The sequence below is a fragment of the Halichoerus grypus genome, chromosome 10 (genome assembly GCF_964656455.1).
Source record: "Halichoerus grypus chromosome 10, mHalGry1.hap1.1, whole genome shotgun sequence".
NCBI lineage: Eukaryota > Metazoa > Chordata > Mammalia > Carnivora > Phocidae > Halichoerus > Halichoerus grypus.
Window position 1 is genome coordinate 74,768,255 of NC_135721.1, and position 139,638 is coordinate 74,907,892.

Sequence of the window (139,638 nt, forward strand, 5' to 3'; positions counted from 1 at the left end):
GGCCAACAGGTACCTGAAAAGATGCTCAACATCACTAATCATCAGGGAAATGCAAATCAAAGCCACAATGAGTTATCACCTAACACCAGTCAGAATGGCTAGTATCAAAAAGACAAGAAATAAGTGTTGGTGAGGATGTGGAGGAAGGAGAACTCTCATGCCCTGTTGGTGGGAAGGTAAATCTGTGCAGCCACAATGGAAAACAGTATGGAGGTTCCCATAAAATTAAAAATAGAACTACCACATGATCTAGCAATTTCACTGCTGAGTATCTATCCAAAGAAAATGGAAACACTAATTTGAAAAGATACAGTGCACCACTGTGTTCACTGCAGCATTATTTACAATAGCCACGATATGGCTATTACAAAAAACCACGATATGGAAACAACCTAAACGTGTCCTTCAATGGATGAATAGATAATGGTGTGTGTGTGTGTGTGTGTGTGTGTGTGTGTGTGTGTACACATGCATGCATTGTGTGTATATTATGTGTTTTATATGTATAATGTGTTTTTATATATATATATAATGTGTTATATATATATTATGTGTTTTATACACACACACACGGGAATATTACTCAGCCATGAAAAAGAATGTAATGTTGCCATTTGAGACAACACAGAACTCAAAGGTATTATACTAAGAGAAATAAGTCAGAGAAAGACAAATACCACCTGATTTCACTTAATATGTGGAGTCTAAAAAACAAACAAGCAAAACCAAACCAAACATACTCATACAGAGAACAGATTGGCAGTCAGTGGAGGGGAGGGGGGTTAAGGTGGTGTGAAATGGGTAAAGGGTATCAAGAAGCACAGACTCCCAGTTATAAGATGAATAAGTCATGGGAATTAATGTATAGCATGTGGAATATAGTCAATAAGATTATATTAACTTTGTAGGGTGACAGATGGTAACAAGACTTAGTGTGGTGATCATTTCACAACGGATACAAATGTTGTACACCTGAGACTAGTATAATATTGTATGTCAGTTATACCTCAATAGAAAAAAAAATAAGAAAGGAAGAGGCCCCTTGGAAGTTGAGGGTTTAATTATGGAGAATGCTTATTAGTCCACATTGGAAGAGCTAGGGGCTCCCCATGGTTAGGTCTGAAGGTGAAACATTCCCAGAGAATCAGGATCCTTCCACAGTATTTGCTGCTTAGAGAAAACTATTAGCCCCCTCCAGGTGAGTCAACAGAGAGGGAAACTGAGGACCAAGACCAGCAGCAAAAGCATCTTGTCAACTGAAATTTGTATCCATCCACCAGTGTCTGAGTCAGCTGGCCCTCTTGACATACCCAACAGGCCAAGAGTTCAAAAAGCAGCCTGTTTATGGGAAATTTGGAGACAAGATAAAGTGTCTGTTACAAAATAACCTTGAAAATCCCCAGCATTATAGAAATTTGGTTTCATACTCAGAGAGTAGGGTGTCATGTTTGGTAATCCTTTGCTCTTTGTTCTGCTGCTGAGATTTCTCTTCCTCCCTGCTCACACCCTCTGATTTCTAGATGCACCTTTGGGTCTAGGGGGCCACTCCCATGTTGAGGTTCCCTTTCAACAGCAGGCCCCAAAATATCTTGGCTTGGAACCACAAACACATCTTTATCAAAGGTCATGTTAAGTCTGGGAAAGAAAATTCCTGCCTGGTAGAGAAGTACAGCAAATGAAAATAGAAGGTGACCTTCCAGGCTGCAAGTGGCAAGTGTATGTGGGTGCTGACAGGCAAGAGTGGGCCCTCCCTTGGGAGGAGGAGGGGGACATACGTCCTCCATGTGGCAGGACTCTGGTCTGCTTGGGAGCTTGTCAACATCCCCTGTAACGTTGACTTTGGGCCTTGTCATTTGATTTAGGTGGAAGACTACCTGTTTGAAAAAACAGAGGTCAACTTTTGGGCTGAGACCCTAATCTTCGTGAAATACCTCTCTGAGCACCTCTTCCAGCTCCTCTCCAAGTCCAGCTGCAATGCCCTCAGCCCCCAAAGCCTCCACCATCTTCACAGAACAGCGTCAGAGCAGGGCCACCTCCTCTCCCAGCTCTTCAGAGAGCTACCACCAGCTGCTGAATTTTTGAAGACAGTGGAATTCACGAGACTGCGCATTCAGGAGGAGAGGACTTCGGCTTGCCTAAGGCTGCTGGCCCTTTTGGAAGGAAAGGAAAGGGAAGACACCCCCATTCTCGGTGCTTCCGACTCTCCTGCAGAAGCGAATCAGTTCACTCTTGTAAGAAAAGAAACAGCTTGTTGAAGAAAGAGGACTTTTGGGGGTGGGGTGGGACTCTTCCCCCATTCCCATCTGCAGGGAACGTGTTGAACATAAATTCAAATATTTTCTTCCCTTCGTGAGTCTAGTCTTCTGTCCCTTCCCACAGAGGAATTTTTCTTCAGTTCACCCATTCAGAGCAGCCTGGTTTATTGCAGCTACTGTAGGAAGTGAGGCTACCACATTGAATATTGACTGTGTTCCCAGGTGCAGGCCACCTGCAGACCTGAATTCGCCTTTTTCTTCCTCCACAACCTCCAACATCCCCATAGCCAGCCAGCATTTTCTGTGAACTGACTGTACTAAACTGGATTGTAACTCATGATTTTCTCTTTCTTCCACTGGATTGAAGAGCTGGATTAGTTGGCAAACAGCCCACTGGATCAGAATTCCAAATTTTATTCCATTTTAGCTAAGGCAAAAGTAGGTTCCGAATGTTGGATCCTGGGAGAATTAGAGATCAACTGCATAGAAATAGTTTTGTTTTTACTATCTACGTGTGCAAGTCCTGTGGCGACCTGCACACGCCATCCGAATTATTAAAAGAGCTCCTAGCCACCAAAAGTGTTTGGGCTAATGCTAGGAAACCTGATTTTGCCACCCACTGAAAGCATAGACCCTTGGCTGTTAGAAGGAAGTCCGGAGAAGGGAAAGCCAGAATAAATGATTTATTCAATTCCTACAATGTTTACTGTCATTTTCTTGGTGGCAATAACAAGATTCTCATTTAAGATGTCAGAAAACACATTTATTCACTTCAGTGTTTGAATCTAGACACCCGACAGGCTTTCTGCCTTTTGGAAGCCCGGCCCAGCCCTCTTCCTCTGATACCCAGCAGGTGTCGCTCTTGCACACATTTTGCTGCTGGCCCTGCCTTTCCTTGGCTTGCCATTTTCTACTTAAAATTTCAGAATAAGCGTTACCTGCAGACAGCTATCTTGAAATTCATAGTTTGGATTGGTCATAGCCTCATCCATATTCGTTTTTCATCCTGATTATCAGAAAAGGCCATTTTGGTAGTAATATGTAAAGTTGGTCCAGCTTTTAGGGGCTGTAAATATTTTTAAATACTTCTCAGGTGAGCAGTCACTTTGGAATTATGTTAAAGGGGCAGTTTAGAGGAGAGAGGGTTTGACAAAATTTCTTACTGCAGAAAGGCTCGTGTTTCAAAATTGCTTCTCTTTAAAAGAAAACCACCTACCACTAAAAACACAACCATACTGGAAGTATAGAGAAAGGGCCCATAGGAAAAGGCAGGGAATGAAGTGAACTTAGAGTCCAACGTTTTGTCCTAAAGAAAACAGGAAATTCCCTGGGTGGTTTTGCACTATTCAGCTCAAAATGTGGTGTTTTTTGTTTTTTTGTGATCCTGAATTAATTACCTGGTTGGGCATCTCTGTCTGGAAAGTTGCCAGTCTAACATTTCTTTTTGTTCTGAGAAGACCTGACTGGGTGAGAAGTCAGGGAATCGTTGGCATGATGCAGTGATGACCATGGTTCAGTAACTATGAAACTGGCCTCAGCAAAGCCCAGCTCACTGGAAAAGACCAGCATTCCTTTTTTCTCCACTTAAGATGAAATAAAAGCCATTACATAACAATAAAAATACTTTCTACCAGTGGGTACTCTGTACCAAAGCATGTCGCATAGCATATTTATTACGTTATCTCCAGGATCCTTCTACCCAGCCTGCAAAGTGGGTGTTCTCATGGCTGCCGACTGGTAATTACCCCAGATTCTGATGTTGGCTGGCTGTGGCCAGCCTGGGAGGACAGGAGGGACAGATGTTTCTCCTGGTTTTGAATCTGAAATCTTGTTACTGACCTACAATAGCAGTGGCTAAGGAAATGGCTGTTTCACACTTGCCTGATGCATTTCCAGGGGAATCTTAGAATACTGCTGTCAGGGCTACCCTCAAACTCCTGTGTTTGGGGTCATTTCAACAAAGAACAAAACAGAACAGTTGGGGTTCTTGGGTATTGCAGGCTGTGTCAGCCACCATTGCCTGGCGCTGTCTGGGGGTCAGTGTAGGGCTGGGTGGTGCAATCACCGGGAGCCAAAGAGTCACCTCTCCTGAGGTCACTGCCCTTGGCTCCAAGCCAGAGGGTCCAAGATTCGGTGCCCCTCAGGTCTGCAGGCATGATTCTGTGGATCTCTACCCATCTGGCCACAGCCCCTCAGAGACCTGGCTGTCTCCGTTTTTATGCTTTGTCAACTTGTTTTAATAAATAATAAGGGTTATGCTTGTTCATCTTTTACACACCTTAACAGATAACTCATTTGTGCCTTGACAAAGGTGAGAGACGAGTAAAGCGGGAATTATCTTAGTTTTACAAGGAAACCCAAGTACCAAAGAGATCGTGATTTGCCCAGGGTCACATGGCTTGGAAGGGGCAGGGCCTGAACTCCAGCCCTGTGTTTCTGATCCTCAAGTCCTTGCAACCCTATGCGGACTCCCGCTCCCTGGGGAGTGGATGTGTGGGGAGTTTCAGCAGGGGGAACTGCATGCAAACTGAGCTCTGAGGAGTCAGTTCCACGAGTGACAGGCCTGGCTCGTCCCTTCCAGGTTAACGAATGGAAAGGACCACAAGGAAACAGCAAGAAATAAGATCAATTTTGGAAAGGGGCGTGGGTTGTTTCCTTCCCTAGAGGGAACTGAGCCTTCCAACTGAGGCACAATTGCAGCCTAGGCTGCCAGGTGTGCGCGATCACGGACCCGCTCCAGCTTTTTGGCATTATGTGTTTAAACGCGGAGTGATAGGTGTCCTGGACCAGACCCCAGATCTACTCGAACCAGGGTGTCAGCCGCTTTAGCCTAACTGGGCGCTAGGGGGGGGTGTCTGCCCCATACCCGGAGGGCACTCGGCGAAGGCATTTCCCAGCGCAGGCTTTTTGGGGTGTGGGACTGGCAGGGGGGAGGGGGCGAGCCCACCTTGAGCGTCCTCGGTGCCCAGCCCTACCTGGCCGCTGGCCGGCCTCCGCCACAGCCTGCGGCCCACAACGAACTAAAGCAGGGCGCGGCGCCCCCAACGGCCGGCGAGAGAAGGGGCCTGGAGGGCGCGCCGGGGTAAGGCTGCGGCGGGCGGGGAGCCTCAGCCGGCAGCTGCACCCCATCCCCCGGGAGGGTTGGGGAAGGCCGGGCCGATCAGCGGAAGAACGGGGTGGCGGGAAGTCGCCTCCATGCTTGCGCAGCTCTCCCGGCCTTTCCTCCCGTCCTCCCAGCCCGCTCCCCCGCCCGGGATGCTCCGCGCCACTCCGCGCCTTTGGCCCTGGCTCAAGGTCTTGTGATGTGATTAGCAAAGCCAGCGCCTTGTCCTCAGACACTCAGCCCAGCCCGGCAGGCCCCGGCGCTGAAGCCCTGTTTACTGCAGCCTGGGCGGGGAGGGGGGCGGAGAAACGGGCCCAGGCTCCTCCGGGCGAGACTGCCGCGGCCGCGTGGCCACTCCCGCCCCCACCCCCACCCCCACCCCCACCGCGTCTCCACGTGCAGTCGGGATGGAGCCGCCACCCACCGGACGCAGGCCCTGAGCCCCCGCCCCCCGGCCGGAGCACTCTTTGCAAGGCAGCCGGACCGCGCGGACGGTTGCAATATTCTCGCATTTTGCAATTCCCGCGCCCAGTCTAGAACCGAGAGTAGGAGATTAAAGCTCTGCAATTTCGCCTAGCAGGATCGGACGGGGAGAGACACGTCCAGAGCTGCAGAACCCTGGCCACGTTAAACGTGCAGGGGATTTCCAGCAGTGCAACCCCAAAGGAGGGGAGCCTTATCTTCCCGCCGCCACCCGGCAGCACCCAACAGGAACGAACTCTCCACGCCGCCGCGGGCGCTCCTGCACCCTGCCCCGCCCCAAGGCCTCCCGCCCCCTCCCCCGGAGGAAAAAAAATTGGCGGCGGCCAATGGGAGGCCACGAAGGCGCTTGACGTCCGCGAGCCGGCGGGCGGCGTTGCCTGGAGACCCCGGCGGGGTCAGCGTTCTGTCCCCTCCCCCGGCACGCCCGCCCCGCCGCTGCCGCGCTCCCGGGCTCTATATAGGGCGCGCGCTCGCGGGCCGCGGAGTTCCAGCAGTCCGCGAGCTGTCGTCGGCTCCGCGCGGGGGGGGGGCGGGCCGGGCACCCCGGGGCGCGGAGGCGCGCTCTCTGCTTCTCTCTCCTTTTTCCCCCCCGCTCCGCACTCCCGGGCACCCTCAAACCAGTCCACGCTGCTTCCCTCTCCCTCTAGTCTCGTCCCCCGGCAAACTTTCGGTCCCTCCCCCGCCGGTCACCCGTTATTCGTCGTGGCTCGAGCCCGGCCGTGCCGCCCCGAGGGCTCCTCCGGACCTCCCTGCCTGCAAGTCCGACCATTACACGATCCAGAAACATGTCGACCACGCTTCTGTCCGCCTTCTACGATATCGACTTCTTGTGCAAGGTACGCGAGGGAACAAGGAGGGAGGAAGGCGGGCAGGCAGGAAGCCCCTCGAGTTTTCAGACTTTGCTTCTGCCCTCCGCTTTTGGGGCACCCCTCCCCACCTTGACTTTGGGGTCGGGAAAAGTTCTGGAGTTTGTTGTAGTGTGTGTTCGTGCTTTGTGGGCGGGGAGAAGGAGCAGGGAGGAAGGGCAGGAGGGAGCCGCTGTCGCTGTTTAGTTTCTCCGGCGCCGACCGCGGCCACGCTGCCCGGGGCTTCCCGGACGGGGTTTGCGCCGCCCAGGCTGGCGGCCTACGGGCTGAGGATCACATGTCGAAACTGACCGCGGCCTGGGGTGGGAGTCGGCTCCTCCCAACGCGAACTTGATTCTTTTGCGCGTGTACGGGTGGAGGGTGGGGGCCGAACCGAAATCTGCGAAAAGGAAGAAGAATCAGAAGGCTGAAGTTCCTCTGCAACTCGCCCCAACTCATCCCTCCCTTCCCATATTTCATCCCGTCCTCGCCCCCCTCCTTTTGGCAGACGGAGAAATCCCTGGCCAACCTCAATCTGAACATGCTGGACAAGAAGGCGGTGGGGACGCCCGTGGCCGCCGCCCCTAGCTCGGGCTTCACGCCGGGCTTTCTCCGACGGCACTCGGCCAGCAACCTGCACGCACTCGCCCACCCCGCGCCTAGCCCCGGCAGCTGCTCGCCCAAGTTCCCGGGCGCGGCTAACGGCAGCAGCTGCGGCAGCGGGGCGGCGGGCGGCCCGGCCTCCTACGGCACCCTCAAGGAGCCGTCAGGGGGCGGCGGCACAGCCCTGCTGAACAAGGAGAACAAATTTCGGGACCGTTCGTTCAGCGAGAACGGCGAGCGCAGCCAGCACCTCTTGCACCTGCAGCAGCAGCAGCAGAAGGGGGGCGGAGGCTCCCAGATCAACTCGACGCGCTACAAGACTGAGCTCTGCCGGCCCTTTGAGGAGAGCGGCACGTGCAAGTACGGCGAGAAGTGCCAGTTCGCGCACGGCTTCCACGAGCTGCGCAGCCTGACCCGGCACCCCAAGTACAAGACGGAGCTGTGCCGCACCTTCCACACCATCGGCTTCTGCCCCTACGGGCCGCGCTGCCACTTCATCCACAACGCCGACGAGCGGCGGCCCGCGCCGTCGGGGGGCGCCTCCGGGGACCTGCGCGCCTTTAGCGCGCGGGACGCGCTGCACCTGGGCTTCCCCCGGGAGCCGCGGCCCAAGCTGCATCACAGCCTTAGCTTCTCGGGCTTCCCGTCGGGCCACCACCAGCCCCCGGGGGGCCTCGAGTCGCCGCTGCTGCTCGACAGCCCCACGTCGCGCACGCCGCCGCCGCCGCCCTCTTGCTCCTCGGCCTCGTCCTGCTCCTCGTCCGCTTCGTCCTGCTCGTCGGCCTCCGCGGCCTCCACGCCCTCGGGCGCCCCGACGTGCTGTGCCTCGGCAGCGGCTGCGGCCGCCGCGGCCCTGCTGTACGGCACCGGGGGCGCCGAGGACCTGCTGGCGCCGGGCGCCCAGTGCGCGGCCTGCTCGTCGGCCTCGTGCGCCAACAACGCCTTTGCGTTCGGCCCGGAGCTGAGCAGCCTCATCACGCCGCTCGCCATCCAGACCCACAGCTTCGCCGCCGTGGCCGCCGCGTACTATCGCAGCCAGCAGCAGCAGGGCCTGGTGCCCCCCGCGCAGCCCCCGGCGCCGCCCAGCGCGCCCCTCCCTGCCAGTGCCGCCGCGCCGCCCTCGCCGCCCTTCAGCTTCCAGCTGCCGCGCCGCCTGTCCGAGTCGCCCGTGTTCGACGCGCCCCCTAGCCCCCCGGACTCGCTGTCGGACCGCGACAGCTACTTGAGCGGCTCCCTGAGCTCGGGCAGCCTCAGCGGCTCCGAGTCCCCCAGCCTCGACCCCGGCCGCCGCCTGCCCATCTTCAGCCGCCTGTCCATCTCCGACGACTGAGGCGGCAAGAGGGCGCCAGCGCGGAGGAGGAAGGGAAGGCCGTTCTGGGGGTGTTGGAGGGCGCCCCTGCCATCTGGAGTCCTGTTAGGGGCAGGGAGGGGCACGGGAGTCGGTCGGGGGGGTTGACAGGCCACGAGCAGACTGCGGGCCGCACCGAGCACTTGGACTCGAACTTGTGTGCCGGGGGGGGCTCCCACCCCTCCCCTTTCGGTTTCCTCTTTTTTGTTTTGTTTTTTTTTTTAATTATTTTTATTATTATTACGAAGTTTCATTCTTGTTGAGCAAAAAAAGCCAACGAACTTTTGTATTGATGAACAAAATTTTCACAACAGGGCAGTTGTGATGCGAACAGAACAAAAAAACCAAACACTTAAAACTTCTTTAGGTCTCCTAGGAGTTTGGGACTTTAGGGAAAAAAAATCAACCCAGCACCAGCAGCTACCAACCACCATTCCATATCTTCACTTGAAAAGCATTAGTTACAGTCCAGATGTGGGAACTCTTATCTTGAGAGAAGTTCCTAATTGTCGTTTGTCTCAGACCATTGTAAACAAACCAGCCAGCCACCACCTTGCTAAACCTCTAAGCTTCTGGAATCCAGTATTGTACCAGGAATATGCCTTGATTGTAGTCTTCAGCTCCATAGGTTTTTGTTTGGCACAAAGTTATTTACGTCTGGGAAAAAAAACAAAAAAAAAAAACCCCACCTGCATTCCAAAGTTTCCTACTGGTTACTGGTGTCATTGCCACCACTTAGTGGATGTTTAATTTTAGAACCATTTTGTCTGCTCTTTTCTGGAAGCCTTGGGCAGAGCTTAGTTCCTAATCGTTGGGGGGAATAACTGCTGAATTTTTAGCTGTTTTGAGTTGATTTCGCACCACTGCACCACAACTCAATATGAAAAAACTATTTAACTTATTTATTATCTTGTGAAAAGTATACATTGAAATTTTTGTTCATACTGTATTTATCAAGTATGATGAAAAGCAATAGATATATATTCTTTTATTATGTTAAATTATGATTGCCATTATTAATCGGCAAAATGTGGAGTGTATGTTCTTTTCACAGTAATATATGCCTTTTGTAACTTCACTTGGTTATTTTATTGTAAATGAGTAAAAAAATCTTAATTTAAGAGATTGTATGTAATATTTATTTCATTAATTTCTTTCCTTGTTTACGTAAATTTTGAAAGATTTGCATGATTTCTTTACAGAAATCTATCCTGATGCTGTGGAAGTAGTTTGAGGAATATCTTAATGAGTTTTCTTAGAATGTATAATGGTTGTAGCCCATCCAACTTTGATGAAAAAAAAGTTGACCACATACTTTGCAATCAGGCTTCAATGTGGCATGCTTTTCTCATTCCAACTTTTTTTTAAACAAGAAAAAGCTTTGTTGTTCCACCAATTCTGTGACCTACTCTGCAATTCTGTGACCTACTCTGCGTATAAAGACCTATGTAGCAATAATGGGGTGGGGGGTTAGTCTCACAGTGCCTTTGGAAGGGCCAGAACTTGCCTTAAATCTTCCTCAACCAAATAAGTATTTTTCTATTAGTCCTTGAGAGAATTTGAATGTAGGATGGGTTCAACTGCACAAAAGGAAAAGATATTTACCACTTTCTTATATAGATCTAAAGTGAAGAGGCCACCTCTTAGTGCTAAAAAATGGTATGTAGTACATGAATATGCCTTGTTTCATTACAGAAAATTCCAAAACTTGTACTTTTTTTTTTTTTTGCGTGTGTAGAAGGGCAGGAATGCTTTCCTGGACAGCGGATGAATGAGCAGTAGCTTTAGTGCGTACGTAGGGACAGTTGGAGCACTATGTATGTATGTACTCTGGACTACTTTGACAGAAGTAGGATTTTGAATGTAACAAGATAAGTCAACTTGAGTTGTAATATATTTTGGGGAATCAGTTCACTACAAATTGTGACTGTAAACATTGTACTGTAAATGTTTTGTAGTTTTCCCCCAATAAAATTTTTGGGAAAAAAGGTATTAATGTGTAAGATGCTTTTTTTTTTTTTCCCCAAACTGGAACATCCGAGCGTTTCCGCTTAACCACCACCTTGTCAGGCATCGCCCAGGCCTCGGAGGGGTTGGGGGGCTAAGATTTTGGGAGCTGGCACAGGCCGGGTTCAGAAGGGCCTGCCCCTATGTATTTTATAGCAAGTTCTTCAGCTGAAGTAATTATTTGGACTGTCAAGGGCATTAGTTAGCTGTTCCCCTTGGTAATAAGATGCATCCCTGTGTTGGCTGGCTGGCTGGTGGCAGGCCCTGGCTGAAGGCCTGAAGGGGTGTGGCCCGCCTGTGAGTCACCAAATGGGTCACGTGTCTGCGGTGGCAGCTGAAGGTCCGATTTTTTTTTTTCTTTTTTTTTCTTTTCTTTTTTTTCTTTTTTGCTGGGACGCGCAGGGAACGGAGAGCGGCCAGGGCTAGGGTGGGGAATGCGGGAGGGTATGGCCAGCCCCGGGCCTGCAGGCCCCTAGAGTGTTCCACTGCGGAAGAGGAGGCGGTGGGGTTAGGCCCCAGCCTCTCTCGGGCTGGGGAAGCAGAGTTTTGCCTGCACTTTGGGAAGCCTGGTTGTGTCCTTGTCCGAAGAAGGAAGGAAAGAGGAGGAAGATGGAACAGGTCAAACTTATATCTGGGTAATGTGTGTTTATGCGGACAGCTTCCTCTGGGAGTGAGTGCACACGTTTTTTATGCAAAAGGATTAGTGTCTGCTTCCGGCGACTGTAAGTGGCCAGAAAGCAAATTGCAGCCCAGGCCTCTAGAAGAAGGAAGAAAAAAAGAAACGGCACCAATTTGTCTGCCGGTTCGCACACAATCGAACAAAACCTTGGTACGGTTTTTTGGTTTTTGGTTTTGCTTTTTGTTTTCTTCCTACCGTCACTTTCAAGACTTCAAAGTCAGGTTCATAAATCAATTCCTGTTTTTCCCTTCTCCCTCCTCCCCGCCTACCTACCCCCACGTCCCACCCCCCAGTTCAGACACTTTTTTCCAAAGTAGGTAAAAGATTTAGCAATAGTTTGTTTTCTTATCTACCACAGCTGGGCCCTATCATCCACTGCTTGCACCCCTCTGCTGGGTCTCCTGCGTCTCCCAGCTGAGCCGGGCGGGCGGGCCGGCCGGTGGGGGGGGTCGGTCTGGAGCCCGCGGGGCCTCGGGCAGCTGTTTCACGTTAGCCGTGATTGCGCTGGTGTTAACTGGAGCGTTTTGGTGCTTGGCTGCCAAAGGGGATGGGCAACAGTTTCAGAGTTCTCCCAGATGCCGGGCCCCTGGCTAAGGGCCTCGGCTGTGGGGGAGGGGAAGCCTGCAGCCCAGGAGGGCTCGGCGGGCAGGACCTTGCGGGCTCCCTGGCCTCTCCACCATAAAGAATGTGCAGTGGGGAGGAAAAGTCTGAAATGCGGTGCTATTTAGGCCAAGCTGCATTTCAGAGGCCTTGTTTCCACCTCATTCCAAAACTTATTTTTTCTAAACAAGTACTTTTGATCAGCTGGAATGTCAGACTTGTTGGGGTAAGCCACATTCATTTTTTTAAAAATTGGTTTGTTTGAAAGCCCAACTGCTAGGATCTGATGTTTTGTGTTTGAGGCCCAGTGGAGCATGGCAAGCTGGGGGGGGGAATCATTCAGAAATTTCCTCTTGCCGCAGATCAATGGAGAGTATATAGGTCATTGTCTTTCTGCAGTGGCTGGAATGAACAGCAAACAAAACTCTGTGCTAAAGTATTCTTGTAAATGAAGGGGACTAGAAGTAAAAATTGCAAGTAAGGACAAGCCGGGATTCCTGTCACAGGCTGGGGAGCAGAACTGGAGCTCACTGGGTCCAAGACTGTGTTACACTCAAGATAAAATTCTTTTGCAGCCAGTTGTGAAAAGGAGCCCAGGATGGGAGGGAGTTGAGCATGTCTTTTTTTTTTTTAGATTTTATTTATTTATTTGAGTGAGAGAGAGCACAAGGCTGGGTGGGGAGGCAAAAGGAGAAGGAGACTCCCTGCTGAGCAGGGAGCCCAACATGGGGCTCCATCCCAAGACCCTGGGATCATGACCTGAGCCGAAGGTAGACGCTTAACCGACTGAGCCACCCAGGCGTCCTGAGAACGTCTTAATAGTGGGGGCGCCTGGGTGGCTCAGTCGGTTAAGCGTCTGCCTCCAGCTCAGGTCATGATCCTGGTGTCATCCAGGCCCGCGTTGGGCTCCCTGCTCAGCGGGGAGTCTGCTTCTCCCTCTACCCTTCCCCCCTGCTCATGACCTCTGTCTCAGTCTCTCTCTCTCTCAAATAAATAAATTCTTTAAAAAAAAAAAAAGAATGTTTTAACAGTGGCATTGCCGCTGGCTGTTTGAAAACGAAAATATTTTTTTTTAAGCAGCCCAATTAGTATGTGCCACCTTCTAGATTATTTCAGAGGGGGGATGAGTACATGGACATATTTGCCGCCCCTCACTCTGTCTGAATCTACTGCTGAGTATATAAAAGGGAAAAACAATAACAACAACAACACACACACCAAAAAAAGATTGAAAAGGCCAAAGCCCAGCACCCGCCCATGGGAAGAGACTGGGGGCGGCAGGGGTTGCGAGCCCCGCAGCGGCTCAGGAGACTGGATGAAAGGGCCAGGCCTGGGAGAGCCCAGAGAAGGAAGGACAGACAGGCACAGCTCTTGGCCCCAGGTCTGGCCCAGCAAGAGGACGCTGGGTATTAAAATCTGCTTGGGGTCTGAGAACCCGCCCCCACCCCACCCCGAGGCTGGGCTTGTTCGAGGAGGAAACCCTAGAGAGCGTTTGAACTGGGAGGGAACCATCCCCATGCACTTGCTGTCCCCGTTTTGGCGATGGTGACAAGAGCAAAGGAGAGGTGACTCTAGCCAAGTCCTTGGCCTGGTGACTTGGGGCAGCCGAGGGAGCCACAGCCAGGCTCCCCTTCCGTCAGAGGACTGGCGCCACCCTCCGTTGTTGTTACCCCATTTCATTGTGTTTGGTTTCTGTCGTGCACGCAGGAGGTGGAGCAGACCTGTGGCCATCCAGGGCCGTTCGAGTTGCCCGCAGCTGGAGGAAGGGAGGAAAAGCGGGAGGGGCGGGGCCGAGGCGGCCCAGGAGGTGGGTGAGCGCCCCCCAGCAGCAGGAAGCCCACAGCCCCTCCAGGGCCCGCCCCCCTGCCTAGGGGGCTTCTCTGACCTCTCCTGATGTTGCTAAACCTGGAAAGCATCTGAGTGTTGCTGTGTCTAAGGGTGTGTCTTGGGGGGGGTGTCCATATGGGGGGGGTGTGCGTGTCTCTGTGTCCCTGCATGGCCAGCTGGGTGTGCACATGTTCGAGCCTTCTGTATGCGGGTGTTCAGGGGTCTGTGTGCTGTTGCCGCCTGGGAGTACTGGCGTGGGGGGCTGTTGGTGTGGGGGGGGTACGTGTCCGTAGAGTCTGAGAGTGTGGGTGTGAGTGTGGGTCTGGGTGTGGGTGTGTTTGTTGCTGTTGGGGCTGGTGTGCAAGGGCCTGTGTGTGAGTAGGGGTCTGGGTTTGGTGTGTCTGTTGCTGTGTGGAGGTGTGTGGGGGTGTGTCTGTTGCTGGGGGGGGTGTGGGTATGTGGGGGGGGGTGGGTGGGTATGTGGGGGTGTAGGGGGTGTGTATGTGGGGGAGTGTCTGTTGCCGGGGGGGGGTGTGGGTGGGTATGTGGGGGTGTGGGGGTGTGTGTATGTGGGGGGGTGTCTGTTGCTGGGGGTGAGCGTAGCTATTGCTGTGTGGGTAGGCATGCGGCTCTGTGGGGCATGAGGAAGGTTCTGCGGGTGTTGCTGTATGTTTGGGTCTGGATGTGTCTTTGTGGGGCTGAGGGTGTTAACAACACCTACAGAGGAAAAGCAGCCCTTTTTAGCAGGCCTCTTTTCAAGTTGAGAGCTGCTTTCAAAACCCGGAAATGGTGGCCAGGCCGTGGTCTGTCTCCTGCAGGGCGGTGGGCAGAACAGGGCTGAGTGGGAGGATGGCAGACAGGCCTGCAGGGACCCCAGACCCACCTTACTGCCCGGCACACCTGCCAAGGACAGGCCGCCGGAGCCTGACTGCAGGGACATATTTAGAAACAATTCATTCTCTGGGTGGAGGGGGAGGGGGCCCCTTTATTTTCCTCCGTACAGAAATAGCTCTCATCAGATAGGAGTTCTTGAGCCCTCTGGGGTGAGAGGCAGCTCTGAAATAGAAGGAAAGATATTAAGGATTTTAGACAGACAAGAAAACTCCTGAGCTCACTGAAACCGAGTTTAAAATATTTCTCTAAAAATAAGCTTTGTTTTCCTTGTGGATTCCTCTGGCAATCGGACCCTTGTGTCAGGGTGCTTAGCTGGGCTATGAAGCCAGGTGGAATTTTTAAAAAAGCAAGTGTTTCCCAGCCATGGCCTTGGAAAGTTCTCTGTTTTCCATTTATTAAACTCCTAGTTTCCAGCTAATTAAAATTATTTTCAAATAAAACTCCATAGCCCAGCAATATTTGGTGAAACACAGAATTCCCAGTGACCCCTCTGCAAGAGGCCGGGCTGGGCTGTGGGATGGCCTGGGACCCCCTCCCCTGGGCCAGTTTTATGGGGAGAGGGACCCTTCAAAATGCAGGTCCGGGGCCTTACATTACCAAATCCCAGCACCCTCACGGTGACAGGTGAGGGGCTGCTCGCAAGGCTGTCTCTGAGCCGTGCACCACTTGAGAAGGGGTTGTGGGGTCACTGGGAAACTGCTGTTTGTCAGCCTGCACCAGGGAGCACAGCAGGGGTACCCTGCTGGGGGGGGGGCACTGGACTGATGTGTGTGGCAGGTGATCCTGTGCTACCTGGGCGCCTCTTCCTGGCCCGGCTGGTGATGAAGCTTCAGGTCCAGTCAAGCCAGTGTGCCAGGACTTTATTGGGCACCTACAGGATGCCCAGACTCCCAAGACAGCACGTTGTGAAGCAGAAAGCAGAGACACGGCCGGTCAGGAGGCTCGTGTCACCCAGGGCCAGACCTGGTGACAGGTCTGTCCCCTTGCTGCCCTGAGATCAGTCCAGACATCAAAGGGAGGGCGCGCTGGGGCTGCTGGCCGGGACCCTTCAACCGTCCCACAGATGGTTCTTGATTGTCTAGTAAATGCCTGCACTGGGGTAACAGAGGCGGGCTGACCGATGTCGTCCCTGCCTTCATGGAGTGTTCCCATCTTCCAGGTTCGTTCATGTTGTAGCATGAATCAGCTGTCATTCCTTTGTAGAGCAGAATAATATTCCATTATATGGCTCGTACCACATTTGGTTTATCCAGTCATCAGTTGATAGACATTTGAGTTGTTCCAGCTTCTTGGGTCTTGTTGAATAATGCTGCTGTGTCACCCGTGTACAAGTTTTTGTGCGTGTGAACATGTTTTCAGTTCTTTGGGTTATATACCTAGAAGTAGAATTGCTGGATCATATAAAAAAAACTCTGTGTTTTAACTTTTTGAGGGACTGTCTTACTATTTTCCAAAGTGATACATTGGTTTTCAGAACTGGTTTTTTTTTAAGGTTTTTATTTATTTTTTTAAAGATTTATATTTATTTACTAGAGAGAGAGAGCGTGCACAAATATGAGGGGGTGGGGGCAGAAGGAGAGGGAAAAGCAGGCTCCCCACTGAGCAAGGAGCCCAATGCGGGGCTTGATCCCAGGACCTTGAGATCATGACCTGAGCCAAAGACAGACACTTAACCGACTAAGCCACCCAAGCGCCCCCAGAACTGTTTTATTAATGTTAGTTTCCCCCTCTCAACCTCATGCAGGCTTCATGATGTCCACATAAAAAACTTGTACACTGTTCACAATAGCCAGAAAGTGGAAACAACCCAAATGTCCATCAATAGATGAATAAGTCAACAAAATATGGCCTATCCTTAGAATAGTATTTAATTATAGAAAGTAATGAAGTACTGACACATGGAAGCACCTTAGAAACAACAAGGGCACCTGGGTGGCTCAGTCAGTTAAGCATCTGCCTTCAGCTCAGGTCATGATCCCAGGGTCCTGGGATTGAGCCCCACATCGGGCTCCCTGCTCCACGGGAAGCCTGCTTCTCCCTCTCCCTCTGCCCCTCCCCACTGCTCGTTCTCTCTCTCTCTCTCTCTCTCTCTCTCAAATAAATAAAATCTTTAAAAAACAAAAACATAATGTTAAGTGAAAGAAGCCAGACACAAAAGGCCATATGTTGTATGATTCCACTTACATGATATGTTCAGAATAGGCAAATCCGTAGAGACAGAAAGTAGACTGGCGGTGGCCGGGAGCTAGGGGACCAATGAGGAATGACTGCTGATAGATGTGTTTCTTTTGGGGTTGATGGAGATATTCTGGAAATAGATAATGATGATGGTTGCACAGCCTTGTGAACATACTAGAATTTGTACATTTGTATATTTTAAACTGGTGAGTTTTATTGTGTGTAAATGATATTTTTCCTTTTAGAAAATGTATACGCACAAGCTGAAATCCAGGCTACAAAAGGAAAGGACAGGGAGAAAGCCTCTACCAGGGAAACCAACCTCACTTAGGGTCCAGGAAGCCCTTACGAATGTAGGAAGGGCAAATGGTAAGTAACAATAAGATAAAGGGCCAGTGAAAGAGTTTTCAAGTAAAAGGAGCTAGTGCAAAGGCCCTGTGGTTAGAGGGAGCATGGTTCCAGAGAGGGAAGGAAAGAAGGATATGGTGCCAAAGGGTAGAGAAAAGAGCAAGGTGGCACAGGATGGGGCTGGGGCAGTGGGCTCAGCCCTCAGAAGATCTCGCCTGCCTTCTGCTTCCCACCAATTCCTCTGTCAGAACATCGTATTTTTGGTTCAGTGATTTCTACACTCTTGTTTTCTCATATTATCCTAACGCTACTTCACAATGCCTACATCGTTCACCTCAGTTCATCTCATCACGGGGGCGTTTTATCATCTCACATCACAACAAGGCTGAGTGCAGTACAGGAAGATATCTTGAGAGACCACATTCATGCAATTTTCATTACAGTATAGTGTTATAATTGTTCTATTTTATTATTAGTTACTGTTTATCTCTTAGTGTGCCTAATTCATAAGTGAAACTTTATCATAGGTATATATGCATATATAGGAAAAAGCATAGTATATGCAGGGTGCGGTGCTATTTATGGTTTCAGGCATCCCCTGGGGTTCTTGAAACACATCCCCTACAATAAGGGGGTAGGCCACCATATTACCATTGTGCTTCATCACCTTCTGCTTCCCCTCCTCCCCAGCTCACGCCCACAGGTCTCCTGGTAGGAATGCCTTAAAGATTCTAATAATAGTTACTATTTATGGAGCTTCCATCATATACTCAAGCTTTACGTATGTTAAGGACAGTCCTTCATATCCACCCAAGACTGAGGTACTGTTACTATCCCCATTTCACAGATGAGGAAACTGAGCTCAGAGGAGTCATCATATGCCTGAAACTGGAAAAGCTGGAGCAGAATTCAAAAGAATCTAAACTGTTGCTCCTTCAAATCGCCTGGGGCTACTGCTCTGACTCCTCTCTACCTGCCTTTCTTTCTCACACTGTCTATAAACCTGTATTTCCAAGAAGACTTCCAGGGTTCCCTTCCAGGGTAGACTGTGTCCTGCCTCATCTGTGCTTTTAACTGTGTTCAATTTTTACAATCTTTAATTGTGTTCACTTAGTTCAAGTCACCCTTCGGCTCAAAATCCTCACTCAGAATAAAACCTAAAATCTCAACGAGGCCTACAAGGTCCTCTGTTATCTGTCCCGCCCCACCAGCTCCCTCCTTTACCTTCTGGCCTTGACTCTACCTTCCCCTCATCCTGCACCAACCACACAGGCCCCCTTGCTGGTCCTCAATCATGCTGCGCCTGCTCTCTGTCTCAGGGCCTTTGCACTTGCTATTCCCCCCATGCTCTTCCACATGACCCGTTTCCTTCAGTTTCCTGCTGTCACCTTTTCAGGGGGCCGCCCAGACCACCCTCTCTAAAACAACACCCCCATCTGGTGGCATTCCTCTCATCCGGTTTTATGTTTTCCCTAGCATTTGTCATCCTTTAACATTTTTTAAATGCCTTTATGTACCCACTGTCCTTCCTGCTTAGACTCTAAGCTTCATGAGGGCAGGCGCTGTCCCCAGAGCAGGGGAAACCACTGAAGGATTTTAAGCTGGGGAGTAAGAGAACCACATTTACATCTTTTAAAGTTCATTTATTTATACTCTCTACACCAAACGTGGGGCATAAACTCACAACCCCGAAATCAAGAGCCGCAAGCTCTACCAACTGAGCCTGCCGGGCGCCCCAACCACATTTACATTTTTAAAGCATTTCAGGCGCCCGGGTGGCTCAGTTGGTTAAGCGTCTGCCTTCTGCTCAAGTCGTGATCCCGGAGTCCCCGGATCGAGCCCCACTTCGGGCTCTCTGCTCAGAGGGGAGTTGGCTTCTCCCTCTCCCTCTGCTCCTCCCCCCACCCCCCGCTCATGCTCTCTCTCTCTCTCTCTCTCATAGATAAAGAAAATCTTAAAAAAAAAAAAAATAATTTCAGTTGTATGAAGAGTAGACTGGGGAAAAAAAGTATTCCTTATAAAAACAATTGTAATGCTAAAAGGGTTTAAAACTCATGACCTAGTGTATCCCTTTCATTCCACAGATGAGAAAACTAAGGCTTAGAGAGGGTGGGGGGGACCCCTCTAGAGACTTTCCAATTTCTGGCTTTCTACAAGAGCCCTGGAAAAAGAGACCACCCAGGACACTGTCCTCCCTAGGTATGATCTGTACCCGTAGGGCTGTTGGTAAAAATGGAAATACCAACTCTCACCAAAGCAGACCTAAATCCCTCTGGGCTGAGAGGCTGGGAGCAGCTGGTTTCGGGATGTTCTGTCCCTCCAGCCTCTCAGGGAGGGCCTGGAGGGTCCACGGGGTGGCCCTGGCCAGGAGCTTACAAAGCACAACCCTGTGAGCCCAGAGCTGCCGCAGGGGCTGGGGCAAGGGAGGACTCCAGGCAGGTGTCACCACCACTGTGTCACGCAGGGTTACAAGCAGAGGCTCCCATAGACCTCCATTCAAACCTCATCCCACGGCCACTCCCTCCCTGTGTAATCCTGAGCCGACCTCTGAGCCTCGGTCTCCTCATCGTGAAATGGGGATGATGGTACAGTTCTACGGTGCAAAGCCCCCGCGAGGGTCAAGTGTGATGCCACGTGTGAAGTGTCTAGGAGCAGGCCTGGTTCAGGGTTCCCCCGATGAAACTGTGCAGATGAGCAGAGTGGTCAGCAACCCGGGCTGCCTGAGACCACGGACCAGCTGCTAAGGCTCTCTGTGCCTTGATGTCCTCATCTACAAAATATCGGGCCTATTCCCTAGGGCTCTCATGAAGCTTAAATGAGTCAACTCATGTAGTGAGAAGAGAACCTGGCACAGCAAAAGCGCGACATAGGGGAGGGGAGTGGGGGAGCGGGCAAAATGGGTGACGGGAAGTGGGAGGTCCAGGCTTCCAGTTATGGAATGAATAAGTCACAGTGTAAAAGGGAATATAGTCAACGGTACTGTAACAGTGTTTTGTGGTGACATACGGTAGCTACACTTGTGAACAGAGTATCACATACAGAGATCACTATGTTGTACACCTGAAACTAATGTAGCATTGTGCGTCAACTAGACTGGTAAATACACGGACGAAGACAGACATACTGTATAGATACATACATAAATGTAACAATTTATTATTGAATCTCTTGGGTTTTTTTCACACTTAAACAACAGGCACCAAATCTGAGGGCGTCAGGAAGGCCCCCTTGTCTGCCTCTACCAAAACTCCCCCAACTACACGAGCCTGAAGTTACGGCAACTGCCTTTCTTTAGAAATTCTAGATAGATCTGCCCTGTCCAAAATGGCAGGCACTAGCCACATGTGACTACTTAAATTTAATTTCTATTAATCAAAATTTAAAACTCACTTCCTCAGTTGCCTAGCCACATTTCAAGTGCCCGACTGCCACAGGCACTGAACAGTACCACTATTCTAGAGTGTTCTATAAAATGCAAATAGCTATACGGAAGGAAGCCTCTAGCATCTAACCCTTGAAGGGTTGTCCTTTTCCAAAGCCAGTCCCGGAACATACCCATGATGCCCTTGATGGCTCTCCCTTCCTCCCTCAGCCAAGGGAGTCCGAAATATTCCCAAACCACCCCTCTGTCCAGTAGACTACCAGTGCCAGTGGGGGAGAAACCAAGGGACCACTCACCGCATGGTGGCACCTCACAGCCCTGTCTAGCAGCCTGGGACCTGCCTCCTCTCAGACACCCCAGGGACACGGACCCCTCCCGCGGTCCCTGCCTCCACAGCTGTGATACCACGTCCATCCAAGTCACTGATGCCAGAACCTCGTGTCCTCCGGGGGTCTCTCTCCAGTTCCCTCCACCCCTTCCCTCATAGGCTGCCTGAAGCTCATGACTCTGCTCTCTCACCATGCCCAGACACTGCCCCCTCTCTCTTGTCTTGACTGCCTCTGCAGTTCAGGCTCCTCCTCTCCCCAGACCCAGCGAGGAAGCGGGAGCCCCCAGCTGCTCCTCCTCCTGGCCACCATTCATCATTCCGGGCCAGCTTCGAAAACACTTAGGCAGCGGCGCCTGGGCGGCACAGTCGGTTAAGCATCTGACTCCTGGTTTTGGCTCGGGTCGCGATCTCGGTCTTGGGATTGAGCCCCGCATGGGGCTCCGTGCTCAACACAGAGTCCGCTTGAGATTCTCTCTCCCTCTGCTCCTCTCTCTCTCTCTCAAATAAATATTTTAAAATAAAACACTTAGGCAATTGTGCCCCTCCTGCCCTAAGTCCCCGCAGGGTGCCCTCACCCCCAGCTCAAGGCCACGCTTCCAAACATGCTCGGTGAGGCTCTGCTTGCACCGGCTGCCCCTCACCTGCCCTGGAGTGCTGGTGGCTGATGATTCCTTATGGACCTCCGCTCTCCCCGTGCCCCTGCCTGGAACATGCCGCGACGTCCCCCTGCTTCGTCTGCCTCCGCTGAACCTCAGCCTCGGATCTGGCCCCTCCGCCACCCCGCCCAGCTCCCCAGGGCCCCGCCAAGGCCTCTGCAGGAGCACAGAGCACATTTTCCTATACCAGCTGGTGAGGGCTCTGGGGACTCTCTAGCCTGCAAGTTCCCTCCTTGCACGTTCCAGCCTGGCTCCTAGAAAGGCCTCAGTGACTGCGGCGCAGGCCGAGCCCCCTGTGAGAGCGGTGCTGTTCTCTCCCACTTGACAGAGGAGAAGAATGCAGCTCGGGGAAATGAAGAACTCGCTCCAGGTCTGCCAGCTCATGAATGGTGGGGCCATGACTCCGCTCCCACCCCTCCCCCACGGGTGCCCCAGCCCTTCAGCAGGGGGACATCAGGTTCTGGCATCCGGAAGTGTCCCTCCTCACCTTCCTCCTCAGTCCCACTCAGCAGAGGTGACTGCTGTACGGCGTTTGTGTGAGGAACCCCCGCGATTTGACTGTGAGGCTATGCACACATGCTCGTGCACTGCGTCAGCTCACAGCACCAGGTCATGCCGGCCCACTCTCCGCACTCGGGGTACCAGCACCTTCTCTCAGTGCTGACATGGTGCTCCACAGCATGAGGGCCTCTCTCAGTGCTGACATGGTGCTCCACAGCATGAGGGCCTCTCTCAGTGCTGACATGGTGCCCCACAGCATGAGGGCCCTTGCCGTGGCCGCCAAGGTTCCGCACTAGTGCGGTTCTGTGGACAAGGGCAGCACACGCATCCTGCTCAGACCCTCGCATGAGGATTTCCATCAGATGAACCCCGAAGGGCAGCACAACTGAGTTGCGGGGCAGCTCACGTGTTTCTGTGGAGGGAAAGGTGCATTGACCCCTGCCCTCCTAGCAGCCCTCCACACATACCTGCCATCCCACTGTGCCTCGGAGGCCATTTCCACCCGTTTGCTCCCTGTATGCCTGTTCTGAATTTCTGGAGTCTGCATGACAGAGGCTGCCCCCTGGGGTCTAGTCTTTCTCTGTCTCCTTGTCCTGTTCTCAAACCGCCCTGTGGCCCAGCCCACCTCCCCACACCCCCAGCTCTTAGAGGGCAGCCTGTGGTTGTCCGTCTGCCGGGCTGGTGCCAAAGACTAAGGCTGCCCCCTGGGAGCCCCAGAGCAGGCCGGGGTCAGCCCCACTGGAGCTTGAGGGCCAGGAGGCGGGAAAACTCTCCCCCTGAAACCAGGGATGGGGGGAGGCCCTCACCTGGGGGACTACTGGTGGGGGCGGCAGAAGGGGCCCTGAGACAGCAGTCTTGCCAACTGAGGGTGTGAGACTGTGCAGGTGTATCTCTTCGAGAGCGTGTGGGTGAGTGTGTGTGTGCGCCTGATCCCGTGCCAGTGTGCGTGTGTGTTTTAGGGGCGGTTGTGTGAGGCGTTATGTAATGGAGGCACTCCCTGGGGCCAACAAACCGCAGTGGTGTAACCGCCGGCCGGCCAGGCCACCAGAAGGAAAGGAGGGAAAATGTAAACACCATTCTGGGCCTTTCCCTTGCCTGCCACAAACAGGCCCTGGACAGAGCGGCTCTTCCGGTCCTCCATTCCTGCTGCCTTAGCCCTGTGTGCTGGCCTGGGAGGGGGTGATAATGGAGGCCGAGGAGCCTAGGCCAGGGGTCAAAGAACTCTCCAGAAGTGAAATCCGAGGCTCTTGATCCCAGCCCAAGGGGCGGGACAGAGAGGAGAGCCCATTGGGGTCTACCTGGGCTTCTCCTGGGTCTGCCACAGGCCATGCATCCCCCACAAATTAGGCATGCTGCCTTTCTCACCCCCAGAGTTGCTTTCTCTTTAAAGCCTTTGGACGCTCCCTGTGTCCCAGAGGCCTCTCCCCGGCACTGGAGCCCCTGGCCCTGCAGTGAGCCAATGCAGACTCACGAGCAGACTCACCACTCACGTGCGTGCTCACACTCTTGGGGTGGCCTCCGAGCCAGCTGTCTCTGCCTCTCTGTCTCTCAGGGACACCCAAAGGTACATCTCTCCCTGCCCCCGACACCTCATCCCAGGGCAGCCGCCTGCCTTCCAGCTGGCTCCCAGCAGCTCAGCCCTTCTGCACCGAACCAAGCCTCCCTCTTCCAGGAAGCCTCCCCTGCCCGCTCCCGGCCATGGTCCCCTCTTCCTGCTCTGAGCTCCTGAGGAGCCTCTGGACAAACAAGCTGACATCCGGCCGTGCACAATCGCCCCTCGTTCTCCAGTTGTTCACTTTAATAATAATGGCCATAATTTGTGCGGCACGCTCTCTGCCAAACCCGGGCCCTTAAGGTACCCTTGGTATGACGATGTCACCCTCACGGCAGCCCTAGGGCCTTTTGCTCCAAGATCAACCCAGCCAGGTCTGTGGCAGGAGAGCACACGGTTGAAGGAAGTATCTTGTAACCTGGGTGGGCTGGTCAGCTCCAGGAAAGCCAGCCTCTGACTCAGAGACCCTACAGCCAAGGCTCACCCTGTGGGCTTCCAGTGGCCTAGGAGGTTCAGGGTCCTCTTGACTTTGGGTCCTTCCCTGAGAACCCTTTGGAGAAGTTGTCAGCAAGCAGGCTGTGTGTCCTTGTGAATGCACAGGAGGGAGGGGAGAGAGAAAATTCTCTTCACTAAGGTAGAAACCCACACCAGGGGGCCAGGTGAGTAAAAACCAGAAAGCTAGAAAGCAAAGATGACTCAGGAGACAGAGATGATACTGGCCAAAGTGAAAGGCAGGGCAGGGCAGTAGGAAAGAAGGGGGAGCCCAGGCGAGAGGGAGAGGTGGCCTACATAGGGCTGGCCCCGTGGTCACCCCCCAGCCCCCGACCCACAGAGGAAACCTCCTGCTCGCTCACCCTGGCCCTGGAGAACCCAGGATCACCTCCCCTGCTTCCGTCTGCTCCCCTAGGGTGCTGAGCCCATGCAGTCACCCACCCTTGAGGGGGCAGGATTGTCCATGGCCCAGCAGTAAAATTATCTGGTTGTACAAGAATTAAACGCATAAAATATACCCCACCTGGCACACAATGACACTAAATCATGCCAGGGCCTCCTCTCAGCCCTCCTTGACCACCGTCCCTGCAAGCCTTCCCGTGGTCACTCCTTTTAGCAAGTCGAAGCTCACAGAGAGACCCCTGGCACTGGGCTGGCATTGGGGTACCATGGAGGAGGCATGCAGAGGTGCTTGAGGACCCCTCGCCCTGCCCTGGGATGGAGGTGGGTGACCTCACCCACCTTGTCCAGTTTAGAAGGTCCCTTTGTCTCCCTTGGCCTCTATTTAACTCGTGCTGCTTCTCTGTGCAGCTTCCTCCGGCTGTCCAGGCCCCGGACACCCCAACATGGTCATGCCCTCCCGAAGCAACCACTGCTCACCTGCTGTTCCCAAACGCAGCCTCCGGAGCCAGACGGACTCTCTCATCCCAATTTTCCCTCTTACCAGCTGTGTGACCTGGGGCAAGTTCCTCAATCCCTCTGTGCCTCTGTTTCCTCATCTATTATTCTCCTGTCCCTGGGAGGTCCTAGGGGAAGTTTTGTCTCATCAAATAGCATCCATATTCCGGAAGGGCCTATACGAAGCCCATTCTTCAGGCCATACCACCTTTTAAAAATCTCCACCTCCACTTTAAGAGAGGGTCACCCCATGTTAGAGAGACAAAAATTGAGGTTCAGAGAAACCACATGCCTTGCCCAGGGCCAGGAGCTTCTCTGCCTCCCATTGGGTTCATTGCAACTCTGATTTCTGGGTTCTGAGATGGGCCACAGAGGTTCTGGCCCAGGGGTGATTAGGAAAGAGGTGAGTGAACATTCCAAATGCGCTAACAAGAGACTGGACACTGCATAGAGGCCTATTCACAGGGGACTTCCCCCCCACCCCCAGCTCATCTGTGGGGTGGTAGGTTCCACATGGCCCAAGGATATGCCTGGTCTGCGAGTGCTGATCAGAGATGTTGAGCTGTGAAGTTAAGTTAAAAGAGCAAGTGAAGATCTGTGTTGACAGCTCAACCTTCTTTCCCGTACATTCTCTTTAACGGACACACATGCTTATATGTGCTAGTGTGGACGTAACATTTTCTTCTGTTACCCGGTTGCTGTCAGAGGTTGGGGAAAGGATGAAGGGAGGGCATGTTTTATTTTAAATGTTTCTCTTTTGTTTGACTTTCCTACCATGTGCATATATTATTAGTTTTTTTAATTAGTGTTTTAATTGAACAGATGCTTTATGAGCACTTAGGATATAAGCCATTCTGCTCTTTTTCTGTAGTGTCAAAAAAAATACGTAACTAAAGTTGGGAGAGGGAGTAGAGTTGTATGGGGTCTTGCTGTTGAGGGCAGGGCCTGGCTGGGAGCAAGAGGCTGAAGGGCCATGGACCCCAGAAAGAGTAGGGGGGAGGGGGCTCTGCTTAGTGATTCTCCCTCCCCACTCCCAACTGGCTCAGGAGGACTTTGAGGGGCCCAGGCCAGCGCTTGAGGCTTTGGAGCCCTCTCTCCCATTGTTTGAGCTAAAGCTTGCGGAGCGTAGGCTCCTTTTCTATGGGGACAAGAACCAGGACCTCTGTCTGTTTGCCTGAGTTTTGCCTGCAATTTGCATGACCCACCACTGCCCATCCTGCTTTCTGAACCTCTGGTCCTAGTTCCCCCACCCCGACCCCACCCCGAAGTTGCAGGGAGCGTAGCCGGAGCAGCGTGCTCTGGGGCCAGGTGCTCTGTGCCGAGGCCCGCCCTCCCGTGTTCTCACTGGGAGCCTCCTGGGGCCCCGCTGCAGATGCCCCTGACTCCTCAGTCCTGGCCTGCAGGCCTCCCTAGTTTGCAGTCACAGCTGGCTCAGTACCTGGCTTCCCTCACCACTGACCACCAGGCCAAGCCATTACCCACATCCTAGCAGACAGAGACCCCCATACCTCCCTCAAGTGGGAAGAGTGCTGTGAGCTCCGTTTCATAGCCTGAGAAACTGAGGTCCAGGTTGGTAAGTGACTTTCCAAGGCCGATGGCAAGCTAGTGACATGACAGAGCCTGAGATTCAGGCCTGTCTCCAGTCCTGGGTGCTCGACCCTTTAGGGTGAGCTGATAAAAAAATGAATTTAGTATGAGCTCAGGTTTATTTAAAAAAAAACCCATCTTTAAAGTGACCCATCTCAATATCATAAGTCATTAGGGAATTGTGGATTAAAACAACAAGACACCACCGCACACCTGTTAGAAGGGCGAATATCCAAAATACTGACAACACCAAATGCTGGCGAGGATATAGAGAAACAATAATTCTCATTCACTGCTGGTGGGAATGCAAAATGGTACAGCCACTTTGGAACGCAGTTTGGCCGCTTTTTACCAAACTAAACAAACACACTGTTTATGACCTAGCAGTTGCATTCCTTGGTATTTACCCAAATGAGTTGAAAACTTATGTCCACACAAAAACCTGCACATGGATGTTTATAGCAGCTTGCCGCAACTTGGAAGCAACCGAGATGTCCTTCAGTAGGTGAATGGATAAATAAACTGTGGTACATCTAGACAGTGACATATTTAGCCCTTAAAAGAAGATCTATGAAGCCATAAAAGGCATGGAGGAACCTTAAATGCATATTACTAAGTGACAGAAGCCCATCTGAAAAGCCCACATTTAATTCCAACTATATGACATTCTGGAAAAGGCAAAACTATGGCAACAGTAAAAAAATCAGTGGTTGCCTGGGTATAAGGAAGACAGAAGGATGAATAGGCAGAGCACAGAGGATTTTGGGGGGGGGCAGCAAAACTACTCTGTATGATACTATTGTAGCGGATACATGTCATTATACATTTGTCCAAACAGATGAATGTACAACACCAAGAATGAGCACTCATGTGAACTGTGGACTCCGGGTGATAACGACGTGTCAGTGTACGTTCATGCCTTGTAACAAATGTACCACTCTGGTGGGGGATACTGATAGTGGGGGAGGCAGGGGTAGATGGGAAATCTCTGTACTTTCTACTCAATTTTGCTGTGAACCTAAAACTGCTCTAAAAAATAAAGTCTAGGGATGCCTGGGTGGCTCAGTTGGGTAAGCGTCTGCCTTCAGCTCAGGTCATGATCCCAGGGTCCTGGGATCGAGTCCCACGGTGGACTCCTTGCTCAGTGGGGAGTCTGCTTCTCCCTCTCCCTCTGCTGCTCCCCCTGCTTGTGCTCTGTCTCTCTCTCTCTGACAAATAAATAAATAAAATATTTAAGAAATAATAAAAAATAAAGTCTATTAAAAAAGGAAAAAAGTGACCCAGGAGTGAGAGGTGCAAAGACCCTCTGCACAGTGTCTCCCATAAGAGGATACTGAGGCAGGTGGATTGGGGGGTGCTCAGGGCCTGTGGGGGGCTCCAGCGCCAGGCTGTGGGTGAGCCGGCCTGTCTCTGCCCCTCCCTCCTCTCCACATGTTTCCTGGAGGAGCCTCAGAGATCCCCGGCCGTTGGCCCTCTTCTCCTCAGCTTCCTGTTTGGGTTCCAGAGAGACGTTTGGGCCGTTTGTGCAGCTGAGCTGGGAGCTGGTTGGGCTGGTGGGAGGGAAGACATTTGTCTTTTGTCTCGCCAGGGTGCGGGTCAGGGGGCGGCAGGCTCAGGGTGGGGTGCTGCGAGTCGGTGGAGCCTCAGCCTGGGGTCCCTTGGATACTCAAATCGTGACCCCAAGGCCCTTGAGAGGTCAATTAGTTCAGCCCCCTGCCTTGGTACAGGACATATCTGGGCCAGACAGCTGAGGTCTCCAACATCACTGGGTCCAAATCCAGCCCACGCAGGCCGACCTTCTCACCGTGTGACTCAAGCAGGCCACTTACCTAGACAAGCCCCACCTTCGTCACCTGTGAATGCCTACTGCACAGGTGCATTCGTCCAGAAGTTGCAATGCCCATGTTGGAAGGGAAGAAATCCCACTTTGTCCCAAGCTCCCACCTGCCCCTCACCTTCTGCCCCAGGCTGGCTGCCCTGCCACATTCATGAGCGTGACTTCAGCTGCAGACCTGCCGAAGGCCACAGCCCCGTCCCCAGGAAGCCACCCGCCCCCTCCAGCAGATCAAGCTAGAGGCAAGTGCTTTCTCAGAGAACAGCATGGGAAAGACCAGGGGATCCTGTGGGTCAGGGATCCTGCGGTTTCCTGGGGAAAGACACTCGAGAGTCAGATGTTCAAGGATGAATGGAGTTGCCAAGCAAAGAAAGGCGGGAAGGTGTTCCACGAGCAGAGGCCCAGAGGCAGGCAGCTACCTGATGTGGGCAAGGCTGTGATTGAAGAAGGTGCTGGGAGGAGAGGCCAGAGCCCACTCATGCCACCTCCCCTCCTCCAGTCTCTGGGGCCTAGGACTGCAGGGCCCACCTGCAGGGCCTGGCGGCCCCACCTCCACATACATGACAATCCTCCTGGCCCTGCTTGGGGCTCCAGGGTGGGGGTGGGGCTTGACTCTTAAGACCCTGGGGAGGTCAGACCACAGGTCCTTAGGCCAGGGAGAGGGAGCAGGGAGGACTGCGGTCTAGGCCCCTTCAGCCGGAGGGTCCTGCGCACCCCATTCAGTGAGGCTGCAGACGGGAAAGGCACAGGCCCAGGCCCCTCGGCGTAGGTGCAGCCTTCTCTCTGGAGATGCAAGGAGAGGTGCCTGCAGACGGAGCTCTGCAGGTGGGGCCTGGGGGCCTGGGGGGCCTTTGACCAGGGGAGAAGGTGGGCACCCCTCTACCCCCCGAAGCACCCCACATCTCCTCCTCTCTTGTTCCCAGCAAGCGTCGAAAAAGTGAGATTCAAAATGTGGGCTTGCCCCACCCCCACTCTGCCCTGACAACCAGCTCCCCGGTGAGATTAAGGTCTTCCTGAGCCAGAGGCTTGGGCTTCCCCATCAGATTAGGGCCTTCTGAAATAGAAGCCAGGTTTCCTTCTAAAACAGAGCCAGGGGCTCTGCCTCTTTCTGGTCTCTATGCTCCCTGCCAGGTCCTGAGCCACTTTCCCAGGTGACATAAGGCCTGGGCCCCTGAGGTGCCAAGGGTCTCCTCGGCTTCCTCAGGAGCCAGCAGTTCCCACCATCGGAGGCCAGACCTTCTCCAGGGTCAGAGAGGGCTCCTAAGAGAGGCGAGACGGAGGAGGGGCCGGTGAGGGCACAGGAGGGCAGGGCCGGGTACATCATCTGGGAAACTCGGTGTAGAACGAAAATTCAGGGCTCCTTGCTTAAATTTTTAAATTTCAGGATGACATTGACAGAGCATTCAAGCAACCAAGCACAGGGCCCTTCTAAGTGCAGGGTCTTGCCCTGGACAGAATGTGTGTCCATGAAGCCGGCCTATGGGAGGACCGGATGTTCCAGGAGGGGGCACTTCGTGGGGAAAGGACGGGAGGCTGGAGCAAGCATCCAAGGGGCAGGGAGGAACTGGGCCTGCTGGTGTGCTGAAAAACAGGGAAAGAGGAGGCTGATTAGATGAGATGGTCCCAGATCAGATCAAGAGGAGGTTGATTAGATGATATGGTACCAGATCCAGAAGGATCCTGAACACTCGAATTTGAACTTGGTCCTAGAGGTAGACATTTCCTGAGCCACAGGGAACCAGGAGAGGCTGGGCCAGGGTGGAAGAGAATATCAGACCTGGGTGGGTCCCTGGAAATCATCTGCTCATGGATGACTTACTGAAGAGGAAAACTAAAGCCCAGAGAGGAACAGAGGCTCGCCCAAGGTCACCCAGCCAGGGTTGCAGAGTCAGCCCAGAACTCTGGCTCACCTAGAACCTTGTCTCGGGTTCCGTGGGGAATACATCTGATGTGCAGGGTGGAAGGGCAGATCATGGCAGGCCACCAAGGTCTGTTTCACCTAAAAGGCAGGACCTACCTTCCCCAACACCCTCCATCCTGGGGCCATACTCTCCTGGGTACCCTTTTCCTCTGGTCCTGCCTCAGTATCTCTTATATATTTTCCCTCTCTCAGTGTCCGTCCTCTTGTTTCTCCACTATCTACCATATCTGGCCCCCGGGAGTAGGCCTCACCACGCACCTGGACTTTTGGAAAACTCATACCCGCTATCCCCAGCCTGGCCAAGCAGCGCCTGCAAGTGGAAGGGTGCACAGAGCGGGGGTCCCCGCCACAGGAAGGCAGCCAAGGCCCATGAGGTCTTCTAGGCCCCCTCCCCACAGCTGCTGCTTCCCCCCTACTGCCTCTACGCTGCCCTCCCCCCACTCAACTCAGTGCTCTGCCCTCTCTCTCTACTCCCCTGCGCTTAGGACCCAAACCCTGAGACCCACCCAAGGCATTTGGGAACCTTACTGAGGCCTTTGTGCTCCCTGGGCCCACAAATCCGTTACTTTTCTGTGTTCATTGGGAAAATGGAGACCTTCCAAAGCAGCCCATGCAAATATGTGCAAAAGAGAAGCAAATAAAAATGGGGTGCCGCCCCCTTTAACACCAGGGTGGGCACTGGGTTCTGCTGGCCTCCTCCCTGCGCTGCCTCATAGCCTACGTTTGCGAGTGTGTGTCTGTGACTGGGCTGTGTGGGTGAGAGAGTCAGAATGCAGAGCCAAAAGCCATTGTGGGAGGCGCAGCCTGGGGGCCACGGGCTGGGGATCTGTGTCTCTGAGCCTGAGTGAAGGTGCGAGGCCTGGACTACACTCCCCTCCCCACAGGGAGGCCTGGATCAAAGGGTGGGTTTTTTTATGGCTACAATGTACATGCTCCCCAGGCTTCTGAGCCTTTGGGAACACCTCAGGGTCACTGTCAAAGGTGGAGGAAGGCAGACTCTGAGGAGCAGTGGCCTAGGGAGGGGCGCTACGGCAAAGGGGAACAGCTTGCAGCTGCGGGGTGAGCCGGGGGTGGTTCTGCTCTGAGCCTAAGACAGAGGCTGCTGCCCCCAAAGGAAACCTCCCAGGTGTTGGCCTGCAAGTCCCCATTGGTGCAAACTTGAGGCCATCCCGGCACTCAGCGCCACCGCTGTCCTGAGGAACTCATGTGGGAGCCACACCGCCAACAAGGCACTTGACCTTTGGGGGCCTGGGTTTCCTCATCTGTAAACACCAGTGATGGGGTGAGGAAACCATTGTGCAATGCTGATTCTAAGCAGTCCGGGTCTGGTAAGATGATTTATAACCTGCAGAAAGAAGGCAGGCTGTGGGTCCTTCTAGAAGTCTCTGCGAGAAGCATTAACAAAACATCTTAAAGGGGTGAGCCCCGTTTTAGAACGGACTTGGAAATCCCCATCCAGAGCTCCTGAGTCCCCATGTGGAGTCTCCTTAGGCCACATCCTCAACACTGAGGAGACCGGGAGCCCTTTTGCCTGAGAGAGTCCCTCACAGAAGTGTCCCTGTGAGATTAAGAATACGAGTATCGATGTAGGTGAGAGAAAGTTAAAAGGAGAAAGGAAACACACCATCCGTAAATGGTTTGAAGAGCTGAATGTGGGGTTCTGGCAGCTGTGAGAAGAGCAGCGCGTCAGGTTCTTTTAAATTTTATTTGGCTTTGGAGTCAGGCAGGCCAGCCTCTGCCATTTTCTGGCGGTCTGAACCTGGCTGAGTCGCTTCACCTTACCCGGCCTCAGTTTGGCCATCTGTAAAATGGGGATGATAATGCCTGTCCCCATGCTTGCAGTCGGAAGGCAGTTCCGCAGGACACATAGGGAGGGTAGTTCAAGCCCATGTGGGTGCTTGGCAGGCATGCTCGCTCGGGGCTTCCCCGTGAGCAGAAACTGAGAGCTTTTCAGTAGAGTTGTTACTTGAACCAAGAATTCAGTTTTTCTAGAAAAAGACTGAGTGAGCTGTGTGTCATAGGTCTGTGGTTCTTGCAGTGGGGAAGCTGACCACGGGCTTGCTCACCAGAGGGCAGGCCTCAGGCTTGGGTGTGATAGAGCTGTCCCTGCCCCCAGCCCTGGGAGGGCCACGCGGGCTACACGTTGAACTTCCAAGGACCGTTCTAGCAGATGCAGCCAGCTTGCTGCAGCTGTGCGACAGCCCACACCAGTCTGAGTCACCCAGGGCTGCGGGAAGCTGGGGGAGCAGGGCCGGGCAGTGCTTAGGGCCAGGTTAGTCTGAGAGGCTTCCTGGAGGCGGCGCCCAGATCCTGACGGCTCAGAGAAAAAAATGGGTTGGCTGGGGAAGGTGCCACTCCTTCGTGATTCTTCCGTGAGCTAAATCCCTGTAGCCCCGGGTGTTGGGGCCTGGTATCTGTAGATCCAGAGAAGTCTTTAGGTGGAGGAAGGAGTTGGGAGAGGAGATAAGAACACTGATAAACTAGATCACATGTAGGAATGTAACCTACTGACCCAGGCTGTCCTCCAAGCCCCAGGAACACACAGCAGTTAGTGACAGGCAAATCTTCCTCCTCCAGAAAGCCCACCAGGAGTGCTCCCAGTGGTGCAGTTTGCGGATGCCAAGCTACAGAAAAATTTCTTGGGTCCCTGCCGTGGGTATGGGAGGGTGTAATCGGGTGGGCATGGGGTGGGGGGGAGAGGCGGGCCGGGGCCGGGGCCGGGGCAGGGGCCGGGGCAGGGGTGTGCGCACGGGGAGGTGGAGGCCAGAAGCAAGGGGCTTAGAGGCCTGCACGGGGCTGGCCCACAGCAGGTGGGAGGTATTTTTAGGCTGGCTCAGGTGCAGACAGAGACATTACGCCATGGCCCGACAGGTGGTTAATATTTAATCCCTTCCTTAATCATTAACTCTGCGACTGGCTGAGGAGGAACGAGACTGTTGTCAAATCAGTAACCATGGGCCGGGAACAATGTCCACAGATCTCCTGGCCTCCCCTCCGCTGGGAGTGCTGGCTGGGTGGGGTCACCACTGGCCCCGGGGGCCCTGGTTCATCTCCTGCCCATGGTGACCTCAGGACACGGAGAGGGTATGAGAAGGTCAGGAAGAACCCCCCTCCAGGGCCGGAGCGCCCTCGGACCCCGGAGGCGCTTCCTGGTGGGGAGTGGTGTTCATTCGTGCGTGAGGATGGCAGGCCCCGCTTCCCGGCTGTGTGACCTTGAGTGCATCATGCCACCTCCCTGAGCCTCAGTTTCCTCATCTGTGCCAGGAGGCGAAGTATTCTTATCTTGAAAAGATTCGAATGAGATACGGGTATACAGGGAAGTGTTTTATAAGAGGAAGATTGGGACAGCGAACAAATTAGGAAAGTACAGGCAGAAAGACACAGAGTAAAAGAATTTAAAGATGAGGGGCGCCTGGTGGCTCAGTCCGTTAAGCGTCTGCCTCGGTCCTGGGATCGAGCCCCTCTTTGGGCTCCCTGCTCAATGGGGAGCCTGCTTCTCCCTCTCCCTCTGCCTCTCCCCACCACCCATGCTCTCTCTTTCTCGCTCACTCTCTCTCTCTCAAATAAATAAATAAAATCTTTTTAAAAAATTTAAAGATGACAGTGCTCTGGCTTCCGTGCACTAAAATGCAGCTCCTTTCACCGCAGTGGTTTTAATCCAGGTCAGTGAGTGTGTATCGGCAAAGCTGGGCTGCTGGGGTGATTTGAAGAAGGAGTTAGCCTTGCCCTCAGGGAGCAAGGGTGACCAAACTCCAGGCCTGAACCAGAACAAGATGGGGAGTGTTTGCGATGTAGGTCAGCAGGCCAGGGCTGCAGGGCGCGCAGGGAGGGGCTGGGGAGAGGACAGTATGAGCTGGAGGGCCAGAGCAGGCTTTAGGGGTGAGGCAGGGCAAGGAGCACCCTGAGAGATGAGCAGGAGCCGGGGTTGCTGGGGGAGGGGGCGCCGCTGCATGGGTGCTCACACGTAGCCAGGAGCGTTCAAGCACATAAGCAGACTGTGGGAGGGTGTACCTGAATCCCACTCACACACACGTGCTCACACGTGCATGCACGGTCCCCCACGGGCACGGGGACACGCATGCGCGTGCACCCTTGGGCCGGAATGTGCCTCCTCTGCCCGCCCCAGCCCTGAGCCCAGCTGACACCCAGCTCGTCAAGAAGCCAGGGTCCTCTCCAAAGCAGAGCTGCTTTTCCCTGTTCCCTCCTTCAGCGGAGGCGCAGCGGGAGCCCCGTGTGCAAGTGAGGGTCCGCATGGGCATCTAGATGCTTCCCCCAGAGGGACAGGAAACAGGCGGGAAGGGGACAGAAGGACCTGGGAGCAGGCAGGGCTTCTTAAGGGGGTGGGAATGGAACTGGCCTTCAGGAGGGCCCAGGGACTAGAGGGGTAGAGAGAGGTCCTGGGGGTGTCTCCCAGCACCCCCTCTGGCTGCCCCACCCACATCCCACGCTCAGGCTGGGCCCAGGCCCCTGGAGCCAAAAATAAACCAGGCAGAGACTCCTGAGAAATTAGGCTGAGAGTTAATAGAAAGGGAATTCTGTCCATCCCTGTGCTCCCTCCCGGGTGGGCCTCTAGAGCTGTGTAGGGGCCTGAGGTAAGGGTCCTTCTCTGTGCTCTCTAAGCACATAGTAAGACTTCCATAGGAAGCCAATCCTGATCCATGGTCTCTGCCCCAGTGTAGCTAGAACAGGCCATAAAAGACTCGGTACCACCCTGTGTATGAGGGAACCCTAATGGAGGTACAAACACCACTAGGGGCAGGCCACTGGTGGTGTAGAGCTCAGGCTGTGTATCCAAACTGCCACATCCTGCCTCTGTCCTTTTCCAGCTGTGTGACCTTGGGCCTGTTACCTAACCTCTCTGTGCCTCAGCTTCTTGTCTATAGCAGGGGGATAATAATAGTAAAGTACTTGCTGCTTGTGGTTGTTGGGAGGGTTAAGTGAGCCAGGGTCCGGTACAGTGGCTGGCACAGGGTAAACGCTAAAGCCATTTGAAGAAGGAGAATGTTTTTGACTCACACGTTCAGGGAAGCTTCTTGGAGGAGGAGACATGTAAGCAGGCTCTTGAAGGACCAGCTTCCACAGATCCAGGTGAAGGAGAGGTATACGTTCCCCGTGGAGGCAAACATGTTTGGGGACTTCCACGTGGAAGGAATTCCATGTGGCCCCAGCCACTGTCTGAGGAGGGAAGTGGGGGAAGGTTTGGAACGTCAGGACGCCGTGGACTAATGGGAACCGCAACACCAAGGCTGAGCTTTGTCAGGAAAGAGCTGGTCTCGGTGGTGAGGGAAGCCCAGGCAGAAGGCCTTCTGAGGGACAGGGGCCCTGTGGGAGGCAGGGCCCCGGACCCTGGGCTTGGGTGGTCTGGGAGGCTGGCCTGAGGCCGGCAGGGAAGTAGAAGTGCTAAATCTTCATCCACGGGTCTTTCTCCCCCCGGAGAGACTCTGAACGCAGCCTCCGTGGGGTTGTGGCACGGGAGCCTTGCGCATGCTCTCTGAGGCCTCTCCCGGCTCTTATATTCTGTGGGTCTGGCCCAATGACCTTGCACACATCACTTCATTTCTCTTGCCACCATTTTTTGTTCATCTGCAAGTGAGTCTAGGAACTCGTGCCCATGATAGAGTATGTGACCCCAAGGAGAGGCCTGCTGCTTTTCTGGCCAAGGTTAGGCCAAAGATCAGGCAGGGAGGTTGGGCAGGGAAGGACCCGGGCCACGGCTTCACCTCTGTCTTCCTGGGGTGGCCCCTCAGTTTATCTGAGTCAGGGCAGGACAGGGGTGGGCGAGGAGGAGATACTCCTTCAGTGTCCAGATAGTGTGAGGGAGTGATAAAGGGTGTAAGGCCAGCAACTGGCTTAGAGAGGGTGGGAAAAGCAAGGCTGTCACTCGCCTGCCCCCTTGTCCCACCCCCATTGCCCCCTCCAGTCCAGTTGGGTTTGTCCCCAGCCTTCCGCCATCCCTACCACCACCCCAGTGGGGCAGGAGGAGGGAGAAGAGGCCACAGGAACTGGTGTTTGAAGGTTGGTGGTGGCCTTTGTACGTGTTTCATGGGACTGATGGGGACAGAGGGCAGGCTTTGGGGGGTGGGGGACAAGGTCGGGTGACTAACTTGTCCAGTCTGCCCAGGGCCTTTCCAGTGTTAGCACTGAAAGCCTGTCCTGGGAAATCCCTCAGTCTGGATGGTTTGCCTGGGACTGTTCAGGTTTTAAAACTGAAAGTTCCTTATTCCGGGAAACCCCTCAGTCCCAGGGGCACCCTGGGAGAGAAGGAGTGAGTCAGGTGAGTGGCTAGGATGGTAGAGCAGACAGCTTTTTCCCAGGTTCCCAGAGGCCTGTTTCTGAGCCGCATCTCCTCATCCTCAGCACGCACCCCTGTGAGGACGCTGCTTGGGTTTGACTTGAGTCCACGAATCTGGAAGTTCAGAATCGCTTCACCTGATGGCTTCTTTGCCAGGCCGAGGGTGAACTGGGAAGAGTTCACAGGACAGTCTTTGAGGTCCGCTGCTCTGCCAGGAGCTTCAGAGGTGGAGACGGGGCTCGGAATGGGTTCTGGGCCCCACCACTCACTGCTCTGGTTACTGAGCAGGCACAACACTACAGATGTAACGAGGCGTCGGATCTCTGAGATCAGAAATTGCTGAAAACCAAAGAAGGGGCACCTGCCTGGTTTTGGGGTCCAGTTGGAAGGCTCTGCTCAGAGCCTCGGCCCCCCGCCCAGTGCCCCTGCTAACTTGGCCTGCCCTGCATGGGCTTCTGCGGGACAGAGCACATTCTGGGCACAGAACAGGAAAACTGTCAGGTGCGCATGGCACCCCCCACAGAGAGGTTTCAAAGCAGGACAGGGATATCCCGCAGCATGCAGTTCAGGCCTAGGCCTCCCTGCCTCCTAGCCTCTGGGCTTGGTTTTATCCCACACTCACCCTGGAAAAAGGAAGAACTTTCCTTACCTGGGATATGGAAATCCCAAAGACCCTTAGGCCCAGCATTCCTGTCCTCAGAAGGGCTCTGGCCAGTCAAAATGGAAATGAGAGCAGAGCCTGGGGGGATGAAACAGAGCACCCTGAAGGGAAAGGCCTTGGACCTTGGGGGATGGGCCTAAAGGGATAAGAGAGGAAAATGGCATACAAAGCATCCCTTAACACAGCTCCCTAAAGGTTGACTCAGCCAAAGAAGGTAATTGGCAGACTCCACTGGACTTCGGGGAAATGTCTGTACCAGATGTCCACAGAGCAACGTTTCTAGACTTGAAGGAAAGTCTACCCCGCTTCCCCTTTCAAGGATCCCTGGGTTGGTTGTGGGGCAAAGTCTGTTAGTGGAGCCAGCTGTGGTCTTGCGATTAACATCAGGGTAAATGGGCTAAATCAGCTGACCACGTTCTTTTTTTTTTTTTTTTTTAAAGATTTTATTTATTTATTTGACAGAGAGAGAGACAGCGAGAGAGGGAACACAAGCAGGGGGAGTGGGAGAGGGAGAAGCAGGCTCCTGGCCGAGCAGGGAGCCCGACGCGGGGCTCGATCCCAGGATCCTGGGATCATGACCTGAGCTGAAGGCAGACGCTTAACGACTGAGCCACCCAGGCGCCCCTCAGCTGACCACGTTCTAACTCTAGGCTCCGTTGCTTCTGGAGTCTTCCCTGCCTCATTTTACCTCATATCACGCCAGATCGCTTTGGATGTTCACTTATGCAGTGCCCCCCCCACCCCACCCCTGTCGTGGTCCCTGGGAAGAGAGTTCACAGGACAGTCTTTGAGGTCCGCTGCTCTGCCAGGAGCTTCAGAGGTGGAGACGGGGCTCGGAATGGGTTCTGGGCCCCACCACTCACGGCTCTGGTTACTGAGCAGGCACAACACTACAGATGTAACGAGGCGTCGGATCTCTGAACCACCAACGCTTCCCAGGTAGCGCACTGGGCAGATGCCTGGAAGATGAATGTGTGGTAGGCCCAGGGAACCCCCAACGGTGACAGTGAAGTTCCAGACAGGTGGGGGCCCTGGGGAGAGGGGCTGGTGAGGGAGCTCGAGGAGGGGTCCAGAGGCCAGTCTAGGTGTCCCAGGGGGGAGAGACAGCAACGGTGCACCGAGTGGGCCGATTCGGAGCCCTTTGTGTCTCTAGCTCAGCCCTCCCCGCCCTCCCACACCAGACTCAGCCACGAGACCAAACTGTGTGAGCAAATGGTGCTGATGGTCCTGGGGCTGGGACGGAATCTTCCCAGACAGGCTGGCCAAAGGGGCCAGTCGCTGACTTGCCAGGTCTGCAGGGAGCCACAGGGAAGTGGGGGGCCGAGGCGGGGGAGGGGAGAGGCTGGGGCAGGGCTACCACGAGGGGGCGTGGCCAAGGGGGAAGGTGCTGAGGGCAGGGGAGCCAGGCCTGGTTGGCCTTTGAAGGGCAGGTCTTCCTGGGGAGGACACTTTAATCGCCCCCAATTAAACCATTGCCGGAAGCTTTTAACAGCCCCATACGGCCTTTCAAGGACCGCCCTTTTGTTAGGCAGCCAAGCTGTTATGCAAAAAGAGAGGGGGCTGGGGCCTCTGACCACTCACCCCAGGCCCCAAGGCCAGCCAGCCCCAAACTCCAGTCAGCCTCCAAAGAGGCTGCTTGTTTGCGAATCAAAGGCTGGAGAACCTGCTTTGATCTGGGGAAACTCAGCCCTTCCCGGCCTCCTCAGTTTCAGTCCCCCCGCTGAGGGTGTGGGGCCTTCGGAGCCTTCAACCCCACTTTCCAGATCTTTGGCTAGCCGAGCTGATCCCTGGGGTCCTGGGAGCCTGCCCTTGCCTCTCACTTCCAGAAGCAGGTCTGCCGGGATGGTAGAAACTCTCACTGCTCCCACTGCGCCCTTGGAGCAAAGAAACCTTGGCTCCACCTTTGCAGGATGCTGCAGGGTCTTCTAGGCCCTAGTGACAGAGTGTAGTCCCCAGATGGGCATCATGTGGGAGCTCGTTAGAGCTGCAGACTCTCGGGCCCCATCCCAGACCTACTGGATCAGAACCTGCTCTTTAACAAACCTCCCAGGTGAAGTTTGAGAAGAACTGCTCTAGTATCTTCTCCTTTTTGGATCTCCCCTCCCCCTTCCTTCCCCCCAAAAGCAAGATAAAGTGTAGAAATGATATTAACCATGGTAGCTTATGGGCAATATAGCCCTCTGCTTTCCAAACTTTATACAACATACAATTTCTAAAAACGTCAACAAACAAAGCCCTTTCTGTAAATAGCTTCTAGAGGAGAGGACCCCAAATGGCAGGTTTCCATTTGGTCATTTGGTTAACATCAAAACCCTCCACCCTTGATTTCCACATCTGCTCCCTCATTTCATCCTCAGAATTGCCAGAGGAAGACAGGACAAGCATCCTCATTATACAAAAGAGGAAACTGAAGCCCAGGAGGGTTTGTAGAGGTAGAGGCCACAGTTGTGGGGGGAGGAGGAGGAATTCAGGAAACTCCATTCAGGGCCTCCCTACTCTAGGTCCAGCAGGGCTGTCACAGACAGTTGCAAAGTATGTGCACTGCATAAAGGCACCTGGCCTGAGGTGGGAGTGAGGGCTGAAGTGTAGCTCACTCCACTCACCAAGGGTGTCCTGGTGTGGGCAGAGCCCCATGTGCTGGAGGAAGGGGAGCCTTTTTCTAATTTACATGAAAGTCCCACACAGGCCAGTGAAAGCTGGGAGCTTCCAGAATTCCCCATTTCCCTCCTCCTCCTCCTCCTCCTCCTCCTCATAAGAGCTGCAGATCATCAAGCACATGCCAGCCTTCAGGGTTAGTGCTTTCTTTCGTGATCCCACTTAGTCCCCAGGACAACTCTTGGACTCATTCTTCTGGATAAGACCCATTCCTTCTGCTTCTTTCCTTGAAGCTGGTTCCTTGAAAATCAAACAAGACTGGAGCATACTCCAGATGAGTCAGATCCTGTTGGAACAAAGGTCTCCTGCGGCCCACCCTGGGATAGACAGCCTGGCTCAGCCAGGGGGATGCCAGTAGAGGTTCGCTGAGGGGTATTTTCTGGACGTTCTCAGGTCTTGAAACTTGAGTCCCATCTGGGGCAAGTCTTGGGTGCCTGGGGGTAGAGAGAGGGCTAAAACCCACCTTGCTTTCCCTCCGAGATTCCACTGCAGACTCAGCCTTACAGAAAGACGACAACCCCTAGAGGCAGGAGGGGTGTTTAGGACTCCTGGAGCTGTAAGGTAAGGTGACGACAATAAGGTAAGGCAGGCTGATGGTGCCTTTAGGGCAGGGGTCGGCAAAACTTCTGCCAAGGGCCAAATAGTAAAAATTTTAGGCTGGTCTCGTTCACATCTCCTCAGCTCTGCCTCTGCGGCAGGAAAACAGCCATAGGCTGTTGTGTCCCCTAAACAAATGGGTGTGGCGGGGTTCCAATAAAACTTTATTAATGGATGATGAAATTTTAATTTCATGTGGTTTTCCCACGTGCCAAAATGTTCCCCTCTTCTCAATGTTTTTTTTTCCCAGCCATGTAAAAACCATCATAGCTCTGGGGCTGCGCAAAAACAGACGGTTGGCAGAATTTGACCGGCGGGGGCCCCCCGGTGTAGAGCAAAGGTTTTGAGGTGGGTCATCAGTGAGATTCAAGCCCTGGTTATCTCTCTAACCAACGGTGTAATTCGGGGCAAGTCACTGAATCTGGCTGAGCCTGCTTCCTGTCTGCATAATGGGGGTGGTGGTACCTGTCATTCAGGGAGGAAGCGAGATGAAGCTTCTAAGAGCGCTTCCTAATCTCAGTGACTGGCAGGTGGCAGGCACTCTTGAAATGTCAGCAGTGAACACTGCAATCGGCCCTTGGAGGTCAGTGGGAGGGGGCACGAGGCTGGAGAGGTCAGGGACCCTTCCTGGCAGAGGTCTGGCGTTAGCTGGGCCTTGGCTGATCTGAGAAATGTGGTCACAGAAGGAGGGGAAAGGTTGAGAGGTCAGGCCTGGGAAACTGGCCCCAATCCTAGGGTCCAGGATGGCCACTGAAGGTTCTAAAGAGGGGACCCCTCAAAGTGGGGCAGTCCACCTGCAAGGCCTGCCTGACTGAGGGCAGAGGGGTCCTGTGGGCAAACACCCCAGGCATGGGAGGCATGTGATGAGGTGACTGGTGAGTCCAGGCGATTGGGGTGTGGGCAGGGAGATGGGTGCTTATCAAGGGAATGTCAGATCAATAGGCGGCAACATAGCCAGGTGTTGTGTTTTGTTTTTAATCACCTGTACGAATCAAATTAGCCCCTTTCTTTTTCTTTTTTTTTTTTTTAAGCTTTTATTTATTTGAGAGAGAGACAGAGAGAGAGCACAAGCAGGGGGAGGGGCAGAGGGAGAGGGAGAAGCAGACTCCCTGCCGAGCAGGGAGCCTGACCCGGGGCTTGATCCCAGGACCCCAAGATCATGACCGGAGCCGAAGGCAGACGCTTAACTGACTGAGCTACCAGGTACCCCCAATGAGTCCCTTTCTTGGCTCCAAGTGCATTTCCAGGTTAATTTGAGGGGGCCACCTACTGATTTGCTGGTAGCAGGCCTGCCCCCCCATACGGCCCCCTCATATCACTGTAGGTGCCAGTCCTTTGCTGCCTCGTGCTGAGTGGTGCAGGGAGGCTCCCCAACAAAGCTGAGCTGCTGAGAGCTCTCCCCTGAGATGTTGTTAACTTGGGATCAGAGAGAAGATGAGTAAGTCCCTCTGTGGTGGAGGGAACATCAGGACCTGAGGCGCAGAGCTGTGTCCCCTGTCACGTAAGGGAAGTCAGAGGATCCGTGAAAAAAGAAGTTATCTTAACAGGAAGCCGAGAGGAGAGGCTCAGTGAGTCCCCCAAAGGACTGCATCCTGGGCTTTTGTGCGGGGCTGGGGGCAGGGGGGTGGCTGGGAGATTCCCTTCTTCCTCTGATTGTCGGAGATATCCTGAATCCTTTTGAATAAACTCCTCTTTTTCTAAGCTTGGTCTGAGTTTCTATCACTTGCAAATGAAGAAAATCGCCACTGAATGTGTCCTCACAGCTTTCCCGCCCGTCATTTATTGTGCGCTTACTGTGTGCTGGTGCAGCCTGGGAGCGCGGCCATCCATTGCTTATTATAATCCCCAGCCCCGCTGTGAGCTAGGGCCACTGGGAGCTCCATGCTGGCAGTGATAAAACTGAGTTTCCCCGGACACTTAAATGGGGTGCTCCTCAGGCCTTGGGCTTGGTCCTCTTTGACTAGCATAGATAGATTCCTCTCCCCTAGGCAGTCCTGTCCATTCCCGTGTCAGAATGATTCCATGTCCACAACTTCCAATTCTCAGTCTAGACCTCTTTTTGGAACTTAAGACTGACGTATCCAGCTGCCTACTCGATATCGATATTTCTATTTTTTTCTTTTTTTTTAAAGTAATCTCTACACCCAACGTGGGGCTCGAATTCATGACCCTGAGTTTAAGAGTCGCATGTTCTACTGACTGATCCAGTCAGGCGCCCCTTTTAAAAATTTTTTATAAAAAAATAAATAAATAAATAAATAAAAATTTTTTATATTTAGGGGTGCCTGGGTGGCTCCGTTGGTTAAGCGTTTGACTTTGGCTCAGGTCATGATCTCAGGATCCTGGGATAGATGGAGCCCAGTGTCGGGCTCCCCTCAGCAGGGAGTCTGCTTCTCCCTCTCTCTCTTCCTCTGCCCTTACCCCCACTCATGCTCGCTCGCTCTCTCTCTCTCAAATAAATAAAAATTTAAAAATCTTAAAAAAAGTTTTTAATTAAAAAATTTTTTGAAATGTATTTTAGACATAGATGTTTAAAATTAAGCTCCTGCTATCTTCCCTCCCATCAAATCTGCCTCTCCCCTGGGGTCTCCTCTCTCTGGAACTAGCCCTATCCTCCACCCAGCTTCCCGCAGCAGAAACCTGAGAGTCCTTTTTGACACATTTTCCTTCAACCTCTACACCTCCCCTATCACCAATTCCTATCGTACCTACTCCTTAAGCATGGGTTATGTCCCCTTCTCTCCACCTCTGCTGTCTCTCATCCAGCTCTCTCTTGAAAGATAGGCTCCTCCTTGATCTCCCAGAATCCACCCCAGCCATTATCCATTCAACTGCTGGAGACATTTTTGAAGGAGCTCTTACCACATTCCCCCACTCCTTAAAACTACTCAGTGGTTCTAGTCCAAAACCTTCCCCAAGGTCTATGTGGTCCCATCAGAGCTGGTCGTTTCTACCCTCCAACCTCAGCTTGAGTCTCTCTTTTGCTCACTCACTAGACTCCTTTCAGGTACTAAAGTCTTGTGACCTCAGGGCCTTTGTATGTGCTATTTGTTGTCTATACACTGTTCCCTCCCTCTACTTCCCCAGCTCTTTTCATTCTTAGGTATCCTTCATGTCCTGGCTTAAATCTCAGGAATACCTTCTCTTGAGCCCTCCAGAAAATATTAGCTCATAGCACCCTTCACTCTCTGTAGCACTCAATAAGTATGTTTTGGATATACATTTAATAGTTGTCTCCCTTGCTAGACTATGACTCTCTATTCCGTTAACTATTGTACCTGTGGCACCCTCTACAGCGTCAGGCACAGAGCAGGTGCTCAGGGGTATTTGCCGGATGAGTGACCTAACGACAGAGGCTTGGAGAAGACCCATGACTTGTGACCAAGGGTCCTAGTGCTGGTGAGGGAGGAGAGTGGATGTCAGCCCCAATCTCTTGGGCACTATTAACACTGTGCAACATTGGCAGCACTAGGGAACCAGGAAGGAAGAGGCTGAGAAGCCAGTCTCAGGCCCTCAGACTCATGGGAAAGGATGCAGGAAGCAGGGTGGGGTCGAGGGTGGAGATGGGCATGCACTGCCAAATGGAGTCTGGCTGGAGGTAAGGAGATTCCCAGGTCCCAGAGAAGGACAGGGGTGGGTTACAGGTCCTCCACTGACGGAGCCCTGGTCCTGCACCCAGGCACCTCACCACGAGCTTTGCCTGTGTTGCCTCATTCGATCTCCTGCTGGCTATACAAGGCGGGATTATTATCTCTTGTTATAGGCAAGGAAATGAAGCTTTAGAGAGAGGAAGTAACTTGGCCAAAGTCTCCCAGCTAGTAAGTGTCAGAATCAAGATCTGAACCTGGAACCTGAGCCTAAGAAGTCAGCTCTTGGGGAAAATCAGCCCAGAAAAGAAAATGGCAGGACAGATCCCACTGCTGGATTTCAGGGAGAGCTTGCAGCCCTGCCCCCCACCCCCATCGCTTCACCCCTGTGGGCTCTCCATCCCTGCAGGTATCTTTATGAAATTCCAAAAGCTCTTGCAGGAAACCAAAAAGCCTCTCTGTGCAACCCCTCAGGTGGTCAGACCCTCCCAGGCTGGCGCCTACCTCCCTCGAGGATTTCCACCCCTGCACAACTTCCATTTGAAAAGGAGCTTGGGGCCTCAGTGCCTATCCTGCTGGGGCCCATCAATGCCCTCAGCTCAGGGATGCAGAGTGAAGGAAGTGGGGCTGGGGCTGGGAAATTCCCTCAGAGCCTGGCCTTGGGTGTTGGGCTTATTTTATGTAACATTACTTATAGACTACCCCCAACCCATTTAACACTTCTTATATGTAACTCTTAAAAAATTAACATTATTTTATATATATGAACTCAACAATGCTCACAACTCTATGAGGTAGATGCTATTATCCTGACATTTTGCAGATAGGGAGGTGGAGGCAGATAGGGTCGGTGTCCAAGGTCACCAGCAGTAAGTGGCAGAGCTGGGATTTGAGCCCAGGCACCGGGCTCTAGATGTCGTGCTCTGAAGCCCCTCCCCTCCACTGGGGAGCTTCTCTCGGGGAAGGGGATCTCTAAGAGTCCCGCTCCGCAGCCCGCCAGGCCTCCGTGGCCTCAGGAGATAAACGGGTGCCTCCTTTTCGCACTTGCCCAGACTTTGTTTACCTTGGGGGAGCAAGTGGCCGCCCCCAAACAAAGGGGATGCGGGCGGAGATAACCCAATCGTTTCGGCCCGGCTGGGCCATTGGGAGGGCCGGGATTGAACTCAGCCTGGACTTCGAGAAACTGCCAGGGCTTGGCTGCCTGCTGTTTGTTGCAAAACAATGAGTCAGCCCTGCGGGGAGGGGAGTGGGAGGGTGGGGGAATGGGGGTGAGGGGCCTCTCCCCCTCCAGGCCTGCCTCCGGCCTTTCCCATCGTGGGTTCTGCCCACCCCCACTCTCCCAGCCCTTAGAAGGCTCACCAATTTCCTTTTTTGTTGTTTGGCTGTGATAGGAAAAGTATTGAAAAATAGAAAGTGCCCTAGACAGGAAAACACTCTGAAAGCTGAAAGCTGAAACCCGCCGGCCTGGGCCAACACCCCAGTGTGGGGTGGTCAGCCAGCCAGGATTCCATCCCTGGGCTCCTTCCCAGGGACCTGGCCGTGGTGGCACCTTAAGCCCTGGTGGGTAGAGAGGAGAACTTGGAAGACCAGGGGTGAGTGGTGACCGAATCAAGGTCACAGCTGGTGCTGACGGCCAGGAGGGTGGGACGGATCCTGTGGGAAAGCTCGGGAACCAGGTTACCTGATGGGAAGAGCCTGGAGACACAGACCTTTTCAAAATGGACTCTGCCAAGGGACCACGCCCTTCCATCCCCATGTGGGAAGATCCCCCCTCACTCGGGGCACATCTGGGTGTGGGGCCATTCTCTGCCTTGGCTCTCACTGGAGGAGCCCCTTTCTGATCCCATCTGGCCATGGTGGGTGTCACAAGCCACTCCATTCTCCTCCAGGCCCTGCCTGGCCCTCCTCCACCTCCAGACATTTCTTCCCACTTACCCAAGACAGTGTTTTCCCCTTGTTAGAACGGGACAGAGGGAATTTGTTCAAGGTCACAGAGCAAATTCATTAATTCATTCATCAAAATCTTGCTGGGCTGCTGCTGAGCCAGACTCCACAGAGACCCCAGGAAGGGGGGTGCACTCTCCTGGGAGCGGGTTGCCGAAACCGGAAACGGCTCTATAATAATAGCACATGGATCCAGACTTAGGTGCCATGCATGCAGCAGGGTGGTGGAGGGGTCTGACCCCTGCTCAGTGACAGGGAAGGCAGATAGAGTGGGTCTTAGAGACAGTAAAATTGTGTTGGGGCTGAGGATGGCAGAGGAGGGTGCTGGGCTGGGGAGAAACCAAACCCATCAGCGCTGGTCTGCGAGCATTACTGAGCTCCCCCAGTGGCACAACGCTGAGCTGGGACCTGGGAGAGGATGCAGGGCAGCTATCACATGGTGCCCGCCCTCGAGAAGCTTCCTGGGCCAGTGGGAAGACAAACTATCATCATCATAATGTTGAGGAGAGCCAGCAAGCGTTGTGCATCCCTATGCACGATGCACCTCATTTAACCCGCACTAAACCTGCTCATCCAACAGCCGCCAACTGAACACCTACTAAGTGCACGACCTGTTGACCCTGGGATACAAGGGGGAGCCCAGAGGCGCAGGAATCCACAGTCAGCAACATCACCCCTGCATTTCTCCCTCTGACCTCCTGCAGCTCCAAGAAGGGAGGAGTTCCCATTCAGAGTCTCCCATAACTGTTTAGAACAATCCCCTGCCATCGCCATCTCTCCCAGGTCCCTGGGAGACTCTGAGACTCATCTGTCTTCACACATCCCCCCCAGGACCAAGTACAGTACTGAGTACATGACAAGGTACTCATTTACCATTTGCTGAGAGTGGTCTCCATGGTTTCTCCCCAGCTACAGTTGGACCTTGAACCTAGACCACAAATTCCTTAATCTACCCAGGCAGTGTTCACAAGGTCCTGCGGGCTCCAGAGTCCTTGCGCAAGTGTGAGGCCGGCGGACCGGCCGCTTCCGTGAGGCCAAAGCCTGGTACTGATGCATTGCTGAGCCTTTAAGGCCGCGCAGGGGGCGGATCTCTGAGGCTGTCAGTCACCCCACGTGAGCCAATCAGCACAAGACATCTGGAACTGAAATCTGCGCTAGGTGGTGAATGGGAGGGCCCTGGTCAGGGTCGGGGTGGGCATCCTGCAGGACCTCCAACCCCGGACTACTCCCGATTTTGACTGTTGTGGCTGCTAAGGTACAGAGGATCCTGACTCTGGGAAGGGAGGGACCCCATGAGGCTAACACCGCCTCAGTGGGGACTACCGGGCAGGTAGCTCAGGAGGGGGAAATGGGGCAGGGCCTAGGGGCCATGCGTGGAAACTGACCGTGGGGGTCGACAGTGCCAGTGTGCACTCTGGGAGCTTTTTTTTATTTCTTGGACTTGTGTGTTTTTATTTCCTCTTTGTCCTTCCTTGGGATTTACTGAAGCCCTCTGGAAAGTTTCAGCTGCGTCAGCTGTGTGTGTCAGAATGGGGTGGTGAGGCCACGGGTGGGGAAGGAGTGCAGGGGTGAGGCGGAGGCGCGCCGAGCAGGACCAGGAGGTGGGGACGCTGAAGCTTTTAGTTTCACGAGGGGGTCTCTCTTTTCCCCTTCCAGGCCCTGTCCCAGCAGCAGGGCTGCCCAGAGTATGACTGGGACTGTTTCTTCCTTTTATTTCTGGCAAAAGCTACAGGAGGGGAGTTCCCCTTCTCTGTTTGTTTTGATTCTGTTGTTTTCTTAAAGAGAGGAAGGAAAACCATCATCACTTTTTCGGTTTTGTGAACAAAGGCGGGCAGAGAGGATGTTCGCGGGGGCCGGGACTGTGGGGGCTGGGCCTCACCCCTCTTCCTCCGCCCCCCGCCCCCCGAGTCCTCTCTGCAGCAGCTCTGAGCCCCTAGAACCACGTGGGGTCAAGTTTAGGTGCTGGCTCTGCCTTTTAATAGTCTTTAACCTCTTTGAAGTGCAACTGTAGAAATGGGAGTTGTCAGATCCGCTTTACAGGATTGTTGAGATTAAAAACAAAAGAAAAATACTAACGTGCAAAAATACAGTGCCAGGCACACGGTAAATGCCCCAGAAATGTCTTTCCTTTGCTTCCTTCCACAGTGGCAGTTGGAGGGGTCTTTCCCTTTGGCCCGGTTGTGTGGAAAGCTGGGACCTTCCCCACTGAAAAAGGCCCCCCATCTTCCTGCTTGTCCATACATAGCTGGCTTCTTCTCCAGCCCGATCTGTAAAGGCGAGAAGCAAATGACTGGTAAGGCTGGGGCTCTTTCCACATTGCTGGGAGACTGGGGAGGCCCCTGAGTTTCTCCTAGCTCCTTAGTCCCCGAAGCCTGGTGGCCTCACTGGGTTGGATCCTCAGGGTCCCACCCCTGCAGCCCTGGGTCAGCCCCCCTTCTTTGATGAGATGTGGGGGGCTGCCTTGACCAGATAAAAGGAGAGCCTCACCCCACTTAGTAGGGCCCTGGGCCCCAGCTTGCTCTGAAACTTGCCCAGGATGTGCTACCTCTCAGGGCACTGATGTCTTAGTCTGTAGAGTGGTTTCTGAACTTTTTGAACACAAGCGTTCTTTGATAGAATTGAAACATTCTGCAGACCCGCTCCCTGCTCCCCGTGATGGCAGGGGTACTTTTAAAATCCTCAGACTGAGGAAAAAAAATATAAATGACCAGAGCAAGTACACATTCAGTCACGCTTTTAAATGAATGTGGGTTTTATTCAACAGCTTCTACACACATTCAAAAATGTGGCCCCTTATGTGGGAAATGTCAGCATATAGATGATGCCGAAATCTAAGGGAGCTTGAGGCTCTAGTGTGTGAGAGCACAGACAGCCCCAGGATTGAATGCTTCCTCCTTGGCCCTCTTGAGGCTGACCCAGGGACTCCGGGACACCTAGCAGGCAGTCCCAGGCCCAGATACAAAAGCCCAACAGTGTCCGACAAGAAGGCCCATAGTGTCGTGGCTTTTCTTCAACACGCAGATGCTGCCTGGGCTTGAATCCTCCCTCTGCCACTAGCCAGCTCTGAGACTTGGGCACATGTTCCTTCACCTCTCTGGGCCCCCGTGTGTCACCTGTAAAATGGGGGTGATGGTACTGGTGAGTTTCTGTGAGAATGAAATGGGATCATCACATCGCAGGGCTTCCTTAGCCCCGGGCACCGTTGGTGCTGAAGGAATGTTCCATTTAAAAACAAAAACAAAGCCCACAAGTACCCCTGCTCACCTTTTTGCAGCTGCCAGCTTGCCACTGTTTGGGCTGGTGCTGTACCCTTCGGGGATGGTCTCCCTGTCCTCTCCGGGGACCCCTCCTGGCTCTGGCAGCTGCCTTGCCCTCCCACCCCCCCCCCACCCCCCCACCCCCCCTTCAGGACAGAGCTCATCCCTCCTGTGTTGTTGCCTGGCCAGGCCTTGTCCGAGGCAAGGATCCCGGCCTCCCCTTGGGTTGCTTTGCCAGGCGCAGCCCCCGAGGCCAGCCCCCCCCCCTCCAGCCCAGGCCGGGCCTCCGCTCTGGGGACGGGGAGCGTTGGTTCCCGACCACATGAAGGAGGGCGCGCGGAAAAGCCATAAACCCGAAGCCTGAGAGGGATGTTTGTTAAAGCTGGACAGGTCTGTGGCCAGGGACGTGGAGGGGGTGTGCAGAGACTGAGCGGAAGCGGGCGTTTCAGGGGAGAGGGATGAGCACCGAGGAGCTGGCATGGGCCGGGCAGGAAGGAGGCCCATTAACACTTCCTCCGGCACCTCGGCCAGGGTGCACACAGGCGCGTTTGTCCCGCTTTCACTGTGGGGCTGTGTTCGAAGCAGCCCCTGCCCCCCAACCCCAGGTGGGCGGTGTAGCCTGGGCACAAATGCCCTTTATGGGATGGGCAGTGCTAGCGGAAGACAGCACCTCCTTGGACCCGGACCACCCCCCAGAGTTCAGAATTGACCCTGGAGCCGCCTCCCTCCTGCTAAGGCAGGCACGCAGGGAGCCTGGTCACAGGGGACAGAGGGGCATGGCTTTGCGGCGGGGACATCCCAGGAGAAGGCAGCCAGGTTTGGAAGGCCAGGGTCCCCCAGGGACGCTTCCCTCCAGGGCCCATGCTGGGGGATCGTCCCCGCCCCTCCTGCCTGCTGCTGAAGTAAGGGATTTCCATCTCCTTGAGGGGCTCTAGAGGGAGAGTGTGCCCTGGGGAGGCCTGCAGAGGAGAGGGAAACAGGCACACCCCAGTCATCCCTCATTACCATCCCTCCTCCATCCCAGGAGGAGCGGGGACTTCATCAAGCACCCAAGGACAACCTGGCCACCCCCTCCAAAGAGCCCAGTCCATGTGAGCCTGGGACCGAATTCTCCGAGGCGCCCCTGTCCTCTTCCTACCACCAGTGGGTGACAGAAGTCACACATCCCACAGACAAACCCTTCCGTCAGGCCCCACTGAACTTCTGTCCCCCATTCACACAGCTCCCCAAGCCCCCTCCCCTGGCCTGCCCAGTCTTTTTTGCTCATTTAGTCCACTGACAGGTGCAGGCACGTGCTGCCTGCCTGTCAGCGCCCCCTAGAGACGGCCCAAGGATCTTCACACCCTCCCCATCCCCCAACCCCAGGGGCGGATCCAACTGAACTCCTCCTCCCAGGGTAGGAGACGTGACAAGGGAGCCTGGATGCTGAGCTCTGTTTCCTGTGGCCACAACTCCAGGCTCACCTGGGGTACAGATAACCCTTTCTGTAGATACCATTGTCCCTCTTTTATGCATGGGGACCCTGGGGAGACAGAGGCCCTGCCCTGTGGGGCTTGAGGTCTGCTTGGGAGCAGGGTCAGATGGGAGGGACTCCTAGGTGGGGGGCACCCTTGCTGGGGTGCCCGAGCTGAGTCCTGCCTGCTGGTGGCCGGTGGACGCTGTGCTCCTGGTGCCCGTTCTCCCTGGCTGGGCTCTGCATGGTGGGTGGACTCAGGTGAGGGATGGCCAGAGGGAGTGAGAGGGCAAGGCCCTGCCTTCACTCTTCTCCTAGGCCGAGTGCTCAGGCTGATGAGCTTCCTTCCCCCCTGAGCACCCCCTGAGCACCCCCTGTGAATGTGACCTCGCCATCACCACGGCCACCCGTGCTGACTTGGGTTTATCTCTGGCCCTCTGGCCCGGCTGGGGGAAATGTAACCGAAGGATGTGACACCAGCCTCCGTCACAAACCCAAGTCCTAAAGCCCTTTCATGTCCTGCAGAGCCAGAGGCAAGGCAGGCTGTCCCGGCCAGACACCCTGAACGCCCACACAAGCACAGAGACGGAGACACTTCCTCCACGCCCAGCACCCACCTCTTCACAACGCGGATGTCCATGCGGACACACCTCAGGCACAAACACATTCGCCACCCACGCCCCACCCCTCAGGGGTAGAAACCTACGGCTCGCACACCTGGGCCCGGCCCTCAGCCCGGGAGCCCGGAGTCCTGCCCCCGTGGAAATTTCCTCCAGCCGCGACCTCACAGACACAGGTACGCTGTGCTCTCTCCCAGATACCTTTCCTGACCTCAAGCACACAGACGAGCTCACAGATTCAGACACCGGCGCGGCAGAGTCTCCGCAGCACCTGGGTGCTCGCACACCCGGGCACGTGCTCTGTAGATACGCACGTGGACCGGAACCCCAGTGCTGGAGCGCTGGACCGAGGGCTTTGTGCAGATGGACAGCGTATTTATAGTTCGTGGGTTTTGAAAGGTGTGTGTGTGTGAGAGAGAGAAAGAGAACGCACAAGGTGTCGGGCGAGCCAAGTGGAGAGGAAGAGAAGGAAGGAAAAACTCTGTGACTCACTTCCAGCCTAACAATGCCACATCTCAGCCCCTCCAGTCAGGGGGAAGGGCCCGTTTGTCAACCCAGGCTCCGCCTGGCTGTGGGGCTGTAAAGTGAGGGCCTGTCCCGTTGGACAGAGGAAGTGGGGACCCCATCCAGAGAGACTTGCTCTTCCTCTGTCTGCACCTGGGGGGCGGGGCATGAACTTAGCATCCCACATCCCCAACACCTGTCTTGTCTCCTGTACCCATCTCTAGATGCTTTGGCTGCACTCCCCATCCCTGACCAAAACAAACCCCAGAGACCTCTGTTTCTGCACCATAAGCTCCTGAGCTCGGACATCCCCAACCGACAGCCTGGTCTACTGCTCCTGTCACTAGGATCCTGCCTTCGCCACCTAACTGCACCCCACGAGCCCCTCCAGACCTTTCTTCCAGGTGTGTCTGCCGCCTGCCATGCCCCTCCGTGCCCCCATACTCATCCCCTCCATCCTTGAGGCTCCAGATCCTTCCCTGATGCTGCCTCCTGGCCCCGAGCTCTTCCTGCCCCAAACCATGGGTTCTAGTCCTCATTTTCTGGGTAGTGAGCCACCTCCTCCTCCCAGTTAGACTATGAGTTCCTAAAGATCAGGCTCTGGAATTTCTTCTTCTGCCTCCAGAACCCTGCCCCCCACCCCAACCCTCACCAGCAGGGCCCTGGACAGCAGCAGGGGGCCAGTGAGGCCTTGAGGGATAACAGTAGGAATGGAAGAAGGGTTGAAAGACAAGGACCTCTGCCTAACAAGGTAACTAGTTTCCCTCTGGACTTGATTCTCCTGGCCAGGGCTCCATTCTGCTGGGACAGTGAGGGAGGGAGGATTTCTCACTGGGTACCCCACTCCCCCCGATCGAGGGCCCAGAGAGCAGGGCAGGGCCTCGTCTGCATACCTATTTAGCATTCTGTGACATGGGGGCTCTCATTAGCCTCAGTTAATTGAGGCGTCTAGGGGCTGGGGAGTTGCCCAGGCCACCCAGCTGGTAAACAGCAGAGCCCTAGAGCCTCTGCAACTCCCCCCTCACAATACCATCCTGCCCCTCAGCAGTCCCGCCTCTGTCCCCAGTTTGCCCTCTGAATGTCACTGGTCTCTGACCTTGAACTTTTGCTCTGCTTTGTCTGCCTGAAACTCTGCCTGTTTCTGCCCTTATCTTTCCTCCCCTGAGCCCCCCACCCCTTTGCCTGAGTGCATCTTTAACTTGCCTGGAGCAGAGTGAAGTCCGCCTGAGGTTGAGGGCGTTTCTTTACAATCTCGTGGGGAGCCGGGCTTAGCACACACTTTTCAGTGAGGAAGGCTTTTCTGAAGCTAGACAGAGACCTGTCCTTCTTTCTCGCCACCGGCAGGGATCGTGCTCATAAGAGACGCTCCTTGTCTGCTTGTAGCTTCCTTTCTGGCTTGCTGTCTTGCACACTCACACACACACACACACACACACACACACACACACACACCCCATAGCAGACCTGCCTCCCCAGAGCCTACACAATCCCTGTTGCAAATGATGATGGAAAAAACAGGTAATGGGCTCTGGGAAATGCATGGGACTGACTCCTTCTGGCACAAACTCAAGTGTGTGATGCAGCCCGCAGATAGCATGTAATTATTTGGTAAGAAATTGAATTCCAACCCCAAGCCAACAGCTGTCCCTGTGTTTCCCCCCCACTCTCCTGTGCTGCTTGCCAGAGCCACAGTGCCTCAGTATCAGACGTGAAATGTGGTTGTGATTTTCGTGCTTAACCAAAGTCAAAGCTGATTCCTCGGTGAGTTCACTTTAGCTGGAACATAAAGACTGACCCAGATTCTTGTGTGTTGATGTTATGGGGAGGGGGGCGGGGGTTCCCGAGTAGAGGGGAGGTGGATAGTCTTTGGATGGGGGGCGTCGACTCTGCCACAAGGGGGCTTTGAGTCACCCTGTTGGGAGTGGCCGTTAGCACAGCTAGGGATGGACATGACCTGCCTGTGTGGCCTTCGGTGACACAGAATTGGGAACAGGCCTGGCAGGATTGCACTTCACTAACCCCTGGGCGTGGGGGTGGCTGCCTGACTTGCTCTGGCCAATGAAATGTGAGTAGAATTGACACTTCCGGGGGACGAGAGTGAAAGCTAAGGCGTGAACTCTCCTATCCCCTTCTCGCCCGCCATGGTTAACAGCGAACAGTGGTGTTGCCGGGGTGGGGAGCTTCCTTCAGCCTGGGTCCTGAAGTGAGGAAAACGTACTTCAGAACGCTTCAGGTGACCTGCAGTGCTCATTTGGCAGGACAGAGAAATAAATCTTTACTGTTTTAAACCACTGAAATGTTGGGATGTTTGCTACTGCAGCACAGACTAGCCTGCCCCGCCTGATATCCCTGCCTTACGGGGTCGGTGAGGGGATGCAGAAGATAATGCTCACCAAGAGCTTAGCAGAGTGCTCCTCAACATGCCACCTCCTCCTCTTCCTCCTCTGTGTTATTTCACTTTTATGCTTTGAACCAAGTCACAGCAATGTACCCAGGCCCACTATGTGTCTGGTACAGGGGGTGACAGATGTACATGCAGGTAACTGTCACCTGAAGGGCTAATGCTGCATTGCCCGTATTCGTCCAGAGCTAGGTGAGTGCAAGGGAGGGCGTAGTAAGTTTACCAGGGTTCTCAAAAGTAAAGTCTAGACTAGATTCTGGGGTGGGGAGTGTTGGTTTGACTTCTTTGGGCAGAGCAAAGGGAATGGTAGGTTCTAATAATGAGAGGAGCTGCCCTTTCTTGAGCATCTGTGACGCACCAGACACTGAATCAGGCACGTCAGCCCTACTGGCAGACTGACAATAACATCCATGGTGTGTGTGCTAGTATATGTCCATTTTACAGATTAGAAAATCAAGGCCCGCGAGGGTGCCCAAGTCACCCCAAGCCGGGCAGAGTGTGTGCAAAGATAAAGAGGTGTGGCAACTCTTAACTGGCCTTCAGTCTAGTGCCTCTCAAAGGGCCACATGCTACAACTCCAAGGACAGCTTCTAAGAATGTAATCCATACTCCACCCTGTGGCCTGGGAGACATTTCCAAAACACGGCACTGGCAAAGTCACACCGCTGCTCATGAACCCACTGTGGCTCCCTACTGCCTTCTACACAAGGGCTGGCGGTGTGGCCAGCTGCTCGAGCCCCTCCTGACCTTTCCAGCATTGTCTCTGGCTATCCCCATTCACGTTCCCAGAGTTCTTCTTTCCTGCCATTTTCTGCCTCTTGGATTTTGCTCAAGCATTAGTCTGGAGTGTCCTTCCCTTAATGTATTCACCTGCCTGAGGCCTACTTTTCCTTCCCAGTTCAGCCCACTCCCCACCTTCTCTCTCTGCCCCAGGGGCTCCTGCTAGAATCAAGCCTTGGGGAGCATCCCCGAAGTTGACTGGATCTGGTTTGAATGATAGGATGAGAAAAGGTTGTTCCGTTGGGGTGCAGGCATTTGCTACTATTTAATATGTAGATTTTTAGTAGTACATGTATACGATGTACGGATGTGTATAAGTACCTCAGAGGTGTGTGCTTGGAGTTGTTTTTTACTCATAGCAGTAGGCGCTCAAACAGGCCTGGAGACCACTGCCGCAGAGGCTATGAGAAATTGTGGAGGTTTGCCATGTACCTGCTGTGTGACTTAGGAAAGTTACTTGACTTCTCTGAGCCCAAGTGATCCTGTCTATAAGATGGGGATTACCTCTGTTCCTACCCTGTGGGGTTGAGGAGGGCTCCATGAAAGAAAACGTGTAGAGGAAACAAGGCCTCCCAGGTGTGTCCTGAATCCCTAGCCTGGGGAGGGGTGCCCCAGGCTGCTGCTGGCTGCATCCAAGCCGCTGGTGGGTCCTGATAGGAGAGGTGGAGGAGGGAGGGGTGAGGGGGTCACCCCTGTTGATGGTGACTGTGGCGTAGGCAGGATGGGCCGACACAATCCCAGTGGTGTTTGATAAAAGGCGGAGGCTCATCTCTGGCCAAGTAAATGTTATAAGAAAAGGCCGTCTCCAGGGAAGGGCTCCCTCCCGTTCCTCGCTTAAGGGCCAAAGTCCCCAGAGGCCAGTCTGGAGGCTCCTTTTATGTGACTGTAAAGTAATCCAGGGCCTGGCAGGGTCGAGCCTGGGCGGGCACTGACGCGCAGGACGGCATTGATGTGGTCAATGATTACCTTTTATGCCTGGCCATAAAGGCAACCGCCCAGCCCCCGGACAATGCCCCCTCCAGACAATGCCCGGGGAGCGTGGTTGCGCGCGCGCGCGCACACACACACACACACACACACACACACACACACACACAGCCCTGGCAGGCACCTGTCTCTGCCTGAGATCTCTGTGGACGTCCATGCAGGGCATCTTCATCTTCCCTGGGTAGTCTCTGGAGACTTGGCCCAATAGCAAAAGGGGTTTGGGTGGCCGTAAGTGGGGCCCAGTGAGCTTCAAGACACCAAAGAGCTGCCTTCAGGGCCTTGGAGCTTGTTCCAGGTGGGTGTGTGACAGAGGGGGTGGCGTGGTCAGACTTAGGGACCAGGTGCCGGTGGGAATGAGGGTATTCTAGGACAGATTAAAGTCCATTACCATTTCACAGGTGATGCAGTTGAAGTCTGGGTGTGCAGTGCCTTGCCCTGGGTCCCGAGGAAGGAGACAGCAGCCGAGTCGGGGGTAGGATCCAGGTCGTCTCTGCCATCACCAGACCAAGGGGTTACAGGTGTGAATGTCAGGTGTCAGAGAAGAATTGGGGTCACTTCTCAGAGGAGATATCTCCCCTGAGGCCAAGGATGAGCCCTTCCGGGGGCCGTGCAGGGCCTGCTGTCCTGATGGGTACACACCCCCACCCACCTGGATGGGGAGGCCGGCTGTGAGGGGGCAGGGCTGGAGCATAGGTGGCCAGATTAACATTCTGCCTCTTGGGCTGATAAGGCTCAGGAACTTTGTCCCAGCAAGAGAGGCTGGAGGGGAAGGGGTTTCGGCCTCTGTTAGGGGTTCTGGCACGGTCAGGTGCCTGAGGCTGGAGATCGGGAGGTCGGCCGGGGGGAGGACCCTGCACTGTCTTCTTGGTGGGCGTGGTAGAGATCAAACCAACACTCCAGAGGGCAGCTCTCAGACAAGCTGACATTTGGGTTGCTATCTGGAGGAAAAAGGGCTGTTATTCCTAACAGTGGTCATAAATGCTTCGTGGAATCAGAGTGGAGTTGCTTTGAGCCCTAGCCAGAATGCTCCAATCAACCTTTGGCTCTGATAAAGATAAGCAGACCCAAGGTGATAACACACAAACCAGAAACTGTCAACAGGTGCTAATTAGGGCGCTGGGAGCTGAGCCACACCCACTACACCTGATGTGGGGAGAAAGCTCAGGTAGGGGAGCTCCATCTGGGTCAGGGAGGATATGGGCCCCCGGCCTGTACCTCAGCCTAATTCCCTTTTTTGTCACCTCCCCCTTCCAACGACTCCCCATTCCCACCCCTGCTTACGTGACATTACATAACATAACACAAAAGAACAAAATCTATTCGAACGTGCAATATAACATGATCAGCATGATGTAACAGTGGAAAGAGTCTTGAATTGGGAGCTAGGAGACCTGATTCAAGCCTTGCTCTGCATAAGCTTGAGTGTCTTTTTTTTTTTTTTTTTTTTTTTAAGATTTTATTTTTTAAAGTAATCTCGGGGTGCCTGGGTGGCTCAGTCGGTTGAGCATCCGACTCTTGATTTCAGCTCAGATCATGATCTTAGGGTCGTGAGATAGAGACTGGCGTTGGGCTCTGTGCTGGGCTTGACGCCTGCCTGAGATTCTATCTCTCCCTCTCCCTCTGCCCCTACCCCCCGCCACTTGTTCTCTCTCTCAAAAGAAAATTTTTTTTAATAAAATAAAATAATCTCTATACCCAACATAGGGTTTGAACTCACAACGCTGAGGCCAAGAGTCATGCTCTCTACCGACTGAGTCAGCCAGGTGCCCCGAGTGTCATTTCTCTTGAAACTTCAGTCAGTCCCCTCTGTAAAATGGGGAGTATGAAGGGGGCAGCTATCCAGTAATCCCCTGCTGGGGTCCCCTCTTGGTCTAAAGTTTATTCTCTTCTGCTACAAACACTGTAATCTGCAAAGCGCACAAAACGTCACTGGTGCCACCCAGCAACGCCGGGGTGTGCGTGACACTTGACAGAATTGCAAATCCATCTGCAGGACGGGGAGTCGTGCGGAGGGCTGCAAGTTGTGGACAGTTCTCAGGGCTCCTGGAATCCCTCTCCCTATCGGAGCCAGAGGTCGGCGTGCCTGCTGCCTGCGCTGGGGGCACTTGGGGTCTATTTTTAACTTGGTGCCCCTTAAATAAATGTGGCATTGGGCCTAATGCTTCATTTCACTCCCTCCCCTCCCCTCATAGTGCGCCCGCGTGCGCGCACACACACACACACACGGAAGCGGCCAGCCGGAGGTAACACGGGGTGCTGAGCTCCCCTCCAGCTGGGGGAGTTGCGGGGGTCCCACCGCTCTCCCAGGCTCAGCCCAGTACAGGTTCTGCTTCCCACCAGCACAGCCCAGCCTAAGAGCAGGGCAGGGACCCGCCATTTTCCCTAGAAACCAGTGGGAGAGGTGCCGACAGGGTTGCACAGGGATAGATGCAGGGGTGAGGAGAGGGAGAGGACAGGGGCTGGGGAATGGGTGAGTAGGAGGGAGATGAGAAGGGGGGTAGGTCCTGACCCTCCGTCCTCGGGCCCACTTCTCCAGGAAGAGAAGAGTTGCCTGTGCTCTTCAGGCTCAGTGCTGGGCGGTGAGGCAGGGGGCTGACTGAGACCCTCACCAGGACCCGGGGCAGAGAAGGGCACACATCAACGCCTGGGGGGGCTAAAATAACAGCCCCCCACAGAAGACAGCACAGGGGCAGTGGCTCTCGGCTGGGAGCGGCTTCTCCTGCCCCGGGCTGTGATAAGGAGGACAGGGGAAGGTACCCAAGGTGAACCTTGAAAGGTGGGTGGGAATGCAACATTCCTCAACCTCTCTCAGCCTCAGTTTTCTCATCTGAACAATGGGTATAACTAATGGCACCGTCTCGTGAGCGTCAAGCAAATGAACAGACGGGAAGCTCTTACAACAGGGCCTGGCTAGTACTTAAGTGTTGACTGCTGACTTTATGGTCAGGAGGATAAGCAGGGAGGGCACTTGGGGCATGGACACGGGGGCAAAAACAAAAGAGAACAAAAGGCCCAGAGCCCAAGCAACCCGGCAGTCCTGGGAGGCTATATGGAGCCGCACACAGACCTCAGTGTGCTGGGGCAGGGGTGGGCACAGGGAGGTCATGGGGCCAGCCACTGCGGCAATTGCTTTAGTCCAGCCAGGGGACAGTGGGGCCCAAAGAGGCAGACCCGGAAGGGGAAATCCCCAGAGACTGGACCACCAGGCCTGGTCTCAGCTTCCAGGGCTTGAGTCAGGGGCCCATGGCTTTGTGGGGCTTGGTTACTCTCTCTGAGGCTAGGTTTGCAGAGGAGGAGGGAGGGAGAGAGAGAGAGAGTGAGGTAGAGCTGTAGGGTTGGGGGCATATGCTACGGAGCAAGGCCCCCAGGCAGCAAGAATCTGTGCCCATACTGGGGAGGGATCAAGAAGCATGGGCCTCTCTCCCGTGCTGGGCCGCTTGGCTCTCCAGTACCAGGAGGCGCTCAGGCCTCTGCTGTGCTGGCCTAGCCCAGTGCTCACTGGCCTGCCTCGGCCTCACACCTCACTTTTCACCTTCGGTCACAGTGTGGCTGAGTGTGCGCGCGTGCGTGTGTGTGTGCATGTGGGATTTCTAGATCAAAGAATGCTTAGAAGGTCCTACTAAAAGGTCAGGTCAGTGAGGATTGAGGGCCTGGCCCATCTCCTCAGACCTTGGCATCCAGGCAGCTCCTTCCCACCCAAATCGGCTGGGCCTTGGGGGCAGCCGGAGCTGACAGGCCTCTGACTCAGGCTGGCGAGGAGGAGGGGCTGGGAGTGCTGGGCCGAGGAAGAGCCGGTGTAGTCATCTGCTGAGTGGCAGGCCCCATGCAGCCCCAGGCTGGGGACAGCATTCTCGGGCTTTCCTGCCCCTGAAACAATAGGCAGGGCTGGAGCCAGGGGTCAGGACACAAGCTAGGACATGATCCAGGGGGGCCCTGAGCAGCAGCAGGACGTCCCGGAAGTGAATCCGAGGCTGATGGCCGACCGTGTTGCTGACTGCACATGGGAAGGCTGTGGCTGCCCATCAGCGGCAGGCTCCACGGCACCCCGGCCCCGGGCTGGGCGCACAGTAGCACACTCTGCTAATGGGGTGAGACCGAGTAGAGCTAGTGAATACAAAGTGCTGGAGGCCCGAGGTCCTCTGAGAGTCCAAAAGCAAGCCCAGTAGACACACAGGGACGGGGAGGGCACTCTCTGTATCTCACATCTGCCGAAGCCCCTGCCCCAGAGATGGGACGAGGACTAGCCCTGATGCGCCAGGGCCACTCCAAGCTTTCTGGCCCCAAGATGCAGTCTCTGTAGGCTGCGGGTGGGCCCCTTCTCAGCTTATCCCAATTGCAGCCGCAGAAGCCCCATGGAAAAATCTCCCCTGAAAGAAGCAGTCTTGGAGCTTTCCAGGAATGCTGGCCTGGGGTGGAACTGGGGTGGCGGGGAGGAGGAGGGGCGTGGGGTGGTATGTTCCAGAATAGACTTGGACCCAAACCCAAGAGCATAGTGTTCCCATGGGCCTGAAGCCTGGCCATGGAGGAAACAGGAGGTCACAGGGATGTGCCTGGTGGCACCAGGACAAGGCAGGCTGTGTGTGTGTGTGTGTGTGTGTGTGTGTGGAGGGGAAGGGGAAAGGGGAGAGAGAGAAAGACAGACAGGGCTGGGAATGACCTGGAATGTCCCATGTTCATGCCCCTAATGCCAAAGGCAGCCTGGACCAAGTAATCCCATCTTTTTTCTTTTAAAAAAAAAATTTATTTTATTTATTTTTTTAAGTAAACTCTACCCCCAATGTAGGGCTCAAACTCATGACTCCGAGATCAAGAGCTCCATGTTCTACTGACTGAGTCAGCCAGGCACCCCATCATCTTTTATTTTTTACTTATTTATTTTTTAAAAGATTTTATTATTTGACACAGAGAGAGAGCACAAGCAGGGGGAGCAGCAGAGGGAGAGGGAGAAGCAGGCTCCCCGCTCAGCAGGAAGCCCAATGCAGATGCGGGACTTGATCCCAGGACGCTGGGATCACAACTTGAGCTGAAGGCAGACACTTGACTGAGCCACCCAGGTGCCCCTCATCTTTTATTTTTTAAAAATAAGTTTAGGGGTGCCTGGGTGGCTCAGTCATTAAGCGTCTGCCTTCGGCTCAGGTCATGATCCCAGGATCCTGGCATCAAGCCCTGCATCAGGCTCCCTGCTCAATGGGAAGCCTGCTTCTCCCTCTCCCACTCCCCCTGCTTGTGTTCCCTCTCTCGCTGTGTCTCTCTTTGTCAAGTGAATAAATAAAATCTTATAATAATAATAAAAATAATAATAAATGCCTTTAAAAGGAGACATAGTATAGCACAGTGGTGAAAAGCATGGCCTGGGCTACTCTAGGGGTTTGAACCTGAACTACTCTACCCACTCCGAGCTGCTGTGACTTCAGGTAAGTTGGTTTATCCACTTCTGTGCCTCTGTTTCCACAATGGTAAAATGGGCATCTGAATTATAGTTTACCCCAGAGGGTCATCGCAGAGATGAAGTGAGCAAATATCAATAAAGTGCTTAGAAATCGGCCTTAAACAGAGTGCACACATACCCAGGTTTGGTCCTTGCCGAGGGAGTGAAACCCCATGCCGATCCATCAATGCCAGGCCCAGACCCAGGCCAGGGCTGAGCTCTGACCAGCTGGACCCACACAGGGTGGGGCAGGGCTGTCAGCGTCAGCACATCCAAAGTCCCTAGCCCTGCTGAGTTGGCAGAGAGCCCGCCCTGGCACTCCCCAGGCACTCTGAAGAAAGACCTAGAAAAGTGCCCGGGCTTCCCAAGGTGTCAGTGGGTAGGGGGGACAGAGGACTGAGTCCTGGCCTTGGCTGAAGACTCCTTCCATGGATTGCGGACCTGTCGTGGCCTCGCTGTAGGGCTGGGCCTCGAGGACGGGTCAGTCGTGCATCTCGTCTACGGGATGGGGAAGGTCCAAGGGTTCGGGACTCACTCCCTGGGGGCTCTGGTGACAAATATGTGCTTAGAGGGGCTCACAGCCCTCCAGCCCCTGGGTGCTCCCCTGCTCTGACTGGAATTCCATACCAGCAAGTCCACAGCAGCCCATCTGGCAATAATTCTTAGCTGCCTTATATTCCTGATGATTTCATCCAGCTACGCAGTTGGGCCATCCACCAACGACACTTACCAGGGCCCTCTTGTGTGTCATACTAGTAAACTTCAGGGATACAGAGATCTCTGTCTTGGATGCTAGGACCTGTACGTGGGGTCCAGGATTGAGTGGGGAAAGGGGTTCCCAGTTGCGGGAATAGTGTGGACCGAGGTGTATGGGAAGGAGAGAGCCCACCTGAGGTGTGCAATGTGGCTGGAGGGAGGGCAAAGGGGAGGAGGCGGCAGGAAGGTGGGTGGGAGGGGGAGAACAGAAAGGGCCCTGGGGTCCCTGCTGTCCCTGGAAAGAGCCGTTGAAGGTGAGACTTCAAATGTCCGGAGGGTGAGGAGGTATTCCTGACATCCCCCCCAAGGTTGGGTCCGGGAGCTGTTCAAGGAGCCTTTGTGGGTTAACGACACTGTAGCATCGGGGTGTAACGGAGGGTCCAGGTTGCCCCGCACGTTGTAGACCACACGAGTGGCTCATTCCGGAGTTGTGCAATGCCGTGGCCCTGTGACATCTGGGGGCCTGGTGTTTGGGTGTCAGCGAATGGGTGCTCACCTGTGTCTGTGGCAGCACGTGTCCGTGGGGTGTGATATAGCCAAGGGCAGTGAGTGTGTGTGTATGTGTGTGTGTGCGCGCCATGATTGGGGCACTATCCAGCAGCTGGGGGGCTCTTTTTGGAGGTGTTAACTGGTGGGTATGGCCTCCACCCCCACCTCATTCTATGCACACCTGCTCAGGTGAGAACACCTGGAGGTGATCCCACATCTGGGCTTGAACCTGGCTGGAAGGTGTGTCTCTGGGCATCAAGCCAAGCAGGTGTTGGCCTCCCTAAGAGCCTGGCCTGGAGAGGAGCTAGGGAGGGGGCAGTGGGGTGGGGGGGGTCTGGGTGGGGAGTAGCTGGGTCTTCAGACTGTTTGGGCGCTTCAGAGAGAGACTGAGTGAGAGATGTCCAGTGGCCACCCGCCCATTGCTGTCTTTCCATTAGTCCATCAGTCCTCCCGTGTCTTTCAGTCCATCAGCTAAGCTGTCCATTTGTCCATCCATTGGCCACCGGTGTGTTCTTGGTTCTCCCCTCAAATCGGCCTGCCTCCCTCAGGCACCTCATTCTCAGTTCCTCTGATGCAGCAAGCCTCGCCTTGACCTTTGCTAGCTCTTGAGGTCACAGCCCACCCTCCTCACCCCGGGTGCGCAGCCTGCTCAGCTGGCCTCCACTTCAGCCCGTGGGTGTCACGAGGTCCCAGCACAGACGTGGCACTCCCTCACCAGTCCTAGAATCAAAGATGCGCAGATGCCCCCTCCAGCCCTCTTCCCAGAAGGTTCTCCCGTCTCTGGCCCATACAAGCCTCCTCTCCTCCAGGGAGTCTTCCTTGTACACCCTGCTCTGCTCCTGGTTCCTCAAGCCTCCCTCTGCTACAGCCATGCGCAGGCCGTGGGAAGCCTGGCTGGAGCCCTGTGGGAGCAGAGCGGGGCGCTCGCAGGTTGGGAGGGGTCACCTAAAATGGGGAGCTCCCTTGGAGCAGGGGCCCAGGGGAGGGCCATGGGCAGGTCACATGTCCCCGCCCCAGGGATTTCCCTGGATGTGGTCTAGCCAGTCCTCCCCCCACCCAGAACCCCAGCACAGTGCTAGGGCTCCCCCAGGGAGGTCTTGCCTGTAGGAAATGGGGATTCTCACACCCCCTCCCCAAACGGGGGCTTTAGACTGCTGCTTCCCTGGTTCCACCGCCCCCCTCAGCCCCGAGCTCTCCCCCTGGCCTGGACTGTGGGTGAGGGGCATTGGTCAGACCTGGGAAGGACCAGCTTCTAGGTGCTGTTCTCTCCAGGACCTAGTAGAACTAGAACACTGGAGGGGGATGGGGTGAAGGCGGGGTTTATCCGTTATAGAATATGTGTGCAAGTGTGTGTGAGAGAGAGAGAGAGAGAGAGTGTGTGTGTGTGTGTGTGCATTCATAGAGAGCAAACATTGGCTGGGCTCCTGGTGTGTGCTGGCCTCTGTTGCAGGCATTGAAGAAAGAGCTGTGGACAAGACCAACAGGGGCACTGCCCTCAGGAGCCTGCTGTTCTAGAAAGGGAGACCCCGGAGCTGCTGGGGCGGTGTCAGAGTGTGCTGGGGCTGTGAGTGTGGTGAGAGAGTGTGTGTGGCTAAGGGGCCTATACGGGACCGGGGTCAGGCCCAAGCAAGTACGTGTGTGTGAACTTGAGTGTGTGCCTTTGGGGGGATCCGTGGGGCCCCTGCGGTCTGGGCACGGCAGCTGGCATGTGTCCATGCACGCCCGGAACTGGCGTGCACATGCACACCAGCCAGCCTGGGAGGCTCTGTGGCAGCCACACCTGGCTGACTCCCAGGCTGCAGGGCTCTAATTTTTCAAGTGACAGCCTATAGATCCCTCGGCACACCTGCTCAGGTGCCCAGCCGCTGGGGAGGGCCCAGCTGGCCTGCTGGGGAGCGAACCTGTCTCAGCCAGCACCACCGGCTCTCTGCCACACTGGCCCACGCTTCAAACTGAGCAGCCTCTGGCCTCTTGTTCAACACGCTGGGCTGGGCCTGGGGCCCTGACAATCGACGGGGAATCGCATCCCCCAAGCCCTACACCTGCGGCCCCACCTCCCAGCTCCCAGGAACGCCCCACCCCTGCCCCCCTTTGCAGGAGGCCCAGCTCTGGAACCCTCCAGGACGCTGCTGGCCCACCACGCCCTGCCCAGTGGCCCTGAGAGGTGGGCTAGGCTGGGCTGGAAGTGGCGGGGGGAGGAGGGGAGTCGGCTGGGCCCCTCTAACACCTCTTCCCTCCAAAGGGCTTCTTTCCTGGCTGCAGGTGGAAGGTCCAGAGAGGCAGAGCTGGGCGGCCTGTGTGCCCCTCCCCCTGCCTCTGACTACTCCTCATTCTCCCCTTGGTGCCACCTCCCATGCATGCGCTGGGCCCTCCCCTGCTGCAGAACCTTCAGTGGCTCCCTACAGGCATTTACCAGGGCAAGCTCGAAGTTTCTCAGGCTGGTGTGCTGTCTTTCCCACACTACGGCCATCTCTGACTCCCCAGCAACACCCTCTCAGCTAGGCTCCCGCTCCGCCTCGGCGTCTGTGCGTGCTGCTTTCCCTCCCGGGCAGCTAAAGACACAAAGGAAAAGGCCATGTCCGGAACTGCGTGCCTTATTGACTTCATTTCATCCCATCCGCGTAACGTCCCTGTGAACTAGGTTTTCCTGTGCTCTTTGTACAAAGGGGGAGATGGAGCTCAGAAGAGGGCAGCTCTTTGCTCAAGGCCACAGAGCAGGCAAAGAGCACAAGTGGGATTCAAAACTGCTCATCTGTCTCCACTGGGCTGGATGGACTGGATGTAAGAGATAGATCCTTACTGAGCATAGCAGCACCGAATCCTATGCCAGCAACTGGAGATAGTATTAGGGGAGGGGTACACACAAACACACGCACAGGGTGCAGACGGGGTGGAGGGGAGAGGTGTTGAATTGCTCACCTCCCAGTCTTCAAACCTTCACACCTGTGACTTAGACCCCCAGTTGGTCCCTTTCAAGGAATGAGCTCTATTTCCCTTTAAAAGGGGCAAGAGTACAAAAGAGAAAAACACATTTTGTTCTGATGTCTCAAGATGTCATTTGGGGACAATTTGTCCTTTTTTCTCCCTATCTCTGTCCCCCCATTCCTCCACCCCCCCCCCCCCCCCCCCGCCCCAGGCTGGTCCTGGGACCACAGATAGCATTGCCTTCATCCCTGTCGTTCCCTCCCCGGGTCCACTACCTCCTAAGCTTTCTAAAATCCCAGGTCTAGTGCTGAGCCCCTAGGCTGGGGGCGGGGGTGACCAGGAGATAGTTTTTTTGGGACAGTCAGGGATTTGGGGGAGAGGCCAGGGGATTTTGGCTAGCCCAAGACTCAGATCTGATCCCCTCTACTGTCTCCGATTTTTGCTGAGAAGTCCAGCTTGTTCTTGCACCATAAGCTCCGTGAGGACAGAGACTGTCTGGTTCACAGGCTTACAGGCTTTTTAAATACCACCAGGGCGCCTGGGTGGCTCAGTTGGTTGAGCGACTGCCTTCGGCTCAGGTCATGATCCTGGAGTCCCAGGATCGAGTCCCACATTGGGCTCCCTGCTCAGTAGGGAGTCTGCTTCTCCCTCTGACCCTCCCCCCTCTCATGTGCTCTCTCTCTCTCTCTCTCATTCTCTCTCTCAAATAAATAAATAAAATCTTTAAAAATAAATAAATAAATACCACCATCGCTTACTTCTGGAGACCCCACCCAATTCACAGGAAACATACTAAGACTCACTCTGATCCCACACCAAATGTCATTTTATGGGCATTTTTTAAAAAAGATTTTATTCATTTATTTGAGAGAGAGAGGGTTGGGGAGAGCAAGAGAGAGAAAGCACAAGCAGGGGGAGCGGCAGGCAGAGGGAGAAGCAGACTCCCTGCTGAGCAGGGAGCCCTATGCAGGGCTCGATCCCAGGACCCTGGGATCATGACCTGAGCCGAAGGCAGATGCTTAACCGACTGAGCCACCCAGGAGCCCTGTGGGCATTTTTTAAAAAAGGATATTCAAATAATTACAATTGTGAAATTATCCAACCAGAGTTAATGCATTTAATTTAAAACCGACTCTGATTTCTTCAAAAGTATCATGCATGCTTGGAAATACTTTGTCATGAGAACATCTAAACAAATGAATTGCTTTCAAATGTCATGAAATGTTCCTGTGTTCCAGGTTTTCCAGCTAACGAGCTTGCCATAAGATTTTGTTTGGGTGACATTAAATAATATCATTAGAGTTTCCGTTTTCTTGCCTTTAAAAAATGTTTTGAAGCCAGGAGCCTGGGTGGCTCAGTCATTTAAGCGTCTGCCTTCAGCTCAGGTCATGATCCGGGAGTCCCAGGATGGAGTCCTGCATTGGGCTCCTGCTTAACGGGGAGTCTGCTTCTCCCTCTGACCCTCCCCCGTCTCGTGCTTTCTCTCTCTCACATAAATAAATAAAATCATAAAAAAAAATACTTTGAAGCCAATACGTGCCCCCAACCCCGGATCTCAAATCTTTTTGTAGGCCCTTAAACATGTTGTAGGTCCAGGCACTTTGCTTATGTGACTGCAAGGATGGGCAGCCTGGTGCACACCGACTCCTTACATACTGTTGGAGAGAAGTAAGAAGAAGGAATACAGTGGTTTGCAAACATAATGAAGACAGCAAATTAAAAAGAGATACTATTTTCTTCTTTCAGATTGGCACAGACCAAAAAGCAGTGTTTTGTTTTGTTTTTAAGATTTTATTTTATTTATTTTTATTTTTTTAAGATTTTATTTATTTATTTGACAGAGAGAGACACAGCGAGAGAGGGAACACAAGCAGGGGGAGTGGGAGAGGGAGAAGCAGGCTTCCCGCCGAGCAGGGAGCCCGATGCGGGGCTCGATCCCAGGACCCTGGGATCATGACCTGAGCCGAAGGCAGACGCTTAACGACTGAGCCACTCAGGCGCCCCTTAAGATTTTATTTTTAAGTAATCTCTATACCCAATGTGGGGCTTAAACCTACAATCCTGAGATCAAGAGCCAGCTGGGCACCCCATCAAAAAGTGTGTTTTTTTTAAGATTTTATTTATATACTTGACAGAGAGAGACAGAGCACAAGGAGGCAGAGTGGCAGGCAGAGGGAGAGGGAGAAGCCGGCTTCCCGCTGAGCAGGGAACCCCACGCGGGGCTCGATCCCAGGACCCTGAGATCATGACCTGAGCTGAAGGCAGACGCTTTACCAACTGAGCCACCTAGGCATCCTGAAAGAAAGTGTTTATTTGTGTCTCTGAGAGGGGAACTGGGAGGATGGAGGGAGAATTGTTTTTTGCTTTTGCTAGGTTTGTTTATTTATTTATTTATTTATTTTTAAGATTTTATTTATTTATTTGACAGAGAGAGAGACTGTGAGAAAGGGAATACAGCAGGGGGAGTGGGAGAGGGAGAAGCAGGCTTCCTGCAGAGCAGGGAGCCTGATGTGGGGCTCGATCCCAGGACCCCGGGATCATGACCTGAGCCGAAGGCAGACCCTTAACTACTGAGCCACCCAGGTGCCCCATCTGTTTAATCTTTTTTTAAAGATTTTATTTTTGGGGCACCAGGATGGCTCAGGCAGTAGAGCATGTGACTCTTATCTTGGGATTGTGAGTTGGAGCCTCACATCTGGTGCACGTTGGATGTAGAGACGTGGGGCTCAAACTCACAACCCCAAGATCAAGAGTTGCACGCTCCATCCACCAAGCCAGCCAGGCACCCCTATGTTCAATGTTTTTTTTCCCCCCCATTTATTTATTTTTTAAAAGATTTTATTTATTTATTTGACAGAGAGACACAACGAGAGAGGGAACACAAGCAGGGGGAGTGGGAGAGGGAGAAGCAGGCTTCCTGCAGAGCAGGGAGCCTGATGCGGGGCTCGATCCCAGGACCCCGGGATCATGACCTGAGCCGAAGGCAGACCCTTAACTACTGAGCCACCCAGGTGCCCCATCTGTTTAATCTTTTTTTAAAGATTTTATTTTTGGGGCACCAGGATGGCTCAGGCAGTAGAGCATGTGACTCTTATCTTGGGATTGTGAGTTGGAGCCTCACATCTGGTGCACGTTGGATGTAGAGACGTGGGGCTCAAACTCACAACCCCAAGATCAAGAGTTGCACGCTCCATCCACCAAGCCAGCCAGGCACCCCTATGTTCAATGTTTTTTTTCCCCCCCATTTATTTATTTTTTAAAAGATTTTATTTATTTATTTGACAGAGAGACACAACGAGAGAGGGAACACAAGCAGGGGGAGTGGGAGAGGGAGAAGCAGGCTCCCCGCTGAGTAGGGAGCCCGATGGAGGGCTCGATCCCAGGACCCTGGGATCATGACCCGAGCCGAAGGCAAACGCTTGTTTAACGACTGAGCCACCCAGGCGCCCCTCAATGTTTTTTTAAATAATCGGTACATATCTTTTTTTTTCATTAAAATAAATCTCATTTACAGAGAAATGCCTGTGGAATAAATGAAGTAAAACAAACAAATGCATGAATGAATCAATTCTAGGTCACATGGAAGAAGGAAATGCACTGCAGCCTGGAGCCCAAGGGGCTTTGGCCACCCAGTGGAGGAGATCCACAGAAAAGGCAGAAAGCCCCAGTCTATTCTGCTGAGGGAGGTGGGGAGGGGGAGGGGTCTGGAGATTTCTTCCAGGAGGGCCTGAAGCATGGAGAAGGTTGGACAGATGATGGGGAGGAGGTGGGGGTAGGTTGGCTTTTGTCCTGGGAGGGCTGCCTCTCCATCCCTGTCACTCCCCCCAGCTCCTCCCTAGAGAGTACACCTATTTCAAGCTTGGAAGTCCCAGCCCTTAGCACGATGCCTGGCATATAATCTGTGGCAATAAATAGTGGTTGACTGAATGGATGGAATCACTCGTTGGTTAATCTCTAGACCACAGTGTTAGTCATTCCTGTCTCTTCCCCAAACACCTCTTTGCCACCGAACAACAACAACAATAGCAAATGAGCAAATGACTCTCTCAGGGCTGCCCTGTACAGCTGTGTAGGGTGTCTACTGCACAACTCCAGGAGGAGCCATTTTCATAGACTGGCATGTGAGTAATGCCTTCTGAAGTTGTAGGACATGGCATACCTGCAAAACACTGTTTCTTCTTTCAAACTCAGGGGAACTGAAACCGCACTGAGAGTAGGAGAGGAAAGAGATGGGGCCTCTTCTAATCGGACCCTACAGGGTTTCCTCCTCCTTTTCCCCCCTCCAATTCCTAAGGCCCCTCCCTTCCTTTGTTCCTCTCTTCTTTGAGTTTAAGGTGACTTAGCTAAATCTGGCCAATTACTGTGTCCCTCAACTACAGAGTAATTAGGCCAGATCAGCGAGTGTCAAAATGCTAGACGGAGTCTGTCGTGGCCTTTCCTTTTTCTCTTTAATTTCTGTCATTTGTGTTTTATTCTTTCTGATAGCAAACATCACATGTGTTCACTCAAGTTCAAACAGTACCAAAATAGGTAATGCACCAAGAGAAACCAATGCTTCTGGGAAATCACTGCTAACTTTTTTTTGGGGGGGGGGCACTTTTAATTCTGATATAATTTCAAATGTATAAATAGTCACAAGAAGAATACAAAGATTCTGGTAGACCTTTTCCTCAGATTTATCACTTGTTTACATTTTATCCCTTCATTGCTCTTTCTCTGTCTGAATCCCTGTGTTGTGTGTGTGCGTGTGTGTGTCTACAACTTTTTCCCAAACTATATGAGAGAAAAGTGCAAGCCTTATGCTCTTTTACCTCTCAAGGTTTCAGGGTGTATTTCCCAAGAACAAGGACGCTCTCTTCCAGTGTAGGACTTACATATCCCCTGCACTTAACAAAATCAGGAAACTCAGCATTGATAAACATGGTTCTCCTCATCCACACGGTCCATGTTCAAAATCAGTTGTGTCAGACCTTTTCATATGTGTCCAGCCAAACTAGAAAAATCTGGACGAGTTTTTCTTAAAGCCAACATGTATTTAGCTTTAAGGATTGTGCTTAACTCTAAAATCAGGCTCTCCCCTGTCGTTTTGCTTTTACTGGTGCTTAGGCTGTCCCCTTTGAATGATGGTGACAGCAGAGAGTAGGTTGTTATTTGCTTTTGAGATTCCTATTTGGCAAAATAAGAACTGGGAGGTCTTCTGCTAGTCCTTCAACTTCTTTTGCAGGGATCCCAAGGTGTGGTTCCCCCATCAAGGCTAATGGTCCCTGGTTCCAGGTGAGTCAGATCACCAGAGACTTTCCCTGAAGCCCAGTGGAGAGCACAGCCACTCCCAACGCTGGGAATGGGCGTGGGATAGGCAGCCACAGGCCCTGTCCCTCTGGAGCAAACGGTCGCTCACCCAGCAGAGTGCACCTTTACCCTTTCTGTGGCTCTCCAGCATCTGTTTGGAGCATCCCCTACCTTGGAAGCCTCGTGCGGAGGCAGAGCCCTCCTCCCAATCCAGAAACCAGACCTCGCCCTCCCGGCCTCCTTTGCGGCTGCACTGCAGGCACGTGACCTGGCTCAGCCAATCAGATACACCCTCCCATGAACTCTGACTCCCGAGCAGGTGATGCAAAGCAGCAGAGATGGGATGTATCTGACAGCATTGGGGGCGGCAGCGGCAGCAGGAAGAGTTTTCAGGGGGCAGTGGAGCCGCAGAGCCTTGTGGTCCTCCCTGCTCTGTCCTGGAGCTGTGATTTGGGCTGAGGTTCTGGCTGCAGTCCGGTCCTCCCTGGCTCCTGCACCTGGCTGTGCCGCGGGCTCGAGGAGTCCGTGAGCTTTCCGTTGCTTGCAACCAGGAGCCCTGACCAGTAAATACAGAGAAGTCGGTATCATGGGAATGGAGAGGCGCTGGGGCCTGGAGTGTAGACACATCGGGACTTGGGCCGTGATTCTGTGGGGGTGGGCAGCCACGGAGGAACCAGTTTCCTGATCAGGAATGTGGATGGGACACCCCGTCTAGGTATCAGGTCGGGCAGCCCAGGCAGGAAGTGCGGTGGGTGAGGGGCAGTAGGGATGTGAGAGCAGAGAACCTGGAGCCTATGGATGGGGCTGGGAGGAGGGAGATGAGCTGAAGGAGGGAGGGGGTGCCTTTGTAGGAGGAGGCAGCCAAGCTGGGTCACATGGTTCCATCTGCCCACAATATTTTTTGACCTTCTTGGATATGTCACACAGTGTATTGGTTAATAAAACAGTCTGGGGGTGGCTATTGTTATCCTCATTGTACATATAGAGAATGATGAAGTAATCAGTACAAGATCAGAAAAGCAGAAGGGGACAGGGCCAGAATTTACACCTGGGCCTAACTCCAACAATGAGGCTCTTAAGAACCTAAACAGATGCTCAGCTGAGGGACCAATGTCCCCGCCTTGATCCCTGAGTTTTTATATGCTTCCGGTGTGTACTTTAAGTGACATATACTCCTTGTAAGTACTTTGTGAGGCAGTTTGGTCAAGTAATAGAATCTGGGAGGCCTGGCTCACTTCGTAAATACCGATCCTCTCCTCCTCCCCCCCAGGAAAAAAATTCAGGTCCAAACAAATGAGCTGCAGCACTCAGGCTTGGTTGCGGTTGCCTCCCCACTGGCCCTTCTCCTCCCACTACCCCTCCCTTCAGTACCTGCTGAGCTCAAGTTTGTTCTAGGTGTTTGTCCATCTCCTTCTGGACTCAGGGTTAGTACTGTGGCACTAATAGTGGAACTATCCCCCTTGCTTGGGATAGATTCAGGCATGGGATATGGCTCAATTCTGGCCAGTGAGCAGTGAGGGACAGTCTCTTAGGAGCTTCAGGGAAAAATTTTCCTTGATCTTAAAAGGGGACACAGGATGAGGTGTTTCCTGGGTTTGTTTCGTTTTGTTTTACTGTTATGGACATTGTTGTGTACCAATGTGATGTCTGGGGTAGCAGCAGCCATCTTGTGACCATGAGGAGAGCTAGCCAAGGACAAGGCAATATGCTGAGAATGGCAGAGGGGAAGGAAAAGAGGAAATAGCCTGAGTCCTTGATGATGATGGTGGTGAACTGCAGGATTAACCTCTGCTGAAGCTACCCTTCCTCTGGACTTTTTGTTCTGTGAGATAATACACTTTCCTTATTGTCTAAGCCAACTGAATAGAAATTCTATGTTTCTGGCCACTGAAAACATCTTTTTTTTTTTTTTTTAAGGTTTATTTATTTATTTGACAGAGGCAGAGAGCAGGAACACAAGCAAGGGAGTGGGAGAGGGAGACGCAGGCCCCCCGCGGCGCAGGGAGCCCGATATAGGGCTTGATCCCAGGACCCTGGGATCACAACCTGAGCCGAAGGCAGACGCCCAACGACTGAGCTACCCAGGCGCCCCTGAAAACATCTTTACTAGTGCATGAGCCATGGGATCAAAAGAATAAACACCTGACATAATAATCTGATATGCTAATAGCTGACAACAGGGACAATAGCCATTGGTTAAATGAGGAAAATCTGATTACTTGACCACAGAGGCCCTAAGAATTTCTTTCTTTCTCTGCAACATAAATTGCATGGGCCTTGCATTCTGCATCTTGTCCAAGCATGTGGGAGGGCTTCTATCAGAGGAGAGGTCCATTCCTGGCCAGCTGAACTTCTGACTCCCATTTCCTGTAGGGTCAGCAGAGGAAAGCAGCTTTATTTACTGAATCAGGACGGAAAACAGATGTCCAAACACCCCACTGGGCCCAGGCTCACTCTGGACAGAGGCTGGGCCTGTTCTCAGTCCTGACCCACCCACCAGTCCCCTGTTCCCCATATCGAGTCCAGATGTGGCTTCTTCCAAGCTCTAATAATAATTTTGACTTGTTGCGGTTAAGTAACCTTTGCCCCCAGCTCAACCCTAAACTCTCCAAGGAGAAAAATAGGAGTTATATTATGAAACTTTTGTAAGGAAGCCTGGGTGGGACACAGAGGAATATGGACTCGAGAAGCAGACCAACGTAGGCTCAACCACAGTGCGGTCTCACCCTAACGGTGTGATCTCAACCATTGTATCAGTCAACCGCGGCTGTGTAACAAGCCACTGCAAAACTCAGTGGCTTAAAACAGTAACTGTTTATTTGCTCATAGTTCTAAAATGGGGGCTGGGCTTGGTGGGACAGCTCATTTGTTCTCCACATAGTGTTGTGTTTTGGAAGTGAAGTCAGATGGGACGATGGAGCATGTGCACGAGCCGAGGAGACCTGTACCGTTAGTGTGTCTGCCCTGTTCTTTGCTTCCCTGTCCCTATGTAGACCCTTTTCCTTTTGGTCCTTCCTTACTCCTCAGCAAGCTGAAGGTAGAAAATGTTGGTAGCATGTGTGCATGCCACAAAGAGAAGCTCTTCTCATCAGCAGCCTGAGGTGATCTCTGAAAATGGTTCGCTATTCGCTTGACCCAGAAAACCCCATGACATCACTTAAATGGAGAGAGTCAAATCTTCGTGTTCCCTTTAAGAACACCCGAGAAACTGTCCAGGCCATCCTGGATATGCGTTTGTGAAAAGTCATCAAGTCTATGAGAGATGGCACTTACAGAAACAGTGTGTGCTGTTCTGTAGATAAATGGTGGAGCCTTGCTCACGCCAAACAGTGGGGGCTGGGCATGCAGTCAGGAGCCCAAAAAAGAGTACTAAATTCTTGCTGCATGTGCTTAAAAATGTAAAGTGTAATGCTGACCTTAAGGGTTTAGCTGTAGATTTTTCTGGTCAGGGAGCACATCCAAGCGAACAAAGCCCCCGACCTTCTAGAGCTCATGGTCAGACAAACCCTTAACGTGAGCTCTCCTTGCCACATTGAGATGATCCTTACTGAAAATGAGCAGGTTCTTCCCAAAGTAGGAGAGGAGGTTGCACAGGAGAAAAAGCTATCCCAGAAGAAACTGAAGAAACAGAGACTTATGACTGGCAATAAATTCAGCATAAAATAAATGCAAATAAAAGTAAAGACATAGGGTGCCTGGGTGGCTCAGTCTTTAGGCGTCTGCCTTCAGCTCAGATCATGATCCCGGGGTCCTGGGATCGAGCCCCGCATCGGGCTCCCTGCTCATCGGGAAGCCTGTTTCTCCCTCTCCCGCTCCCCCTGCTTGTGCTCTCTCTCTCTGTCAAATAAGTAAATAAAATCTTTGAGAGATACAGCGAGAGAGGGAACACAAGCAGGGGGGGTGGGAGAGGGAGAAGCAGGCTTCCAGCCGAGCAGGGAGCCCGATGCGGGGCTCGATCCCAGGACCCCGGGATCATGACCTGAGCCGAAGGCAGACGCCTAAAGACTGAGCCACCCAGGCGCCCAAAATCTTTAAAAAAAAAAAAAAGGTAAAGACATAAAAAAAAAAGCAGAAATAAAACTGAGTTAGTTTTGTGCAGTGTTTCCACTGTTCTGGTAACAATGAAGTACATATGCGTATATGAGCTATGGAATATGAATTGCATAATTTTCGTGATTCCACATATGTGGTAAATGCTCTCATTTGAAACTGACAATAATGTAAAGCTGAACAGTAAAATTCATGCTAGTATTTAAATTTAAAATTTTTTTCTTACTTAGAACAACATTAAGTAGCAAATAAAAAACACCATGATGTTGGGAGGGGGTGGGGGGATGGGCTAACAGGGTGATGGGCATTAAGGAGGGTGCGTGATGTAATGAGCACTGGGTGTTTTATAAGACTGATGAATCACTGACCTCTATTTCTGAAACTAATAATATACTGCATATTAATTAAATTGAATTTAAATAAAAAAAATTATTTTATTTATTTATTTTTAAGATTTTATTTATTTGACAGAGAGAGCACAAGCAGAGGGAGAGAGAGGGAGAAGCAGGCTCCCTGCTGAGCAAGGAACCCCATGTGGGACTCGATCCCAGGACCCTGGGATCATGACCTGGGCCAAAGGCAGCTGCTTAACCGACTGAGCCAGCCAGGCGTCCCTTAAATTAATTTAAAAAACACACCACGATGACCTGAGAGAGAGACTATGGAAGAAAGGAGAGCTTTATAGTTTAGTAGCTTTCATGACTTTTTTTTTTTTTTAACTTTTTCAACAAGGAGCCCCACATTTTCATTTTCTCTGGATTCTGCAAATATAACTGACCCAGGAGGCCAGGTCTCTTAAGTTAAGGCAGGCTTAGGTCATCACTTTGGTCACATTCCATTGGCCAAAGCAAATCACAAGGCCAGTTCAGAGTCAAGGGGGTGGGGGAGGGAAACAGACACCCAGGTCATTTTTTTTTTTTTCTTAGTTTAAGTAATCTCTACTCCCGACATGGAGCTCAAACTCGCAGCCGTGAGATCCAGAGTCGCATGTTCCACCGACTGAGCCTGCCAGCCAGGCACCCCCAGACTCCAAGTCTTGAAGGGTGTATTTGATACAGTGATGAGAGGAACTGTTGGTGGTCATCTTTGAGGGCAATATTCACCAACCATCGGTCAAAATCTTTCTCCTCCTCAGGCTTCTGATCTGTAATACAGGGATAATTCTATTTACTTCCCAGGGTCATTTGAGAATAAAGGCATATTGCGGTTGCAATTCTCGGAACATGGCGGACAGCACATTCAGGATTGGCTGCTCCCCTTTAACCTTGCTTTTTAAATGCTTACCTATTTGCTATCTCACTCCATCCATCCATCCATTCATTCAGTATCTCTTGAGTCCTATGACCCAGGTAATGCCCTAGATGCAGAGAATACAACAGACAAAAGTCCCTGTCCCCATGGAGTTTACATTTTGATAAGAGAGACAGACAAAAGTTATCATCAACTATGTGGTGTTCGGATGGTGAGAGATGCTAAGAAGAAAAAAGCCGGAGAAGGGGATAGAGAGTGCTGAGGAGGGGCTGCACTGTGTGGCCAGGTCCTCTGAGTCAATCCTGAAGGCAGAGCCATGAGGATATTCCAGGCGGAGGGAAGGGCCAGCACAAAGGCTTGGGGAGAGGGGATGGCCGGGGTGTTTGGGGAACAGTCAGGGGCCCGGGGTGCCCAGAGCTGAGAGCCACAGGAGAGAGAGGGCAGCTCTTCGTGGGCCATTGGCAGGATTTTGCCTTTTACTGTGGAGGAGATGCAAACACAGGGGCAGGTTTGGAGGAGGGGTTTGTGGTTGCAGTGGGGAGCAAAGACGGGGCGGGAGGCCAGTGGGATGGTGGCCTGGCCAGGGTGGTCATGGTGGAGGTGGGAGAAGTGGCCGGATTCTGATGGTTTCTTGGAGGTCAGCAGGCGGGATTTACCTATCAACTCTCAGTAAATCAATCTAGCATGGAAAGCAGGTATTATTTAAATTCTCATTTTATAGAAGAGGACATCTGAGTGACTTGCGCAATGCCATAGAGCTGCTAAGTGGTGTCCCTGGGCAGGCAGGAAGGCTATGGGATCTGTCTGAGGCTGACTGGTAATGGGATGTGTGTGGTCTGCATGACGGTGTGTCTATGACATGACTGCTCTGGGTCAATTTTTTTTTTTTTTTTAAGAGAGAGAAAGCGAGCACATTAGGGCATGAGAGGGGGGTGGGGCAGAAGGAGAGGGAGAGAGAGAATTTTAAGCCGGCTCCACGCCCAGTGCAGAGCCTGACCTCAGGGCTCGATCTCATGACCCTGAGATCATGACCTGAGCCGAAGAGTCGATCTCTTAACCAACTGAGCCACCCAGGCACCCCTCTCTGAGTCTTCTTATTTGTCCCCTCATCTCCATCTGTGACCCACTGCCACCTTCCATCCTCTTTCTCCTTCTGTCTTGTAGACACAAATTCGTCCTGCCCCCCAGGCCCGTTTCCAAAGGGCCTATGTACTTCCGGTGCCCAGGGGAACCAAGCTGTGTCAATGAGAGTGTGTAAGTTTGTGCGTGGCTCTTGTCATGCTCACGGGCCTTGTGTGAGTGTGAGTGTCCCCGGCGTCTGAGTGTTACTTTGGCTGTGTGAGGGTGTACATGCATGTCCCCAGCTCTGAGAACCTACGTGTGTGGGGGCTTCAGGGCCCGAGTGTGTGTGAGCCTGTGAGGTGGGCCTGTGTGTGCAAATGCGTGAGTGCATGGAGGTGTTCTCTCTCCCCTCCACCCATTCAGATTTGCTCCCATCCTAAAACACCCGGGCCAAGCCTACCTCTTCCCCTTTCTGATTCCTGACCTCCCACTCTCCCACTGCCCCGTCCGTCAGAACCACACGGGCTAGCCTCCCGTCCTTTGCTGGTGGTCTGGCTGGTTTAGAGGGGAATCCATCTCCTAGACTGCAGGGCAGGGTGGGCCTGCGTGCACACCCTGCCCTTGGTCAACCTTCAGCTACATCTCTTGAGGTCAATGGGCCCCTCCCTCCACCTCCCCTGCGGGTTTCTTTAATGGAGGGAGGGACACTGACCTCAGAAGGGTCTTTCAGGCGGGTCTGGTGGCCTCCAGCAGGCTGAGGCCGGTGGGCCAGAAAGTGTTTGCACCCCTGGCTTCCTTCCTCCCTGAGGGTGGCCAGCAGACTCTCCTGGCAGGAGGCTGGAAGTCCACACTACATTCTCTCAGTGAGCTCCCAGGGACCTGTTGTTGGACCCCAGAGACTTGTCCCCACTTAGGGAGGCCTGTGGGCCCCAGGGCAGCTTGGCCCCACTCTTTTCCTCCTTCCCCCACTCTTCTTTTAGGAGCCCCCAGGCCTCAGGCCTCCTCCCCAGCTCTCGCCCCAGAGTATTCCATATGCTCCTTCTGGTCTAAACCCTTTTCCTTCTCTGTCCCCTTCTTCTCCAGACATTGGTTCCTCTGAGAACCCGTTGGCCTCTCCTACAGGTACCAGAGGATCCTTTTTCTTTAACTCACTGGAAATTGGACCCTCGCTTGGAGCAAGGTGAGGAGGCGCCTGGGGGCATGGGGTCACTTCAGTCCATCCTCCAGGTCAGCCTGCCCTTCCCTCAGTCCTGACCAGGCACACTCCAGCCTCAGGGCCTTTGTTCTAGTCCTTTCCTCTGTCTGGAATGTTCTTCCCCAGACCCTGCTTGGCTTCTCCCTCTCCAAGCATTTGTCAGCCTATCATCTTGCCAGTGGAGCCTACTTGGTCTACCCAATTTAATACTGTGGCCTGACTGCATGCACACACCCCCTCGCACCCTCCTGCCCATCTCCTGGCCCCGCTCTGCCTCCCTGATGTCTCATTACACCCATCATCTTCTTACATACAACAGCGTCTGTTCTGTCTACTGTGTCGCCCCTCCGAGAACGTTGGCCCCAGGATGGCAGGGATCTCTGTGGCACTCCCCGATATTTCCCAGGTGCCTGGAACCGTTTGGGGCCATTTGAGCTGCTCCAGAGACATTTGTTGTGGTTGTTGGCATGGCTGCTGAGAGAAGTGAGAAGCTGTGGGAGAAATGGCTGTTCCTTCCCCTGGCCTGTGGTCAGAGGGTTGGACTCTGTGCCCACCCGGCGGGGGAGGTCCAGCTCCCTCTACCCCATCCGCCTTCCTGGGGGCACGGACACCGGGCCAGGGAGCCACACCCCCCGTGCTGGCCCCACACATGCAGGCTGGCATACACCTGCGCACCCGGCCTCTGTGGCCCCCCCACCCCACCCGCTGACGTGGCTGTGGTTTCGAGGCCCCAGAGGTGCAGATTAGAGACAGAGTGTCCTGTTTTCTGCGGCTGCAGAGGCAGGTGGGGGTGGGGGATAGGCTCCCCTGCAAACAAGCACACGCAGAGGCCCCTTGGCCTCCCCTTCTTATATGCCCATGCACACGCAGGTACGCACACGCCTATGGACAGCCAGGTGGCCCAGCAGACGTGCTGCTCTTAGGTCTCAGCGCAGGAGCCGTGCCCCTGTCTGTACCAGGCCCTGCCGCAGCTGGGGAGAGGGGGCAGAGGAAGAGGCTGCAAGCTCCCTCCCCTGCCCCGGAGCTGCCATCTTCAGTGCTTCGTGCCCACCCAGCGTGGCCACACAGCTACATTCACCAGTTCTTTCCTTCGGGGGAAGCAGTGCCCTCTTTTGCCTTCTCCTGTCAAAACCACATCGCCGGAGGAGGGGGCCTGCATTCAGCCCTTGGTGGGATGTCGCTCCTGGCTCCGTGGCACCCATGGTGGCTGGCTGGACTGCCACGCCCCGCCCCCCCCCCCCCCCCCCCGGTGCCTGCCAGGTCCAGCCCAGCCCCCTGCGCCAGTCCTTCACTGCTCCAGGAATCCCCGCTTGGAGGGGAGATGAGTGTGGCCCCCGGATCCAGGCCTCCTGGGTTGAATGTCAGCTCTGCATGACCTTAGGCAAGTCACTTCACCTCTCTGTGCCCCAGTTTCGTCCCTGGCAGAGCTGTTGTAAAGATGAAATAGGTTCATATATGCCAAGTGCTTAGCCCAGCACGTGCTGTGCAGGGAGGTTGTCAGTAAATGCGAGCTGTCGCTATGATGGTTTCCTGCCTCAGAGCCAGGAGGGCCTGCGAAATGGCCTGGGTTGGGGCTTGCAGCCCACGGCTGGCCTCCCAGACCGAGCCAGCGGCTTCCAGACCCACCAGGAGCTTGTTGGAGACTCAGAGGGCCAGGCAGCAGGTGGGCCTGGGGAAGGGGCTCACACCTCAGCCTGCAGCCACCTGTAAGACAGGAATCCCCCAATCTCCCAGCCTCAGCCTTTTTCCCGGCGGCCTCCCCGTTATCCAAGCCCCCTGGCCTTGCAAGGCACCCCTCAGGCCATCTCCCACAGTAGGAATGCCTGTCGACCCGCTTCCTGAGCACGCACAGTTCCTACTTCCCAGGGCCTCAGGCTCCTTAAGTAGGAGAGGGAATAAAGGCTCCTACATCACAGGATTAATGTCAGGGGAGGTCATGGATGAAGAGTGCACGGCCCTGGCAGCCAGTCATGGCCACCTCCCGTGACTGCCTGCACCCCAAGGCTGGCGGGTCCTGCTTGCTGCTCCAGGGCTCCCAGGGGCGTCCAGGAACCCAGACTCACGGCAGGCCTCGAGAAAGAGCTCTTGCTGATGGGGGGCTGGAAAGAACTGGGAGTCCTGGGAGCTGGCAAGGGGGCGTGATGACTGAAGCTTGAGGGTAGACAGTGCTCACCCCAAACAGAGCTCGAATGAAGGAGGAAGGAAGAGAGGACCGGCTGAGCACACCCTGGGCCCCAGAGGAAGTTGAAAGCTGGCCTCGGTGGTATGACAGTTCAAGGGCCCGCACCACACCACAGCTCCCCACCCCGCCCTGCCTCGCCTGCTGACTGACGTCAGTGGGGAGTGCATGACCCTGCCTGCCCCCGCCTAAGCCCCTGGCTCTGTGAGGTGGGGTCCCAGCCCAGGGGCTCCCACAGCTGCTCTCCACACAGCGGGGCAGCCAGCAGAGCCTTGTGTCTTTGCGTCCACATTGCCCTCTCCAGGTTCCTTTAATGAAAGGCACTCAGTCAACAGCACCTCTTTACTTCCCCACACCGCCTCACATCTCTCAGGTGTGGCCCTGGAAGGCATCTATTAAGCACCCACTATATACAAGGTGGTTTCATATCCACGAGCTCATTTAATCCTTCACAATACCCTGAAGTGAATATTTTACAGATAAGGGAAACAGCTCAGAGAGGCTAAGTAACCTGCCTGAGGTCACACAGCTTGTCTGTGACCAAGCTGGCCTTCCAAGGCAGGCTCCTGTCATGAAGTTCCTTATGCCTACAGGTGAGTGACTTCATGCTGGAGGGGCCCTTGGAGAGTCAGTGCAGCTAGGCCTCTTGTTTGTCAAGGAGGAAATGGACACCCAGCGCTGGGAAGTGAGTGCCTTAGGCAGCCCCAGGTGCTGTCAGAACCAGGCAGGATTAAGGAACTTTCTTCTGGCATTGGGTGCCTGGCAGGAGGGGCTCTGCCAGGAAGCCTTCTTCCTTCACTGTCTCCAGCTCTCCACTCAGAGGCCAACTCCTTAGAGAAGTCTTTCTGGCTAGTCCTAGCTGAAGTAGGGTTTTATCATCCTCCACCTCCTGGCCTGGCTTTATTTTTCTTCATGGCACTTACTGTCCCTTGCAGTTTTATGCATCATGTTATTCTTTTTTTTTTTTTTTTTTTTTTTAAGATTTTATTTATTTGACAGAGAGACACACAGCGAGAGAGGGAACACAAGCAGGGGAGGTGGGAGAGGGAGAAGCAGGCTGAGCAGGGAGCCCGATGCGGAACTCGATCCCAGGACTCTGAGATCATGACCCGAGCCGAAGGCAGACGCCTAACGACTGAGCCACCCGGGCGCCCATGTTATTTATTTCTTGTTCCCTCACCCCTACCCCAATTAGAATGTGAGCTCCATGAGCTCGGGGCAGATCTATCTTGTACCTGGCACAAACTCAACAATTTTTGTGTGGAATGAATGAATGAATGGAGTCAGATGGTCAAGAAAGAAGCTTATACTTTATGGGGGAAAGTTTGGTGTGAAGGTGAACTTACTAAGGGCAAACTAAATAGATAATTTTAGGTGGAAGAGGGGAGTGAGAAGTAATTTAGAAAAGAGAAGGGGCAGGGCCAGCATGTACAGACATGAGGTCTGGCACACCGACTGTAAAGTGGTGAGCCCCCCCAGTTGTTCAGTTCTCAACTTGGACAACCACACATGACCACCCTGGGGGTGGGAAGAACACAGCAGTTCTGGCCCCCTCAGCAGACCCAAGGGGGTGAGGGAGTGATGAGTCGAGGCAGCTCTACAGGTGCCTGCAGCAGGAGGAACAGGCTGTACCCACCATGAGGACACCACGTGGTCTGGTCGCGGTTAGCAGTTTGCCATCCGGTGCCATTGTCTCTGCAGACGGTCGTCCAGCCATGGGGGCGGGGGGAGCAACTGTTCTGCTGTCAGCAATCTCTAGTACCTGGAGCACCTAGGGGGATGCGGGTGGGGAAATCACCCCAGCACACCCCACCAACACACACCAAACGCTGTGGACAGCGATGATCACAACAGCGGGGAGGGCTGTTTCCTGAGCCAGCAGTGAACTTTGAAAGCGGAGGACACTGTGTTCTGAGACTTCTCCACCGAGCAGAGGACTCGGTGAAGAACCTGTCCCGGCCTCCTTCTTCCTCCCCAGTCCTACAGACTGGGCACAACAACAATCACCCTGTGATTGTGGGGCCTGTGTTCGATGAGTCACCTTGCCCACAGCAAGCCTTTCGGGGTGATGTTATCGGCCCTCTGCTTACTTAATTCCCTGGTTGACATCACCACCGCCTGGTCTCCTTCTCGGCACCGCAGCCTGCAGGCTGGCATATCCTGGAAGGGAAGGTGGTGGAGGCCTCTTGCCAGAAGCTTACCAGGGCGGGTAAATTGGGACCCTCAGTCAGTCACGTGGCATCAAGGTGCTTGGCCTAGTTTCTTGACTTGCTGGACAGGGGTCTCCGTTTACCTCCCAGGAAATGCTCTCTGGAGGCTGCATCCTTGGGGTGCGGTCCCCAAGTCCAGCCCTCTGCTGGCTCAGGCATAAGTTTTGTCTCATGCAGGCCTATCTGCCTCCAAGCCTCTGTGATGGGCCTTTGGGTTCCCAGGCTCTCCCAGGCTCAGACTGGGCTGCCCTGCCGGCCTTCTCCCCGCCTCCCTGTCCAGCCAATTTCCCCCGGGGACCCAGCTCCCTTGGAGGCCCCAGCTCCTTCCTTGCTGCTGCTCCAACCTGGAGGGCTGCCTCCTGGGGGCCGAAGCCTGTGCTCCCCCCACCCTCCTCCTCCTCCGCCACCTAGCATTCCCTCTGGCCGCCCTTCTCAGTGCCGCCCTGTGGTCAGTGGCACATGGTAGGGGCCATGGAGTCAGCGGAGCAGGGATGACCAGACACATGCCGTTCCGGGTCAGCCTCAGCCCGGTCTCTTCTGCGGCCAGGTGCCAAGAGGAGGGAAGGGTTTGGTCGCCGGCCCACGCCGCCCTCCTCCGGCCCCTCCCCACCGTCTGAGGTGGATAGCAGAGGGGGTTGGCTGGGAGGTGCACGAGGCCCTCCGCTCAGGCCACAGGGGTTAGGACCTCAGTCCTTGATGGGAGGCTGCCCAGGCTTGGCAAGCCAGGGAGGCCCTGAAGGGAAGTGGGTGGGGCCGGGCAGGGAGAAGAGCCAACCCTTTGAACTGCCCAAGCAGCATCCTCTGTGGCCCCAGGAGACAGCGCCTCAAATGTCACCGCCTGAGGCCAGGGCAGGGGGAGGGGGAGATTGCTCAACACCGTTCACGATGAAATGAACTGTTCTTAGAAGGAAAAAGAAAAAACAAACAAACCCCCCAAACCCACCACTGAGGTCCCTCCTCTTACCCCCAGCAGCTCCTGAGCGGCTCCTGAGAGCAGATAGCATACCTGGGCCCCGGCTAGCTCTCCCCCACTCACCCTCGTGGCCAGAAGGCCATCAATTGGCCTGGCCACTCTGCACCCAAACACTGGCTGCCTCAGCATCCTGGAACGTTGTCGAATGCTGTTCCATGTAAGACGGGGGTGAGCCCAGAGAGAGGCATGAAGGAGCAAGCCTGGGCTCAGCCCTACACACCCCAGTCTTTTTGGGCTTCTCTTTCTCCACCTGTCAAATGGAGGAAACCATCGAGGACTCAATGAGATAATAAATGTGGAAGTGCTTAGCAGTGTTCACTAGCCAGCCAGGAGGCGGGGGTGGGGAAGGGAGGTCCCGCAGAGAAGGGAAAAGGGAGTCAGGAAGAGTTTCAGAGACAAGGCCATACCTCAATGTTTAAGAACTTTAAATCAGTTGACTCCATCTGCTCTGGAATCTTTTAGCTTCCCTTTAAGCCCTGAGTTGAGTTCTTATTCATGCTGTCAGGGAGGTGCACACCTTGAGAGTGATGGGCACCATTGCTGAACTTAGCTTGTGGTCAGCTCAGACCCCTGGATCCCTTTTCAAGTTTGAGAACACGGGATCCTCAGTGTAGTCTAGTGGCTGTTCTACTGTAGTACTTCCCTCCTAGGCCACAGACTGAGCTCAAATTCTAGTCAACCCAGGCTGCTTAACCTCAGTGAGTATAGCCTGATTCTGGCTATAGCTTGAGCCTGTATCCCTCTTTAATCCTGAGCCCAAAGCTCACCTCCACTTACATAGCTAGGCCCCACATACCTCAAACTCATTTATCCCAGACAACTTGTCTTTCTCAGCAGCCCCTCCCTCTACTTGGGTGCTAGATCGTAGTTCAGGGTAAGACTCCCCATCACGCAAGCCAGAGGCTGAGTCATCCTTGACTGCTGCCTTCTGTCCATCACATCTGATTAGCCATCTCATTTAGTGGATTCTAACACTTTGGTATCTTGAGTTTTTACCCTCCCCCTCTCCCTGCCCCCATTTCTGTAATAGATTAGATACTCATCTCTTTCCCTAAGAACAGGCAGTAGAACCAATCTCACCTCCTGGGCCATCCTCCATATAGCTGCCAGGGGGGTCTCTGCTGATGCAATGAAACTCTCCCCTCCCGGTAGCTCCTGCCAGCCCCACCCCCGCCCCCGCCCCGGCCTCAGGCCCCAGCACTGTAGGACATGGACAGGCCACGTGCATGTTGGGAACAGCTGGGCTGAAACTGCTCGCTTAAGTTTGCTCAGGCTGCTGAGAATGCCCTTCCCGTCCTTGTCAGCCTAAAGAGAAGTAACCTCCTCCTCCAGAAAGCCTCCCAGACTGCATATGTATGTGTGGGTTGCTCCTTCCCCAGTGCCCCGGCTCTACTCTGTTCATTGCACAGTGAGTGTGCACTGCCCTGTGGCGCCTCCCCGGCTGTAGACTCATCTTTATTCTCTCTCCTCCTGGACCCTGATTCCACCAAGAGAGCAGTGGGCACGTGCCAGGCAGGCCTGGGGGGTATTCAGCTTTGCCCCCTTCCCACTGGGGACTTCAGACAGTTATCTCCGAACTTTCCTTCCCTTGTCTATCAAATGGGTTAATACCATTACCTGCTTCTCAGGATGGGTCATTGAGTCAGTCAAATGCTTGGCACAGAGCCTGGCACACCACGACCGTGGTATCAAATGGCACCGACGGTTTCCACTGTTGTTACTAATTACCAGGACCTGGGAAAAAGTGCTGACACCTCAGCCCTCCCGTCCCTTCCCGAGAGCTCTCCTTCAGCTCAGCCCCTTTGGTCTCCTCTGCCTCTGCTCATCCGCTTTCTGGTTGTCTGCTCTCCCCACCTGGATAAGGTTTTGGGCAAGGGTGCCTGGTCCCCTTTTACCCACTGATCCTCCCAGGACAGTCCCTCCCCCCACCCCCACCCCCACCCCCGCCCCCAGCCCAGAGCCGTCCACACAGGGCTGCTATACTCAGTGTCAGACTATTCTCAGCCGGGGCTCAGGGTGGACTGCCTCCCGTACTGCAGTTGAGGTGGTTTGTTCAACAAGGCCCCGAAGTGTGCCCCCAGCCACACAGGGAATGCAATGCCGAACCCGCAGGCTAGTACACCAGATCTTCTGAGGCTCTGAAGCCAAGACTCTGTCCACTCTGCCCTGCCGCCATCCCTTCCAGCCTTTTTTGCATCTATATGGCTCAGCCTCCTCATCTGCAAAATGGGCATAATAATTCCTTCTCCTTCTTCCTCATCAGGAGGAAGGGAGAACAATGGGGTCAGTCTGGGAAGATGTGAGGAGCTGGAGACCCTGCAGTGCTCAAGGCAGGCAAGTCTGGCTGAGGTGTGTGGGGGGCAGGGCACAGAACAGGACAGAACAGGAGGTGAGGGAGGCTAGTCCCGCCTGCACCTGCCCAGCGGCCCAAGCCCTGTGCCTGAGTCCACAGTGCCCCCTGCTGGCGAGTCATCCCAGAAGCTCCCTGTGGGCAGCACCAGCTCCACACTTCGCTTTCCCCCAAGGTGACCACCAGGAAGGCGTGGCCCCTGCCCTCAGGGAGCTCGGTCTGAGGGGGATGTGCACCCATGGCTCGGGAAGCCCAGACTCGGGGTGGGGAGCCAGCACCTCTGGCTGAGAAGGGAGCTTCCTAGGCCAGTGAATTCACCATTCTTCTCCCATGAATCCACTGAAATCAGTGGTTCTCAGCCCGGCATGGTTTTGCCCCCAAGGAACATTTGGCAATGTCTGGAGATAATTCTGGTCGTCGTGACCAGAGGAGGGTGCCACCGGTGTCTGGCGGGTAGAGATCGGGGATGCTGCAGACCATCCTGCAAGGCAGCCCCACGACAAAGAAATACCCAGCCTAAAATGTCGACAGTGTCGAGGTTGAGAAACCCTGATTTAAATGAATTCACAGATTGGGTATTAAAATAGTGGCCGGGAAGGGGGTAATGGCTCATGCAGGGGAAGGGGACAGAGCAGGCCTTTCAGAGCAGCCTCCCCTCCATGTGGCCCTTTCAATCCGCTGTGCCTCCCTCAAGCCTTATGTAAGTGGAGGCTGATTTTAGCCAGAGGAGGAGGAGCAGGGCCTGTCTAGAGGACCCATGGGGAAGTGGGTGCTATGTGGGGGAGCCCTTTGGGAGCAGGGGCTAGCTTGGCCTCAGCTTAATCATCTGTAAAACGGGGATGGGTGTTCCCTTCCAGTCCCAATGGTCAAAGGCCCTAAACTGTGACTCTCTGCAGTGCACGAGTCCTTTTCCCCCAAGCTGCAGGCCGGGAGACCTCCCTCAGGGCTGAGGGTGGAGTACCAGCCATCAGCCCCTTAAACAGATGCAGGGGGTGGGGGTGGGGGTATTGTGACTTTAATTGCCCTCCCAGGAAACAGCTGTAAGCACAAGAATGCTTTGATAGGCTTCATCAAAGCTGCTCCATGTCCCCTGGGGACGGACTGGGTGGGGGGCATGCGGAGCCTTCAGCTGGGAACAGCTGTTCGCCAGGCCCTCATGCAGAGGTGGAGGCTGTGAAGGGTGCCCCCCCACTTTGGTTGGGGTTAAGAATGTCCCAAGACTGGTTACCCTGAGACAGGCCTCTCTAGGGGCTCTTCGGCGTCCTTCTCTGCGCCCTCCCTGGGTGGGCTTGGGTGACTCAGGGCCCTTGGCAGTTGAGCAGAGGCAGCTAGCCTCTTGTGAAGAGATTTTTCACAGGGAGCAGTCTGACTCCGATTCCCTGGGTCAGGGGTCCGCGGTGGGGGGGGGGGCCGAAATCAGCCCTTCCAGCCCCCTTAACCCCACAGGGCCTCTGGGTCTCTGGTTAGTGGGGAGAGAGGGCCCCTGAGAGTGTCTCTCCGCAGAGCTCACAGATCTGCCTCACAGGGATCCAAACCTGTCAGGAAAAGCCTTGGTCTTTGAGGAGAACAAGCAGGAACCAAAACTAACTTGAAACCTCTCTGCCAGACAGCACCCCTTCAGGACTCTCCACGACGAAAGTGTTGCACTCAGCACCCACCTGGCACCCCCACCCAGCATGTACACAACACCCAGCTGAGCGCGAATCCTGCACACGGGCGGAAGGCAGGGGGCGGGCAGCCAATTTCAGCTGCATCCCCAGCTGTGCTATATCTGGGTGCTCATCCCGAACCCCGAACGTCCAAGGCAGTTCTGCTAGACCTTCTCCCAACTGGGCCTCCTCCCGCTGCTGAAAAAACCCAACAACAACCCTGAACGTGCTCCCAAAGACTTTGGTTTTTCACATCTGGCTAACACAAGAGATTACCCAACGGCTGGATTCGGGAAAGCTGTTACCCCAAGGGTGATGGTCACGATGGTGGCGGTAGTGACAGCCACAGTCGCCAGCACTGAGCGAGCACTAGCTGTCCCCCAGGCACGGTGCGACGTGCTTTGCTGACATCACCTCATTCAACCCTCGCCGCCACCCATCAGGTAGCAACTGTTATTATGCCCATTTACAGGTCAGAAAACTGAGGCACCGAGGAGCTTAAGGAACGTCTGTAGAGACGCCGGCGTCAGAACCGGGCAGAAAGCAGGTGGAAACGTGATGGGCAACGTGGGGCTGTGGGTCAGTGCGTGGGTGGTCTGGGTCTAACATGGGACCCCGTGGGAAGACCCCCGAGTGTGCTCCCAGCCACACTGCCTCAGCCACCTTGTAGCTCTTGGGTTAAGCATTACCCTCTGATGTCCTTCTCCGCTGGTGTGGAGTGTGTGGTCAGACCCCGGGGCCGGGGGGCCTGGGTTCTGGAGAGAAGGTCCGGAGGGGAGGGCTGCAGGCAGAGCTGGGGACTGGTGAGCTGGAGGCCCTGGTTCTTTTTTTTTTTTTAAGTGTGGGAAGGACTCACCCAATACAAACACAAACGCAGATGTGAAGGTACATAAGCAACTTGATAAGAGTATTGTCACAGGAATTAGGACATGATCATGAGGACAGTTTGGAATTCATAAATAAGGCCTTCTTAGAGGATATCAACTCTAGCCCCAGTTTGACTGATCGTTAAAGCATAAGGCTGAGCTAATCCAGAATATCTGCATTCCAAATATTTGACACTAGAATTAACCCTGAACACCCTGCGAATCAACGCTTTTATTTTTTTATTTTTCTTTTTTCCAGTTTGAGTGAGATAAAATTGTATTAGTTTCACACTGTGTAAGTTTAACGTGCCCACAGTGATGTGATATATGGATATATTGCAAAATGACTATGACAATAGGTTTAGTTAATATCCATCACCTTACATAGCTGCATATTTATTTTCTTGTGGTGAGAACTTTCGAGAGTTACTCTCTTACTAACTTTCAAATACAAAATATGGTCGTAGTAACTGCAGTTACCGTGCTGTACTTTATATCCCCAGGGCTTAATTTATTTTATAACTGGAAGTTTGCCCCTTTTGACCACCTTCGCCCAAACCTCCCCTGACCCCACCCCAGCCTCTGGTAACCACGATCTGTCCCATGTTTCTATGAGTTCTGTTTTTTCTTTCTTTCTTTTTTTTTTTTTTTTTTCAGATTCCATCTATAAGTGAGACCATGCAGTATTTGTCTTTCTCTGTGTGACTTTCTCCGCTGGGCCCTAGTTCTGAGAGGAGCTGTGGGCACCTTTGGAGTGAGGCCGGGAAGGAGGAGGGTGTATCTAAGCCAGAGCCGGGTTTTGTCTTAGATTGGGTAGGAGTGCATAGGAAAAAAATGCAGGGGTGGGGGAGGGGGAAGCATGAGGAACTTTCTGGAAATCTGTGCCTTTTGCCTTCTTTCTGAACTTCCCTTCTCCTCCCCTCACCCCTCCTCCCACCCAGAACCAGGATCCAATTTCCTCTTTTTTCAAAATACAACTCAAAACAGATTTAATCTCTGGGGATTGTTCTGAGAAGGAAACCTGTAGGGGCAAGTTGTCTCTGAACTTGCAAGAGAAATATATGTATCTCAAGAGTCTGAAAATACAAAGTCCATTGAGCATGTGAAGCCACTTGACTCTCTTGGCTGCTGGCCACCTGTGTCCTGCCTGCAGTAGACATCAGCAAGGGCCCTGTCTCGGGGTTGGTGGATCTCTCCTGCCCCCACCCCATGGGGACTTTTCAGAAAAAGCCACAGGGCAACTCTAAATCTGGTGAGGGACCAGCCCCTGTGACCCATGGTGGAGGCTAAGATTGCAGATTCCTGGGCCTCCTTCCAGCACGATACGCTGGAATCTTCTAGAAGCCCCTGGGGATTCTGCTGCAGACAACCAGAGCAAGTCCTCTCTTAGCAACTTGGTCCGCTAGCCAGTGGCCCTGTTCGCTCTGGTCAGTGCTGGGGGCCTCTCTTACACACTGCTTCAGAGACCGGCCTCTGCTATGGAACTTTTGAGCTCTTGAGAACTGCCACCTGAGGATGTTTCAGTCATTCTGAAGTGAGGTCATATGTGATGGGATGGGTGTTGTTCAGGGTGTGAAACATGTGACTCCCTCTGGTGCCAGGTGTAGTGAGGGCACAGGGTGACACAGTAGGACATCCTGGGGTCACCTGACATGTGTTGTCCCAGCCCGTACTTGAGTGGTATGGGAATGATGCTCCCTGAACTCTTTCCTCCCATCACTCATGGCACAGAGTGAAACAGATGGTCCCGCAGAAAACCTGGGCCTTCTAGCCCTCTGGGACACACCGTCTCCAATCCACCATGGGCCCCCTACTTGTGTCTGTGGCCACCCTACTAGAAGCCACCAGGCCAGTATTTCCAAAACTGTCTTCTAGCAACATTAGTATGTCAAGGAATGTAATAGAGCATCCTCCCACAAACATACAAAACTAGCAATATTTTCTTTTAAAATGTATTTGAAAAAAAATATGCGTATGAAGAGTGATAAAACCATGAATGCACTTATCATCATATGATATCGACCAGTACACTGGGGTGCTCTCACCAGAGCACTGGTGCATTGACCAGTACAAAATGGGGTGCTCTACTCGGAGATGCCGGGAATTCACATTGGGGCTTGCTCATCACAATATGCCATGCTGGATGGGGAGAACTTTGAGGACAAGAGTCAGGATGTGTGTCCTCTCCTATGTTGGTGGACTGTTACATTGGGGCCCCCCCCCACATGGGCTTGGGCATGTGACTTGCTTTGGCCCATGTGGCATTAGAAACATGATGCAAGCATAGATCTGACCAGTGCTTGCTTCTCCTCTTGGGGCTTGTTCTCTTGGAACACTCTTGGGGAAGCTAGCCACCCAGTTGTAAAGAAGTGTGGGTAGACAGGTGAATGATGGGACAGCACTTGGAGAAAGAGCAGCCTCGTGGAGGAGCTAAGGCACCAGATGCTTTAGTAGGTCTTCTTGAATTTTCCAGCCTAGCCCAGCTGAGAAGAACCACCCTGCTGAGCCCGGCCCAAATTCCTGACCCACAAAATCATGAGAAATAAATAAACTGTTGGGGTTTTAAGCCACTAAGTTTTGGGGTGGTTTGTTACATGGCAATAGATAACTGAGATGCTTATAGTAGGTGTGTAATAAATGGGTATGGAATGAGTGAATGGCAAATCACAGTGTTGGCTCTGGTGCTAATCCCTTATGCTGGTCCTGCATACTCATGAAACCTTGATCACGTGTACCATCTGGTGCGATTCCTGGGATGATTAATTATACGTGTCAGTTTGACTGGGGGCCATGGAGTCCCCAGATGGTTGGTCAAACATTATTCTGGGTGTTTCTGTGAAAGTATTTTTGAATGAAATGGACATTTAAATTGGTAGACCAGTAAAGTAGATTGCCCTCCATAGTGTGGGGGTGGGCCTCATCCAATCAGTGGAAGACCTGCATAGAACCAAAAGCTGACCTTCCCCAGAGGAGGAGAGAATTCTGCCTGACAGCTTTGGAACTGGGACATTGGCTTTTCCTGCTTCTACACCAGCCTGCTGGCCTTCAAACTTGAACTAGGACATCAGCTCTGCAGATTCTGGACTTGCTAGTCTCTCTATAAGTGGATTCCTTATAATAAATCTCTTTATCTATCTATCATCTATCTGTCTATCATCTATCTATCTATCTATCTATCTATCTATCTATCTATCTATCCTATTGGTTTTGGGTTTTTTTGAAGAATCGTGAAAAGTACAGATGATGGTAGCAAGAAAGGTTGCTGCTATAACAAATAGCTACAAATGTGGACATGGCTTTGGAACTGGATAATAAGGAGAGGCTGAAAGAATTTTGAGGTGCATGCTAGAAAAATCCTAATCACCTTGAAGGGACTTTTGGTGGGAATATGGACATCAAAGGCCATACTGGCGAGGGCTTAGGAAGGGGAAAAACTGCAGAGAATACAGCATTGTGGTAACTAGCATGTTGGTGGAATATGAATAGCAGAGGTGCTTCCAGTAGGATCTCAGGTGGAAATGATCAAGGTGCTATGGGAAGCGGAAGGAAAGGCAATCCTTGTTATAAAGTAGCAAAGGATTTGGCTGACTTGTGTTCTAGTGTTTTGTAGAAGGTAGATCTTGTGAGTGTCAGCGTTGGATATTTAGCAGAGCATTTTTTCTAAGCAAAGTGAGAAGGGCGGCCTGGTCCCTCTTTATTGCTTATAGTAAAATGTGAGGGGGGGGAGGTCGGTGGAGGAATTGAAAGAATTTTTTCAGCAAAAGGAAACCAGAACTTGAAGATTTGGAAAATGCTCAGCCTATCCATATTTCAAAACACGAGAAAGTGTGTTCTGGAGAAAACACCAAGGATGTGGCTGGATGGTCATTCTGTAAAGATGACCCATGAATTAATCAGCCCCCGCTGAAGCCAGGGATGGAGTTGGGACTATAGCAGCAGAGACACCAGCAGTGGGGACCGAAGGGACCAGAGAAGATGGAATGGAGGAAGGCTCTCGGATGTCTGGATCTACAGGTTAGGGCGGTAGAGGATCCAGCCTCAAACATGGGTGTCCTTCAGGAAGAGGGAAAAGTGAGCATGAAGGTGATTCAGAGATCCGCAGAGCTGTCACTAGGCTCAGGGGATGCCGTTGTCTGTCCTGGCCCCTCCTCAGGGGCAGGGGGCCAGGACGCCAGCCCAGAGCTGAGGGGCCAGGGCCACCGCAGAGGGCCCTGGGGGTGATCCTGCCGCCCCAGGGGGCCCAGAGGGCAGAATGCTGAGCTAAACAAGGTTGACCTGGAGCCTTTAGATCAAATGGAACTTGCCTTGTTGTTTTGGAATTGCTTGGAAATCTTACCCCTTCCTTCTTCCCAATTGCTCCCTTTTGGATGGGAATGTCTGTCTACTACGCCCATCCCGCCGTTGTGATCTGGAAGCACGGAACGTGTCTGGTCTCATAGGCTTGCCACTGGAGAAGAATTCTGCTTCAGGATGAATCATACCTCCAGCCTCACCCATACCTGATTTAGATGACATTCAGGGAGACTTTGGACTTGATGACGGATGGGTCAACTTTGGGGCTGTTGGAATGGGGTGAATGTATTTTGCCTGTGAGAATGATGTGAATTTGGGGGGCTAGATGGCAGAATGTTATGGACTGAATTGTGTCCCCCTAAATGTTGAAGATTTAACTGACCATGGGACTGTTTTTGAGACGGGGCCTTGAAGGAGATAATTAAGGTTAAACAGGGTCACAAGGGTGGGTCTTCTCTAACAGTACTGGTGTCTTTATAAGAAAAGGCAACAGGGTGCACACAGACAAGGCCATGTGAGGGCCCAGCAAGAAGGTGCATCTGCAAGCCGAGGAGATAGGTCTCACCAGAAACCACATCTGCTGGCACCTTGACTTGGGCCTTCCAGCCTCTAGAACACGACAAAATACATTTCTGTTGGCTAAGCCACCCAGTCTGCGGTCTTTCGCTATGGCAGCCTGAGCAGATGAATACAATTCCTCACAACATTGGTGAGCAAGGAGCACACCAATCCAAGGCACACTTGGATTTCAAGTTCAGCTTTCACGGCTTGACTCACTGGGCCAATATTGAAGTTCTACTATGGGTCAGGCACGGTGCAGGCACCGGTTTCAATAGTGAGCAAAATGGTGACAGTTCCTGTCCTCATGCAACTTAAAGTCATGGAAGGGAGACCCATGTTCACCAAATAACGACTCAAATGGACAGAAAATAATAACGGTGTTGAGGGCTATAGGGGGAGGTCATCTCTTGAAGGAGGTCAGGGACAAGTTTTCGAAGAAGTGACACCAGACCTGAGATATGAAGGGTGATCAGGAGTAAACTAGGTGAAGTGGGGAAGGAAGAGTGTTGAACGTAGAAGGAACAGCATGCGCAAATGCGGTTCCCACCAAGGAGGGAGTTGGTGAGCGTTCCGGGAACTCGGAGAAGTCTGCACTGACTGGAATGGAGAGGAGATGGGCAGGGGGATGGCGTTCAAGATGAGGCTGGATCTCTCAAGCTGGCTGGACCATGGCAAGGCTTTGTCATAAGAGCAGTAGGCAGCCACTGAGCTCTCCTAACCTGGGATTTGGCATGGTCAGATTTGCATTTCCAGAAGATGCTGGTGGCTGCCGCGTGGAGGATGAGCTGCATGGAGACCACTGAGGGGGTTAACGCAGGAGTCCAGGAGAGGCATGCAGAGGGCTTGGACCAGACTGGTGGCTATAGACACGGAGGGAAGGGCTGGATTGGGCAGCTATTAGAGGGGGTAAAATAACTGGGCTTTGGGAGATGTGGGTGAGGGAAGAGTCAGCCAGGACCTGAGTTCTCAGAGTTGAGCTCCTCGGTGGGTAGTGGTGCTACCCACGAGGGAGAGAAGATGAGGAGGACCAAGTCAGGAGTGGGGGCAACCACCTAACTAACCGGGTGAACTTGGGGAGGTTACTTTGAAACCTCTGCATGCCTCAGTTTCCTTACTTCAGTACTAAACGTGCGGTGATGTATGTAGAACCCAGCTCAGAGTAGCTGCTCCTGCGGATCAGGCCTTCCCGCCTTTCCCTCTGTGAGGTGGCATGGCCAGATGCCATTGTTCCCATTCTAAGGATGAGGAAGCTGAATCTCTGTAAGGCTGGAGTCTCGCCCAAAGTCACACACCGTTGGAACCAGGCTCACAGAGAGGTCGTGGGAAGAGTCTTCCCTCTGCCAGGCTGCCTTTTAACAGCAGGGCGCAGATCCCCAGAGCAGAAGGCGTTCACTCCTCAGCCGCTCAGTCATCACTGGAGGCCTGGGAGGGGGAGGGAAGAGAGGACAAAGTTCAGGTGGGAAATGCAGTGGGGGGAGGCGACAAGGGAGCGCTGGCGTGAGGGCAGGCCCCCAGTCCCTAGAGAGACAGGCAGTTAAACACTAAATTCATACAGGAGCCAACTTCCAACACGCGGGATGTTCACAAGGTTTAGTTTTTGCTCACATAAAGTCCAAGATGGCTGCTCTGATTGGTAGGCAGCCTCAGTCCAAGGGGAAATCTGGGCACCCAGGCTCCTTCTAATCCCAGGGCCCTGCCATCTCCTAGGCCACATGGTCACGGCAGCAGGGGAAAGAGAGGTGGATGCGGCACATCTGCTTCTTACTGTCCTCAGCCCCCATTGCTTCTGCTCACACTCATTGGCCACCCTTGATGACAAAGGAGGTGGAAATGTAGTCCAGCTGGGTGCCCAAGAAGAGAAGGAGATGAGTTTGGTGACCAGCTACTCAGGCCTGTGATAGTAGGTCAGGGCTAAGCTTGGTCGGGAGCACCCAGGCTCTGCTGGAATTTCCCCCCCACAGGACAGGAGAGGACCGGCCCCAGGGGGAAGTAAGTTGAAGGAGCCAGGCTTGATCCCCGCGCACTGGCTGACCGTTGGCAAGGTCAAGGGCTACGGAAACAGCCTCTAGCCAAGACCAATGGGAAACTTGTCCTGAGTGCCTCAGGAGAGCAGGCTGTGAAGAGTTAGCGACCAAAACCCCCTGGACCGCACCTACCACAGCATCTGTGGGCTGGAAGAGAGAGGAGCATTGTGAACTTTAATTGGGTCGCCTAGATGGGGGAAGCCTCCCTGAGAAGGGACATTTGGGCAAAGACGAAAAGATGCTGAATCATAAGGACACCTGTAGGAGGGCAACGGGAGCAGCAAGTCCCAAAGTCCTGTGGTAGGAACAGGCCTGCGGTGTTGAGGACCCCACTGCAGTAATCTAGGCCCAAGATGATGGTGGTGACAGGGAGTGCGGGCAAGGGGAGAAGTGGTTAGATGCTTGATCTATTTTGTATGTTTATCCTTCCTTACCTCACCTCCTTCCTTTTTTAGTTTTCTCATGAAGACACACTGAGGTGTTTCCACATCTGGGCCCTCTTCTAGACTGTAAACCCTTTGAGGGCAAGGCCTGGGCCTGTCTTCTCTCCTTACCCTCACACCTGGCCCGGGGAGGGCCCCCTGGCCGCGCCTGGCAAACAAGTCTGTGGAGAGACTGCACGTCCTCCTGAGTCATCAGATTTCATGGGGCTGAGCTGAAGCCCTGCTTGTCAGCATATTGCTCACTGATGTGGAAAGCTTTCCTGTGGTCTAGACACTCCTGACTCCAGTCTAAAGAGACCTTCTAAAGAAGGTCAGTGTATCCAGTGGAAGGAGATGGGGCTTTCCTCCCTCCTGAGCTCATAGGGCTACCTGCTGGGAAGACAGCTTCACAGCTTCTCTTTGGTCTGGATGTTGCCTCCTGCTGGTTTCCCAGGAAGTGACAGGAGGCAGAGAGGGCTGCGCCCAGCAGGGATCCTGGGCCCCAAGCAGCCTGGCCCTGTGCTTCCAAAAGCTGGGCTCTGCACCACTCGCTCACTGGCTTGCAGGGGGGGTACCCAGCGGCTTTTGGGGGGGTGCCTCGAGCTTGGTCGTGGGGTGCTCTTTCCCCACTGCCCCGCAGGCTTTGTTTAAGCTGGGCCCTTCTCTGCAACACCCCTGGCCCCCCCCGACTTGTACAGGAACCTGGCTACAACTGACGTTAATAACCCAGCAGGCTCTGGATTTGAGGGGGCTTCGAGAAGCCCTACGGCCTCAAATTCAGTGTGTTGCTGCAGGCTTCCGGCTTTCTCCAGAATCGCATTCTGAGAGTCATGTGTTTCCTGTGCTCTCATGCCACAAATTAACTGCCTTTTCACTTTTCCCACAAGTTTCACCTCTCATCCTGTGTGGCAGGGGACCATGGTGTAGCGGTTACAAAACCTGTGAGCTCTGGAACCAGACAGACTCGAGTGGGCATCACAGCTCCTGCTCTTCCTAGCAAAGCCCTCTGAGCCTCAGTTTATTCATCTGTAAAATGAGCACAGTCACGGTATCTCCCCAGGAGCTCGGCTGTGAAGATTAACTGGGGTAGTGACCTGATGCCTAGACCCACGATATATGCAAGCTATAATCGTAACTCAAAGTGAGGCGGGGCTCAGGGCTGGCCAGCATCCCCGCCGGCTCTGAATCTTGCTCCTCTTTCCACCAGCCTCTTGGTCCAGTTCCACGTCAGGCCAGAGCAAACTGAGAAAGCCGTGCATGTCCTGGGCCTTTGGGGGAGTCTGTGAATAGCTGAGCCCGTGAATGATACCTCTGCAGGTGCCAGAACCCCACAGCCCCACCCTCGCCCCGCGCCAGAGTGCTGCCTGCCAGACCCTTGTCAGCGGTTACAACCAACAACTGCCTCCCGCTGCCCGAGTTTTATCAAAAGCTCAGTTGAGAGACGTAAAGTTCATGGGGGTTATTTAAAGGCCATGCATTCCATCCATTCTTCCAGATGAGACTTATCCCTGAAGCGAGTCGGGCTCTCAGGAAGCTGAGCTGCTCTTGGACCACATGATTTAGCCGCCACAAAATCTTTATTCCGTCCCTCCCTGATGATGGGGCTTTAAGGAAAAATGGCTGGAGGAGGCCGGCTGTCGAATTTATTTTGGGATGCTGCTATTGTTAGTGCTTGCTGCCCCAGGCAGTGCTCTCTGTAAGACCTAGAGGGAAATATATTTTAGGCTCCAGTTCCTGGCAAAGTGCCGCATCTTCAGAGGAATCAGTGGGCTTCTGACCTCTGGGCAACGGGACTCGTGAAACTGACCCCCATTCTCATTTTACTTGTGCTGCCGGGAAGCTCAGATTCGGGGCTCAGCTTGAAGAACACTCGAGGATCTCTTGACCTGTGACACAAGGAGATGACTTCTTTCCAGATGCTGAGTTCTAACAGACAGGATTGTTAGGAGTTATTATTTTGTCTGTATCTCGTCAGTTGCATCAGGGCTCCGGTGGGACCGGGGTGGGAGTGTCTATTCTGGAAAGCAACGGATGGAGAGCTGGCCGGGGTGGGTGGGAGAAGCACCAGGGAGGAGGACACGAAGGGGAGGAAATGGCACAAGGTTGGCGGCGGGGGGGACGTGTCCCTTTCTAGGCCACTGTGGAGGTGAGGGAGGTCTGGCCTCCCTGAACCAGAGGGTTAGAAGAGAGATTTTTCCATGACTTTAAGAAGAGAACTGCAGCCCTTGCTCAATTTGAACTTCTCCCTGCGGCCCGCTCTGGCTTTCTGGGTATTTCTGTGATGTTGTGAAACACCGAAACTTGCAGTGTCTCCTTTCTCTTCCTCTTCCCCCGCCCCCCCCCCCCGACCCCAGGCCCTGCCACCGTCTTTTCCCTTTCCCTTCCTCGTGCCCTCCAGCGACCACTGCCCTCCGTCCCTCCGGTCCCTCCCGTCCCTCCGCGGGCCCTATTGTGGCTGTGCGGCAGGAGCAAACAGAGGAGGTGAGCGCTTCGGCCCCTGCAGGAAGGTGAACACCGACTGAATGCTCTACTCCGAGCCACGCATTTAGGAACCAACGTGACCGCCATTTATCTGGCGCTGGTGGCACATTTCCCGCGCTGTCCTGGCCAGGCCCCCTCACCACCCGTTTGTCTGTCTACCCGGGGCAGGCTTCTCAGCCCCCGCACTATTGATATCGGGGGGCCAGACACTTCTTTGCTGTGGGGCCCATCCTGTGCCTTGTAGGGTAGTTTGCAGCATCCTTGGCTTCTACCCACTGGATGCCAGGAGGACCCCCCCCCCCATGACGATCAAAAAGGTCTCCAGACATTGCCAAATGTCCCCTGGTGGAGGTGTCGGGGCACCGTCCCCAGGCTGGGAACAGCTGTCCCTTCTGCCATTCCTCACTGACATCGGTCCCGAACAGAAACCTGTCTGGCGTCGGAACCGGGTCTCCAGTTTGTGTTTCTTCTTGCAGCTCTGTTCACCGCCTGCTCACCTTCCGTGCCCGCTTTTCTCTTGGGGTTACCATCTGCTTCCAACTAGTGGAGGGCAGCCCTCGTGCGTTCTAGATATCAGTGCCACGTTGGTCCGGGCTTGTGCGGCCTTCTCCCTTTCTGTCGGCCGTCACCGAGCAGGTGAGGACCCGCAGGCCCAGAGGGTACGATGCTAGTGTGTGGCAGAGCCAGGACCCTAGCCCAGGCCTCTGGCCCCGGAGCCCAGGCTCTCAACCCCTGGCCTCCAGCCATGACCCTTCCTTCCAAATATGCCTCTGCAGGAAGGCAGACAAGATCAGGCACTAAAGCCCAGAGAGGGGAGTGGGGCGGCTCCCTGGAGGTCACGCAGCACCACCTGGATCACTTTGATGGGATGCCGGGCGTCTTGGGAGTTGGATTTGGCCTTTATTCTGGTCTAGAAATGCCCAAGTGATGTTGCTTAAACGTCTGGCAGGAGCCCCTGGCTCTGGTGAGTGGAGGAGGCGCAGGGAGGGCCCTTTGCGAGCCCTGCCCAGGGAGAGGATGTGCAGGGCTCACAGACTCGGAATGGGCCGATTTCTGGCCGTGCACTTTCTGTCCTGGGACTCTATGGGCAGTGATGCCCTCCGTGCCCTGGGCGCTGGCGGAAGAGCGCTTCTTACCAGGCCCAGCGGATGATTGATGAAGGGGGAACAGGGGGCACCATGGAGGGGCTTTGTTCCCTAAATGCCATTCACATGACTCTCTGACCTCAGGGCTCTTCCCCTTTCTCTTGTCTTTTTCTCCTTCACTGCATTCGGCTCTGCTACAGTTTCCCTTCTCTGTTTTTCTTTTCTCAATCCACACAAAGCCCTCAGAGGGCTAGAGCGGCCCCCCGGGCCTCCTGCCTCTGGCTGAGGTTGGTTTCCAGTTTCTGGGCTGCGGTCCTGGGGCCGTGTGCCCTGGAGTGCGTGGGGAGGCCTCAAGGGCCTGGGAGGGAGCCGGCAGGCACTTCTGGCTTAAAGCCTCATCTTCAGTTTCTAGAAGACTTGTCCGCAATGGTTCTAAACTCTGACTGCTCAGTCAGAATCACCTGGGTAACTTTCCAAACAGATGGATAACCAGGCCCCGACCTGAGATTCTGATCTCGTTGTTTTGGAGTGTGGCCTGGGGATTGATAGGATGTAAAATCTCCCCAGATGATTCTGATACCAATCAGAGTGGCCAGGAGTGAAAGCCAGCCACTGTTACTGAGAGCCGAGTGTCACAGAGAGAACAGGGGATGCAGTTTAGGAGAGCTGGGTCTGGGTCAGACAGCCCTCGGCTAGCCGTGTGTCCCTGGGCAAAGCCCCTTCTCTCTCGGGCAGGAGCACCCCAAGGAGAGATGACAGATCGGTGGAATTTTAGACTCGGAAGGGTCCTGGAAAACCGGCCAATCCATCCTTTCGTTCTAGAAACCTGAAGCCTGTGTGTGTGGACGTGTGTGGACGGTGTGTAAGTGGACAGCCCGGGGTCGCACAGGGCTCCGCAGGGTCAGGCCTGCAGGCCAGGCTTTGGGCTGTCTCCTCCTCTGCCGGGCCCCTCAGGGAGTTCTCTCTAGATTAGACCGTTGGGGAAATTGTGTCCCTGGGAGCAAGTACCAGGGGGTCTCCCCACTGTTTACTGGGGGAGGAGGCTGGCCTTCCAGAGCCTGGGAGGGGGGAAGCTATGGCTAGAGCCAAAGGGTGTTGCTCTCAGTCTCGATCTGCAAGAGAACTTTTGCAGAGCTGCTGACTTCTTGCAGCTGTTTTACAGGGCCTGTGGACTGAAAGGGGAAGTTTGGCTGCATTTAGAAAGTTGTCCACAAAGAGGAATGGCGGGGGTGGGGGTGAGGAGGGTGGCTGGGTTGCAGAGCACAAGGAGGAGGAAGGTGGGTGATCTGGGAGAGATGCCAGCAGGGGCCTGAAGACAAGGGTTTGATTTGGGCCCACATGTTGTCACTTTGGAAGCTCTTGGGGTTGAGGGGGGGGGATTGGGGGTAAAGCGAAGGAGACAGAAAAAGAAAAAAAAAGAAAAGGAGGGGGCGGGGAGAATGAGTTCCCAGCCTGGCTCTTTCTTGGATTGGAAGCAAACACTGAGTGTGCTGGGAGCATGGCCAGTCCTGCCCCAAAGGCCCAGCGAGTGGTTTCCTCTAAAGGGGTACAGGGAGATGGTGAGAGGTGCAGAGACAGAAGGAGAAGCTTTGTCAAGATGGCCCAGCCCCACAGTGGGGGATGTTGAAGGAAGAGCTCCCCACTCCCCACAAGGTGCACAGAGATCTCTCTGGGCAGCTTGAGCTGTTCTCTCCCTAAGGCCAGGAATGCATCTAACCCTTCTCTGGACTGACCTGGGGCTCAGGCCCTGGGATAGCAGCAGGAACAATACACCCCGAGGCTCCTAGCCGCGGGGTTGTACTTCTGGAAGGGTTCCACAGACCCGACTGAAGATGCCAATGCTCAGTTTTCTGTTCCTGCTAGCAGTCCCCCTGCCCCGTAACGAGTGTCCTGGCCCCGGGTACCAGGGAGAAAAATGGAGCTCCTGACGACCATTCTGGTCACCCTTTCTCTGCCCCCACCAAGCCCACTGTTCCCCCTCACTCTCCGGGTGAGCACCGGGTGCTACACTCTGCTGCCCCCATACTGAGCCTCGTCCATACGTGCATGTGAGGACGGAGTCAGGGGAGGGGGTGGGAGGGCTACCACTTTGGTCCCAAGGTCTCTTACAGAAGGTTGTGCCCCCTCTGGAAATGTGCTGAGCAAAGCTTCTTGTCCCAAGGGACTCCACCCAACGGGACCATGAGAGAGGACTCAGCAGCAGAGACTAGCTGTCCTAACACTGACCGTGTCACGCGGGCCACAGAGACGGTACCACTGCCCTTCTCAGGGACACGGTAGAGTCAGCGACCAGAGGGACCTGCTCTGAGGATGGGCAGAGAGGGGAGCCGTTGGGGGCTGCCTAGGTCACAGGGTCCCCTGGGGAAACTCTGCTGCCCTGACGGTGAGCATCCGAGGCCAGAAGTACAACTCTCAAAGGAGCTTGCTCAGGATGCCCTTGGCACGGCAGGCAAGTCGACTCAGCTCAACAAGACTCTGTGTTTAGTGAGTGTGTAATGGGTGTCTACTGAGCACCAAATTTGGGCCATCCGCTGTGCTAAGTGCTGGGGATGTATGAGAGGGCAAACCAGACATAGTCCCTGGCACAGGCACCTGAGAAGGGCCCATGTGGGTCTGTGTTCCTGCCAAGCCCGTGAGGGTACCCATGGGGGGAAGGGGGAGGAGGCCGGCCCTTCCCCATGCGATCTCAGTGGAGAGAAGAGACGAGATTCACAGAGAACCAGGTACCATTTAGGCAGATACATTCCTGGCTCTGCTGACCACACGTTGCAGTGGACATGGCCAGGTTCAGGCCGTGTATCTGTAAGTGCTCTGAGTGGACCCTACGAGCATCCCCACTGGGGCTGAGGCACTTTCCAAGCTTTGTGGAAGGATGGAAGAATCTGATTAGGGCGGCCTGACTGCTAACCTTGAAAAAAAAATCACATGAGTGTGCCGGCCTGGGAAGTCTGTGTGGACTCGACCATCTTTCCTGGTTCCTTCTTTCCATTGGCCGGCCCCTCACTTTCTCCTTCTCCCATTTCACTCAGAGCTAGAAACCTTCCATGGCAAATGGGCGGACGCCAGGTTTGGTTGAATGCTTACCGTTCACAAAGCCCGGTGCTAGCTGCAGTAGGATTATAGACAGCACAGGCCTTACCCTTAAGGACTTTTCAAACCAACTTGGATTCACAAACTGCTATAACAGAAGATAGTGAAGGCTGCTCGTAATGCGCCTGCGTGGGAGGAGGGGCCCACAGGAGACTTGACACCCAGTGCTGGGTGTAGAGTTTGGAACATGGGCACTGTGCTGTGTGGGCACACGCATGCGCCGGCACGCACTTCCTGTTGCTTGTTTTTAAATCTCAAACTTCAGAGAAATTATAAGAGTATTACAAGTAATTTCTGTAAGCCTTTTCTAAGATTCACCAATTATTTACATTTTGTGGAATCATTTGAGAACAAGTTAGAGACATTTTTGCTCCTTTGCCCTTAAATACTTCAGTGTGTATTTGAAGGACATTGTTTGATGTCGTGTGGTTCCCTTATGGCTGAGCCTTCCTCTTATTTCCAGATCCCATCGGATCACTCTATACCCTAAATAAAGCTTACTTAATGGCAGACGGCTAGCCTCTTTTTCTGCCTGCTGGCCGTCTGGCCGGTGGGGGCCGCCTCGGTCACAGGGTCCCCCACGGAAGCTCTACTGTGGCTTTGGTGGCCATCCCTGAGTGGAGCTGCAACCAGACAGCTGATCTGTCCCCTTAGAGGCCTGGCCAGGCCTTGGCTGAACGGCTCTCTTCCCCTTCACTTTGTTTTTGAGTTTTCTGTACATTCTCCCGCCCACAGATACGAATGTTGCAGAACACTGGCTTTCTAGTGTGCAGCGCGGCCTGGCGGAAGTGGAGAGAGCTTGGTTGGGCACCCTCTCGGGGCCTTGGGTGCCCTCCTGGGCTCCTCTGCAAATCCAGGGAAGCTTCCTTTCCCTCATTCGCAGGAGGACGCTCTACGGCCTGGTCTGGCTCTGAGGCCCGAGGCCCTGCTCAGGACTGGCAGTCTCAGGCTGAGGGAACATTTTCCAGAGTACAGCCGAGGGACAGAACGTCTCCATGAGATGGGCTGGGATGGGCAGGGCTCTGGAAAGGCCCCTGCTTGTTCTGGGAGCTGTTCAGGATGCTGAGGTTTTGGGACTCCACAGTGGCTCTTCATGACTGCTCCTAGCTTCGGGAGGAGGAATGAACGGGGGCCCGTTTCTTGGGTTTTGGTGGCAAAGGTGAAGCCCAGCACTGCTGAGCTGGGACCAGGCCCTCTGCGGGGCCTGCGGAGGGCACTGAGCTTTGAAGGGGAACACAGCCTAAGGGACTGGCCCCTGGAGTCATGAGAAGCTGCTCACATCCAGTGAGCCTTGGCTGGAGCTCTACCGGCCCTGGGCCTGGACACAAAACCAATGCGATCTCTGGACCTGCATTCAAGCGTGCCTCTGATGGAGCGGGTCGGAGAAACCCCAGTGAACCCACGAAACAGAACATGCTAGGGGCATTTAATGAGGCGGATCTGTCCCACACAAGGAGAAGCCGGGGAAGGGAGAGAACAGAACGGGCCTGCACAGTCAAGAACCGCTCTGGGGAGGAGGGGAAGCCTCCCTTTGCAGCTGCCTCTCCCCTCTGTTCTGCTTTTGCACACAACCAGCAAGCCCAGTCCCAGCCCTGTTCTGTCATCGCGGGCAAGCCAGTTCGCCTCCTTGGGCCTGTTTCCTCCTCTGTGCAATGGGAAGTGGGGCCCTTGCACCATCTCGCTGGGGCAGAGTGAGAGGGGATCCAGTGTGGGTGGGCTTCAGAGGGGCTGGGAGACTTAGGAAAAGAAGCCCCCCTGCCCCCCCAGATTTTGAGAGCCTGCTTCTGCATAGGTGTTGTTTGGAATAAGTTCCCCAGTGGTCCTTGGAGCAGAAGCCAGGTGACTATGGGGTCTTCACATCCCCCCAGTCCCTGACTTCACCCCAGGCTCGGCAGACGGAGACCCAGGCCTTTATTCGTTGACTCATTTTGCCTGTTGTCCCAGAGGCCTGGTACAGGTGGGGACACCCTGGCTTCCCACCCGCTCCCCCCCCCCCCCGCCCGCCAGCGACGGCCCCTCCCACTCGGGAGATGTGCCATGCTCAGGGGGGCCTGAATGCACCCCCTTTCTCCTTCCCTAAGAACTAGCCTCAATGCGCCCATTACCATTTCCATGGCGCTCTCCTCCAGGGCCCCATGGAAATCACGAGGCTTTCTGAGGACTTGTGCAGACTGCAGAAAAGACCCCGGGCCCCCTGCCCACCCCGGGGCTCGCTGGCCGGCTCTAATCCCGCTCGCTCGGGGCGCAGAGACAGAGCTCCCTCTCTCCTCGCGGCCTGGCCGCTCACTCTCCCACAGAGCTGACGTTTCTCTGCGGCCCAGCTGGCTGCAGTTTCTAGAAGTAACAATATCCCCGGGGGGAGGAGCGGCGGGGTGAATGGGCGCCTTTGTCCGGGGCCCTGTGAAGCCCCATTAATTATGCGCTGCGGAGCGCGGGCAGCGCGGAGGCCCGGCCCCCGGCGGCTCAAAGGCCCGGGCTTGGGAGCGCGGCCCCGGCTCCGCGCCGCCGCACAAAGGGCCGAGAATGAGAAAACCGCCAATTACCCCGCATTTTGTATTTGCCCTTGTTTCGCTGACACTGTGGACGGCCCTCCCCGGGCGGCTGCACTTTGAGGGTTTTCAAGCCCTTTCTTGGTTACCAGGGGCGACTGGGCAGAGGGCTGGGGGCTGGGGGAGAGCGGGAGACTTGGGTGGGATCGTGGGCGTCTGGGGACGCCTGGGGGGGGGGAGTCGCCCCTGGGGCCATGCGTCTCCAATCTAACGCTCTGGCCAAAGCTGGAGGCTGTGGAGAATGCAGATTCCAGGGCCTCGCTCCAGAGGACTCCCCGACTCCGTCGGTCTGGGGTGCCCAGGCTGCATTTTAACAGGCAGTGCAGATGATCTGGTTTTTTAAAAAATTAAAGTAGAACAGTGAAGTGTCCAGATCTTACGCGTGCGGGTTCATGCGTTTTGACAAACGTATACATCTGTGTAACCTACATCCTATGATAATAGAGAGCAATTCTATCATTCGAGAAATTTCCATAGATCCTCTTTCCGGCCACCTTCCCCCCTCCCCCGCACCCGTCTCAGGCCCCAAGGGACCAGTTCTGACTTTTATCTTCATGTTAAGTTCCACCTGTTTGGAGACTGTGCTAAGTGGAGTCATATGGCATTCACTCTTGTTTCTGACTTCTCACTCAGCCTAAATGTTTTTGAGTCCACCCATGTTGCCTGCATCAGTAGTTTGGTTTCTTTGTATTTATCCGTTCACCTGTTGCTGGACTGCTTCCAGTTTGGGGTTGTTATAAATAAAGCTGCTATGATCATTTTGTGCGAGTCAAGTCCCTTTTGCAGACATATGTTTTATGTCTTTGGGGTAAATCTCTAGGAGTGGATTTGGGGTCATAGGGAAGGGATTTAGCTTTAGTGGATACTACCAAACGGCTTTCTAAAGTGGGTATACAATTTTGCATCCCTGCCAACAAAGTCTGAGAGCTCCAGTTGCTCTCCTTCCCAGTCAGCACTTGGTGTTGCCTATCTTTTTTATCTGGGCCCTTCTAGTGAGTGTGTGGTGATAGTTCATGGTAGTTTTCAAGCCAGGTGATTTTAATTGCCGATCTCCAACGACCACACTTGGGGAAAACTCCTGTCTAGTGCAATTCTTGCCCTTGCCTGCAAGTTCCAGCAGGATAAATGACCTCCCCCAAGGCCCATTGCTCGTTGGACAGAAACTGGATGATTACATGGGACTCCTGACTACCAAACAAGTGCTTTCTCCTTGATATGATGCTGTCCCATTGGCTTACATCTAGTGGGCCTGTGCACATGTGTTTCTGAGTGTGTGTGTGTGTGTGAAGTGTGGGTCTTGCTCTGCCCAGGACCATTCAGAATGGATCTGGAAAGGGATGGATCTGGAAGGGGATTTCTTTTCTTTCCTTTTCTCTTTCCTTCTCTTTCTTTCTTTCTTTCTTTCTTTCTTTCTTTCTTTCTTTCTTTCTTTCTTTCTTTCTTTCTTCTTTCTCTTTCTTTCTTTTTTTAGGTTTATTTATTTTTTAGTAATCTCTACACCCAATGTGGGGCTCGAACTCGCAAGCACGAGATCAAGAGTCCCATGCTCAGGGCACCTGGGTGGCTCAGTTGTTAAGCATCTGCCTTCGGCTCAGGTCATGATCTCAGGGTCCTGGGATCGAGCCCCACATCGGGCTCCCTGCTCTACGGGAAGCCTGCTTCTCCCTCTCCCACTCCCCCTGCTTGTGTTCCCTCTTGCTGTGTCTCTCTGTCAAATAAATAAAATATTAAAAAAAAAAAAAGAGTCCCATGCTCCTCTGAGTGAGCCAGCCAGGTGCCCCTGGAAGGGCATTTCTGAAGAGTCTCTGCTACCCAAGCAGCAGCATCCATAGGACTCTGGAGCCAAGAGATTGGGCTTGGCCAGGTAGGTGTGGACACATGCACACACAGGCACAAGGGTGGGGTGGTGTCTAGCTGTCCTGACACTTACTTCAAGGGTGCAGACCAATCCTGAGAGTCCCTTTGCTTTAGTCACCCATAGAGAGCCTTAGATATTTTCTGATGAGCACAGAGGAGGTGCTGGGTGACGGGAATGAGGGGGCAGGAGTCCTGGGCTTCCAAAATGCTCCTTTGTAAGCATTCTCCTAAGTGTGGTTTTAAGACCCTCCAGCACCTGGCCTGACCTATCCTTGTAGCCTTGTATCTGGCTGCCTCCATTTCACATATTATACTCCAGTGATATTGGATGCCTACCCATTCATTGTTCACCCTCCACCTTATCAGTACATACCATGGTGATTGTATTCTCCAAAGGTGGCTGCACCAAAATGTATATCCCATCCCACATGCTCTTCTTGCAAGATGATTGACTTTCCTCTCACTGAGCCGGGGAGGGGGGGTCTGTTTCCTCTCATTGAATCTGGGCCAGGCAGTTGTGACGGCTCTGGCCAATAGAGTATGGCAGAAGGGATGCTTTGGGATGCTGAGTCATATAACTTCCACCTGGCTCTCTCTCTTTTTGGGGATGCTCACTCCAGGAACCCAGTCACCGTGCTATATAAGAAGCCCACACCAGCCCGCCCGGAGAGACCAATGGGAAAACCACATGGAGAGGCACTGAGGACCCAACCTGCAGTCAGCACCAGCCACCAGATTTGTGAGTGAATGAGCCTTCAGTGATTCCAAAGCCCTGCCATGGATGCTTCCAGCTGAGGCCCCAGATGACCCAGGGCAGAGACGAGCTCTTCCTGCTGTGTCCTGTCCGGATTCCTGACCCGGAGACTCTGCAAACATAATAAAGTGGTTGTTTGATGTATAGCCACGATAACTGGAAGCAGGCAGTACTGGTATTCCTTGTATCCTCTCGATCTTATTTCATAATCCCCTCGACCAGCTCCCGATTCTCAATTTACCTCTTTTCTTTCAGCAGGAGACAGCTTGGATGTCGCCTCGTCTAGGAGCCCCCTGGCCTCCCTCTGAGCTGTGCTGGGATTTCCTCCTCGGCACCCCAAGTATCTGCTTGTTTTTGTCTTCTCTGTGCCATCCTATGACTCCATGTCTGGGTGTCTGCATCCCCCATAAATGGCTTCCTAAGAGCTGGAACAGCATGTATTTTCTCTCTGGACTTCTAAGAGCCTGGCACCGAAACATTTGCTGAAAGATGGCATGTCCCTGAAACAGAGGGAGCGGGGCCTGAATTAAGGAAATCGCTATTCTGCTTCCCACTCCCTGCCCTCCTTTCTTCAGGGCCAGGCCTCGAGCAAGAGAGACAGAAAGGACAAGAGACAGTCCTTTCCTTCCAGAGGATGTCTGCTTAATGAGGGAGAGAGTAATAGAAAGACTAGAAGAGACTAGTGTATGATTAGATGAGATTCACAGTCCTCAGAATGGGGAGAGACCTGCATGGAATGGGGTGGTCAGGGCAGGCTTCCTGGAGGGGGCAAGGCCTTGGATGTAAGAGCAGAGCTCTGAAATGAGTCCTCCTTTGCTAGGACTCTCGGCTGGCTTTCCCCCACCTCCACTCGCCGGGGCCCCAGCAGAAGTGGGGTGTGTGTGTATGTGTGTGTGTGTGTGTGTGTGTGTGTACCTGCGTGCACACGTGCATTGACACTTCTCTCTCCAGGGATAGCGTCTTGAGGACAAGCCCGGTCCTAACCACTTCCTCAGTTTGCTCCTCTCTCCTCCACCTCACCGGAGGAATGGGATAAGTGAAAAGGGGTGAATGCCCTTGCAGCTAGATGAACACCTGACGATACGCGTGGACCTTAAAAGTGTAGTGCTGGCTGAGAAAGCAAGAAACCGAATAAAATCTCCGACACCGTGTCATTTATGTGAACTGGAAATACACAGTGCCTGTTTGGGGGGGGGTGCGGTGCGCGTCACTTGCCGGAAGAGCTGTGGAGGTGGGTGACTGTGGCCTCTGGGCTCCGTGGAGGCAGGGGAGCCGGGATGGAGCCATGGCCAGTCCAGCCGTAGAAGCTGCAGGATTTGCAAGCTGTTCTGCTTCGCAAGCCATGGGGCATGTGGAGCCTCAAGGAAAACACATTTCTCAAAATCTACCAAAATCTGCCATCAGCGGTGGCTATTACAGAGGTGGGTTTGAACCCCAAATCGCAGAATGGGAAGCAGCATTAGTACTAAGCATAAGCAGCATTAATACTGAGCATAACCCTACTGGCAGTAAAGGAAAAATGTGATGCTCATTGACAAATGATGCTTTTAAATTTAAATGATTCCCCCAGACAAGGGAGGATCTCTTTAGATAGCAGCCCCAATCAATAAAGCTAAAGATTTACTAGAAAGTCAAGCTAAAAATTGAAGTAAATGTATGATGACTTTTAAGTTCTTATTCGTTTGTGGATATGAGTACCAGCCTTTTACTATAAAGTGCCTCAAAGCTAAAACAACAACAACAACAACCCTAAACTAAAACTAAACTAAAAATTAAACCCTAAACTAAAAATACATGTACACATGTATGCTTTAGAGGAACGCATACAAACACATTACTGTGGTTGCCTTAAGGGGTGGGGTGCACTGGGGTAGTGAGCAAGGATCAGAGGGATAAAATAAAACAAGAGGGGGCCTTTGTGCAGAAGGAACAGTGATGAGAGTATGCCGTTGAGAGAATGATCGCTTAACTTGTGCACCTGAGGTCCAGACAGAAAGAAAAGTCAAAGCCAAAATCACTACTGGAAATGATACTCCCAACTTTAGGATGGCACTCATATCTGCACGGGCAGGGGGAGCAGGAATGTGGGCAAGGATTTAGCTGTAGCTGTAAGGTGTTATTTCTTTTAAAAAAGATAAGGAAATCTGAGGCAAAATAGCAAACCATTAACGTCTGTTGAAACTGGGGAGTGGCTACGTGGGCTTCTGTTCAATTATTATTATTATTATTATTTTAAGTAAGTGCTATGCTCAAGGTGGGGCTTGAACTCATGACCCGAGATCAAGAGTCCCATGCTCCAATGACTGAGCCAGCCAGTAACACTCCGTTTGATTTTATGTATGTATGTGTGTATGCATGTATGTATGCATGTATGTAGGCTCCATGCCCAACATGGAACCCAACACGGGGCTTGAACTCACAACCCTGAGATCAAGACCTGAGCTGAGATCAAGAGTCAGCCGCTTACTGAACCACCCAGGCACCCCCATTCAATTATCTTTAAATGTGTGATAATTTAAAAAAAATTTTTAAGAGGTTGTTGAGCAAGACACTGCAAGATAATTTTGTGACTTTTGCCTAGACTGGTCTCTGAATAGTTTTTTTTTATTTTTTTTTTAAAGATTTTATTTATTTATTTGAGAGAGAGAGACTGAGAGAGAGAGCACATGAGAGGGGGGAGGGTCGGGAGGGTCAGAGGGAGAAGCAGACTTCCTGCCGAGCAGGGAGCCCGATGCGGGACTCGATCCAGGGACTCCAGGATCATGACCTGAGCCGAAGGCAGTCGCTTAACCAACTGAGCCACCCAGGTGCCCGTCTCTGAATAGTTTTATAATGCTGAATACCTGCTCTGGTCTGCCAGTGACCCAAGTCCCAATAAGGAGAAGAATATGAAGAACTGACTTGAGAAGCTAAAAGCACTCATAAATAAGATCTTTAGTGAATGGAGAGGGTCATTGCCTGCTATGTAGGGAGTGAACGGCCACAGGAATTTTTTTCTGAATGGTTGGATTGATCAGCCATTGACTGCCTTGGGGATGGCAAATCCTAGCTAGTCATTGTACAGAACTTCTACAAGCGACTCTGGGAGGGCTGCCTGGCTCAAAGTTAAGAGCCTGGGCTCTGGGAACCCCCTAATACAGTGAGGAGCTCAGCAACTCTATCTATGGTATAGACTATTCTCAATGATTCTTCCCACCCCTGGCCACAGCTGATGGGTATGGAGGGAACAGCTAAATCCAGCTGGATCAATCAGATTCTTTCTGTCAAGATTCTGGGATTTTGAACCAAGAGGTAGAGACTGGCCGCTGTGGGGATGGGGCTGCTTTAATGGAAGTGATCTAAGGAGGTGGTTCATTGACTCCAGATGCTTAGGTCCTTGGAACTGTCCTGCCTCTGGCCTTTCCTGAGGCTAAGTTGTTCAATCCTTTCTTGAAATTTAATAAATTTATTATTATTATTTGCCAGGGTTGATTTCTATCACTTGTCCTATGGAGTAGGTTAATATAATATTTTATTATATCTTCCAGCTGTCCCCTAGTTCTGCTTCTAATACATATGGTATCTTTGTTACGTTAGGAAAAGGTGTCCCTCTGGACAGACAAATTAGAAAAAGCTGTTGTTTCCTCCAGGCAGACACAGTCCCTCACCAAGGGGAAATGTTGGGCCAGTGGAATGTGGGGCTGGGTAACAAGGCCGCTTGGTGCAGTGCACAGACTACATTACCATTCATGGCAGCCCTACCTGCCCACCATTTGTATCCTGGCTGATTTGTCCTCTGCACCAAGGTGTCATTCAGAATATGAAGCATTACTTCAGATAAGATTTATTGGAAATGTGGGTCAATCATGCAAGCCCTATTTAGGACTTTAATGCTCGTGACCAAAAATATAATTTTTAATCTTTGTGTGTTGAAATCTGTAGAAAGTCAAGCCTTAAAGGAAATTTAAGAAAACTCCGTGGCCTGGTAAAGTCAACAGAAGCCTCATCTTCTTTGATGAGCGATCTGCAGGTTTCCACCAAACAGCTCGGCAGACATTCTTGAAATGTCAAGGGGCACTCCTCTTTCCCCCATGGGAACACACTTAGCAAGATCAAGTGCACAAGAGTGAGTAGACAAGGAGGTGTCTAGAGCTGTGGTGAGAGTGACATGGGAACCACACCAAGGCACTGGTGGCCACGGGGAAGCCAGCCATCACAGGGAGGAGAAAATGCCTTGAGAAGAGGCTGCTCCAGCTCTGATTGGTTCATTCATTTTACATCCGGCAGCCCCTGTGTCTAATACGAGTCCCACTCCCCTTCTGAGAGCAAGCTGAGTATAGAGAGCAAGTCAGGCGCTTTCCCAGGACAGAGCACCTACCCACTCCTGGAGCCTGCGCCATCAGCTGCCATGTCTACCAGTACTGCAGGCGGTGTAGACTAGTTAAGGATGTGAGTCTGGAATCAGAATGCCTGGGTTCAAACCTCAACTCTGTCACTTTCCAGCTGTGTGGCCTTAGACATGTTACTCAACCTCTTGATGATGGTTTCAAAACATGTCCATAATCCTTTGATTCTCCTCCCCTTGCTCCCGTCACTGGAGTCTACGTCCCTGCCCCTTGAACCTGGGTAGAGATTTGGGAGTGCCTCGACAAACAGACTGCAGCAAAAGTGACACATGTAATTTCCAGGGCTAGGTTAGAAAAGACCATGCAGCTTCTGATGGCTCCTTTTGGGACACTCATGCTGGGAGCCTTCAGGGACCATAAGCGAAATCTACCCTGAGGTTGCTTGTGGAAAGACTTCATGCACACAGAGAGATGCTCGAGGAGCCCCAGAAGTGCCTGAAAACTCATGGAGAGGTCCTGAGCGAGAGCTGCCTGGCTTATTTTCAGTCAACCCCCAAATTCATGAGCAAAATAAATGCTTGTTATTAGTTTAGGGTCATTGTTTTGGGATGGTTTGTTATAAGGCAGTGGGCAGCAGATCCAGGCTTTTCATGACCTGGAGGTAGATAGCTGCCATAAGGGAACCTAAATCTCTGGCTTAGGACTGGGAGGTGGGCAGAAACTGTAAGGGTTTTGAAGGCATTGGAAGGGGAAGCCTGATGGCCTCCTTTTTTTTTTTTTTTTTTTTTTAAAGATTTTATTTATTTATCTGAGAGAGAGAATGGGAGACAGAGAGCATGAGAGGGGGAGGATCAGAGGGAGAAGCCTGATGGCCTCCAAAGAGGCTGCTGGTGAGGAAGATGTTGTTGGAAGCAGGAGCCAAGGGAACCCTTACGATGCATTGGAGGGAAATTTAGCAACATTGTCACTTGAAGTGATGTAGATAACAGAGAAGGTACCTAATGACCTAATGGTTTGGGCTGAGGAGATTTTTAGGCAGAATGTCAAAAATGCCACTTGGATTATTTTAGCTGCATATGATAAAGATAGAGAAAGATGAGTTAAAAAGGAAAGTTTAGGGGCCCCTGGGTTGCTCAGTCAGTTGAGTGTCCAACTCTTGATTTCAGCTCAGGTCATGATCTCAGGGTCGTGAGATCAATCCCCAAGTCGGGCTCATTTGCTGGGTGTGGAGCCTGCTTAAGATTCTTTCTCTCTCTCTCCCTCTCCCTCTGCCCCTCCCCCCTACTCGTGCTCAAGCTCTCTCTGAAAAAAGAAATACATTTTTTAAAAAAGGAAAGTTTAATTTTCAAGCAATTCTATAGATTGTATATAAAATATTGCATAGAAATTATTAAAATTGTATTGAATTGTGTAGAAATTGTATAGAAAATATTAGAAAGCCAGGGATTTTCTGGGTTTGAAAGTAAATGTGGTTTCTCATTCTCAGCCTCCCCAGATGGCAAAAAATTCTCAGTCTGAAAGGGCCTCAAGACAAAGATAAAATCCAGGGTGGGGCTATAAGAACCTTTGTTAAAACCTCAGAAAGATCAAATGCTTCATAAAATCTTTCAGATAGACAAAGGCCCCCTGAATATTTCGAGAGCATGCCTCATAGTCTGTTTATTAAATAACCGGGCTTCTAAGAATTTTAAGAGGATTGGGGTGTCTGGGTAGCTCAGTCGGTTAGGTGTCTGCCTTCAGCTCAGGTCATGGTCCCAGGTCCTGGGATCGAGCACCACATTGGGATCCCTGCTCAGCGGGGAGCCTGCTTCTCCGTCTCCCTCTGCTGCTCCCCCTGCTTGTGCTCTCTCTCTGTCAAATAAATAAATAAAATCTTAAAAAAAAAAAAGAATGTTAAGAGGATTGTCCCTCAACAACCTCATGAAAGGCTCAAAGTAGAGAAGAGCTGATCTTGATGAGATTTTTAGTATAGCTTTTGGTTAATGGAGTGAAGCGCAATAGGATCCATAGGAAACCCACAAAGTCTTAAAATGAATTGTATTGTCAGAAGCACCATCAGCTCGGACTGAAAAGTACAGAGTAGAACAAAATGAAAAAGCTCCATAATTTTTTTGGACTTTGGGCCACCCAGAAGGAAGCAAGCTGAGAAAGTTACTCAGTTGTAAATACCAGCGGGTTTTTATAGCGAAGGAAGGGTGATTCAGAAGGTGGAACTGAGAGCCCAGACAACAGAGCCATTGGGAAACATTCCCAGGCAGTAGGACTGACCCCTAACCAAGAAATGGGCAATATGTGCCTGTTTGGATTTCACAGTGACTATGGACCAGTGACTGCTGTGTGCCTCTCCCATGCCATTTGAATGGGAATGTTTATAGTGATTATCCTAGGCCCTGTCCCATCACTGTGTGTTGGGTGTGTATGGAGTAGATAACTTTCTTCTCAGTTCACAAGTCTTTAAATAAAGAGGAATAGTGCTCAAGCAGCTGTGTCTGAGAAATTGCATTTGAGGAACCTCCTCCATAATTGGTTTAGATGATGGGATCCCAGTCCTCTAGCTTAAACCTGATGCCATCACAGATGAGACTTTTGGGGATCGTTGGAAGAGAGTGAGTGTATTTTGCATGTGAAAAGAATCCCTGTACTGTACACCATCACTTTGGCCATGTTCTATTGGTTAGGGTGAGTCCCAGACCAGATGCAGCATGGGAGGGCACTCGGCAGGGGAATGAGTAACAGGAGGCATGGCATGGTTTCCCAGGGCCATCTTTGGAGACTGGCTACCACCAAAAAAGTCCTTTTTCTTTTTCATGTATTCAACAAATATTCTCTGTCAAGCACACGGTTCCTTCTTGAATAGAGTATACTTAAACTAAATGTCACTTTTGTTTGATTCAGGATAACAGCCACTGAGAAGCTCTGTGAAGGATAAGCAACATTCAGAAAGTGTTTACTATATGGGGTGCCTGGCTGGCTCGGTTGGTGGAGCGTGCGACTCTTGATCTTGGGGTTGTGGGTTTGAGCCCCATGTTGGGTGTAGAGATGACTTAAAGATAAAAGTCTTTAAATAAATAAATAAATAAATAAATAATTCACTGCATACCTGACCGCAAGCTTGAGGTCTCATGAGGTTGTAGTCAGGCTGTGACTGAGGTAAAGTCTTCGTCACTCACCTATCTGGCACCTGGGCTGGGAGGACTCAAACAAGGGAGGCTGGAACACCTGGGGTTCCTCAGACATCTCTGTCTCTCTGTGGCCTCTCCACATGAGATCTGCCACATGGCAGCTTCAGGGCAGCCAGACTTCCCCCAGCAACTCAGGGATCTAAAGGCACACGTCCTGAGAGAGAGCAAGACGGAGGCTATGTCACCTTTTCTAACGCAGCCTTGGAAGTCACGCAATGTAATTTCTACGATACTCTATTTGTTAAGGCAGTTACAAAGGCTTACCCAGGGACAGAAGAGGGGCATCCCTTCCATTTCTCGATAGGAAATATGTCAACAAATTTGATCCATGTTTAAAACCAGCACAGTATATTGCTTGCGGCTGTCCCCTTGAGGTGGTGGGCACTGCCATGCTTGGCCTGGGGCTGATTCCATGATGGGACTGGGCTGGAGACCGTGCCAACCTCCTGCTCGGGAGAGGGCAGAGTGGCTGGGCTGTGAGGTCCTATGAGCCCTCGGGGGCTGGTGAGTGGGAAGGGGGTCTTTCAACCCCCCCCCCCCAAAGAATCTGGGACTTTGGGTGGGTCACGGGGTTTTCAGAAAAAGTGAGCAAGAGGAGCACGTCCTTGGCACGATGGGTCTGGTTCCTGGAAGGAGAGGGGGAGAGGGTTGGTGCCGAGGGCATCCGAGCTGGGCCGAAATAGAGGGCTTGTTCTGCTCACAAGCCTGCTATTTGAGGACCTGGAGCCATGACGTCCCTCCGAGTTTCCATTCTCTGCGCTGCAGCTGCTGGTTACGTGGTTCATTCAAAATGCTTTGCAGGAAGCAGCAGGCTCCACATTCCAGGGCTTTTAGTCATTTTTTTCTCTCAGAGCTCTGGGGCTGGGATTAGAACGTTCTTCAAACCACACTGTCCTCGGCTGGAATCCCAAGAGGAAGTGGGTGGGTCCCTGGGGGATGAGAACACAGGCCCAAATTCAGGGGCAGGATGAAAAAAGATTAAGGCCCGCACAAGTAAACTCCTAGAGAGATCACGGAGCTAAGGCCCAGGTTTGGCGAGGGCTGGAAGCCTGTGGGGGGTGACTCTTGACCTGCCAGCCATGGGCCAGGGGGATGCTGAGTTTCTGGTGTGTGCGTGCGTACGTGCACGCGTGCGATAGAACAGGATTGGTGGTGGCATTTCATTCTGAGGCTCCCACATGCTCAGCCCCTGACTTCGGTCACTGCCCTTGGGCTGAAGGAGAGTGTGACATGGGGCTTCATTTGCTGCAGGGGGGAATGTTTAGGTTTGGGATGGGGAGAGCAGCACTTTAGCAAATGGACCCCACAGATACTTGAACCCGGAAAAAACCACAACAAATGTTTGCTGAGGGTCTGTTACACTTCTGGCATTGGGCTGGGCGTTGGGAATACAAAAGGTATAGAACAGACTCCCTCCTGTCCTTGTAATAAGACCTGGGAAATAGGGCCTGGAAGGTGTCCACTGGGATAAGGGAGAGAGAGCAGATGAAGGGGGTGGGGAGTGGTAGACCTCAGATTCTGGTGGGCAGAGAGGAGGCAAGTGTAGATGCCACCATAGATCATGCAGATGGCTGAAGCTCTGGAAGGGAGAAAGTGATGGACGTCAGCAAACTCCCAGGGGTCCTGAGGCAGGAATCCCTCCTCAGGTCTTGAAAAGCCCCAGAGGCTGGCCCAAGAGGAGGAAGGGGGAAGGGCCACCCAGCCCAGTGCCACTCTTTCATCTGAGGGCCGGAGGCAGAAGGAAGGAAACCCTGCCGTGAGTCTCGTCCAGCTCATAGACAAAAAAACACCAACGTGCTTTTGCTCCCTGTGGTAGGGAGAACTACAAATATGCCCCCCACCCCGGTTTCCCACCCTAATCCCTGAGCATGATGAAATATCAAGCGCCTGATTCTGTAACATTATATGGCAAAGGGATTTGAAGACCTAAAGAAGGTTCTGAATCACTTGACTTGGGGTTAATCAAAAAGGAGATTATCTTGGGGGGGGGTGGGCCTAATCTAATCACACGAGCCCTTTAGAAGCGGAGAGTTTTCTCTGGCTGGTGGCAGGAGAGGGGATTCTGTGTACCACTGATGACTTGAAGACACAGGGGAGCACGTGTAAGGGAAGGGCCCGGGAGAGCGGCTTCTAGGAGCTGAGAGGGGCCCAGGGGACAAGCAGCAGGGAGACAGCTCCTCTGTCCTCCCCCTGCAGGAGCAGAGTTCTGCTAGAACTGGAATGAGCTCGGGAGCTGATACTTTCCCAGGGCTTCTAGAAGCGGGCCTTGATTTTGGCCTTGTGAGGCCCTGAGCAGAGGATCCAGCTGAGCCCACCTAGACTTCCCATCTTCAGAACGGTGAGAGAATAAACAGGGGCTATTTTAAGCTGCTGACTTTGTGCTAATTTGTTATGAAGCAAGAGGGAATGAATACACTCTCCCTTTCTCGTTTCATCCAAGAAAGTCCATGAGGAGGGTACGATGAGTCGCCTTTTGCAGACGGGGCTGGCTGGGTGTCCAGCCCGGAGCTCAGGTCTGAGCCCCACTGAACCTCAGCCTTGGCCCACAGGGTCTCGTCCTCCCACTCAGGGCAGAGGAGGAGGGCGGCGTCTTCCACTTCTGTTTAGGAAAATCACCCCGCAGCTCCTTCCAGCGCACGGCCTGCAGGCGGCCGAGCCAGCCCAGCCCTGCATTCCCTGCGGAAGAGCAGAGCTCTGGGAAGAAACAAGAGAAGGGCAGTGACCTCCCCTTCCCCCTGCTTCTCAGATGACAAGTCTGGCCTCTGTCAAGGCAAGAGACAGGGGCTGGGATGCAAGGAGCCATAAAGTTTGGCTGCGCCCTTCCCCACCCCCATAAGAAGAGTTTTCTGACTGGTTGGTGTGGGGATTTTTACATTTTATACTTCCTTTCTTAATCATTTGTTGGACCCATAATCGGGTACCTCCGGGAGCCCAGAAATATTTGCAAGGAGGAAGGTTATGTTTCTGCTTTATTAATTAAAAAGCCCTAATGAAGGTTTCCTCATTTCCACATGAGGCCTTTTTGCAAACTCTCCGATTCTTCCCAGATGGTGTCTAGCTCCTTCCCCACAGCCACTGGAGGGGTGGGGCTTTGAAAGTAGGGGGTTTTGTGTCTGGCCAACTTGGGATTTCAGTTCTGTCACGTCCCCCCTGAGGGGAGGGTGGGGGGCAGACAATCTCCCAGGCCTCGGTTTCTTCAGACAGACCGTTTCTGAGATGCAGTGGGCCAGCAAATACACACAAGAAGGAAGGAGTCAACATCGCTTTCCTTATCTGTCTGCCTCACCACCACACGACAGCTAGCCTTGGAAATATTTTCTGACAACTAGAAAATATTTTTTATTCTGATGACCGGCAGGCCTGGCCGGCCAGCAGCAAAAATCTTCCGTCAGCAAAGTTTGCCTGTGTGCCCCACCTTCTTTCTCAAAGCCACTTCCTCGATCTGTATCCCGTTTCCTTCTTTGGGGCTCTGCCTGGCCAGATCCCAGGGCCCTGGGGGTGGACACGCTGGGAAGCCTTTGAAAAACTCTCACAGTTCAGTATTCGGGAGGGAGGGCAATCCCTCACCTTGGGGGATGCAGCTCATGATGGAACCCAGACAGGCAGCCAGGGGGACATTTTGGGGCGGGGTGGAGGTGTTGCCAGGTACCCCCAGATGTCTCTCTGGTGGGGACTATGAGAAGTGGTTAAGCAAAGGCTTCCTCCTGCTTGGTTTCTCTCAACTGCATGTTCAGAGTTTGGAGATTGGATCTAAATCCTCTTAGATGTAGGTTTTGCTGTTAAGGAATCTCTGGGGGGAAAATCTGCTCAATTGAAAACTTTTCAAAGTTTCCATCGTGAGGGCTGAGCAGGTCCTGAGAACAGAGCATGGGGTCGTCATGTGTTTGGGAGGGGCCGAGAGGTAAGAGGAGCTTCAGGGTCTGCGCCCGGGACCCTTGGCCCCCACCGCAGGGAGGAAGATAAAGGGATGGAGGAGTGGGGTGACCGTGTTCATTCTGTCCTGCTGAGGACGTGCCAGGTGGGCCTCGGCGAAGTGGGGCCCGCTGCCCAGGCCGGGATGCCGAGGCTGGGGCCAGGCAGTGCCCTCAGCTGCCTCCGCCCTCCTCCCCCGGGGGCTGTGGGCTCAAAGCTGAGCCAAGCATAAAACAGACAGCCTCTCTCCGCCTCTCTGTTCCCACCCCCATCCTGACGGAGTCTGGTTTTCATCACCCATTAATCACCAAAGCTTCCCACAGCCTGTGTCCGTCTGTCCACACTCACCAGCCCCCTGGGCCCTGGGGGGATGGATAGACAGACAGGCAGATGGTCTCTGACTTGGGGAAATTTAGGGTCACATCTCTGTACTCCGGGCCGGGGAGAGGCTCGCTTCCTGAGCTTGTTAGGTCATCCCCACCCCCAGCCCAGCCTGAAGCTGCCAAGCCGGCCCACCTCACCCTGGCAGCCCGCGACAAGGGCCATTAGCTGTCCCGTTCACCAGGAAGGAAATGGGTTGGAGGGCTGAGGAATTCTAATTAAGCTTCCCCAGCTGGCAGGCCGGCTGGCGGATGAGAACTGGCACCTCCAGCCCCGCTAGAGTTGGTGCCAGCCCTGTTCGGCCTGGCCCGCTGGATGCCCACCTGCCGCTGTGGGAACCCCGGCTTTGGGCTGCCTTGCAAGCCCCCTGAAGCTTTGCAGATGCTGGCCCAGCCTAGCTCTCTCTGGCCCTGTCTTCATTCTCCCCTTCTCCTTCAGCCTCCTGGCCACGACTCGCCTGACGGAGGTGGCCCTCTGAGGTTGGGTTGCCACGGGGGACCCCACCCATGCAGACTGTCCTTGCACTCCACCCCCACCCCCACTCAAGAGACGTGGGTTCTGATCTGGTTCTGCCCTGACGCACTGCGTGGCTTGGGTAACTCACAACCTCTCTGGGCCTCGGCTCCCTTGACTGTGACAGTCATAGTCACAGGGCCTGGCCAAAGAAGGTGCCCATCCGTCAATGTTGGGAAGCCCCTAGATGCCCCAGCTGCCCTGGCCTGCCAGCTCCCTTGGGGTATGGGCTGAGGGTTGGTGGGCAGCCCAGTGTAGGGCTGGGAGTGGCGGTGGCGAGTGGCAGACAGCCAGGGGCTCCCCAGTGGTGGTCACGGCAGAGAGCTGGGACAGTCTGAAAACCTGGAAGTGACACCACGTTAGTCCTTCCTTCCTGGCCCAGCCCTCTGAGCTCTCCCAGAGCTATGTCCGCAGATCCCAGGGATCCCCAGCTCTGGCTACACTTCCAGCCCTTTCCCAGGACAGGCCTCTGCTGTTACACACCCCGCACCGGCCGGGTTGCCCTGGCGGGCACTTGCAGCCAGCCCCCCAGCTGGTTTCCACCGGTGCTGGAGACTCGCACGGAGGTCCGCCCCCCGGGCGTTGCCACACAAGATCTCCAGCAGACACAGCGTCCCTGGGATGGCAGAGCCCACCAGAACCGGGATTCTGAAGCTGTGGGACTCCTTCCCACACATCCAACACGCACATCTGCATATCATTGCAGAACGATTTGCATTCATTTGCATCTCAGTTCCCAATCACCCTACCCCATACTGTTTCCTTTTGCACCTCCAGTTTGACTAGATATTTAACCAGCAACTCCAAGGTCGTAGTGTCTACACCCTCAACCCAATTCCATCCATTTCAAGTGTGTTTTGAGGACCTGGTGTCTGCACAGGACTGTATCTGAGCTGTCAGGGGATGGAAGTTGGGGAAAATAGAGTCCTTGCTGTTGGGGTGTTCACAGACTACCTGGGGAAACAGGTGGCCTCTGTTGTTACGCACCCCGCACCGGCCAGGTTGCCCTGGTGGGTGCTTGCAGCCCCCCAGCTGGTTTCTACCGCTGCTGGAGACTCGCACGGAGGTGACATCCGGATGGCTGAGTTTTCTTACTGAGCCCTGGGCTCCATGGCTGCCTTGGGAGCAGACCTTACAAATACCATGCCCTGCTCTTGGCCTGGACAGATTGGACGGAGTGTGGGGCCAGAGCCAAAGACAGCCTTCGGGGAGGTAGCTGATGCCAGAGGACAGGGCTGAGAGAATCGAAGTACAGAGGGGTGAGGTAACACGCTCTAGAGTCCCCCCAGGATGAGGAGGAGCTGGGACATGAACCGGGTGGCTAGATTCCTTGGCCTGTGTCCTCCACCACCACCCTCTTGTGAAGGGATGAATTGGACTGGGCTCCTGGGAGGAGGGAACAGTCAGGGGTTAGTCGGGCTGGGCTCTGGAGTCTGACTGCCTGGGTTCAAATCCCGGCTCCACCCATTACCAGCTGCGTGACTTCAGGGAAACCACTTGATTTCTCACCAGAGGTTTTCTCCTCTGTGGAGGGAGCCCAGTGACACCCCATACCTCATGGGCACCTGACTCACTTTGCACAGCGCCGAGAGCTCTGCAGTAAGTGTGAGCCACATGTGGCCATCGGGTGGGGATTGAGGAGGAGGAATGGGGACGGCCTGCTGTGGGCTATGTGAGGAGTTCAGCCTGACTGGAGCGGGCACTGTCCAGGAAAGGAGAAGGGGACAAGGCTGGGCCTGGGGGAGGGGAGCCCCAGTGCTTGGGGCCATTGGTCCCTGGTGTCCTCCTTCATTCTAGAGAGCCCAATGTGGCATACGTGTCCAGAGCTGCCCAAGGTTTGGCAGGCTGTCTTTCCTGAACCTACCAGGTCAGTCATACGGATGCTGGGGCTCCCGGGGTAGGAGAGTGCCATGCCCTTTGATTCTCGGGTCCTGAAGATACCACCAGCTGCCCATGGTCAACCTTCAAGGCCCACAGCGTGATGAGATTCTGAGTTGTCTGTCATGGTGCTTGAAAGCAGTGCCTTGGGCGCCTGGGTGGCTCAGTTGGTTAAGCGACTGCCTTCGGCTCAGGTCATGATCCCGGAGTCCTGGGATCGAGTCCCGCATCGGGCTCCCGGCTCAGCGGGGAGCCTGCTTCTCCCTCTGACCCTATCCCCTCTCATGCTGTTTCTCTCTCTCTGTCAAATAAATAAATAAACAAAATCTTTAAAAAAAAAAAAAAAAAAAAAAAGAAAGCAGTGCCTTAAAGTTAAGCTTTGCCTTCTCTGGGTTCCTTTAAAAAAGGTCCACGGAGGACAAGGACTTAACTTCTCCATATCACTGTGAAAAGATAATCAGCTGTCCATTGTCAGGGCACGAAGCCTAGGGTATCCGTAAGGAGGGGCAGGGGATGCTGAACAGGAGTAAGAGAGCAGAATGAGGAGGGGCTGGGGTCTATGAAGGTAAAACCAGGGGACTCTCTTACAAGGAAACACAACATGCAGAGGCAGACACATATCCAGACACACATTCCTGCCCACTCACAGACCCACAGACCAGCATCAGAGGCTTAGGGGGTGGCTGGCCAGCATGCAGTTTTCTGGAATGCTTTTTAAAAGAGATCCTGTCTAGGAGTTTAGCTTATGATAAAGCAAGGCAGAATGAGTTAGCTCTCTCCTTACACCTTTTATCTAAGCACATCCGGGAGATTCATCCATACTATTAACTGGGACTAAAATATAGGCTTTGTGCTCAGTCCCTTCTTTGCCCCAAAGTGTGTGAAGAGCAGAAACGTGGGGAAGATAGATGATCCGAGGTTGGCCTCCACCTTGAGTCCCAAGCCAAGCGCATGGGCATTAGCCCTGTGCAGAGACCCATGGAAAGGTACCTTGACCTGGTCTGGCACATTTGGGGTCAGCTGGAGGGTCAGGTCCCTACCCGCTCATTGATGGCAACCCATCCTTGGTCAAGTCACTCAGTTTCTCTGGGGAGAATGCTCTAAGCCTTTTCCACTACTGGCTTCATGCTATTCCTGTTCCCTGACCTTCCTCTTGTAAACACTGTGAGCTCCCTTCAGAACTCCTCCTTCTAGTGTGGCTTAGACCCTTTATGACTTGGGTCACTCCCCTAGTATAACTGACATACAGTAGAGTCAACAGAGCTTAGGTGAACAGCTCTTTGGAATGTCACATACATGCCTGTGCTTGTGAAACCACCAGATCGAGATAGTCAACGTTCCATCTCCACGGAAGGTCTCTCGCGCCCCTCCTCAGTACATACCACCCCTAGAGGGGACCAGTAGTCTACTTTCTATCCCTATAGATAGGGGTAGAAAGATAGATAGATAGTTAGCCTGTTCTTACCCTTCTACCAATGGTACCATATAGTCTTTTTGTGTCTGGACCATTTTACTCAATGCCTGGGAGACCCGTCCATGCTGCTGTGTGTAGCAGAAGCTCTTTGTTGTGTTTTCTCACCGTGTAAGTGTTGCCTTGCAGGGAGCACCCTACAGTCTGTTTGAGCATTGTCCTATTGGTAGATAGTTGGGTTGTCCAGTTTGAGGTGCTGTGAATCAAGCACTCACGCGCATATGTATTCATAGACACGTGCCTTCGAGTGTCCTGGGTAGGTAGCCAGGAGCGGACTTGTTGGGTGGTTTTTGAGAGTTTTGAGAGATCACAATCCTTCCTTCCCAGTGGCGAGGACTTGGGACACAGCAGTGTTAGTAAAATAGGTTGTCCCTCCTCCCAGTGCCCTCCCACCTCCCCCGTGCAGTTTCTTGGGAAGGTCTTACACACTGCCAGGTGTGAGGAACTGGACGAGCCATCTTGGAGGGCTCTGACCTTTAAAGGGTCACACGAAGAGGTCTGCGGTGTTGCAGAGGGCATTGAGGACTCTCCTTTGGGGGCAGGAAAGGAGGTCAGGAGAGGGTGGGGCCTAGGGCAGCCAGGCAGGAAGGATGTGATTGCATCACCCAAGGTGCCAGGAGAAATCAAGCTCCGGGGTTAGCGACCTGTCCAAAGTCACATGGGCAGTATGTGGCCAGGAGGGTTGTCAACCCAGGTGGGCCTGACTCCAGCCCAGAGCTCTTGTGACCACAGCAGGCTGCCTTCTCTATGCGGGAGGCATTTAGGGACATTTAGGTGTCAGGGTCATGGTGCAGCTGAGTGCTCCACCCTGAGATCAGACTCAAGCCCTTTCTTGGGCTTTCCACCCCTGCCTGCCTACCTGCCCTGCCTCTGGCCCAGTCTCCTCCCAGGGAGATATTCACAGGCCTTGCATCGCCTGAGTCATAGCCATGGGCTGAAGGGGAGACAGACAGAGCCTGGGGGCTGGCATTGCCCAAGACCCTGTGCCAGGACCTGCAGCTGAGCTATCCATGGGTGAGTGAGGGCAGCCCCCAGAGAACATTCCTGGAAAACCATTTGCCCAGCATAACCACCTCGGGCTTTCTTGGCCAGAACATCATATTAGGGCTGAGGGTTAGCAAGGCTGGTGGGACGGCTTTGGGCATCTGCTGAGGCCTTGGCAGGTCAGAAGAAGGGCTGCCCTGGCCTCCTGGGAACTGACAATGGCCATTTTTGCTGGCAGGTTCCAGATGATGTGTTCTCAACCAGAACCAGGTGTGACGACTTCGGGCTATGGAATTAGGTATTCTCTGACTTTGCTGTTCTCCAGGAAGAAGAGAGCCTGGGTATGTGTGCGTGTGTGCGTGTGTGTGTGTGTGCGTGTGTGCGTGCGTGCATGTGTCCATCTACTACTCAGCCATTCATTCAATCAGTAGTTACTGATTGCTTATTATGTGCCTTTAGGGACTCTACAGTGAATAAAAGAAACAAGGTCCCCATCCTCAAAGGAACATAGGTCTCCAAGTGACTCTGTGTGTACCTGTAGGTGTGTATCTGCTGGAACATGTGACAGCCTCTGTGTGTGTGTGTGTGTGTGTGTGTGTGTGTGTGTGTCTGGGGGGAGGGTTCCTGAATCTCTGAGGCTCTGTGTGTGTGTTTGTGCCCCAACATATGTGTCTGAGCATGTGTATATGAAGGGAAGAGAATTACTCATCCACTCAGAAGACTGTTCAAGAAAGACCTCTCGCAGAGCAGTTACATTTTCATAAATAAAAACAATCATAATGAGTTCATTTCCGATCTCAAGTTTGATGCCAACATTCCAGTGAAACAAGACCTGCTGGCAGACTGCGGCTCTCTGTGTGGCTTGGATTAGCTGGGGGAAAGTACAGGGGTGAGACCTGCCACTTGCAGGCTGCAGGGGAGGGGAGGAGCGGGGTGGCCTGTAACCAAAAGAGCAGCTGCCTGTGTCTGGGGCCGAGAAGCTCCATCAGGAGACCCCCAACAGCCCGCACAAGGCCTGAGCCCCTCCACTCACTCTTTGGCAGGGTCGGCAGGGGTGGCCCACGAGGCCGCCATGAATTACTGAAGGCACCCAGGCCAGAGCCCACAGAGGCCTGCTAGAACACACAGCAGAGTACAGAAAGAGGTTGTGGTTGGAGCCTAGAGGGGAGAAGGAGAGGGGTCACCCCCAGACCACAGCCCCTGCTTCTGCCTGGATTCACATGTGGGGAGTTGCGTAGACACCTGGCTTTCACAGCCTTGCACAATGCCTTCCGCCATCCAGTGGCTCAGATCCCCTCATCCACCTCCCCCGTGCTCCTGCCAGGCAGAGCCTCCCCTGCTCTGCCCCCTTTGGCCTTCGCGTAGGCTGGTCCATCTCTTTGGAATGCTCTTTCCCCAACTTGACGTGCCCAGATTTATGCATCCTTTAAGATCCAAATGTATGCCTCCATGAAGTCTTCCCTAACTCTGCTGGCTGGAAGCACTTCTTTCCCCTCATCAGTTCCCACCTTCCAACTGTCTCCTATTTTCCCTCCTTGTGTCCACGTTCCGGGAGAGCAGGCTTTGTGCTGTATGCGGCTGATTTTCTCCTACAAGTCCCAGCCAGCCTGAAGGTGGGCTGTTCCTGGAGGCTGGCCAGAGGGGCGACCTGAGCTGGGTTCAGTAGCACGCTCTCTCGGGACAACCTGTGAAAGGTTGTGAATTTGAGACCCAATGCCACGAAGAATGCCTCAGCGGTTGGACAGGGGCTGAGAGAAAGGCATCTGGAGGGCATGTGGCAGGGAAAGGAGAGGGGTTTTCCTAGGAGGCATGACTTGGACCCCAAATCAAGACATCTGTGAGACATCAGGGAATGATGCTGGGGTGGAGAAAGTACTGAGAATCGGTTCAGAGGCAGAGGCTGATTGTTGGCAAGTAAGAAAAACATTCAGAGGCTGTGTGTCCATCCATCCGTCTGTCCATCCATCCATCCATCCATCCACCCCATCCACCCATCCATCTACTATTTATTTACCCATTCATGCATAGACAAGCAACACTGAGCACCTTCACATACACACAATAACATACGTTATTCATCTACTCCTCAGAGCAGCTGGGTGAGGAATACATCATTACCTCAGATCGGGAATCTGAGCCTCAGAGAAGTTGAAGTCAATGTTCAGGGTCACACAGCTGCTAAGGGCTTGCGCGGGATTTACACTCAGGTCAGGCTGCTTCTCCAAAGCCGGAGCGTTTCCCACGCCAGCGAGGCACAAATGGCTTATTTCTCAGTCTCTCCACAGCTTCAGGCCGAGCCAGATCGTGACCCTCCAGCAGGATGATTAAGCCTTGTTCTTTGTCTGGAAGTTCAGCCTGTGTCCCCACCCAGTGCCCCCACCACAATTTTGCTATAAACCAGCTGTCTTTATCTTTTCAAATCTTCACTGGCAAGGCCATTTGTAGGGGCAGGGTCCTAACCCAAAGGAGCAAAGCTCCGCTAGTGGAATTTCTAGTGTAGTGGGAGGTGTTGCTGGGGAGGGGTCCTCTTACTTGCTCAGAGGTAGGACCGTCCTGGCAAGAGCCCATGCTGAGCTGAAGAGGGAGGCAGGGATTCAATGTTCTAAAAAATCACCTGGGAGGTTGTTGAAAATGCATATTCTGGTCTCCATCCCTGTCGAGTCTGATCGAGCAATCTGGGGTGTGCCTGGAAATCTGAATTTTTAAGCAAGCCCTAAAGGTTTTTGATGTGAGTGGTCAGTGGACTAACAAGAAATCCCTAAATGGGTTTTATGGGACAAAGAAATCCGGCAACAAGCCTTTCCTTAATGTACCTGAAGGTCACACCACTGTCTTGCTTAGATTCATCACGCAGCTGACTGGCACTAAGCTGAATACCCAAAATCCTTCCGTTTTTTGCATGCGCCGAGGCAGGTGGTTTCTTGGACCCCAAAAGCAGATCCTGACATTATACTCTCTTCACACTCACCTCTTAGATGTGTCCTTTCCACCCAGCTTGACCAAACCTTTTGGATTTTATTATTCAGTATATTTCCTACGCCGCTCAACTTGGATGGTCTGCAAATTTGAGAATTCTCCCACCCACATCTTCATCCCCGACAAACATGGTGAAGGGGCCTGGCCCAGGCTGGATAGGAAGCTCTCTCCATGCTGCCGTGGGCTTCCAGGCCTGTCCTCTGAGGATTCCCCTGTCCTTGGACATGGACCCCTCCTTCCTGCAGGTCTCTATCACAAAGGAGGCAGCCACCGAGGCTGCGCACAGGGTGTCCCCCAACCCCTTCCCATCCCATCAGTGGGCCATGAAGGTCCTAAGCTCACCGCTTACTGCATTTTGGACGCACAAGCCCATCTTTCCACGGTGTGTCCAGAACCGTGATGTCAAATTCACCAATGGGTAGGCAGGTTTCTCTCTGCAGCCCCTCCTGAGGCCCAGGCCTGCCTCAGCATCCATGCTGCTGTTGGCCACCTCCAGGTCTAGGCTGGGAGACTTATGTCCATGTTTGTGACCCAGAAGATGAGTGGGGGTGGGTGGAGGGAGGGGAGAGGGAGAGGAGACACTGGTGAGAATTCGGTTTTCCTCAAGGATAAAGTCTCGGATAAGAGGCCAACCTAAGTAGCCAGAAGCCTTGGAATGAAATTCTTCCTTTCCCACTGGTGGAGGGGGCTGGGCGACTGCCTCGGCCTCCCTGAGGGGGAACGTGAGCCCCTGAGCTGGTTACGTGCGCCGTGGGGCAAAAGGCGAAGAGACTGGTGACTTCAGTGTTCGGGGCCTGGCTGGGAAGACAGAGCTCGGAAATTTGATCAGGGACTGTAGAGTGCCAGACACTTCCCACATTTCTCACAGGGCTTTCTCACCGGAACTGGGGCTTCTTCTGAGTATCCTTCCAAGGATACTAAGCGTGTCCACCAATCTAATGGTGGGGGTGGGGTCAGGAAGCAAGCACTTCCATGCCTCAGGTGTTCTGGCCCAGTGGGTCTCTGAAACCACCATCAGCTGCCTGAAGGGAAAGGTGGGTGGGTGTTGGGGAAGACGCGGAAGAGCCTCCCAGCACCCCCAGAGCTCCACCGGGCTGGCGAGGTCCAGTGCTGGGTATTCCTGGGAAAGGAGGAAGTTCTTCCCATTTCTGGTTCTGGAGCTCGTTCACTGGGTTCAGGTCGTCCTTCAGCCCTGTGGAACTGTCCCATGCTCCCTGACGGCAGCTGTCCCAGAACGGACCTCTCTTTCTCCGGCTGCCACCCCTGCGGCCTCCGGCTCCCTGGCCTGTGCTCTTACAGGCGCAGAAGTGAGAGTGGTCACCTCTTAGCCGTTCCTGGGGGGGCACATGCCGGCCCCACACCTCAGCCCCGGGGCTTGGGAGTGCTTTGCCACCCGGGCCCGCCCTGTCGGGAGTGAGAGGCAGCCGCAGAAGTTTTGGTCTAGGAAAAGGAGAGAACACCGACATAGCTGAGACTGCGTCCCGGCTTTGCGGGTGTCGGGGTCCGCAGCTGCACAAGTGGGCCTCGGGGACTCAGCTCGGAGCCACAGCTGTGCCTGCCCCAGGGAGGCAGGAGAGGCCTCTCACCTCAGTTTTCCATGAAGTAGAAATGGGGAGCTGAGGAGAGACATGAACAGCAACCAAACCTCCTTTATTGTCTACCATGCCCCCCGAGAAAGTCAGGGCCCCGGGTTCAGGTCTACTTGGTCGTGAGCTGTCTTTGGGGGGGCTTCTCTACCTTGTGGGTGCGGACTGCTGCGACTGCACAGGGAAGTGCCACGGGTTTGAGAGGCCACAGGGTAAACGTGGCTCATCCTCCCAAGGTCGGGTTTACCACATTATGGGAGGAAGAACAATCATCATTTTTCTATCAAAATAGCCACGTGTATGTTACGAAGCAGGAAGCATCGTTCACATTACTTTTTAAGAAAACACAACATTTCAAACAAAGCTCAAACTTGGAGCCCCTTTAAGCTCTCCCCTCAGCTGCTCATTCTCTACTCCCTCCAGACAAATACTCCAGCCCTTTGTGCCTCAGTTTCTTCCTCTGAGAAGTGGGATAACAGTATTCCTATACTCGACAAGGAGTTTGTGAGGGTGAACGGAGGTGGGGATGGACAGAAGCAGGCGTTTCCTCCTTCTATGCTGGCAGCTTTCGGGCTCCAAGTGCAGCTGTCCCAGGAGAAAAACTCTCATTTCATGGTTCACTGGGCTTCCCCTGGCCGAGCTGGGTGTGACAACCTCTGTCTCCTGGCCATGTGCCTGGTCACCCAGATCTCAATGACCAGGAGACTTCCTGCCTCAGCCCTCTCCATCATGGGGACAGCCTGGCGCAGGACACAGGCATCTGGGCAGGGCTGGTCATCCTCCAATACCCATCCCTAACCCCCTCCTCAGTCACTGACCCTGGAGAAGCTGGAGGGAGAGGGGCTTGGAGGGACGGGATGGGGTATTCCTTCTTCCTGAGGCTCAGAGTACCAGGAGCATTCCCAGTGTAACCAATAGGAAGGAGGCTGTGAACGGTCAAGCCGTGGGCTGAATCTGGACCCTACCTATGTTAGTGTGGCCCACCGCATACTTTAAAACTTGGAAAACCCACCTAAAAAGCTGAATTTCTTTCTCTTGAAAAGCTCAGGCCTGACCAGTCTGGCCCATAAGACACTAATGAGCCAGAGTAAGCAGTCGCTGCCACATTCACGGCAGACTTCGCCACAGTCCCCACCGCCCTTAATGCCTCACCGCAGGCCCACCGGTCCACTTCCCCCAGTCCCGTCAGCTGCCGGCAGCCGCGGCCAGGACAGTGTGTGCTCTGACTTCATTTCCAGTGAGGAGAGACTTTGGTCAGCTGGAGCGTGACACCCACTGCCCAGAGAGTGCTCTTCATTTAAAATTGGAGCATTTTTGACTCTCTGGAGTGGCTAGTGAGAGCAAGGTGGCAGGGGAAGGTTCCAAGTCCTCCTCTTCCTGTCCCCATGGGTCACTCCCAGCCCCACATGCTGCCCTGAGCATTGCAGGGGCCTGGGGGCTGCAGGCGTAGATCTCTGAGGGAGGTACGGTTCTCCTGGGGCCCCTGGAAAGGAAACCAAATGGTCACATTTTCCACTATTTGAATTCCTGACTTGAACGATCAGTCTCCTGCACTGTCTGGGGTGGGGGGGTGGGGGGTCAGTACTGACACACCCCCGCACGAATCTCCCAGAGCAGCTTCCCTGAAGGGAGTGCACCTCCGGATCAGGCTGGGAGTCCCCACTTCCCAAACCTCTCAGGTGGTGGGTGACCACAGGGGTGAGGTCAGGGCCAACTTGGTCATTCATTCATTCATTCAACTCATACTTGTTGAGTGCCCACTCAGGGACAGCAAATGTGTGAGGCACTACTTCCGACTGTGTGACCTTGGGCCAGTCACTATCTCGGCACCCACCGCTCCTGTGTGTAAAGTCAGGGCGTTACAGGAACGCTGTCCTGGCGTGGAGCTGGTACACAGTGAGCGCTCAATAAGTGTTATCCATGTCGGCTGTACTCTTCCTACTAAGGCCGGTCAGCTCCCTGCCCTCTGGGGAGTCTCGCTGCCTCTGGCCTCTCCCCGCTGCCTCCCTGCTCTCCTCCTGCACCGGAGGCTGGACCCCCAAAGCCGGCCCCGCCAGGTGCACAGAGGCCCCATTCTCCGGACGCGCGGCCCCTCGCCCGTCCGGGGGACCCTGCCCGCTGACCCCGCGACCCCGCGTTCACGCGGGCAAAGAGGGGCCTTTTGTTCCCGGGCCGGCCGCCCGGGCCGCGGGGGGCTCCCGCCCTAATCCGGCTAATTACCGTCCACATGGCGGCGGCGCGCGCTCGCCCACCGCTTTCCCACGGCCGCGAAGAAAGCCCCTCAGTGCGGCGCCAGAACAGAGGGCGATTCAGCCGCCGGCCCGCGCCCCTCCGCCGCCCCCTCGCTGCCGCGTCTTCGCTCTCGTCCCCTGGCTCTCTCCGCCGGTCGTCCGGGGCGGGCTCCCGGACTGTGGCTCTCCGATCCTTTCCCTGTCTCCCTCCCCGTCTTCTGTCCCCCTTCTGCCCTTCTCTGCCTGGCCCCTCGGAGGCCTTCTGGCTGTCTCTCTGTTCCCTGCATCTCCCCCACGCCAGGGTTCAACGTCCCTGCTCACCTTGGGTCCATATGGGGCCACGGCTGCCTCAGCCCTTCCCTTCTTTCCTTCCTGGGGACCCCCCCCCCCCCCCGGTCCTGGCCCTTTTAAGTGTAAGGAGACCAAGGATGCTCTGGGCCCAAGCCATGACTCTTGCATGGTTTGGGGGCAAGCTCTGGCCTCTTTCTGGTGGGAGGCAGCTCCAAGACAGTGAGAAGCTTGGGACATGTCCTGTGCTGGGCCAGGGAAGGTGTGGTGGGGCTCCTACAGCGGGGTGTGTGTGTGGGGGGGCGGTGCTGAGTGGGCCCATGATGCTCAGCTCATGGTGTCCTATGGCCAGGCCACAAAGACAGAGCAACTCTGAAGCAGTCCCAGCCTTGGGGACAGCCACCAGCCCCAGTGGGGTTGGCCTCGGAGAGGGTCTAGGTTGTCCTTGCCATGGGCCTGGACCAGCCAGTCCAGACAACTGCTCTTCTGGAATTTGTTGGGAGTACATGTCCAAAGGGTTCTGGGCAGGCCACAGAATGAGTCCTTTTGCCACTTTAAGGCCCAAGAAATTCATTCATTCACTCATTCATTCATTTATTCATTCGACAAATATTTTATTGAGTGCTTACTATATGCCAGAAACTGTTCTAGGCCACAAGGGAGAAAGCCATGAATAAAATAAAGATCTCGGGCTACATTCTACTGGGGGAGGCTGTGGGTAAACAAATAAGGAAAACAGCAGTCAGATGGTAGGAAGGGCTATGGAAAAATGCTAAACCAGGAAGGTATGTTAGGAGCTAGAGAGGAGGGGAGCAGAGGAGGCCTCCCTGAGTTGATAACACTTGAGCAGAGACTTGAAGTGAGGTCAAAGTGCTTTCACTCCGGGGGTGAGGGGGTGACTGGGCTTGCTGGTAAATTCCTGCCACAGATGCCAGGGGACTCTCCCTGGTGCCTTCAGGGCGGCATCACTGGGAGATGCTGGGACCCACTGTCACCTGGTGGAGGTACCCAGCTCACCAGGGGACGGTGGCTGGGAAGGGGCTGGCTGGAGGATGTATGCTACAGAAAAGTTATTACTGTCCCTCATTTCTCTTGCCTTTTCCTCACCACTGTCAAGGATTTCTCGACAATGGTGACCTTTGAATGAACAGATCACAAATAAACCACACAGCCCCATGGGAGGGACCCTGGCCAGGGCCTGGTGGTCTGTGTCCAAGGGAAAAGGAGGGCCCTCCTGTCCACAGAGAAACCAAAACCTTCTTTACATCCAGGTAATTGAGGGAGAAGGATTAGTGAGTTTTGTGAGCTCATAAATCACAGGACAACACAGTGTTGTGGGTATTCAGATCAGGGGAAAAGAAAGAAGAAAAGGTGGGGAAAATGCCCCCACTGGACTCATGTTGGTCTCAGCCAAAGCAGGAGAACCTGGGGAGTAGAGGCAAGACAGATGGATACACTGTAGGACCCACAGTTGCTCACAGCTGGGAACTAGGGCCCCGAGGGAGTCTGGAGCCCCAGCTAGAGCATGCTTTTGTGAGTGTGCTTGCAAAGTGTGGTGTGTGGTGTGTGTGGCATCTGCTTGGAGGAAAGAGGCTTGTGTGACCTTTCTCAGCCTCTCCCACCTGCTCACTCCCGCACATGAATTGCCCACCCTGGCAGAGACTGGTCCCGGCTGAACTCCCACTGAGTAGGCTTCTGGGGGTGGGGGGCAATGGTTGGTGGATGGTGAACAGCCCCTCATTCCGCCAAACTGAAGTAGGGCCGGCCAGGTTTAGGGACCCAGATACCCTCCAACCTGGAACTCCTTTCCATGGGCCATGTTGCTCTGGATTTTGGAAGGAGACAAGTGCCACATTCCTGTTTGGGATCAAGTGTAGGAAACCCCAGCTGAGTCTGGGAGCCAGGAGGTTTCTTCATAACCTGCCCCTCACTAACTGGGAGACTGTGAGTGCACCATTGGACCTCTCTGGGCCTCAGCTTCCTCACTTGGAAGGTAGGGATAATAATAACCCCTCCTCATAGGGTTACACTAAAGATAAAATGAAGTAAGGATGTCAATATGCTGTGTCAGCTAGCAACTTCCAGGCTTTTCAGATCAATATATTTTCATTTTGACCCATTACCCACACATCTAATTGAAACAAAAGTTTATACTTCCCTTATTTTGTTGAATGCATTGATCTATTCTATCTTACATTATTTCATTCTGTTTTTAAAAGGTTGTAAGTCGGGGCGCCTGGGTGGCTCAGCCAGTTAAGCGTCCAACTCTTGATTTCAGCTCAGGTTGTCATCTCAGGGTCGTGAGATTGAGCCCCACGTCGGGCTCTGTGCTGGGCATGGAGCCTGCTTAAGATTCTCTCTCTCCCTCTCCCTCTACCCCTCCCTGCCCCTGCACTCTCTCTCTCTCTCTAAAAAAAGATTTATTAAAAAAATATAAGGTTTAAATCATGACCCATTGGGTCTCAAACTACAGTTTGAAAAACACTGCCATAAACCATGGAATGGAAGACAAAAGCATTTGTGGTTTCACGTATATTGGAACCGGGCAAGTAGGTAAATGGATGGTGGGTGGTAGGAGCCATGTGTCTCACTGAAGGCGTGGGTAGAAGGAGGTTAGTTAGGGACAAGCAGAGGGAGAAGGCTAGAACGACCCTCAAGATAATGGGTCGGAGTTGTAGACATTACTATAAACTCAGGTTTACCTAAATATAGACACAGGTGGTTACATATAGAAATATTTATAGATTTGTGTATATTTGACAGTTTGATGGACACACAGGAGAGCGGGCACACATATATTACACATATATTTCCTTGTTCTATCAGCTGGGGGGGCCTGGAAGCAAGGACACCCCAGGAGCAACAAGCACACTCAATGCCCAGATCTTGGTTTCTAATACCATTCTCCAATAAAAGGAACCAGGGCTGGGGCGCCTGGGTGGCTCAGTCGTTAAGCGTCTGCCTTCGGCTCAGGTCATGATCCCGGGGTCCTGGGATTGAGCCCCGCATCGGGCTCCCAGCTCAGCGGAAAGCCTGCTTCTCCCTCTCCCACTCCCCCTGCTTGTGTTCCCTCTCTCTCTATGTCTCTATCTGTCAAAAAAATAAATAATATCTTAAAAAAAAAAAAAAGGAACCAGGGCTCCTTGGAGAGATGGCTGATTCTAGGATGGGGGCAGGACATACACAAGATGAACTTGGAGCATCTTTAAAAAAAAAAAAGTCAAAGGGACATGGGAGCCAACTGTAAGAGCTCCAGTGACCAAAGCTGGAACAATTTGAACAACGAAATCAATACAGTAGTCTCTGATTATTACCCAAAGTATAAAATAAATATTCATGAGCAGATGATTAAATAAATAAATGGGGGAGGCGAGACAAAACTCCGGTGCAGAGGAATTCCAAGTGATTGATGTGGACACTTTGTCCTCAAGGAGGAGCATAGCTCCCCGCTCCTTAAACATGGGCTAGGCCTAGTGACTTCCTTCTGAAACAGTGCGGTCTGGAAACACCACCTCAGCCAGGTGACCGCGGTAGGCACAGACAGTGATTAAGTAATATTGGTAGAATGTACCCTGGATACAATGGGATAAAATGGCACTTTACCTCTGTGGTCCTCCTCCCCCAGACCTGTAACTCCAGTCTAATGTGGGACCGGACAAGTCCCAGCTGAGGGGCATCCTACAAAGTGCCTGAGAGGTACTCCTCAAAACTGTACAGATGGTCAAAAGAAAGGCAAGTCTGAGGAACTGTCACTGCTAGGAGGAGCCTAGGGAGACACAACATCTAAATGTAATGTGGTGTCCTGGAAAAGAAAAAGAATACTGGGGGTGGGGAACCCTAAGGAAATCTGAAGAAAGTATGGACTTATACTTTAATGATAACACTGGCGATATTGTAAGGCTAATAATGTATCAATACTGGTTTCTTCATCATGACAAATGTCCCATCCCAACATACGATGATGGTAATAAGGGAAATTGGGGGTGGAGAATATGGGAACTTGGTATTACCTGCACACTTTTTCTGCATCTGAAAGTATTCTAAAATAAAAATTTTATTTAAAAAAAACTGAAGGCCTTGTGTTGCTAACTATTCGCAGCTTATGGCCCAGATAGGTGGAACTGAGACCATGCCTCTGGGAAGGTTTCTAGGAAGTACAGGGGGGATTTCGGGAACTGGCCAGGGTTGAGAAACAGCTTGGGAGGCAGGGCCAGGAGGAAGGTCTGTACACGTCCCAGCCTGAGAGGAGACACCGGGAGGAGAGGATGCCTTGGGATGGGATGTTTTGGAACCCTGCCCTGATTTGGCAGGGCTTCTGGAGGAGGTTAGTGGGTGAGGAGGGATAGCCTGGCCCCTTGCCTTCCTACCACTTCCCAGCTGACCTCGTCATGCTTCTGAGGCCAGCCTGCTCCTCATCTGGGGGCAGCCCACCAGAGGAGTTAAGGGTTCAGCTCTGGAATCAGAGAGGCTCTGACACTTCACAGCTGTGTGACCTTGGATAAAGCTAATACCCTCTCTGAGCCTGAGAATGCTCATCTATAATGAGTGGTGAGAAAATGTGTGTCCAAGGGTTGTCGCAAAGGTAAATTGAGATACGCCCAAGAGGGCGCACACTGGAGACTTCATTGGTCCATGTGCTGTGGTCCATTTGCCTTCCGTCTGATCAGCCCCGAGCAAGAGCTAACAGTCAGCAGCTTCTCTTTCATTCCTAGGATCCAGTCCTTCCTCTGGATGCCAGGCACAAAGTGGCAGTTTTAAAACAAGAGCTCCAAATTCTGACACTACTTCCATTTGGAGGTGAGGTTTATATCCCTGCCTCTTGAACCTGGGATGGATGGATGGCTGCCTCAGCCAATAGACCATGGTGGAAGTGAGGCTGTGCCAGTTTCTGGGTCTAGGCTTTAAGAAACTGGGACACCTGGGTGTCCCCAGCCACACTAGGGTGGCTCAGTCAGTTAAGCGTCTGCCTTTGGCTCAGGTCATGATCCGAGGGTCCTGAGATCAAGTCCCTCATCGGGCTCTTTGCTTATCCGAGAGCCTGCTTCTCCCTCTGCCTCTCCCTCTGCTCGTGTGCTCTCTCTCAACCATGTGCATCACTGTGCGGGGGGATCCTTCTGTCCTCAGACGAGCTGCCCCAGCATCCATCCGTCTTGTAGAGCAGCACCTGGCCCTTTCCCACCACGCCCTGCCCAGACTGTAGATTCGTGGGCTAGATAGATGGTTTAAGTCACGAACTTTTGGGGTTGCACAGCCATAGTAACCTCAATATTCAATAACTGGACCTTCCTCCCTGAGAGTGAGGTGTGGTGTGGTAGTCTAGTGCATGGACCCTGGAACCAGACTGCCTGGGTTCAAATCCTGACTCTGCCACACACCAATTGTATGACTCTAGGCGAGTTACCTACTCTCTATGCCTCAGTTACTTCATCTGTAAAATGGGGATAATAACAGCAGACGTTGAAAAGATTAAATAAGCATAAAGCACAAAGAGAAGCACCTGGCACGATTATTCCGCCAACCCGAGATGCCAGACCTCCTTCCCACTTTGGAGGCTTATTGTCTAAGGTCATTCTTGCCTGGCCACTTGGGTCCCCAGCCACACTTCCCAGGTGCCACCAGCCTGCCGCTCTGGACTATGAATTATTGCTCTGTCTATGCCGTGCTCGCTCTAATGGCATATGGGGCCTAGCTCTCCTGGTTGCCTGGTTCTTCCCACACCTTTAGGATTATGACTGCCTGCTTACCTCCTTTAGGCTGGGCTGTTGAGGGAATAAGAAAGAGCTATCAGGTGCATATAGAGCCCCCCACAAGGGGGGGTGACGTACTGACGGGGAGAGTCTTTAGTTGACAAGCTTCATTGGGAAACAGAAGCTTATCATCCACGCATCCCACAGGAAGACATTGATTCGGTGCTGAAATAAGAGTCCAGAGAGAATGGGACACAGTATGAGTGAATCTTGCCACTGCCAAGCCAGTTTTCACCAAGTCTTTCTCCAGAGCTGCCTGATGGCACGCAGCAGACTCCAGAGGAAGCTAGTGTTTCGTCTTAATTAGATTTAGCCAGAGAAAAGTGCACATGACTTTCTCACATAGGTCTTCGTGCAGGTTCTGAGAACTCAGAAATGCTTTGCGTCCAGGTGGCACCCCAGGACTCACGTGACACTAGGTCTAGGAGCTCCCTCGGCGGCAGGAATGCAACAGCTTCTTCATTAGAGCTTTTCAAACCAAGTTGGGCACTGAGGGAGGGTTTGAAATTTGCCTGGGGTGCAGGGAAATTTCTTTGAAATTCCTTTGAAAAGGAGGCACTGCTGTCCCAGCCTGAGGAGCAGGGAGCAGGAATTTGATGGGGCTCAGGGAAAGCAGCCTGAATTCTAGAACTTGCTGGCCCTATTTAAGGATGATCGTGCAACCTCCAGCACCTCTCCCGCTGAGCCTTCCCTGGGGTCTTCAATTCCACCACTGTGCCTGGAAGAATGAGCCACTTCTTAATGCCCAGAGAGTCATGTTGATGATGTCCACCTGCAGGAATAGAATTTGGAAGCCGGAGCCCTGCCTCCATGCCCTCAGGGGAGACAGAGAGCAGGGAGGATTGAGAGCCTGCACCAGAGGGAGAGGATCTGGGCACATGCGGGGCCGCCGAGCACCCCCGCAGGGAAGATGGGTCTGCCAGCTCTGACCTGTGACAGGCTGGACGAGAAGCAAGGGGCTCCTGGTTTCCAGCAGGACTGGGGTCCGACTGCAGGGAGACACAGAAGCCCAGCTCGGAGAGGCGGCTGTGTGAAGTGGTCTGCCAGAGCCCTACCCGGAACCACCTGCACCCCCTGGGAGGAGTTGCCAGGGTCCCGTTTCTGGAGGCCACCAGGCTGTGTTGAGTGGGGGCGATGTGTGGGAGAGTCCTGAGTCTGAGTCGGCACTCTGCCACCGACCGTGGTGATGACATCAGGCCAATTCCTTGGCCTCTCGGAGTCCCATTTATAAAACAGGGACAATGTCGCACGCACACTCATACCACCACCACCACCCCCCGTTTCCAGAGCAAAGATTTTTTTTTTTTTGCTTGGAAAGTTCTTTGCTATGTCAATGTGTCCGGTGTGTCACCAAGAGGAGCTAGAATAGGAGCCATTCCCCAAATCTAATTGATCTCAGAGCCCTTTCTGGAGAGAGGAGTCTCTCGGAGCTAATGATCAATTCAGCAGTCCTTGACCCGGGCCGGCGGCACTGTAGCATGCTCCCTGGCAAGGCTCAGGGAGCAATGTCGCCGCGTTGAACAGAGGCGCAGGGTTCTGCGTCCCAGGACCCTCGTGGCCCTTAGCCTCCAAGACCTTCTGGGTACCTCCGTGGCCATGGTGGCCAGACAACCACCGCGTGCTCCCCAGCCCTGAATCCTGCGCCCCGGCAGCCTGGCACGGCTCGGGTCCCCCTCACAGGTCTGGTGTGCGGCTGGCCGGAGGCCCAGAATCTGTCGGCAGCTTCATTGACATGCTGCCCCAGCTCTGCCCTAGTTCAGGATTTCTGAGCCTTAAGGCACACACTCTGGCCTTTTCCTGCTTTCTCTTTCACCCTGGAAACAAGTCTCTGTCTCTGGGGGCCCAGAGATGATGGTGGGCTCTTCCCCTGGGGGCTCGCCTCCCAGTCCTGGTTGGTTGAGGTGGGGAGAAGCCCTGCAGAACCAAGGCCTGAGGGGTGGGAGCTTGGACAGGCCCCCCCGACCAAGGGGCTGTTTCTGAAATGCACTGCCCTTAGAAGGGGTATTTTTTGTGGTTTGTCTCTTCAGGTGAGGGTGCTTTTTAAAACTTTGCACCGAAGTGTCAGATGTGTACATGGTGGCCTGGTTTGGGTACTGCCTTCTGGCAATCTGTGGGGTTCAGCCCTATGACTCGGGCCCAGCCCCACCCCAAGACGAGGAGTGGAAGCTGCAGCATGTCCTCTCAGACTCCAAGCCCACAGTGGATGGCTGCGGGGAGACATCGCTCAGCTTCCCTAGGCATGTCCTGAGCACAGAATCCCTGTCACACCCCCCAGTCAGGGACATGTCTGTGGGAATAACCAGGTGAGTGCCAGCAAC

The 139,638-nt window shown here is 53.5% G+C and overlaps 3 protein-coding genes and 3 long non-coding RNA genes across 21 annotated transcripts in view; 4 read left to right on the forward strand and 2 right to left on the reverse strand.

The window, feature by feature from the left end:
- Positions 1-3,907, forward strand: part of THADA (THADA armadillo repeat containing) — a 320,063-nt gene extending 316,156 nt beyond the window's left edge. For both annotated transcript variants that reach the window (XM_078056617.1, XM_078056616.1), the window contains one exon: positions 1,863-3,907. In XM_078056617.1, the coding sequence (XP_077912743.1) occupies positions 1,863-2,255 (393 nt within the window). In that variant the 3' untranslated portion in view covers positions 2,256-3,907. The remainder of the gene's footprint in view (positions 1-1,862) is intronic.
- A 2,361-nt stretch (positions 3,908-6,268) lies between these two features.
- ZFP36L2 (ZFP36 like 2 zinc finger CCCH-type) lies at positions 6,269-10,629 on the forward strand. Its single transcript, XM_036073713.2, has 2 exons — positions 6,269-6,677; positions 7,195-10,629. The coding sequence occupies exons 1-2, from the start codon at positions 6,627-6,629 to the stop codon at positions 8,617-8,619; spliced, it is 1,476 nt and encodes a 491-aa protein (XP_035929606.1). The 5' UTR covers positions 6,269-6,626; the 3' UTR covers positions 8,620-10,629.
- A 216-nt stretch (positions 10,630-10,845) lies between these two features.
- Positions 10,846-21,302, forward strand: LOC144379239 (uncharacterized). Of its 2 annotated transcripts, none has more exons than XR_013441847.1 (3): positions 10,846-11,473; positions 17,068-17,191; positions 18,018-21,302. It is a non-coding gene; the product is annotated as an uncharacterized LOC144379239 (long non-coding RNA). The 2 variants fall into 2 exon arrangements; XR_013441848.1 differs by having other exon boundaries at positions 10,846-11,279.
- Positions 21,303-47,200: 25,898 nt separating this feature from the next.
- LOC118523922 (uncharacterized) lies at positions 47,201-109,017 on the forward strand. 13 transcript variants are annotated; one of them, XR_013441849.1, is made up of 9 exons: positions 47,201-47,311; positions 48,202-48,349; positions 51,292-51,562; positions 52,115-52,294; positions 52,516-52,641; positions 78,392-78,488; positions 87,822-88,307; positions 107,713-108,021; positions 108,105-109,017. XR_013441849.1 is itself a non-coding variant. In XM_078056618.1 (7 exons), the coding sequence occupies exons 1-6, from the start codon at positions 47,222-47,224 to the stop codon at positions 108,152-108,154; spliced, it is 810 nt and encodes a 269-aa protein (XP_077912744.1). In that variant the 5' UTR covers positions 47,201-47,221; the 3' UTR covers positions 108,155-108,186; positions 108,798-109,017. The 13 variants fall into 13 exon arrangements, 1 of the variants encoding a protein (XP_077912744.1); XR_013441853.1 differs by having other exon boundaries at positions 107,713-107,831; XR_013441850.1 differs by having other exon boundaries at positions 87,826-88,307; positions 108,102-109,017.
- On the reverse strand, positions 48,785-53,251 carry LOC118523925 (uncharacterized). 2 transcript variants are annotated; one of them, XR_013441861.1, is made up of 2 exons: positions 53,094-53,251; positions 48,785-49,169 (listed from the first exon to the last, which is right to left on the reverse strand). It is a non-coding gene; the product is annotated as an uncharacterized LOC118523925 (long non-coding RNA). The 2 variants fall into 2 exon arrangements; XR_004911340.2 differs by lacking the exon at positions 53,094-53,251 and adding an exon at positions 51,484-51,603.
- Positions 75,867-79,710, reverse strand: LOC144379240 (uncharacterized). Its single transcript, XR_013441860.1, has 2 exons — positions 78,814-79,710; positions 75,867-76,139 (listed from the first exon to the last, which is right to left on the reverse strand). It is a non-coding gene; the product is annotated as an uncharacterized LOC144379240 (long non-coding RNA).
- Positions 109,018-139,638: the final 30,621 nt, after the last annotated feature.

What these genes read in the sequence shown, in the direction of transcription:
- ZFP36L2 (XM_036073713.2), top strand. Translation starts at nt 6,627, where the DNA reads ATGTCGACCACGCTTCTGTCCGCCTTCTACGATATCGACTTCTTGTGC. An exon ending in ATATCGACTTCTTGTGCAAG is followed by an intron (nt 6,678 to 7,194) that starts GTACGCGAGGGA and finishes TCCTTTTGGCAG; the next exon opens with ACGGAGAAATCCCTGGCCAA.
- LOC118523922 (XM_078056618.1), top strand. Translation starts at nt 47,222, where the DNA reads ATGGGAGGGCCCTGGTCAGGGTCGGGGTGGGCATCCTGCAGGACCTCC. An exon ending in GGACCCTCGCTTGGAGCAAG is followed by an intron (nt 78,489 to 107,712) that starts GTGAGGAGGCGC and finishes TGCTCACTCCAG; the next exon opens with GAACCCAGTCACCGTGCTAT. An exon ending in CAGCACCAGCCACCAGATTT is followed by an intron (nt 107,832 to 108,101) that starts GTGAGTGAATGA and finishes CTTTTCTTTCAG; the next exon opens with CAGGAGACAGCTTGGATGTC.